The 144,179-nt window shown below is 36.7% G+C and overlaps 1 protein-coding gene across 1 annotated transcript; it reads left to right on the top strand.

The window, feature by feature from the left end:
* Nucleotides 1–26,131: 26,131 nt before the first annotated feature.
* On the top strand, nt 26,132–128,493 carry LOC150079546 (uncharacterized). Its single transcript, XM_090383100.1, has 7 exons — nt 26,132–26,262; nt 46,650–46,757; nt 61,926–62,140; nt 63,661–63,796; nt 64,454–64,596; nt 66,822–67,094; nt 128,341–128,493. The coding sequence occupies exons 2-7, from the start codon at nt 46,715–46,717 to the stop codon at nt 128,491–128,493; spliced, it is 963 nt and encodes a 320-aa protein (XP_090239226.1). The 5' UTR covers nt 26,132–26,262; nt 46,650–46,714.
* The last annotated feature ends 15,686 nt before the right edge of the window (nt 128,494–144,179 follow it).

The raw sequence follows: 144,179 nt of genomic DNA, 5'->3' as shown, positions 1-144,179 counted from the left end.
AAATAAGGGTACTTGTTAATGAATAAATATCGAGTATTTACGTCAGTTAAGTCCTCATGGGTGGCACAATTAATAGAATCAATATCCTTCTCACACTGCATGGAAAAGATCCGGGTTAGAATCCCATCAATGACTCTAGGAGCTTTTATGGACTTTTTTCACAATGTGGCTGAGTTAGTCAGCTCCCATTCGAGGGTTCTATGAATTTTTGCTGCCAGATAATCTGTTTTTTTGCTTCTGGAAACTCAATCACAGAAAATGCACGCAGTATACAGACACAATAAACTTCATAGCCTCAGTTGCCTTGGAGTGTAATAAAAAACAAACAAACAGTTAAAAATAAAAATTCCTAGTTATTCTAATAAGGTAAATTAATAGATTAATTAGCGAGTGTATTAGATTAGGCGATTGATTTTTGCCTCCCCTTTTAAACGAACTTTTTCTGTCTCTTAAACTATAGCCGGCCCTAAACTGTCTGCGCTGTTATGCTATTTCTAGGAATTACTATGACAGTTATGTGCGTGTGTGTGTGTTTGTGTGAAAGACTTCGTTTTTGGTTGATCTCGGCAGTGAACACCTGAGGGAATTGTTGCCACGGTAACACTTTGAAAAATAAATAAAAACCAAGAACGAAAAGCCAATCCAAGAGTGTGTACCACCCTGTACTGAAACCAATAACAAATACTGCTGAGAAACAACAGAAAAATGGTATGGCACGCAATCAGACAAATTGATAATAAACACGAAGGAGGGCGTCCAAGGCAAGGGGCGGAGAAGAGTTTATACAAAAAGTTTCAAAGAATCATTTACCAGAGTTGCTTTCAGACACACCTACAATTTAATCTCCAGGATTAAACACAGATATAAGTGAAATATTGTTGTTGGAAAAGAATATTCGCGTGATAACACAAGATGATGCGGATTGGTAGAACAGAAAGTGGTTAAAAACTACCATAACACAATTGGAGAGGACCTGTTTTAAAATATGTTCAAGAAAGCAGATATGGCTCATCAGAGTGGTAGCTCATATACCTTTAATGTGATTTGTGTGTAAATTTTATGTTCTCTGGTCGGCTTGACTCATAATAGATACAACCACCGACACCAGATGGAAAAAACCTTGAGTTTGATTCAGTCAATGATGTGAGAAATTTTTATGGGCTTGTTTGACAACGTGGCTGAGTTAGTCGGCCTCAGTTGAGGACAAAGCATGGTTTTTTTCTCCCGGAAACTCCGTTTTTACGCTAACGTGCAAATCGACCATGCACGCAATTTACATAAAACACACATAAAACACACGCAATTTACAAATATATATGGTCGTTGATTCCTTTAAAACCCAACTACAACTTCCCAGAGACCGATTAACTAGGCCATGTGAAAAGTCCATAAAATATCTTCACATCAGTGACTGAATTCGAAATCAGTTCTTTTCCACCCGGTGCAGAATACAGTGGAAGAGCTCGTACGCCCTCTAAACTTCTTCTTAAATTTAAATTATGATTCATTTAAAATGATACTATAATTCAAATACAACTAAACATAATCAATAATAAATACCGCGAAACTTCAGCTGACAAATGCAAAGGACAAAACATAAAATGACATTCTGAGACATGGCTGTTTAGTCCCTACTTTGCCCTCAATAGATGCGGACGTATCGTACCTAACCGCTAAGAAGAAGCACCCTACCATCTAGAAAACTGGCCTTAGACTAAATTTATCTAAACTGAATTTATCTAAAGATCTGGTGATAAGCGCCAGATTCCGGTAGAGAGTCCTTCGAATTCCTCTTTCCAAACTTCCTATAATTTTCCGAGCCAAAAGCAAGGATTTTTACAGAATAATTTGAATAGAATAATCGAAATATTGGAGTGGCCAGCACAGAGCACCGATCTCAACCTAAATGATCAGCTTTGTACCGAATACTACAATGAAGAATTAAATCAAGTCCCAGACCTCATAACTGCAACTGTCCCTTGACTTTTGTTAGGATAGTGTATATTAACCAGATTACTGAAGCACATACGCGCAGAATTTGCATTTTAAAGTGTTTTTACCTATTTCTTTCATCCCAAACTCATCAGTATACTTGATAATAAATCCTTCACAGTCCTATGTCAACTCAAACGAAACCACTACACGAACTGACTGCAGAAAATTGTTAATGCGTATCACACGTTTAGCTTAAAACCCCAGAAGGTTTATTGCGTGCGTTAGAAGAATTAAAAATTTAGTACACGTGTTCTAATGGATACTTATTAGCAAAAGCCGCACCTTCTCGCTCAGACTTACTCCTGTGCGCTGTAAAAAAAAAGAGAGAGAAAATCCATTTCGTTATAACAAGTAAATTACTACTGTTAGAGACAGCGAGTCTCTAATCACATCTGTCCAAGTTAAAGCCGAAATAGACAGACAGATGGATAGATGGTAAGATAGCTAGGTGGATAGATAAAGAACGAAGGAAATTGCAGATTCAGAGTTTTTAACCATTAAAAAAAAACAAACTAATCGAGTCTGCTGTCCGCAAGAGGGCGATACTGTTAATGTCAATCAAAGGTTTCGCAGAAGAGACTTAATCCAATTTTCCAGCGAGAAAAATGGGCAACATGAAGATAAGCACTGATGAAAGGCAATAAAAAATGTTCGCAAATAATAAAGGAACAATTGGAGAAAACAAAATGTGACGTTATACAAACTGGCGACCTTAGATAGAGGAAAATAAATTGAGTCTAATGGATCATGACTGTTCATGTCAACCCATTATTGTAGTTGTTCGATAGAAAAATGTCCAGATAAAAACGCAGCCTTTGTTGGGTTAAAAGGGGCAAAGAAGGTCCCTCCCCCTGGAAGAATAAAGACAAATATTTACGCGCTGATGGTTCGGTGAGATTTATAATTCAAGGAGGAAATAATAAAGCAGCGAATGTGCATCTGCAATTGTCATTCATTTGTTTTTATGTGAAAGAGTTTAGATTAATATCTTCCGAAGTCTGTACACATCCTGGATGGTCTGTGATTCATTAAAGAGATGAAATATGGACGCGTCTTGATTTTGTTATCTCTCACTCATTGTGTTTATGCAAGCGTGTCGGCTGTGTATTTGTGTGGTTCGATATTTCCAGCAGATGTTGACTATTAAAAACAACACGTTCTTTGTACTGTGGTGAATAGGTTCTTTCTGTATGTTGTAAACTTTTCCAGACATGTCTCTTTTTTGTTGTAGAACTGTTTCGGGGATTTCGTGAAATTTCAAAATTTTGTTACTCTTTTGGATATCTGGATTTATGAAACTTTGTTCGTGTCTTGGTATGCCATCTGGATACCTTGGTCATCTTGTTCTTGATGATCTTGAGATCTGTACAGCCACAAAGACTAATGCCACCTCGTACCAGCAATCTACCTCCAGGGAACTGAGTGTAAGTACACAGGATTGTTTTAGATTCCTCTTTCACGCCACACTAAGACCCGGCTAGAACCCAACTACAGTCTGTACCTGGAGTCATCTGTGAAGAGTATAAGTCTCTTCTCGTCAGTCTACGCCAGATCCGACTGCAGTCTGTATCTGGAGTAATCTGTGAAGAGCATAAGCCGTTAGAGCCCACATTGGGTCTTTCTTTTCTTTCCCTACGATTGAAGATAATCAATGAAACAGCACACTGCAGGTCCTCACGGATAAAATAAATGTCTATGCAGATTTTGGATTGTTTAGATTGGCAACCGTGTCCCTGTTGTTGTTGTTGTTGTTTTTCCTCGCGGTAGCACTATGGTTATAAACAACCTCCTCCCAAATTGAGTGGAAAAGGATTGAGTTCGAATGCCATCAGTGATGCCAGAAATGTTTATGGGTTTTTTTACTATGCCCTATGTATCTGAATTAGGCGATTGCAAGCAAGAGTTGCATGTTTTTACCCCGGAAAATCAAGATTATCGTCCAGAAAAGTTGGGTAGATTCAATAGCCGATTTCAATAGACACAGAGAGAGGGGGATCTTGCCTCTGCGTTGCTGATGGTCTGGAATAATGACCTGGAAAGTCTAAGTTCGGTTTTTTGGTTCTTGTTAAGAAGGAAAATTAAAAATAAAAAACAGACATGGATCATGGCCAGGAAGATCTGAAATAAGGAACTCAGTAATCGAGGTAATGTGTAATTATGGTATTATTCTATCATAAGGGAATTTTTGGAGGATTTTGCAATCTGTATCCCGATGAATCAAGGAGGATTTATTTATTTGGTGTTGTTCAAGAGGCGAGGATTTGGGCACGATTCCCATCATGATCATAAAGCCAGGAGTTTTTCGGTCGCTTTACATACACACTGTTTTTACATACGAGCTTTACGCGGGTCACAGACAAACCTATAGCACAATGTATACTCTGAGTAATCTTTTATTAGACTCACCTACCCTTTTAATCAAACAGTCCTTCTTAAATAACAGCATCACGCGTTCTTACCATGCGATATAAAGCAGGAAGGCAGATACGTAGGGATGCTGCATGGGTTCTATTTCAAGAACCCATGCAGCTTGTTATACTTCCAAGAAAATAAGAACCATCTTACTGCACCAGTCTCTTGTTTCTGTATTGCTGAAAAAACCAGGAATGATTCAAAGGGAACCCTGCTATCTTAGTCTCACATCGGTCTTTAAGAATTCTTCCTCCCTCGTGGGTAGCACATCCGGTGGAAAAGACCTGAGTTCGAAATCCTGTCGATGATGGGAGAAATTTTATGGATCTTTTTCACAACGTGGCTCAGTTCGTCAGTCTCAAACCAGGGAAGCATGGTTTATTCTCCCGGAAACTGTGATTTTTCTCCCAGCAAACGGAAAATTGACCTCAGAACACATGCATTTACAGACAATATACAAGGAGTAGCATGGCCTTAGTGGCCAATGCTCCTAAAACTCAACAACAACAAGAATTCTTCAAATCTCCAAGGCAATTTGAACCTGGACCTCCCCCAAATAACAAATGGCAAAAACGTTATACTGTCGTGGAGGACCATCTTCGATGCGCTGAATATATCTGGAGTGGTCCAGCCTTCCTTCTTTACAGAATGTCATTGAAAAGTTATTCATTACCGAATTTTTCCCTTTATGTTTTGGTCTTCTTTTTGTTGGAACAAACTATGATGGAGAAAATAAACGAATTTTAGTATTAAACAAGAAAAACACCAAAATTCTAGGCGTTTTCCAATATCCTTACATTTGTTTTGCATGTGGTAGTAGCAAATCAGTGAGCACCCATTGGTCTTTAGCTTCTCTACAATTTTCATCTCCTTCCTACTTTCCTATGCATTACGTTCTCTTCGCTCCTGTTGGAAATTGGCAAACTTTGCAAATACCTTCAGCGGGCCCCTGTACATAATTCATTGGCCCATCGCTCGGTTTTCGCTAATGAAAACATTGCACGTTTGTTCGTATATTTTTTAGCTATAAACTATGAATAAAAAATTAGGTGGTCTCTTTTTTATTTTAATTTAAAACATCGAGAAGTTATCCGGTGAATATTGAGTTCGTTGGGAGGTAATATAATTTAGCATTTATGATAGTTTTAAGTATGCAGAACGTGTCGTATGTTTTCTTGTACGCTTCGGTGGTTTAACAACACAATTTATTCAAAACTAAAATAATCAAATTTCTCAAGAAAACACAAGTGGAAGGAAAAGAAAAATATTATCGCAACTTACAACACCTTACAACGGATTACAAGAAACGGCTGCTTATGCTGTCCATTTAATGGTATGTCATTCTCTAACCAGATACCAGTGTGTTTTGCAACACAGGGTCAAATGGGTTACGCTCTGGTTTATAGATGGAAGTTCGGAGGAGCATTAATGCCTCATTATAGGAAGAGTATATTCATGTACACTCACTGGCCAAAAATATCGGTTGTTGAAGGATTTTGGCGCATTAGCAACTTAGGCCATATTCCGTCGTATATAATGTCTGTAAATTGTGTTCTAATTGACTTTTGCTTCATGGTATTGGGTTATGTTCTGTTGGTACCGACTGGATCCATTCATACCTTTAGAAGGTCTTCTCACCACCAGTGAATATCGTTCTGTCGTATCTGACCAACTTCATGTTGCAATGCTTCATTTTTACCCGGATTGCGATGGATTCTTTCAAGACCTACCTTGAAAAAATTGTATCCGAGTAGTTCAAGGATCATTTTCAAGATTTCCATCATCTACCCCAGCCATCTAATTCTGTAGATATGTAAATCCAATTGAGAATATCTGGGAGATGTAAAGTGCAATTGGCATTCGCAGTTCTCTATCGACCACAACACAGCATCCGACAAACATCTTAAAGGTAGAATGATCAAATCTGGAGCTAATTGGTGAAAAATCTACACATTATCATCCCCAACAAAAACAAACTATTGTGTTGGACAATCAAAATTACTGAAACTGTTTCTGGATCAAGGTGGACACTACTGAATTTAATAAACTCAACAGAGGTGTCTCTTTAGACCGTATTCAAACCATTTCTTCAATCTCACATGAATATATATTTTTTCTTGCACAAATGATGTCAAGATTATCAAATTTCTGATTCTTCTTTGCTGTCCAAAATATTCTTTGTGACTTCTGAGTTCAAATGCTGTAATAAATCTTTTAATCTCACAAAAAAGCCCTTCTAAATCCCATAATCTCACAATAAACTCTTTTAAATTTCATAATCTCACAAATAAACCATTCTAAATCCCATAATCCCACAATAAATTCTTCTAAATCTCATAATCTCAATCATGATCTCATAATTTCAAATGAATCCCTAATTTCTTCAGAGTTTGGTAATGATTTTTTTACTAAAATTATACATTCAGTGGACACGTTATTAGTAACCTACCCTTTTCTTGAAATAGAACACACTTTCAGTAACACCATCAAGAGTTCGTACCGTGCGATATAAGACAGGTGGGTAAATACGTAAGGATGCTGTATGCACGCAAATCAGTGGGCAAGATGAAAGATTTAAGTGACTTTGAACGTGCATGGCAGTAGCGCTAGACGCCGGTATGAGTATCTCGAATATGGCAATCCTGTTGGAGTTTCAGAATGCACAACTCGTTATACCTTGTCTTGGATGGGATATCGCAGCCAACGACTTAATAAGGTTCCACCTCTGTCGGCAAAAACAAGAAGTTGCAGTTGCAGTGGACTCAGACACGCTAACACCGGACAGTGGAGGAGTAGGAAAACGTTACTTGGCCTGACAAATCCTGATTCCTGCTGTTTCAAGCAGATTGACCACAAAGGATATTATTTCGGACCAAACGCATCTCACCATAACTGCAACGAATCCACCTGGAAATGCGTTCTTCTAACAGGAAAATGAACGATGCCACAACGTCAGAATTGTACAGCTTTCTGCTGTAGCCTCTCCAGTCACTAGATCTCAATTCAATTCAGCACCTATGGGGTGACGTAGAAGAGGTATTCCTCAACTATGCAATTTAGGAAGCAGTTGAATCAACAGAGACCAGCATTCTTGTGGCACGCTTTCAACACCACGGCAAGCTTGTACCATAAAGAATTCAGGCTGTTCTGAGGATTAAAGTGGGATCTTTCGCTAATAATAGATGCATATAATAAAATGGCAGCATAATTCATGAAAATCATATAATTATTAACTCTTGAAAATCATGTAATCATTAACTTATGAAAATCGTATGATCATTCATTTATGAAAACCGTGTAATCATTAATTCAAGAAAATCATACAAGCATTAACTCATGATAATCATATAAATTTGTTGTCATGAATACCCAAATACCCAAATACCCAAATATTAATAGAGAGTTAACCACCCTAAGTGCTATACAACTCTCAGACAGTTCCTTCATGCTGTAAACAAAATTCAGGAAGCCAATAGTGAATATCACACGGTAAGTAATCCAATTCCTCTTGAAGAAAGATTTTTATACATAAATTTTATGTCGGACAGTGGAAAACGCAAAGTCCTTAAATTTTACATACTAGTGCATGTCAGCCGGTGTAAATTTACTAATATGTTGGCCACAGACAAATAGCAGAGGACACCTTCTACCAGTTACTAGATCGCTTCGGATAATCAACTATGGATAATAGATTTCTTCGGATAATCGACTTTATGTATATCAGATATATTTGTCGGTAATGGAACATTACAGACATTATCAATTATCCGAAACATATTTGTCAAATAATCGATAATCCAGAAAATATATGCCAGATTATTCATAATGCGGAAAACATGAGTTGTATTATCCATAATCCGGATAATGGATAATACATGATAATCTATCTATAATCCGTTTTCCGGATTATGGATAGATTATCCATATGCGTTGTATCATCGATAATCCGGGAAATATGCATTGTATTGTCGATAATCCCGAAAATATGAGCCAGATTATCGATAATCCGACACATATTTGCCAAATAATCGATAATTCAGAAAATACATGCCATATTATCCATAATCCCAAAAATATGCGTCAGATTATTGATAATCCAGAAAACATGCATTGTATCATCTATAATCCGGGAAATATGCGTTGCATTGTCGATAATCCGGAAAATATGTGTCAGATTATGGATAATCCGGAAAATATGTGTCAGATTATGGATAATCCAGAAAATACATAGCAGATTAGTCATAATCCACAAAATGTGTTGTATTATCGATAATCCTGAAAACATGCGTATCCATAATCCGGAAAATATATGTCGGATTATCAATAATCCAGAAAAAAGTCGTTGTATCATCGATAGGCTTCGGATTATCAATAATTCGGAAAATATCTATCAGATAATGAATAGTCCAACAAATATTGTATATAATAATCGATATAGATATAATCCTCGTTTAAAAAGGTTCATTTTTCTAATATTAAAAAAAATTAGGAAAATAAATTTAATGGTAACAAATATACATACTGTATTTTGCAAAATGTTTATAACAGAGAGTTTTTTTCTGAATCCAGAAACAAAATATTCCAACGAACGATACATATTGATGTATTTTATTTTATCAGGCTACTGGAGTTAGGATCATATCGAAGTACCAAATGGAGAGGATTGGTCTGAGAGTAAAATCTAAGAATAATTGGAGTAAGGGCTCGGGGAAGATAAAAAGAGAAAGGAATTCATTAACATAATATTGCTCTGCCTCAATTCTTTCTTTGGATCAGCATCAGTGAAACTATAAACAAGGCATGCCAGGATTTTTCTCTACTGATATCAATGACAGTTCCATTTCTCTCTTATTATGGATGGAGGAATCAAAAGAATTTTATTTTCTCAACAACCAATTGTGCACGGAACTGCCGCCCTAAAGTGGTTATATGACAAATTCATCCCTCGGGGGGAAAGAGAAAGAAGACGTGCTAATGACAAGATGGTGGGAGAAAGACGTTGAACAAAAAGTATTCACCACAAGAAGAGGTTTACTAAGAGACGAATGGAACAAAGAAAACTTACGAAAGAAAGAATAAAAAAAATAAATAAAGGGAGAGAGAGAGAGAGAGAAGTTTCCAAGGAATCGCTAACAAGTAACATCCTGTGGCGCTGACACATTGAAGCAAGGTTTGGAGAACTTTGTGGATCGATTGTACAGGAACCGTGGTTTTCTTCTTTGATGCGAAGAAAGTTAAGTAGCTGAACTAACACTTGCTTTTTTTTTTATTGTGTTGCTATCTGCAAGACGCCAAGGAGATCTAGGTTCATTCAAGAAACCAACGTTTCTTGGGGAGAGATAATTATTTCTACCAAAGTAACGAAGTTAGGTAAGTTTACTCGATTAATCATTCCAGGTAATATTAAAGAATGGATGGAGGAAGAGAGGGAGGGAGTCTTTAACTTAAAATTCGTGGAAAATAAACTGGTTGCATAATGACGAAGAATTTTAATATCCATTCGGTCTTCTGTCGTTTGGTCTTTTTGACGCATGCGCAATTAATGTTTAAAAAAAAAATGACGATATAATCTGTTACCATCGTCTCTGGAGTCATGAGGTTGCTAATACCGGAGCAAAGACGAAAATATCAGCTCTCCCGAAGCCCTGATATTAGGTTTTTCTGTGCGCGTGCGCGGCGAACCGCGAACTTTGCCGATAACTACAATCTGTCAGTTCTTTCAAATATCAAACGTTGGATCTCATCAAGCGACACATGCATACAATGTTCCTCTTTTCTTTTGCTCACAATAGATGACATTAAAGCCTTGGTAATCATATCACACGACCTCTATACACTCTACGTTTTCTTTTTGTTTTTTTTTGTGTCTGACTATATAGCCGCTTCGAAACTTTTGATTGATGGTTGTCATGTCTACGTGACGTAAAGAAACATTGGCTTGACAAGGACGTCAGCCAATATTCAAAGAGCTAAAGGGACCCCTTTGAAGGTTACAACGATTCTATTGGATGTAAACAAGTCTTTGGTTGAGCGCTTCTACCGATGACATCCAAAGTCTGAAAGCAAAAACAAAGGTACAAACAATCGGTCAAAAGAGTTCCCATTTCTCAAGAAAAATAAAAAGTTCAGTAATTGCTTTGTTCTTTGTTTTTGAACGTATAAAGACGATCCAAGAAAGTTTTTCAACGCCTTCAGGGGGAAAAATACTTTTGGAAAATTTCCAGCCGTTATTGCTAGTGATAAAAGTGTACAAGATGGTCAAATGCCTATCAGCACAAAGCGGATAAATTTACTGTCCTATTACATACCCATTAAACTGCAGCACTCGATCATGAGAGATGAAAATCGAATTTTCTCTTCTTACTCTCTTAAAATGCTACGCGCTATTTCGAAGTCGGAATCGGGTCGTTTTTCTCTATTCAAAGATAAAAAAAACTCTTCCCCACATGGATTGCTGTCTACGCATCTAAACCAATGTTTCTTGTCTCGTTAGCACTAATCAGATCCACGGCAAACTAACCAAGGATTTCTTAACACTTGAGTGTTTATTTTTTCTTTTCTATTGCCAGATACGAAATATTTCTGATAAAAATAAAAACTAGAAATCCTTGGACAGTTTCCTAGATTTTCAACAACAAAAAAAATAATAATAAAACAATAAAAAATCAATGCCTTTTCGTTACCTCCACTGATACGGTTACCACGGCAACCTCAATTTCTCTATCCAGGTGCCTAATTTTCTTTTAGGGTGAACTGTGGGTTTTATTAATTATGGAGCATCGGCAGTATTTTTTTTTCTGTAATTTTCTTACCACCAAGTTTGGTCACGGCGTTGTTGTACCATCAAAGAGAAGGAGGAGATTACCTAGAACCTTGAGGAAAAAATGTTGTTTATTGTGACCTAATTCTGCAGCAACTTGGTAGAGAATACGATTGATGTATCGTTTGTCCAAAAAGGTAGACTGATTTGGGGTATTCTACTCGTGCTGTGGACTCCATCGTATCATCAATAATGCATCCTATGTTTGCTATTTATTTGTAGATGTGTGTGATTTTGCCTTTCACTTATTCAGGTCTGTATACTTCCGGTTATAAAAACTGTGATCCATCCCATATGGCAAATACACTTTGAATGGTAGTAATTTTTATGGGACCACTTAGAGACAACGTTGTTGTATTATAGAATAGAAATGAGTCGACTATATTTTTTTGGCTTTCTGAGAACAGCCGTGTTTGTACATAAATGACCAGCTTAATAGTAAGCTTTTTATGGGCAGAATTGGCTGCCCAGATGAGATCAATAAGGCAACAGCGACCTAGGGACAAATTAGGAGTTCATGCACGTAACTATCCAGATCTTTACAACCCTCTCGAGACCTCTCTGTGTTCTACACTTCGCTTTGTATTTACAGTTGATACTCAAACCCTCCTTGACTGTTATGTTGCGTCTTTAACAGTTTCACGAACAAGGGTGCCTATTGCACCAAGTTTACCATCGCCCTACAAAGTTAGCATTCATCAGACGGTTTCGCAAGGACATCACCATCACAATCGGGGTCCTACGTTGCTGTAGGTCATATTACACTATGGTATATGTTAGTGAAACATGGCCGCTTTGTATGAATCGTGATCTTTTTTTGTTATATTTGTAATTATAATAGGATTGTGATATCAGTCGTTCTTTTTGCAATTAGAATAAGATTTTCATCTCAATTGTTGTATTTGCAATTAGCATATGATTGTGAGCTTAATTGTTGTATTTGTATTTGCAATTAGAATATGACATCTCAATTGTTGTATTTGTGTTTGCAATTAGAGTATTAGTGAGATCTCAATTGTTGTGGTTGCAATTAGAATATGACAATTGTTGTATTTGTATTTGCAATTGGAATATGACTGTAATCTCACTTGCTGTGTTTATAATTAGAATATGATAGTGATCTCAAATGTTGTAGTTGTATTTAGAATATGATATTGATTGTAGAAATATTATTGTAAAAATTACGCATGTCATTAAGAGGATTCGAAATGAGGTATTTTCCATCCGATGTGAGAAGGACAGTGACAATAGCAACTATGATACACAGGAGGATATATTTCATTCTACTAACCTATTATGTTTCATTATTACGTCACATGATCATTGAGATAATTTATTACTAATTATTTATTGCGCCAACCAGAGTTCCGTGGTTGCGGGAGAGGCTAGTCTAGCGTGCCATTTTACTTTTCTTTCTATCAATCAATAGACAGTTATTCATAGATCTGCAGTTGTAGTCCTAATTACCTCTGGACATCAGTAATTTCCAGTCTCACGCAATATTAATAGATTGTGATTATTCCTCTACTTTCAAGTATTATTCAATTGTCCCTTCGACGTCATGATCAGAAGCCTGCAGTCCTCTGAAGCGTGCAATGACAGATATGCATTGACTATTTGTTAATTTCTTGTCATTTGCACTGTCCTTTGTCACACCAGGATTGAACTGTGGATCCGATTGCGTATGTCATCTAATAATGATTCATCTCTAATTTTCCTCTAGCTCTGAGACGTTTTATCGAATTCCAATAAATAAATGTAAAATACTTATACTAGAAGATATTCCCTATTAAGAAAAACATTCGTTTTCTATTTCTTTTATGTCACATCATCTTGCGTGTTATTCCTTGCAACCAAATTAAATTATCATCAGTGTTAACAACAGATTAGAGCTTTAATAACTAATTTATGGTAAAAAAAGTACATCAATTGCAGCATGTACGTTTTTACAATTCCACGCTTCCTTAGAACTCTGATGTCTACATTCTTCTCTTGTTAAGAAGATAAGGAAAAGCTGAACCAAACAACATTCGCCTGATAATGCACGTATGTAGCCCATTTATCGATCAATCCATAAGATATTCTGCAAATGAAATAGCTCAGTGTATGATTCTATTCATTCGAGCACATGGATGCAATTTTTCCAATAAATGCGTCTCTCTTGCCATTAATATTTCATGCATGTATTTAAATTTAAAAAAATAATGGTAGTATGTTTGCAATCATTATGATATAATAATCTCAACAAAAATCGGTAATGGTTTCTTGAAAATAAGTGGATAGTAACCCATCGTATCGATTTCATTACTCTGGTAATCTAGTATCAAAAAATTAATGCGAAATATATAGATATTAACAGCAAAATATACGTCACAATAGCTGAAAGTAGCGCTAATAATGAACAAAAAGTCGTTTGGCATTTGATGGGTACAATTTGGTACACAAAATCGTTTGGAATCGTGGAACTCGTAACTTGTAGGTTACTCAGCACGCGCAACAAGCACGAAATCTACAGAAAAATACGTCACAATGCATGAAAATAGCGCTAATAATGAAATGCAAAATCGTTTGGCAATGATGGGTACAATTTGATACATAAAATCGTTTGGAATCATGAAACACGTAGATTTCAACTATCAGTTGGTCTCAGCACGCGCAACAAGCACGAGATGTAACAATGGGTACATTCTGTGGCAGACGTAACGAGAAAATGTTAAATTCAAAGCAATAATAGTCAGATTTATCCATTTGAAGCAGAAGCAGACGCGATTATGGAAATAAAGAGTTCTATTATAATCATATCCCACTGCAACAGGAAACGCTTTCTGGACTCTTTCTATCCTACTTTTACAGTGAAAGAGAACCCGATATTCACCCAGGTGTTAGGAAATATTCGCATAACCATTTATTACAAATGTCCTACATCCAACAAAGCGAATCACAGATACAGCCACCACTATCACAGATGAACATTTGCACATGGTTAAGAGAAGATTCGAGTTGTATTTTAACAACTGTTTGCATATAAATGAAAACGTTGAAAGCGGTGTTGTAGATAGTGACAATCCATTATTCACCACACAACTGTAGGAGGTGTTTGGGAGTAAAATAGACTTGGAAATGCGGTGGTGGCGGTGGTGGTTTGACAGGACAAATAATGACACCCAGATAGTCATTTGCAGAGGTTGAAGTAGACAGAAAAATGGATCTGCTGACCACGTGCAGCATGAGAGTAAAGAAAGTGCGCCTAAGGGAAATTATCAATTATTAAGGCATTTCTCTTCTATTTAAGTGTTGTCCTATTATAATGCACTGACATGATTTTATATCTGTCCAAAATATTACAGAAATTCCCTCGTGGCTCGTGCAGTGGTTATAGCCGCTTTCCTTCCACATAACCCGTTGCGAGTGTTATATTAAGTTGCGATCTCTGTGTTTCCAGGCAGTGTATAAATGGCCTGGGTTCGAATCCCGTCAAGACATAAGGAATTTTTATGGCCAGTTTTCACACCGTGGCCGAGTTAGTCGATCGAGGTATTGTTTCCTTCCGTGAAACTTGGGTTTTTCATCCGTCTAAAATGTAAACCGACAATGAAATGGAATATATTTTCAAAAAAATACACTAATGTCTGATGAATTTGGGTTTTCCATCCCGAAATATAGAAATAAATCGAATATACGAGAAATAATCATTTAATTCGCTGACTGGTACAATATTCTATGTTTACTGCGCGAACTTTCCATAACTACCGCTAGAAGCGCTCTCTCTGATCACTGCTGAGCAGACTGTGTGCGCATGCCAGTACTTGTCCAGCAAGTGTTGCGTGAAGAGAGTTTTTTTTAGCTAGCCGCGTGTCACTGACGATCGTTTTGAAGCAAGTATCATGTCGGACATACAGATTGAACAGCGATATGTGATTCGTTAATGTGTCAGGCGTTCTTTAAATGTATTGGAGACAGTTAAAGAGATGAATGAAGCGTATAGTAATGAGGGTAGGACAGCCATATTTCGGTGTGATGTGAAGTGGCTTCTCCATCAAGACAATTCCACGCCTCCATACGGCTAATATTGGGCGGGCAATGGTCGCTGCCATAGGTGCCGAGTTTTTCCACATCCCCCTTATTTCCCGGACTTAGCCCCGTGTATTGCCATTCAAAATGCCAACCTACAATTGCGGGTTGGTTTCTTCTTCAGGAAACGTGACCAGTGAACGTAAACGGATATTATGATTTTACCTCGTAGCCTTAGCTACCTCAGAAGACATCCTTCTGGCGTTGTGTATTTCAATTGATACTACAATCCTAAAATAACTTATGCTACTAATATTCCATTTATTATTTACTTTTGTTAGAGTAGACACTCCAATAATAATCGTCAGTTTGCTTTCGTTCAAAAAAGTTAAAAGAAAAAAAAAGGGAAACAATTTTTCTTCGTGTTATGGTGTTATTAAAGTTGCCATGGAAACTAATCTCCTGGATTGTAGAGGCCAAACTTTTTTCTTCTCTTTAGCGGGGAAGAATTGAGAAAATTTCAGTAAACTAGAAGCTACGTTTTGTATTTTATTTTGAATGGATATATTCTGAACTCTTTCTTTTTTTTTCCTGTCCCCTGAATTTGAGACGTGCGCTAGCTTGCTCCCTCTCTCTCTCTCTTTCTTCTTTATTCTCTAGAGGCGACGTTTGTAAAAAGAAGGCATAGCCTTGGCTTTAAGCTACTTTTGTACAAGTTCTGCTTGCTCCTTGAATTTCGAACTACGCACTAAAGGGAATGTTTCTCTTTATCCTCTGCAACCCCCCATCACTCCTCCTCCTCCTCCTCCTCCTCCTCCTCCATCCAGCATTTTCTCCTCTCAATCGTCTCCATAAGAGGTTTCCATATAAACATTATCAGTCTGCAAGAAATATTCTAAGAATTCCGAAGCCATTAAGAAAGAGATATCTCGAGAATTTCGAGAATTTCTTATTGTGGTTGGGATAAACAAACAGGACAGTTTTTTTAACGCTTCCATTTTTTTTTAATTAAGACCCTTTTTTTAATTCTTTTGATGTTTATTTTTAAATGGAAGATGCTAGTCGCATGGAAAATTCATTTGCCACGCTTCTAGTGGTCCTCCTTTAAACAGATTTCTCACCCGGGACTAAAGAGGTTAATCTATTCATTTATCCGACTGTCAGATGCACTAATGTTCAATCCCTTGTGAGTTTCCTTGCTACAGTTTTATTCTTTTCTTATTTCTTCATCATCCTTCGTGATCATTTAATGTTTGAGACTAATCTCTTTGATTGGCTGTCAGACCTTTCATGCGTTGCTAAATAAAAAGAAGAAAAGCATAGTTTCTGCATCTCGGATACAAAAAGAAATCTCCTTAGAGTGATAGAATCAATCAGGAAAAGAGAGAGAGATCCATTGCTTTTAATTTCAAAATAGTGCACTGGCATTTTTCAACTGAATACAAAGAGTTCTGTTGTTTTGGACCTCAGAGAAATGCGAAATTTCAGAGGAAAAAGAGAAAAATACTGGAACCAAGAGAAATTAAAACAATTATTGATTTTAAGTGGATCGATAGTTCATTAAGAAATCACGTCTTTCTCTGGACATATTGCCATAAGAGTATATTCAGTAGCGATACCACAGACTATAAAATATGGTAGTAAAGTCGTTACACACAAAATAAAAACGATCTCCTGGATTTTAAAGAGTCATAATTGCATAATAAAACGACCCAAAAATAAAGAATAGTACTTTATACAAAATTCAAAAGCTATAAAACGCCTTTATTATATTCCATAAAAGGAGAATATGAGTCCATGCACAAAAAAAGGAGCTTAAAGGACAAGGAAGACGTGGTTAAAGAAATTAAATGAAACCTGGGATGAAAATACAAGCTGATGAGTAATATAAATAATATGACCGTTAAATTGATTAATAACATTTTATTTATGAAGAAGATAATAAAATTAGTGTCTAAATATTCTTAAAGGAAGAAAATTAAACATTGTGGCCCTTATTAGAAAAATGAGGGCAAGACAATCGGCCATAATTTTTGTATGTACCAGTACACCAATGCTGGTGGTGATACTCGTTATGTTGGCCATTAATATTGAATCTATGAAGATTAAAAAGAAAATAATCTTAATGTTTTCTTTAACTTTTAACAAAAAAAACGTGTTAATTCATTTTAAAGTCTACAGAGAAATGTATGGTTTGGAAGCAAAGTGCTTGTCAAGTGCAATTCGAATATTTAAATCTTCATAAATTTGATATAACCTTTGTGACCTTCCAGCTGAATTTGGAGACTTTTTTTTTGTAAAGCATTATCGATGTACATCTGACGAGGGACATTAAGAGAATACCGGTGTCGTTGTAAAACGTTTCCAGCTAGGGAAGCTGTCAGGTGGACAGTACATTGCAATTTAGGATCGATAGATGTTTCTCCGTGGGAACAGGTCTCGTGGCGAGAGTGGTGATTTAAAGAATATGGAGGGTGTGAAGGCTGCTTGATAATCGCAATTCACAACTTAAAAGAATTTCTTCCAGCTTAGTGTTTCTTGTCAGCGCTGTAAAGTTTCTCGTGGTAATGAAAATAGATTGGAAATCCATTCTGCGCGCTTAAATTGAAGAAATCGCTATAACCACACTTGCAATCTTTGAAACTAATAAGCTAATCTTAATTTCTGAAAGTGCGCTCTCTGCTATTAACTTCTGGAACTATAGATTTCAATATTTTTGACGTCATTCCACGCAAGCGCAGAAATTGCTTGTAGAGGAAGATTTGCTGAAGAGGACTTCATCGAATTAGAAATGCAAGCTCCTGCAGGCTCATTTCCGAGTTCTGTCACGTTCCGTTTGAAACCCTGTCCATTATGTATTGCAGCGCCACATATGTTATGTTTTGTGTGGAAAATGATGCTTTAACACGAATACTGTATATCCACCATTATGTACCAGTGAATGATTTTGCTTGTTATTTCATGTTGCGGATGAAACGTCAACTTAAATTCGAAATTATCTTCGACGATCTGGTACAGAAAGGTACCGGGTGTAATCGTGTGCAGATTCTCATAATGAAATGTGATAAAAATATCATAAAAGATCGATATCCACTGTGTAACTCAATGATTGTAATACCTTTATACCTTTCTCTGAATTCACAAAAGGAAATAATTGAAATATAATGGAATATCTTATTTTTAAATGTCTAGACTGCTTTTCACAGTAGTCTTTCTCCAATTCACTCAGAAACTACCTTTTATGATCTGCAGACGATTTAAGACTGATGATCTAATAAACCAAAATGATAAGTAGACCAGTTTTGTTTTTTTTTTTACCAATGGTTTTTCCTGGATCAAATGCTTCAATCTACTCAGAACCTTAATGCAGACTCTTACAAGTTTGTAAAAGACAGGAAAGATCGACGCCTTGTTCTGTATTAAATGAGATTCTCTACAGGTATTGAACTTTCATAGAGATAAGTTGGTACAGAAGCAAATGAAATTGGAAGGCAGTCTCCAATGCAAACATTTTAATCAATTTTATCTCTCAAAATCATTAAATTGCATTTTATTCCTCATCTGAATGGGCATTCAAGATAGAAGCGTCTCTGTATTTTGTTCATGTCAGTTATTGTGCACTTGAGAAACTCCTGGCATTGTCTCTGTAAGGGATAACATATTTTTTGATAAGTTAGCATTAGCATTAGCATTAGCAAAGGCACATGATGCAAGAAAGCAAGCTTATATAGTATCAGCCAAAAAACAAAAACCCCTTATTTCACCCATCCACTCGCTCCAAATGTTTATCAAGTTCTGCCTTAAATCTATTTAAGCTATCAACTTCTACAAAGACAGATGGAAGTTTGTTCCACCAATCAACCACCGGCTGGCTAAAGGCAAACTTCCGCACATCTATCCTACAACCATCTTTCCTCAATTTGAATCTATGCCCTCTCAGGTGATTATTCTGAGCAAGAGGAAGAATCCCATCAGCACTGAGCATGCTCGAACCATTCAAGGTTTTATACACCTCAATCAGATCACCTTGAAGGTGTCTAGTCTCCAGACACTGTAATTTGCAAAACTTAAGCCTTTCTTCGTAAGAGAAACCCTTTGTTCTGTTCCCTAATCTTGTTGTATACAGTACTGTATACAGGCCTCCAGACTCAAGGTGTGGCCTGTATACAGTACTCATTGCCTTATACTTTGTATAAGGCAATGGCCTGACCATTGCCTTATACAAAGGGATAATCACCTCTTTATCCCTGCTAGAAAAATTCCTGTATATCATTGACAATACACCATGAGCTACTCTTACAGACCGTCTGCACTGCTCAGAAAACTTCATATATGCCTGCACAATTACCCCAGGTCCTTTTCATTCTCTACCACTATCAGTGTAGTACCACAGAGTTGATACGTTACTCTGGGGTTACTGTTTCCCATATGTAGTAATTTACATTTGTAAATGTTAAACTGCATTTGCCACCTCTCAGCCTATTTGCTCAACTTTTCTAGATTCTGTTGCAGCAGTGTACTGTCATTAGCGTCATTAGCAACCCTGCCAACCTTCGTATCTTCTGCAAATTTGGACATTTAGCCTGATATACCATCATCAATATCATTTATAAATACAGAAACAACAATAGACCCAACACTGAAGAACCCTGAGGGACTCCACTAATAACATTAGTCCACGAAGAGCAGTGTCCATTGATTACCACTCTCTGTCTTCTCTCACTCAACCATCCTTTTATCCATAGCAGCAATTTGCCTCCAATGACACACTGCTCCAATTTCTGCAGCAGTTTTCCATGTGCAACAGTATCAAAGGCTTTTCTAGGATCCAAATATATGATATCAAAGTTATTCTTTGCATCCAATTCCTTTGTGACTACATCATAGTATCCAATCAAATTAGCCAGACAAGACTTCCCCTCAACAAACCCGTGATGTGTCCGAACTATAACTGAAGTCTCGTGTATATGATTCTGCAATGCTTCTTTAACCAGTGCCTCCATTAATTTCCCTGGAACAGAAGTTAAACTAACAGGTATGTAATTACCTGTGTCTCCCTTTGATCCTCTTGTGTGGATTGGGGTCACATTTGCACATCTCCAATCCATGGCTACCTCCCCTGCGTCCAGGGAAGCTCTCATAATTATGGCTAAGGGTTTGCTTAATTCCTTTGCCGCCTCCTTTGATCTAACTGGATAGATTCCATCCACCCCCAGGTGCCTTTCTTGTGTTTATCTTCAACAATTTCTCCTCCACTTTACACTCAGTTATTACAAGATTATCAAGCTCACTGCCAAAGTTTAATTCATCTCTGACATTCCCCTCGCTGAATAACTCCTCATGTGTGAATGTAGATGCAAAATACTCGTTTAGTTTGTTAGCTACCTGAGCAGGATCATCAACAGTTGAACCATCGATATCAAGTGGACCAATCTGATTCATCCCTTTCCTTCTAGAGTTTGCATAAGTAAAGAACTCTTTGCTGTTTTTCTTTGCATCCTTTGCCAAAGATTTCTCGTAATCTGCCTTCGTCTGCCTAACCTCCTTTGTGACTTGGTTACAGACCAGCTTATATCTATCATAGGCTACTGTGTCACATGTTAATTTATATGTATCCCATGCATTTTTCTTCTCTGTCACATATCTAATTAGTTCATCTGAAAATGTTTGCTATCAAACACTATAATCGAGATTAGGCGAATTGGAAACCCAATTCACTTAACCTCGATGAGTGATGTCTTCACTTTGTTCCTGAACCACTCGTGCACAGTGTTGGCCCAATGACACGGCGAATCTTGGAAGATCCCGTTTCTATCCGGAACAAATGCAATATTGTAGGGTGCACATAGTCTCCTAAGAGATACCGGTATACCTCACCAGTGAAAGAGTCTGCGCGTTTAGCACAGTGGTATCGTCACCGTCCTCCCCACACCGGGTGGAAAAGGCCTGGGTTCGAATCCCGTCGATGACGCGAGGAACTTTAATGGGCTTTTTTCACTCCGTGGCTGAGTTAGTCGGTCTCCGGCGTAGATAGCAAAGTTTTTCTTCCCAGTAACTGGGGTTTTTTCGTCCAGCAAAAGAGCAAATCAACCATAGAACATACGCAATTTACATACACAAATACGGGTTAATGTATTTAATTACGGGAAACCCTAAAATAATAATAATAATCACCAGTGAAAGTTTGATCTTATCCACAGCAGCGGACTCAAGAGCAAACCTGGAAAAGCAAGAAACAAAGCCAAAGCACTCCAAACCCTACAGGAGTGGGGCAAAATAAACAATCTAAAAATAGCACCGGATAAGACCAGCTCCTCCTTCTTAGAAGAAAGCTTAAATTAAACAGGTCGTCACAAATCAAAATAGAAGGTACCACTATCAGACTTACCAACCAGATAAAGTACCTAGGGATAATTATAGAAAGCAATCTCACATTTAAACCCCATCTAAATGACTTCAGGAAGAAAATACGCAAATACACAGGTCTCATACTAAGAATAACGCGAAAGGACTGGGGACTGAAAAGGAGAACCCTTTCCTTATATTATAATGCCTTATTTATACCGGCAATTACCTATGGCTCACCTGTATGGATGACGAAGACCAGCACAGCAACAAATAGGAAAATACTAGAAACAATACAAAGGAACATACTACTAACCATCCCTAGGGCAAGCAATACAACTAATGTGGCAGCGCTTCAGATCATTGCTGGTGCACTGCCCCTTGACTTAGAGGAACTGGATTAATGCATTATTACATAAAAGGCAATACCAATCACAACTAACGGCTTAACCCTCAATGTTACCAATGATTGGAAGCAGGAGCAAAAAAGAATTGATGCACACCTAACTCACATTTGGCAGACAAGGTGGAATAACACCACCAAAGGAGCAATAACACATTGCTCCTTTGGTGGTGTTAGTAACAAAAATGCACCCAAAAGCACCATCATGGATCTACCCGGGCCTCAACACTACCTACTTATTAACACGCCATTGCCCGTTCAAAGATAAACTAAACACAATGGGCATAATAGAAGACGGGAATTATCCATGTGAAGAACCAGAGACTTGGAGTCACGTCATGCATGACTGCGACAACTATGAAGATATAAGAGCAGGTCTTATTGTAAGAATTCGATATAACCCAATAAACCAAGACTCCCGACTATCGACACTCAGGAAGAGTACACAGCACTAACTAACTTCGCAATACAATTATGCACAAGAAGGAAAACGATTATCGCAATGCAACCTTAACCCCACGAGGACAATAACACCCAATAGATATATATCACAAACCAAATGTCATGGACGAACGAAAAATAAAGGAGAAAGAGAAAAGAGTCAAAGCTAGAGCAAAAGAATAAAATCTCAGCATGAAGAAATAGACACGCCATTTGAGCCTAAAGAGACCTGCGCAGGGTTACTCCTCCTGGGAGAGACCAAAGCAAGAATCCTGCGGACCGACCACCTCGGACTTGATACAAACGCGCCACAACGATGAAGTTCCTGAAAATGATAAAAACTGGAATGACATCAGAACTAGAGTGCCATCTGACTATCAAATCTCGCACCTGCGAGATCTCTTTAAAACTCTAATCCCTGGCGGGGGGAGACACACGCTTCATTCTCCCTTGCCAACCCTATTTTCCTCTGGTGAGGCATGGTCATGTCCCACTGAAAAACGGGGGATCATCTTCCCTATCGACCCCTCTGCTTCCTATTTCCCCCCAGCCTTCTGCCTCCCCACCCAAATCTGTCATCTCACACAGGCCGGATGAACAATGGGCACAACGTACTACATATCCCACACACTTTTAAATCTCCGGCTTCACCCATACAGAGAACATACGCGGAGATGGGAAAAATCCCAGGAACCGTAAGACCCGTAACATACCAAATACCAGTGAAACGTTGTTCAAACGCACCTGGGTTCTAGTTCTTACCAGAAAAACAAGTCGCATATTGAGCAACCACCGTCACCTGGCATCATGCACGATGTGTCTGTAGACCCGCATTGTTTGAGCCACACAAAGGGTGGTTGGCGTGTTGCACCAGGTATTTGGACTCACCCGACCAATACACTCGTTTCCAGTTCTCCAATGTCCAACCAGCGTGTTGTTGACGCCATAGAATTCGTCGTAGACGATGAGGTGGAACCTTACATGTCTGAGTATAAAGTGCATTGTCATTTGGGATATTGTTCTTGCATTCCTAATATTGCATCGCGATATTAAGGACGAATACCCAGAATCATCTCTCCAGGAGACTGATTCTTCTGGGTAGCCAAGTGGCCAAAACACAACAACAGAACAATACACACACTTCCCTCATATCTGGCCTTTTTCCAGTGGTACTGTTCTTCACAGAGATACGAAGGGGAGTCCGAACACGGGTTCTAGAAACCGCCCCTTACAAAAATGCATGTCCACACATGTCGCACAGTAACCTGCCATTGAGCCCGTACAACGCGCTGCACCTTTTGCTTATACAGAACATCCACTTTGCGTAATCCTTTACAGTTCTGTCAGCGGGAGGTGGTTTGACCCATTCGACACTATCCCTTGTACATCTTAACCACAGTGGACCGTGAGCAACCGACAAGAGTAGTATATTATATATTTTCTTTCTTTCTATTTCCATCTTTCTCTCGCTCTCCACATAACTTTAATTTCCTCTTTACAGAATCACATTTCACACTGTGGACAGTCAGTCGGTCATGAGAGTGGTAATGATTTTTCATCCCGGATATTTGGCAAAACCGGCGACAGCATATAATTAATTTGTAGTGACATCTCATAACTCTAGTTGCTTTGACTCAAAAAAAACTCTTATATGTTTTGATTTTTGATTTATTTGTACCATATTTCTAAAATAGTTCTTGCACACACACTCTCTCTCTCTCTCTCTGCTTATTATATTTCTCTCATCGTTCTTTTCAACTGTCTCTGTTTCTTTGTCAAAGTTTCTTTAGTAATGATTCTTCAAGTTTTTCACCATTCCAAGAATACTGGATTATTTATTTATACCTGTCCTTCTATATTTTTCGTCTTCTCGTCTGTATTTTTATTTATTTTTCTCCAACTTTCTCTCTCTCTCTCTCTCTCTCTCTCTCTCTCTACAGATGTCTGTGTTTGATGATGAGCGTTGTAGCAAGAGATTCCCTTCATGGCATGTGTAAATAAAGGGTATCGTATCCAAATATCGGGTGAATATTTGTTGCCGGACAACCACAAATCAACAAACTACTCCCTAGTAGCTTCCTCCTCCTCTTCTTCTTCTTCTTCTTAACATACATCTTGGGCTCAACAAAATCTCGCGCCATTTATCACCACCTAAAATGTAAGATGGGAAGACCCACACTTTAATCCAAAATATTCTCACGGCACACTTTTCCTCCCCCCGTTCCTTCAACATCAGAAACCAATTCGGTGCAAGAATTCCAACCGTCCTCGTTGCCATGGAAACGTTGTACCCGAGCAAGGAGATTACGAAGGGAGGTTTTGCTGGTGTTTTCAAATACTTCTTCTAATGTGTTTTTCTCTTTGGGATGTGATAGCAATTTCATAGCACAAAGAAAGTTGGAACTTGGAAGGGGGGGGATCAAAAAAAGTCGGCGTGGTTTTCGAAGAATAAAAATGGTGAAGAATGAACAGTTATGTGGCAGAGAACTTTCGCACATCCCATAAATTTTCCTATAAAAACTCCATATATTTTCAAAGATTTAGCAAATCTTCGAACAAATATTCGTGATTTGAGTACAAATAGAGAAAACGGATCAGACGGATCCTGGAGAGGAGCTCTGGCTGTTTTTTAAAAAGGAAGGGAACAAAAACTTGGTGCTTTAAGATTTTGCCGATGGGTGGTGTTGGTGGCAACTTACACTCTTTCTTCTCTGTAAACGACATTACGTTTTGAATAATAATGAGGTGCAAAACTGCGCTGATGAGGTTGGAGATTCTCACAACACGAATCCTTGAGGAGGTTTCCATTCTGCAGATTGATAATGGGTGCAGTTTAACTTTTCGCCTTTAAGATTACTCTAATTTTGCTTGTACCAAGTAGTTTTTATGGATATCAAACTAAAGAAGTAGAGTTTTATTCTGGGGACTCCAATTTTCATAGGACAGCCCAACTTTAATACCCACAAACCTCCAGTATAGTAATAATTTCACTACCAAAGATGGAGAAAGGGAAAAAATCTTTTATCTCTTGCGATTTCTTCCACCGCTGTTCTCTCCAAGTTGCAGAGACATTACTGGCAACGCTAGTGGTAATTTAACTCGAGGCCAGCCACTTTAAAGTGATAAAATAGACCTTGGCTATTTTTAGAGTATCGTAAAGAATCTTCCATCATTTTCTTTATCCACAATCCTGTTGCATTACCTGTCTTCAGTACAATACTGTGCAAGATGGAAAACACTCTCTCTTAAAAGAATATTGCCCTGGTGAGGATACGATGCTCAAAACAGGAACAGTCGTTTCTATGGAGCAGCATCAAATATTTAAATTATCAAGCACGTATGGTCCTAAGCGTTAACATCTTTCCTCTTCTACTCCTACCTAAACAAGAAAACTTTGAAAAACTTTTTCTCCTTTAATCTTACAAAGGATCGGATGTTGTTGCAGTCTTAGCTCTTTATAAAAGGTTTGGGGGAAGGGGGGAGCTCACGCGCTTCGTATTTCCTCTCTCTCTCTTTCCCCACAAGTTTGGCCCCGTCTTCTGCACACACACACATTGCACTCCACCTTGGCAACCGCGATTACTTAAATACATCCAACAAAACCCACCACGTCACAGCTGCACGAACAGAAATAAAATGTGGCGCCCTCTAGCTGCGTAACATAGGTGCGCGAGACGCTCGGCCAAGTCGCCAGTTCAATCACAGGAACGGACGCACTCGACGTGCGCCACTGTACTTCCGGCAGATGCTGATGTATCGCGGTGTAGGAGAAGTCGGATACCTGATTAGCCCGGATTAAAAACCTAAAGGATTAAGAACAGCAGGAAATTTGCAGGTAGGATTATCTTGATTGTATTTGGTATTGCTCAATGTCTTCAATACGAATCCAGTAATTTTTAAAAGACGAATCCAATTATAGTTCAGATATCAATACTAAGAGTAACATTTACGCTTTTTGTATATGACCTTAATTTATATAAATTCGGGTCATAGTAAAGGTCATATATTACAGAATGAGAAAAAGTATATGCTTGTAGAAATAATAGGCTCCAATCAGTTCCGAATACTCATCAAAGGAATGAGTGATAGTGGAACTTGATGTGTTCCTGCTTGTTCTAATTATTACTTTTATATAATTATATTATTATTTTTTGCGAAAATAATTTCTTTATTCACTGGAAGCAGAGACTTTAATTCGAATTCAAACGTGAGTTAAAAATCGAAATAATATTTCTATATTTTCATTAACACTCTTGAATAACATTCAATGTTCTTGAAATCTAATATCGTAGATTCCACACTGATTCTTTTTAATTTGCGCCCAGGAAGCTAAGGCCATGAAGATTGTGTGTTCATCACGAAAAATGCTCTCTTGGAGAGAACAGTTGGTAGAACCACCATAATCCCCATCCCGGGTGGAAAAGACCTCAGTTCCAGTCCCGTCGATGGCCTGAGGAATTTTTATGAGCCTTTTTCACAATGTGGCTGAGTTAGTTGGTCTCAGACAATGATACTATGATTTTTTATTCCCAAAATTCGGTTTTCATCCCAAAACAATCATATAATCCTCTCCGGAGACCCATTAAGTTGGCCACAGTGGTTTCATTTGGATATATCCTCAAAGGTCCAGAGATTTTGCTTTTCTATTTCTTCCAGCAACTCGAAGCATACTTTTCCCATGGCGTACACACTGTAATGTTTAACAGAGTAGCCACGTAGGTTCAGATGGTCGTAAAATTTGGTGTCCCTGGCTATAAAGAATGCGTCAGAGCTTGCAGAGATTTACGTTAAAAATTAAACGTGTGTTTCATGCGGAAAATCCTCCATTGCAGGCAAGGAAATGGGTGTCGCCCATTTGCTACTGTGGTTAGCATCAACTGTGATTGCTTTAGTGTGAGAACAGATGCACATTATCCCTTTCATGTGTCTGTGAATAACTTCTGTAGACCAACACGGTGGAGTAGTGTTGCATCTGCTCATCAAATCAGAAAAATAGAAGCAAGTTCCCCAACGGACACTTAAGTTTTAATGTCCTCTCTACCTACATCCCCATGGGTGACGTCAACAAGCCTGTGGACTTTCTAACTTAATGTTACCTAAATTATAGAACCGTAAATGACAGCTTCAAAAATTAATAAATCTACGTCCGGCCAAAATTTCTGCCTCACGTAACGTAACCATGGATACCAATTAACTCGAAATCAGAGCATGAAACAAGTTCTAACTACGCAAACTTCTCTCGAAAGGATATATTATCTACAGAATTAAATGGTAACTTTACCATCTAATGGGGTAAAACTTGTATGAGTTTCTCGAGTAGCCTTCGGAGCGTGCTTCTATGAAATGGATTTCGTGACTCACGCGCGGTTTGACTATCCATGAAGAGAAATTAGTAAACGATCAAATGTGGCAGAAGCACAGATCTCTTCCTGTTCACTCTCTTCTCATTTCTCTATCTGTTGCTATTTTTCGATAAATTTCTTCTCATGGTAATTGATCCTTTTTAGATTCTGCTCTTACAAACTTAAACACGCTTCAAGCATCTACCCAAAGATTCCTCCCTCTCTTTGATATATCTTCAAAAATAATGTTACCTTAAAAGTTTTCTTATTTCCGATAGCGTTATTGTACCTGATCAACCTCCCAGTAAAGACTACTTGATTCTTCTATCGGTTTATGGATGGTCTTAATGGTAGATCTCTCAAATGGAACCTCTGTATGACAGAACTATTACAAGAAAAACCACATTCTAGAGTACCCTACATTCAATGTTTGTTTGTCATGGGCCTCTTTTGTTGGATGAAAAACCATTCTCGAAACTCTGCCATGTTCTTAAAAAACCCCAGAGAAGTTCTCCCATCTAGATGGACAAGAATTTGGGTTTCAACAAGACGCAGAAGGACAGCGATCAACCACCCAGTAAGGAGGTTGTTCACAATCTGTTTCTCACTCTCTTAACTCCTGTACAGACTCGGAGAGTGATGAATCCACCAGCTCTGTAAATCAGCTATCAATTTTACCATCGAGATCTCCTGTGACAATCGCTTTTCTAGAATCAGCCCTTAAAACGATTCTATTCTGAATTGGTAGCATCACAAGATGAGATGCTTGCAAGCAAATTGAAGCTTCCTATCTGTAGTGAATAAATATGGTAATTTCCAGCTACCTTTTCTAGAAAATTTTGTTTTGATGTAAGAAAACTGCTCAGTATAAATCTTAGACGCCATTAACTGGATTTTCTTCTTTGCTTATAAATTCATTACGCGGATGGCCCGGTACCTAGAGCTGGTTATAATCGCGTGGGTTGAATGCCAGGTATTCTAACGCATTTGTCAACTTGATTATGTACTTGTTGTTCACAATGCATCGCATCACATCGGCCATCCACGAAGCACTGTGCAGAAACTTCAACTTACGTCTAGAGAAAACTAAAATTCGTGATGTTGGAGAGCATTACCTGGAATCATTTGGTGGAAGATCGATAGCTAACTATAGAACGGGGGCATTTACGAATAGGTGGTGATTGTGTTTGTAAGATACAACGGCAGATGACCTTGGAAACAGAAAAATATCGATTGAAAATATAAAGGCTAAGTTTGTACCTCGCGCAGTTTATAATGCACGCGTATACTGCGAAGCAATTTGTACCCTTGAGGTTTAATGGAGGTTCGGAAGGTATTGAATTAGCTGCTTAAGTAGTTAATTTATGTTCACTATAAAACAGCAAAAGAAAGCGTCGTAAACTGTACCGGGAAACGCTTTTATGCTAATATCGTAGACATGTCGACTACCACCACCACCAACAACCCATAAAGTTTTGCGTATCTGTTGAGGGCCCACAAGAAATGAGCTTGGTAGAGGAAATTAGAATAATGGCTCGGTGTTTAGCAAATAGTTATTGGCTCACTGGATTTGAGTACAACAGTTTAATTCAAAAATAATTTGCAGACAAGTGAAGTTCTGATGCTGTTAACCTTGTTTTTTTTTTTTTGTTTGTTTTTTTTTTAATGATATCTGTCCTTGGAAATGTGCCAAATAACTGTCCTTCCGGAAATTGGTCCTTACCAGAATAAAAAGATACTATCAGTCCATGGAATGGCGAAAAGCTAGTGGATTATGAAATATATTGAACTATTACCCGACAAAATACTTTAATTTCTCTCTCTCTCTCTCTCCTTTCTATTTCTTCTTTCTATTTTCCTCCTTTCTGTCCTATTTACTTTCTCTTCTTATTAATATTTCTCTCCTTTCTTTATTTTCTCTCTCTCTCTCTCTCTCTCTCTCTCTCTCTCTCTCTCTCTCTCTCTCTCTCTCTCCTTTCTTTATTTTCTCTCTCTGTCTCATTTTTCGATCTTTCTTTTCTCTTTTACGCTCTTTCTTTTCCCCTCTCCTTTATTTCTCTTCTCTTTATCTGCCTTCTTTCTCTTCTATTTATCTGCCTTCTTTCTCTTCCATTTATCTCCTCCTTTCTCTTCTATTTATCTGCCTTCTCTTCTATTTATCTCTCTCATTTTTCACTCTTTATTTTCGCTCTTCCTTTTCCCCTCTCATGTTTTCTCTCCTCTTTATCTGCCTTATTTCTTTCCTATTTATCTCCCTTCTCTCCTTTTTATCTCTCTTTCCATTCTTTCTTTTCTCTCTCTCCGCTCTTTTTCTCTCTCTCCTTTCTTTACTTTTTCTCTCTGTTTCCCTTTTCCTCGCTCTTTCTTTACTCTCTTCCTTTTTGCTCTTTCTTTTCTCTCTTCTTTTTCACTATTTATTTTCGCTCTTCCTTTTCCTCTCTCTTTTATTTCTCTCCTATTTATCTGCCTCCTTTCTCTTCTATTTATCTACCTTCTTTCTCTTCCATTTATCTCCCTCCTTAATCTCTTCTATTTATCTCCCTCCTTTCTCTTCTATTTATCGGCCTTCTCTCCTTTTTATCTCTCTCTCCGTTTCTTTCTTTCTTTTCTCTCTCTCTCTCTCTCTCTCTCTCTCTCTCTCTCTCTCTCTATTCGCTCTTTCTCTTCTCTCTTCTTTCTTTATTTTTCTCTCTGTCTCCCTTTTCCTCGCTCTTTCTTTACTCTCTTCTTTTTTGCTCTTTCTTTTCTCTCTTCTTTTTCACTCTTTCTTTTACCCCTCCTTTATTTCTCTCCTATTTTCTGCCTCATTTCTCTATTTATCCTATTTAATTTCTTTTTCTCTCTCCTTTATTTCTATTTCTCCATCTTTTTTACTCCTGTATTCGCTCTCTATCTATCTCTTACTAATTATGTATCATTTTTTATTTTTTATTTCTCTATACACATTTTTCTCTGTCTCTCTCTTTCACACACACACAATTAAAATCAAGCGAGAATTAATGGAGAAATTAAAAGAGACAGTTAAATAAAATGCTGTTACCACACCAGTTATTTTGAGTTGATCTCTTAAGCTTTTGTTATCAGGGGCGGATTTATAAATTTGTAACATTCTTGACAAATATCTGCACACATTTTAATTCCGGTAGTCCCAAAAAATAAAAAAAAATAATAATAAATGAATGCCTAACAAAGGCGAATTCACACCTAAACAAATAAGACAACCCACGGCATTTTATTATAAAAGCATTTATATATTGTAATAATAAACATGTTTTTATAGTTCAGTCGAATAATAGTATTAATATTCGGCTGAACAATAATAGTATACAGCAATCAAAAACAAGATAACATTCTATTACCAAAAAAAAAAAAAAAGATCGATAAGGGAACGTTGTTTGTGTTTTTTCTCACCTAGTTTGATATCATAACTCTCAATATTTAATTATGTGAGTCTGAAATATCAGCCATGCCGAGAAAAATATCGTGCAAAAGTTCTCGATTTCTTACCAATTTTGAATTTTAATATATCTGCCAAACAGGGCATGCGCCAACTAAATGAACACGCCCAATTAGTCCACTTGACCAGATAGTCGATACAATGGTTGGTTCGGACGAACCAACAAAAGGTTCTTTTATCTTCGGTTTATCAATTTGGCTGTGGCATCTAAGCGGTAACATCAGTAAATCCAATACATCGTGCGATGGTTATTTTCGTCTGGTTCGCGTGATTTTAGCCGGCACTTTAAACACGAGAACCTGGAAAGCGGGGGCTAAAAGATATTTTTGCCTTGTGTACTGCGCGGTCTATACAACGTATCCCATGCTCCAACGCTATTAATATTTTATACCACATACTGCTGCACGGAAGCAACAGGCAATAATTTCCAAAGTACCTCAAATCGCAGAAAAAACAGAATTCCTCCGAAAAATAAAACGCAATCGAAGCAATACAAATTCGTTTTCCCATTAGTTTCAATAATAATAATGAAAGAATGATTCCTTTCCATTTCTTTTATCAATTTACCAAAAAGCAAATGAATGGCAATTTGCCAAAAACAAATATTTGGCTATTTTCCAAAATTCAATTAATCTTTTGGCTGTTTTCCAAAAAGCAATTAATCTTTTGGCTATTTTCCAAAAAAATCAATTAATCTTTTGGCAATTGCCAAAGATTACATATATTAATGCTCTTCTCTGCACCCGTTCTTTCTAAAATTACGAAGATCATAGATCTTTGGCAATTGCCAAAAATCTTTGTCATCATCTCTAATTCCCTTTGGAAGCTGTAGTTTTAAACAGCGAATTAGTATCGAACGTTGTTGGCGCAAACAAGGAAAAGGATTGTTGGAGGGAACCAAAGCATCTGTCACACCATCCTAATTATAATCATATTTGTTAATTGCGTTAAGTTCTTGAAAAAGATCCGACAGAATCTGTTTCGCCTTATCTAACATTCTTATCTACCTCGTCCAATCTCTTGGTGTCACTATAGAAGAATGTACTCATTACTGACATTCTTAAGATGCGTCAAACACATCACATTTTATTAATTAGCAAGATGTTCCTACCTTGCGGACTTAATCAGTCACAAGGAAAACAAATCTCCACGTAACGATTGCCTTTACAAATTGGCGCAGCCATTCTCTTCATAAATTCTACTGATAAACATTTTCGTAGTTTAATTTCCTTTAATTTTTTTTAACCCTACTGTCCATAAATTACAACTGCCAGAGAGTGCATTTTTATCCTAAATGTTAATGAAAATTTACTCACCAGGGACCCTAATAATTAATGAGCTGCTTTGATTTATATTTCTCCAATGTGTTTTTCTATGTTGACTTCCATTTGTTAAAAATCTGTTTTTTCTTCCTCCTTTTAGAAATGAAAGACTAATTGTTTCAATTTTTGAGAATCAATTTATTTTCTTTTGTTTAAATGTACGGAAGTCGTCTGGTTTCTTTAATCAAGTCGATTGCTGATGCCAAACGATTTCACTTCCAATTTTTTTATCGTTTGGTACCGAAACTTCTTTTCTTGGTATTCTGTCCATCTTTCGATTACTAAAACTACAGAACTGTACTCAATCAACTATGTTTATCTGAATATTATTGATGAACTGTTGTGAAAAATGTGAATTCCTCTTGTAAATTCCTTTAATGGACACGCTTTCTGTTCTGGAGGGGGGTCAGTCCTCTTTTAATAACTTAGCTGGAAATAGATTCCTATTTCGTTTATCTCCTCGAACTGTTAATGCCTATACTGGATGGAAATTCTTCTCTAACATAATTACGCGGGAATACCCTCAGAGACAAATCATCTACATTTAAATTAGTTGCAGTTTTGGGCACGAGGCTACAATCTTAGATCTAACGAAGTTGGCCGCGATCCAGCAGATGATTTGAAACAGTTCCATCGATCTTGGGTAATGTTGCTACAGTAAACACTGTACTATATCATCGGTAGAATGTAGAAATCTAATAAGGGGCTCAACTCTTCGAAGTCTTTAATATCCCCGGTTTCTGTAAACTGATGCAGATTTCCTTGGTTTGCAATATAAGTAATAGCAGATAGTTTGAATTCTTCACTGTTTTGTCCACTCTTATTCCAAGTAAACGCTAAGAGTTGAGCTTATATTCAATCGTCTATACTTCGCTTAGAGAAATACAGTCCTCGTTTACATAATCCAAGTTTAAACCAATTTTAAACAATCCAGAAATTATAAGGCTATTTTGAAACCAAATGCAAATTCTGAACCAATATCTCAATAATTACATCTTGCTTCAAATTTCCTTTACCTTCTATTAAACAATAAACAGACACTAGCTGCTTGGATTGCCAAATTCATAAAAGATTACATCCAGAGATGTATTGCACCAATAACTCTGTACTTACCCTGTATGGTCCAAAAGCAATCTTAACATAGACTACCGAACATAATGCTTAGTAATAGAACCTTTGGGAAATCCTAGACTACATATAGAGGGGTTCTAACCAACCATATCTGTAAACCACTGAAAATAATCGTAAAAGAAGAAATATTGCCCTCCTTCTTAAACTACATATCAACAAACAAAATCGGCAAACCCAATATTAATGACCTTGTCATTTCAAGATACCTGACAAGCGTCTCGGACAGCTTATTAATTCTATCTAAACAACGTAAGAACAATGAGTAGGATTCTTCCAGCAAACGCCAGACATCTGAATGAGATGTATCAAGAAAAAGAGAATTTTCCGATAGAAAACCTAGCTGTATCTTGAGCCAGACTAAATCAGAATCCTGTGATAAGCTATAGAAAAGACTTTTCCACTCATAGATTGTATTTGGACCATAATCCTCTGTATGGCAGACAAAAGTCGTTTACCGAAATTGCTATGTCCTGTTTTATTTCTCCAACTGAAACTATTTCCCGACTGCTGTGTAAATTGCCTTAGTCCATTCATGCCAGTCATAGAAATCAAAGACCGCTGTTGGCTTTGCAAACAATTTAACCCGTGTAAATAAAATAGAACCGAAGTATCATTAAAAGTTTCAGATTCGCTTGGCTTTTCATCATTTTCTCCAACTTATTCTTTCACTGAATAGAAATAAATTAGAAGTGAACTTTTATATAAAATTTATAATAAAAAGGCATAAAATTATTAATAGTATTATAAAAATTCTTCTGTTTTTATTCTGACTAGATGGAATAGAACAGATTTCAGACTTTGACAAAAAATGCCCAAATAAGTGAGGAAATAATAGTTAACCTATTTTGTGCTAAGCAACCTAACTTGGCGAGTAGAACTATCATAGCAAATACAATTAATTTTTGCTCAAAAGTTTAATATGCTTGAAGCCACCACCAGGAAGATTCATGGCCTTCCTCTTGAATAATCCAAAAGAATTAATATATTCATCGAAGTGGCATATTTTTGTTTGTTAAGAAGATAATGATCCAAACGTTGAAAGAAACTTCATACATTATAAGGGTGTTCATAGAGTCCTTCCATCTTTTATCCATCCCATCATGCCTCAAAAGCTGTCTCAAGCGAAGAAAACAGTTTTCTGTTAAACTTTCATTGAAAAAATCATTAAAAGAAGTCACCCATCTTCCAACAATATCTCGGTATCATACCTCAGCAGGAATTTCCGCTAACCCATCTCCAAAAATCCCTACTTAATCCCAAGGTCCCTCTCCTAATTCTACCAACTAATACATCAAAATTCCTCTCCAAACTTTCAGGCAAGCTAAGATGAAAAGAGCACTGGGCCAGTAGGCAGTGTATTCCATATGGGAGAATACGATATCTCTAGTCATATGAGACGGTATTAACGGATTTAAGATTATTTCTTATGGGACAAATCAATTCAACTTGCTTATATTCGTTAGCTGGGGTCTGTCTCTACTCGTATATCAAAATAGCACGTTATACAAGAACCAAAAGTCTTGGACATCCATGAACTTCTTAAAAATAATAACGTAGCGTGATATAACAGTCTTTGAAAGTTCTTTATAGTGGGGTTCTTGAAGAATAATCGCTTTTCTACAAACAAAAGGGGCCCTGCTTTCTAGGAGATTGCGTTACTCCTACACGTGGAATGAATTTTTACAGTATTTTTATAGCAAAAGAGGTGGATCGACAACAGAACATACTCAGTTAAAGACTCTATATGCAGACACTTCCCAACCTTAATAGTCTCAAAGAAAATCTAATATAATCATAACAAATAGGAGTATAATTATTTTATCTTCGAACAACTCCATAAAAGCGGATGGTAAGAAGGATGCAATAATTTTCTTTAGAAGTTTTGCGCATCACAACCACTTTAGTATCACCGAAAAAACGAAAACCTTTTTGGGAAAAGAAATTAGCCAAAATTATATTAAAATCTGTGGTGGTGACATTTTTAGCACATCAGAAAGTAGCTAAATGTGACCCTTAGTTGAAGAATGCTTAACTAAGATTTTACGCGTTAGGAAAATTATAAAGTCAGATTAGAAAGTACTTTAGCCTGCAGAGCTTTTTAATAGACAAAAATAAAGCGTTTTGCATTCTAAATCTCTTTGGGTCCATTCTTGCATGTTCGGTACACTTTTGCGATCATTAACCATACATTAGTCAACAGATTTAATTACCCTTCTTGTTCTACCATTAATTCCAATAAATATGCAAATAAAAACACCTTTTCTCTTCTTTTCTTTCATTCCTCTCTCTCTCAATGAAGTGCTAATGGAGTTGATGAGCCCAAAGAATTTAATTAGCGATTTTAAGTTTCTTCTGTGGCTTGGGTTTATTTAATTAAACCTTGAGTTGTGTGCTTAAATTCAATTTTTGACCAGATAAGGTTAATTTGTTACTCTGGAAACCACATCCGGGATGAGCCAGTCTTTAAAAAAGAAAAGTAACTTAGTTTTCCCTAAGATAATTTATGTTCCTCAGGGAAATGTGCACTGAAGTAGCACCTTCTGCAACTGAGACTAATATTTAGCTTATGAAACTCCAAGGAGGCTCTTTTCACTGACTTACTCTTTTGGTTTAGTAGTGATTGTCAAAGTGATCAAGATTCTTTTCATTTATGTAGAGACTCCTATATTTTTGGTGGGTACTACACTTCCAAAGTGTCCAGGATTAATCCGAAAGAAAGGTTACATCGAACTGCGGGGACGTTGTCTGATATACATTTAGTTTTTAGCCACATCAAGGGTTTTTGGCACCAATCCAAATTACCATTTTATCAGAGAGGTGTAAGTCGCCCAGAGTTGATCTTTTAGTGTTTCACACACAAAGCTCTTATCTTCCCGTTACGTAGCTGAATGAGCTCCTCGCACACTACATATTGAAGAGGTTCTTTGTTCCTTACTTCTGTTCTTGTAGTTCTTCGAACCTCAAAGTTTCTAAGAAAACACAATTACTGACATGAAAGGCTTCTGCTTGTTAAATAATTTTTGGGTCCTTCTAATACTTTGGTACTAATAAAAAAATGGTAGACCAAAAAATATGATCGATGGTTAATAGAGTCAATTAGTTTTAAATCGATCAAACCGAACACCAACGTGGTCATTTAGAATTGATGCTAAAACAGCTAAAGCCACGAGGAGTAAGTATCTCGTGTTTATAAACAATAATCCTTCGTGGATTGAATAGATTCACTAGAGTCCATATTGTCTACTACACTATATACAGAAACTCCAATAGATTTGAATAATATGTACCATTTTCTACTCTCCCTAAAAAAAAGGTAATGTGAATTTCGAAGCGGGTGGGCGGGTATAATGAATATTGAAGTACGAATGAGTAGTAACTGCCTTCAAATGTTTTTTGTGTCTTATTTCAATATTGCGGGACGTTGGACTTGCATGTATGGTAGAAAACTCCTAAACAACAGAGCCATAAAGCACCAAAAATATCTTTTGTTTCTCCCCTACCTATTTATGCATGTACTGCAATATTCATATTACATAGCTGAAAAAGCCATCTTGAGAAAAACACCGACAGGAAAATCAATATATGGGTTGCCTGAAGATGGAAAAAATGAACACTTCAATGCGTATATGAAAGCGAAATTTAATATCATAGAACCAGCATTACGGTGCATAAAATGAAACCAAAGAAGCCTTGAAAAGAAATAAATAATATACATCAGTGAAGATATTATCTAGGTTTCGTTCTTGCGCTGTTTTGGAGTAATGGATAATCGTTTAAGGTAATATAGGAAGAGTATAAATTGCTTCTATTGTAAAATACCAAAAGCCCTAACAAAATGTTTTCAAAATTAGTTTTCATTGAAAAGGAATAGAAATCTTCTGCAATGAGTCAACAGATAATTAAAGGTACGGTATGCAAAAGGTCATGGGTAAGAGAGGTAATCTTTACAATTTTCGGAGAAGTGGTATTGAGGTAGCATGTTTAAATCTGGGATTTGAAGTCGTGCAACCAAAGCCACGGCTATGGTTGTACCACCGAAGAGGGAAAGGTCACATGGTTTGATGATTCTCGATTTATACCTTTTTGCGCCAATGGTAGGAGGGAAATGTTGCGTTAATTTCATGAAGTTATGCATCTAGACCCTCTCGTGTCCACCACTCAAGCTGCTAGAGGTACTATCATGCTATGGGGTTCTGTTATGTTCTGTTAGTACCGACTGGGTCCGCTCATACCTTTAAAACCTCGTGTTAACTCCAATGAATATATTCCTCTAGGATCGGACCGAGAGGAATATATGTGTTTTTTTTTTACTCAGACTGCGAAGACCTCTTTGATCTTGAACAACGCAACTATCTACCATGCAAAAATTGTATCTGAATGGTTCGAGGAACATTCCCAAGATTTACATCTATCCTGACTACTTCTTCTCCATATCTGATTCTAATTAAGAATATCTATGATATATTGGAAAGAGTAGTTCGGCTTTACAGTCCTCCACCGACTGCAATACAGCTGCTGACAAATATCCTGATGGAAGAATGGTCATGTCTGGAGCTAGATTCCCTGAGACACCTAATGGAATCTATGCCATGATGTGTACAGACTTTTAATTCTGGCAGAAGGTGGCCGTGCTAGATATTGAATACAGGTTTCTAATTTTTTGAACAGGGAATATATTTCTGCATGTTTTTTAATTTATTTTGCAATTACTTTGCAAATAAGAAACGCATTCTTGTAAAAGGCATTTCGATCCGCGTAAAGGAGCTATTTATTACAATAAACTGTATCAATGTGTTTTAGATTATTCTTTTACTTGAATTAAAACTAGAAAAGGTCAAGAAACAACTGAAAATCGTATATCATAATTATGGTAAATGTACAAGATGAAAGGAAAATGAAATAAATTCCCATTTGCTGTATTTCGAAATGGCTAGCTTAATTAAATATGTCGCATTCCTAAACCTCTTTAAAATACGTATTCCTAATATTGTTGTTGATGCATGACACCTACTGCTTTCTTTCATAACAAGTATTCTTTGGGGATATCCATTACTGTATCGAAAAGAGGAACAAACAACATGGAAAGAGTCGATGTCGAGCTAAATATTATGACTAATGGCAGTACAGTTGCGTGTGTAAATCAGCGCATTCTTGTTATACATTGGTCAAATCCCAACAGGCAATTATACTTATAACATCTCGCTCTGATTCATGACTTTCAGGTATACATAATCCTGACAAAGAATTTTCAGTTCCCTGTTATTTGAGCAAAAGAGAATAAACCAAGGATGGTAATAAGGGACAGTAATACTTCCTTGTCCCATGCGTCTATCCTCCTGAAGCAATATAAATAGCGATTACTCTTTAAAATTTATTCGCTGTACCTATTTCTAATATTATGAAAAAATAGATTTGGGGAGGGTAAAGATTCTATTCCATTTTTTTCTAGAGTCCACCTGCCTAAGTCAGATATTTAGGCAGAAGTCTAAAATTAGCACCTCAAGAAATCAAAATATAGAATACATTTTTGGAATCTCCAGTTACTATTTGTAATTTTTCTTGATATTTAAATTATGTATATAAATCATCTTATGTATATAATCCTCCTTCAAACTGAAGCAATATAAATAGGGATTACTCTTTAAAATTTATTCGCGGTACCTATTTCTTATATTATTAAAAAAACCGTAAAAGGGATTTTAATCAAGCATTAATTAGATTTGGTGACTGGTAAAGATTCTATTCCCTGTTTTTTTCCTAGAGTCTATCTGCCTAAGTCACATATTTAGGCAGAAGTTAAAAATTAGCACCTCTCAAAATCAAAATATAGAATATGTTTTTCTTGTCTCCCATTTTTACTCTCCGGTTAGTGCTTGTAATTTTTTCTTGATATTTAAATTATGTATATAAATCACCTGTGTGTCTCTTAACAATGACTCAGATGGCTTCATGTCTTGATCAGCAACTCAAAATTACTTCTGTAGTCATACACACATTGCTTGGAATTGCAAAAGAAAATATTCTGTTAGCTTTAGTATCCACTGCCGTAATGTTCAGGTGCAATGTGCTGGTAGAGAATCATTACATCAATATTCTTATCGCTTTCGACCAAACGATTTTTTGCTTGGCAGTACACAGAGTGGCAGGCAATCACATGCTGCACTGACGAAATTGTGTGCCGAAGAAACTGAATCAAATGCATTTTCTTTTGACGTTTTATATAAAAGACTTACAAGATTCGTTTAGTTTTTTTTTCTCCAAGCTGAATAATAGGAAACGAGTTCGCTTAAGAATTAATCCGCTATTTCGTCAAATGTTGAAAATATTTTGTAATGTAACAATGGAAGGTACGTCAAACAAAACTGTTATTAAAATATTTATGTAGTGTGCGAAATGTTTGTAGATGTAGTTGTCGAAGAGCCTTTTTGGTAAGATCATTTTAAAAGTAATTTCAGTGGACTGAGTTGCATACATTTATGCGTTCAGTTTTATGGGAAAGAAAATCGGAGTTCCCGGAGGTAAAACTCTAGACTTTGGAAATTTTCTGTAAAGGCAAAAGTAGGAATAAAACCTTCTGTTATGTTGGCCATATGCTTGACTTGTCGAATTTTGGAATACTTCGTTATAAAATGCTGCCTAAATATGCGACTTAGGCAGATGGACTGAAGACAATGGAAAACAGTGAAAGAGAAATCTCTTTCCCTAATCTCATTAATTATTCACAAAGCAGCAAACCATCATATTAATTAAATTTTTTCCCGCTGCCATTTTACGAAGAAGGGTGATGTTAATTACTGTAATAAATATAGACAGCCATGCTGCTGTTGCGAAAACACCAAAGAACATAAAACATTATCCTAATACTGAAGCAATTTCTGAACAGATTCCTTTCTCTCGAGTACAGGAATGTTGGTTGTATTAATATAGGCTTCCAAATACCCGTACTGTGACTCTTTGATGACCCTACTGTCCTTTAACTTTGGCCCTTAATGAGGCCGGTGGTGCTAGTATCTGTGATTGATGCGTCGTCAGCATGCAGGTTAGTAGATCGCAGATCTAGAGAGAGAGAGAAAGATGTTCAGTCAGCCAACACAAGAGCTGGTATTGCTGTGTAATATCAAAGTACTGTCGATAAATGTAGCGCTCTCCAGCTGTGCTATGTGAATGAGATTTGCCATAGTTCTGTCCAAAGAAAAATTGTCCCATTTATAACAAAATAAGAGTTGGTAACACATGGCTAAGAATTCTTTTATTCAGTACCTCCCTCTGATACTGTAAATTCTCTTTTTTCATTACTTATTAGCCCTCTAAAATTAATGGGTAATGAAATACTCACTGTGGGATGTTTCATTAGCCATCTTTGTAACTTTTAATCTTCCTACTAAATTCAATAAATATACAATTAATTTTAGTTTTATAATGAGCATAAAGGGCTGTTTGAAAAGTAAGGTTACTGGCGTATTTTTAAATGATTTAATCGCAGAACAATCAAAGAACACACAAATGAAGGCACTTCAGTGAGTCATCCATAACAGGGAACTTGATCCACCGTGTGACTCAAGTACAGTCATATCGCTGTCATATAATCCAGAGACATTCCCATTCAACCAGGCTTCATTGTACCGTTAACTTCATCTTCATCACCGAATCAGTTCCAAGCATTTCTTTCCAAAGACCCGAACAGCAGAAAAAGGACAGGACTGTGTAGTAGAACTGTCCCAGCGGTACGGTTGTAACTACTCTCAATGTAGACCCAGTTTTAACTGATGCACAAAAACATACATGTTCAATGCATATGACTGTTGAACCATACACGGCTAGCAGTTTCTGATAAATTTCTGTGAGTTTTATTCTTTTTACTTATATTTATGTTTATACTAATTTTATTTCTTATTTTTAGCTGTTTGAAAATTGTTGGCTTATTTTTAGCTGTTTGAAAATTGCTTGGCTTATTTTTAGCTGTTTGAAAATTGCTTGGCTTATTTTTAGCCAAGCAATTTTCAAACGCCCTGTACAGCTTCTGCAATTTTCGGAGGGATGGGAGGGTGGTCCATTAAAAATTAAAATTCTTAAAAAATTCTGTTTATTACATATAACCTAAGCTAAACAGTGGATTCATAATTTATGCCTTTAATTCTGAACAGGGCTAACTAGAAAAATATCTTGAACATTAAACAAAGATTAAATATAAATTTATTTATTACAAATACTGAGATCCAGTAGGGTCCAACCTAATCTTAGATGAGACAATATTCATAATATGCATAAATATTTAATATACAACAAAACATTTTAATGAGGTACATTGTGCATGAATGGAATTATTTTATAATAAAACAACCTTACAAATAATATCCTATAAAGTTTCTTTATAAACCTCAGTTTTTTGCAGATCTCATCCTCAAGAGATAGATTTAATTAAGCGAAATATCAGAATCTTTCTCTCTCTGTACATGTTTAATTTAAGCCTACTACTTGGGGAAAAAAGATTTCCCTCATTAGCTACGTTCACAAAGAAGATGAAAAAGAATAAAATGCACTGAGTTATTCTGTAATAACAGAAGGATACCTCAGTAATGCCTCTTTGATTACCGACTCCAACATGGGAAACTTTTTGTATGCCAGCATCCATTTCCTTTGCTTGAAGTGATTAATTACAGCTAGGAGAGGTTTTTTTATAATCTACAGTCTCCCAGCGCACGACGGGATGAAAAACTTACCTAAAAACTTTTAAAAACCCTCCATTAATGCACCACATGTTAATTCTCTCTGCTAGTTCTCTAAATAGAATCACATTCAACGTAAATAACATGAAATTACAGCTGGAAAGCTATGTTTGTGCCTAAATGAATTATGCGTTATAGTTGGGTGGTTTTATGAAATCTTATTAAGCGGATGTTAAATTATTAATAATTATATGCTAAACCTGATCATTAACTGAATTTTATTATGGTTATTTTTTAAATAACTGTCATTAATTAAGATTATTGGAACAAGATAAATTACTGGAAACATGTTAACGATGCATCCTAAAGTATGTAGACTGCAATTTGGAGAGGATACTACGCATGTGCGATTTTATTTGTTCCTTTTGGAATGATTACTTTCAGTCTTGATCAAACGAACTTCTACTCGGCCCAAAGGCAATTGCTCACGCTGTTCTTTTTACCAACGTCCCTACGATAGCTGCTCACAAAGAAAAAGGATAGATTGGAGCAACAGATCGGTTGTGTAAAGATTTAACTGCTCGATAAGCATCGCTCTTTTCCTTCTGTTGGAGGGATTTCAGAAATGAAAGCTGTCTGACAGGTCAAACCAACACTCCAAAGTTTTTAACCATTCTCAAGAAAACGAGTTTTTTATGACGAGTTTGAAGTAAAAAATGGCTGAGATGCTGGCTTAATGGATGTGAAAGTTAGGCAGTTCCAAACCATCTGTATTGTAATGGATCGATAGCATTCTGCTATTTTTCTCGGGGGGGGGGGATGAAGATGTTTCAGTAACGTACGTTAGACGTGCCACATCGACGCACTACCTCAGTAATAATGAAACTCCAAAGATAAAAGGAACAGCTTCTCATGTGACAAAATGGGAATGAGATGTATTTTCAATTTACTTAAAAACAGGCCTATTTCCATAAATATTAGATTTATACACGGCTCAAAACAATTAAGGAGATCACATCATATGTAATGTTTGTATAAATATATTAGCAGTACCTCATCCATACTTAAAGATGCATCATTAACATGTTTCCAGTAATTTATCTTGCCTCAGTAATCTTAATTAATGACCATTATTTAAAACATAACGGTAATAAAATTCGCTTAACGATCGGGTTTGGGATATAATTATTAATAATTTAACATCTGCTTATTAAGATTTTATAAAACCACCGAACTAAAACGCATAATTAATTTAGCCTCAAACCAATCAGTGAACAGTGTGCAGAGAACAGACTGTGTGCAGCGTCTGCTTCTCAAAGCTTCAGAGGCTTCCAAGAAAAAAATGTTGCAGAATCCCGAGATCGATCTGTACCATGCTTGTCGCAGGAGCTCAATAACCTGCGCAATTCTCTGAAGCAAACTCGCAAAGAGTACCAACGCAAGCGAAGGACTGAACCTGCCAACGTCTTAGAACAGTAGAGACCGATTTAAAGCAGTCTGCCGTGAATATACTAACAAAATTTACAAAATCCGTGGGGTTTTGTCCACAAACCCTTGAGGAATACGCTGGGATCCACGGAAGTTATAAACTTTGTCCTCTCTGATGACTCATCTGAAACTACGCACTGGGAAGATGCAATCAACCCGATTTTGGATGAACTAATACATCGGGACAACACCAACTCTGATACTGACATTCACAGGAAGATTCCAGCAGAAAATTCTTGCTTCCAGCCAGACATTATGGAGGAATCATTCACAGAGGAGAAAGTGGATACAGCAATTAACAAAATTAAAGAAAGGCAAAGCTCGTGGTCTGGATTTTATAGAGGGCGAAACTGTGCAGCATCCCTGGGCCATAGCGCCAATGATCCTTCTTCAGCTCTTCAATACCTGTCTGAGCGAGGGCAACTTTCCATCACTATGGAAGCATATTAACCTGAGGCTCTTACCCAAGGATCCCATAGGTACCTCCAAGGCATACCATCCCATTGCGCTGCTTCCCATTCACGGCAAGGTTTTTGAGAGATTGCTGCTCTCCCGCTTCCACCCCGATGCGAAGCCAATGGTTTGGTATACCCTTTTCAATTTGGATTCAAGCCAGCGTGCTCCACAATTTATGCCCTGTCTAAAATCCTGTGGCAGAACAGTGGGATGCAACTTATGTACTGGCAATCTTCACTGACTTCAAAGGAGCTTTCGACACGGTGTGGTGGCCGGGCGTTCTCTAGAGGGCCAGAATCTCTGGCTATACCTGGAACTTCTACAACTGCCTCAAAAGCTACTTTTCTAACCGCATGGTCAGCATCAAAACAAAATATCACTGCATCACCCAACATCTAACCAGAGGCTGCACCCAGGGTTCCATCCTGGGGTCAGCTGCTAGGAATATGATACTCGACGAGTGGCTCCTTAAGGACCACCCGCACACTACTCAGCTTTATTATGCCGAGGACACGGTTATCATCGTCGAAGGCCTCTCCCGTGCCACCACAGAAACCTGGGCTGCAGTTGTTCGCCCTTCCCTGTCTCTATGAGTCATGGAAAATAAACTTACAGTCTCCACTGAGAAAGGCAAACTGGACCTCCTACCATACATTTGAATGGCCGCCTAATGAAAAATTATCGATTGGTGACGTACATAGGATTAATTTTGGACGACAGGAAAAATTTCATCCCTCATCTCCAAGCTATCAATAAAAGATAAAACAAATTAACATCGCTGTGTTAGCACGCTTTACCCGCAAGGACTGGGATCTAAAAGGACTAACTCTTCGCCTTCTATATTCAGCAGTATTTATAACAATTTTCACATATGTAGCTGCAGTATGGTATGACCGAATGACTTTAGTACGTGCAAAACATCAAATCCAACGACTTATGCTACTACAAATTACCTCCTCGCACAGAAAATCAACTGCTGCCCAACAGGTACTAAAAAATTAAATTATCATATTAGACCACCCGAATATTTTTATTCATCTGCTGTGCATTGTATATTATGTCTGTAAATTGTACGTGTTCTGTGGTGGTCGATTTGCCTGTTTTGCTGGACGAAAAACCCGAGTTGCCGAGGGGGGAACCTTGCTATCTACACCTGAGACCGACTAACTCAATCACTGAGTGGAAAAGGCCCACTAAAGTTCCTCGAATCATCGACAGGACTCGAATCTGGGCCTTTTCCACCAGATGTGGGGAGGGTAGTGACGATACCACTGTTCTACCACGCAGTCTCCCCTACAGGTACTAACAGGCTGCCTCTCTTGGACCTCCACGTCGCTTCCATCGGACTCCCCATGCCATTAAGAAGAATAAAGCAGAATTCCTCGCTATTCAAACCCGTACCGATATTCAACAGGAACACGAACATGTGTGGCTAGAACTGATAAACTTATTGCAAATCCGCTGGAATTACTCCACAACTGGTGAAACTACTAAACTTTTCCTCCCTGAGGTAACCTACATCAGCAAACAACGTTCCGCTTGGTTCCTCCTTAACGTCTATACTTCCTTCCTATTAACTGGCCACGGTCCTTGAAGAGGCGCCTTCTAGAGTTCGGCCTAGTGAAAGATGCCCTCTGTGCTTGCGGAGAACCTGAAGGTTGGGACCACGCAACATATACTTAGATCTAAGAATCCACTACTTCTAGATCTAAGAATCCACAACATCACTTCGGCCAGAAACCAAGTTATTGGAGTCTAACGATGGCTTCCGTGCGCTGACCAATTTATGCCAAAGAGATCTTTTGTCGTCGCTGGCATCACCTGCAACTTCCTAACACTACTTGTGGACAATCTCCTCCACACAGCAACTGATACCCAGCACCGAAAGCTCCTAGTCGGGAAAGTGCAAATTTGGGCTCCTAACCCGCTCTTATTGCTGGGACAAGGCGCGCCCCTGGGCGGGATGATCCTTAGGGGAACCCAACTAGGTGCCCCGCCGACGTCGCTCCGTGGTTCGCCATTGTGACGATCTCTAACTCTTTAATTTGAACTTTACCTGTTCTCTTCTCTTCTCCCTATCCACAGTCCTCCACGACTCCCCCAACTGCACCCAGCTTCTTGCTCCTTTTTGCCTGGGGGATGCGTACACTCTGCCATCCCCAACTGTCTTTCACTTTCCTGTCTCTTCTCTGCTCTTTTCTCGGCCCCACTCGTAAGACGTTCTTCAATAGATTGTGCACCAATCCCTTAAATGTTTTGATCAATTTATCTCGCTACTATATTGAAATATAGTAGCGAGACAAATTATCAAAAATATCTTAGAAACTAAGAAAAATTTAACGGTTTTTTTTATCTTTTAGGTCATAATCCGGAAATATCCCTCAAGAAAGATAAGGATTCTCAATTGCTACTGATTGATCATAACATGGTCGTCTCATTGGCACATTTGATTGTCGCTTGTATAGAAGGTAAGAATTTCTTTCTAGAGAAAAGAAATGGAGGATTCTTATAAAGTTTCCACTGCACATGTCTTTTTATTAAAAAAAAAAAGAACGACCAGACTTTCCCTCTAACATTCTTTCCAGCATATATCCATTCCTGATACTAACAAGCAGTTCAAAGATCCATTATATTTGCCGTTGGAGTTGGTTTTTATTGGCTTCCAGCTCACTGAAGTGGAAAGAAAAAATTTCATTAGAGTTAAATCACTCATTAATCTTAACCAATGTCACATAAAGAAAGCTATCGTGCAACTTTTGAAGTTTTTTATTAGATAAATGCGCGAAACTTCAACTCTTATGTCCAACTATAACAGCAGCAATCTTTTTTTTAAGAAACAATAACTAGTTAAAAATCTCCAATCAGATTCAGCTGTAGTTTTTTCCCTTTCTGGTGATGGCACTAGGTGCCTCCCTTTTCCACCACTTTCCCCTCACTGAGTTCAAACGAAACGAAATGTGTTTTTGTCCAGATGAAAGAAATACCTCATGAATATCTAGTAGGCGATAAGCCTTGGTGTAGAATATACAAAAATAACACATTCAGTTCTGGCTCCGATCCAACATCCATTCTCTTATTGGTGGGATTTAGATTTGAATGAAGACGAAGAGAATACAAGTTCTTGTGTAAAGAAAAGCTTGGAGTAGAACTAGTTTTCGAAACTACAGAATGAAATGAGATAAAACTTCGTTCTAATTTTGTAGGAGTGGGGGTGTGTTTATGCTACTTCACGAAATTACTGGGATAAAATAGATTTGAAAAGCTTAGCTGGTTATCGCGGGCGCGATAAAGGGATGTGCTTTTTCCCGAATAAAGTTAGATATTTCAGAGCGTTCGGGGTTGGTAAAAATTACTGAGTGGATTTAGGATACATATAACCGTATTCGGAACTCATTTCAGATTCCACGCAGTAATTCGAGAACTGTTTTAAAAAAATCAATATTTTAAAACAAAACAACCAAAGGGAACAGAAATATTGGACAAATCAAAAGAAGCCCATTTTGAGTTTTCGCAAGTCTTCGCCAGGCGGTCCCACCAGACATAAAAATATGTAAAGAAGAAATGGAAATAAAACAAAGGGATATTAGGCCTTGAAAGAAGCATGGAGACAAGAGACTAGTTGACCAATAACGGCAATGGAAGTTGTTGATTTACATGATACATCTAGTGAGTTCGGCTTTGAACTTTGCCAAGCTCTCTACCTCAACCACTGTGCCGGGCAATGATCTAGCACAAATTTCTCTATTCATTGATAATAACAAAGACTCAGTAGGAGAAATCACTCACAGAGGTTATATCAAAGACCATTATCTAGATGCATTCCTCCACGAGTCTGAGATGGACCCCACGCCTCATCAAGCAATGCAACAGTTTCTATTTGGCTATCTGAAGCTTGTTCAGTCAGTTGCTAAGAAAAATTGTATAAGAACATCGCAACTAGGGGAAAGGATGCAATTTTCCCTCTATAAAAATATTGTGAGCTCGCATTTAGAATATTAGGATCAAGTCTAAAGGCCACATTTGAAGAAAGATATAAGGCTTCTATAAAGGGTTCAAAGAAGAGGCAAGATTGGTAAGGGATGCTAATCGTTGTCTACTAGACAAATGGCGTGGAAAGGGTGGACTGAAAATTTGGCAACTACACATCTTAAAGAGCACCAGATTGAGGTATATGAGGCCCTGAAAGGAATCACTAAAATGAATGACAGAGGTATATTTTCCACTGTAGGAGAAACAAGAACTGTGAGTCCCAAATACAAAATTTTGGAAAAGTACAGAAAAATAAACTTTCACGAAGTTTACTTTGGGGCAGTGTGCTGTATATCATTGGGATGAACTGCCTGCCACAGCGGTCGAGGAGGAGAGTTTGGTAGAAGTTCAAAGCAGAACTGGAGAGCCAGTTTTTTGGGGACGAGGAAGGTATGAGTCATATAAAATGTTTTCCATTTTGTTTGACGGATATCTACGCATGTAACTCAGTGGTTATAATCATTGTCTACCAGTAGAAAAGATCCGGGATCGAATCCCAACAATGAATCGAGGTACTTTTATGGGCTTTTTTTTTCACTCCATGGCTGAGTTAATCGGTCTCAGGCGTGGATGCAAGGAATTATTTTCTTTTTAAAACAAATCCACTTTATCGGTTATATCTGAAAAAATATGAGATACGTTTAAATACCTAAACGAGACATATCTTGGTCTTAGACGCCGTTGTGTCATTAAACTCCCCTTTGAAATCTTCACTGCTACTGTCCATAGACAGAGACATTTACTTCCAAGGTGCAGATTGGATTGCCTATTATCCTGATGACTTCACTAAAATGTTCAATCGTTTTATAGAATAAGTCCAAGACAATACTAGGCTCCTCTAGTGTGGACGTAATGGCTTCGAGGCAGACCTCGATATGATTTTCGCCTTTTATCACTACAGTATATTAGTGCACTACTATTTTTTTAACTAAGCATTAAATATTATCCCGTAATTTGTGGATAGGTTCTGTCCACTGACAAACAGACCAAGGACCTTGTCTGGCAGAAGAAGAGCAATTTGTCGTGAGACCTCGCTCAAACTCTTTGAATTAGTACACTTTGGTTAGGTGTCTCAAAAAGCCTTTCCAGCGTAGTGACTCCTAGTATTTGGATTTCTTTTACACTGCTCGACAAAATTAACAGAACACTTAGAAAACGTGGTGTAACACGCTTAACTTGCGGTGATGAGGGACAAAATTTGATAGGTAGAATAACGATGAAATGATGAGGAGACAGCGAGAAACTTCGGACAGGTATGAGGGACATTTATGGGGCTCGTACAAGAATTACCAAAAAGGTCACATTACAGAAGTCAAGACAAGATACTCGAAAATATAGTCACATGAAAATATAACCAGAATATAACATGAAAACATGATAATACAGTACCCAGAGTTCTGTGTTGGGCGCATTGTTGTTTTCTGTATTTATTAATGATATCGATGAAGGTATATCGGGCTTAATGTCCAAGTTTGCAGACGATACGGAGGTCGGCAGGGTTGTTAATGACAGTAAGGACGGTACACTACTGCAACCGGATCTAGAAAAGTTGAGTAGATGGGTGGAGAGGTGGCAACTGAAGTTTAACATTGACAAATGCAAAGTGCTGCATATGGGTAGAAGTAACCCAGAGAAACATAACAATTGGGTGGTATTGCACTTAGGGTAGTGGAAAATTAAAAAAAAAACTGGGGGTAATTGTGCAGTCAAATATGAATTTTTATGAGCAGTGCAGACAGGCTGCAAGAGTATCTCTGGAATCTTGTCAATGATATATAGGAATTTTTCTAGCAGGGATAAGAAGGTGATTATTTCCTTGTATAAGGCAATGGCCAGACCACACCTTGAGTATTGCGTACAGATTTGGAGGTCTCAACTTAGAAAAGATGTTGAGCTACTGGAACGAGTACAGAGAAGGGAAACAAGATTAGTGAATGGAACAAAGGGTTGCTATTACCAATATAGGCTTAAATTCTGAAAGTTTTGCAGTGTCTGGAGACTAGTCACCTATAAGTGATCTGATTGAGGTGTATAAGGCCTGAATAGTTTGAGCAGGCTCAATGATGATGGGATTCTTCCTCTTGCTCAGTTTACGAACCTGAGGTGACGTGAACTCAAATTGAGAAAAAACAGTTGTTGAACAGAGGTGCGGAAATTTGCCTTTCGCCAGCGGGTTATTGATTGTGATAGCTTAAATAAATTCAAGGAAGAACTGTACAAACATTTGGAGAGAATGGATGCGTGAAATAGGAAGTGGTTTTTTCATTTCTTTTTTTTTTTTTTTTTGGCTGATGCAGTATAAGCTTCTTGCTTTCTTCCATCGTATGCCTTTACTAATACTGATGACATCAGTATGGCGTATGATCCCCTTCAAATGCTAAACAACCTTAGCTCACCAAGTGATCGCGGATTTGGCTGTCGGCATGCAATGCGATTCCCAAGGGCGTCCCACACATATTCGATCGAATTTGAGTCTGATGATCTTGCAGGCCACTGCAATCGTCGAAAATCTTCAGTTTCAAGATATTCCTCTACTACTTGAGCTCTATGTTCAGTTCTATGTAAAGTGGTCGCAAGCCTTGTTTTTATAGGCATGAATAATTTGCATAATGTGCTGCTCTGTAAGGTGGTAGATCGGTTTATATTGGACACTCGGAATTTGCATGCCAGGATGACTATTATATCAAATATTATATCCCACTAACTATTCCGGTGGTCTATATTCTCTTTATTTTCCCTTCCAACTTACAGATCCTTTGATAACATTTAAGTTTTTAGACAGTTCCATTCATTTTTTAAGGTGATGTAACTTTTTGACACTCGGTGCATAAATGTACGGCGACCTTCCTGAATGAAAGGAGCACGATCCAGTATTCACGTAGTCGTAGACGGTGGCCAGTTTTCTAAAACACATTCTCTATTTATGACCTCACTTTATTACCTCCAAGTTAGAAGGGAAGAGGGGAAATCTTTGTGTCTTTAAATGTAGGTTTTATGGTCGATTTACTTGTTTGCGAAAAACTGAAAAATCCAGAGTTTTGTGTGCTCTGAGTTTAAAATTGTCAAAGTTGCACGCTATTTATGCATTACATTGCTTCTGCTGATGATGGATTTTACTTCACATGTCTGGTCCTTACTCTGACACACAGACGTTGCTCTCTCAGAATAAATCCTTGAAAGTTTTAGTTAACTCAACGGGTATTGTTTCTCTTTGATTCACTTATCATACACACTGAGTGGTCACTTTATTAGACAGACCTTTTCATGAAATTAAGAGCTCCTTCATTGAAAACATCATCTGTTTGTACCATACGATATAAAGAATACCAATATTGGACAGCAAAGAATTAGAAAACCGTTGCATGGTCTACGAATCCTGGTTTCTGTTGTTTGACGCTGATCGAAAGATCATAATATGCCAACAACATTATGAGTCTCTGGATCCATCCATCCTGCCAGGTGCAACTGTGCACGTTGTTGTTGGGTTCAGGAGTATCGGCGACTAAGGCCATGTTGCTCAGTGTATATTGTCTATAAATTGCGTGGGTTCTGAGGTCGATTTTCTGTTTGCTGTACGAAAAACACTAGTTGCCAGGAGAAAAACCATGCTACTCTCGCCTGAGACCGTCTAACTCAGCCACATTGTGAAAAAGGCCCATAAAAATTCCTGACGTCATCGATGGGACTCGAGCTCAAATGTTTTCCACCCGGTGTGGGGAGGACGGCGATCCTACCAACTGTGCTACTACGAGGGTCAACTGTGCATGCTGGCGGATGCACTGAAATGAAGTCAAGAGTACTTTCGTGATGCAGTTCACATCTTTTGATACGAGTGGGACAACACTGAGATGCCAAAAGTTATCTGATAATTTTTTCAACCAAGTGCATGCCTTCGTGGCTGCAATTTATCTATCTGCGATTAAGTTCTTCCGAATTGTGCAGAACTAGTTCCAGGAATGAGGGCGAATTCCTTCTGCTGCTGTGATCTCCCAATCACCAGGTCTCGGTCCAATTCAGTACCTGAGATATGAGGTGGAACAACCTTTTCGGAATAGAGATCCACAACCATCCGATTTGAAACAATGTGGGAAGAAATTGAGTGAACACAGACCAGCATCCCTATGGCACGCTTTCGATACCTCCTTGAGTTCCTACCACGATGAATCTAGGCTGTTCTGCGGGCTAAAAGGAAACCTACTCACAATTAGGTGGTGTGTCTAATGAATTGGCCCCTTTGTGTAGATTAAAATAAATATTAGCGTTGGCTAACTTCGTTATTCTGAGAGTTGAGCATTATTACAGCCTCGCTGATCATTATTTCCCACCTCAAGGGTACAGAGTGTACCCTATTCCTTAAAACCAATTTGTCACACACACATCAGCTCGTTTAGACCCATCTCAATTGTCACCAGTCTGTTAAAAACTCTCGAAAAGGCCTTGCTGCCCACAATTACTCACAAAATCCTGCAGACAACACTACCTGGAATCCACGACGCCACCACAGGAAAATTATAAATTACTAACTTGGCAGCTACCACCGAACGCATCCTCTCAGCATTCGAACAAATTGCCGAGCTCGTAACTACATTTCTCGACGTAAGGGCAGCCTTTGAAGCTGAGTCAATTCCTGCCTTGCTCCTCCTACTTAAAGAAAGTTTTCACATTCGAGGTGATATGGTATGCTTTCTTGAATCTCTGTTCTGTCACAGAACACTTATTCTCCATCGGGAACAACACACCCTATCCTGTGACATTATTGCTGGAGTACCGCATCGGGAGCGTCCTGTCTGGTGTTCTATTCACGGCTATTATCGTGCTCATCACTGCCTCCAGGAATGGCCTCTTATGTTCTGCTGATGACCTCAAACTGCTGGCTCAAGTTAACCCTAGCGACAACCCTGCTGAACTCAGCAATAGGACCAATTTGCAACTTAAGAATCTTGAACTGTACCTAGCAAGCTTAAACCTTCAAATCAACCCACAAAATTCTGTTCAGGTTATATTTCCCTTAAATCCGTGCCAACAATACTCAACGCTAGGAGGGCTACAATACCAAACGTGCTCTCGCACACAGACCTGCGGTCTATTTGATCAAAAAATGCCCTTTGTCAACCAGATCGACAATATTAATATCAAATTTTCTCGTCTTAGGTGGATCTCAAAGCAGCAGCGCTGTCCTCCCCACATCGGATGGAAAAGACTTGAGTTCGAGTCCCGTCGATGACGTGAGGAATTTTTATGGGCCTTTTTTATAACGTGGCCGAGTTAGTCGGTCTCAGGCAGGAGAAGTTAGCATTGTTTTTATTCTAGAAACTCGGATTTTTTGTTCAAAAAGCGTAAAAATCGACCACAAAATACGCAATTTACAAGTAGTATATATGGAGCAATATGACCTTAGCCACTGATGCTCCTAAAACCCTACAACAACAAAAAGAGTGCATTTCCAATCTCAGAAATATGTCCGATCATTTTCAAAAAGTTTTCGCATTTCTATTAACATAATATTCTCACTAAAATGAAACTATAGGACAAAAATTGAAATCTGGTTTATGATATAAAAATAAAAGTCTGTATTACTCCCCACCCTTCCATTTTACCTGTTTCTCATCCTATCAAATTAATGATACCGTGCAAGTAATATCGAAATTGCAGCCTTTCGTGATCAGTTATCGGAGACGCTGATGCATCTTTGCCCAACTTAGTATACCTCCTTTAAGACAATTATCATTCCGGGTACATTTGGACACAAAAGATAATAAAAGTTTCTCGGTGCTACTTGCTATCGACTCCAAGATCACGCAAAAAGCCTATTTATCATCACTCCTGCCAGGTTACCAATCAGTGACGATACGATTTTCTCAGTTACGGTGTCCACAATGTTCTCTACATGCAATCTCACACGCTCTGATGAGCGTGGATACTTAGTCATAAAACCTGTCGTTGTCCATTTGAGGATTCCTTCCGGTGGAAGCAGATTTATCGTTTGTCGTAACAGAAATCGTGCTGGAGAAGAATTTTTATAACCGGCAGTACATACTCTTCGTGTTGGTTGTTGTTTCTGCCTGTACAAGATTAATATTGAATTTACTTAATGGAACATGTCATTGGATGTTACTATTATTAGAAAAACCGTTACATGTAGCGTATTGGCCAAAGCTACCCATTCTTCTGAATATTGTTCCAATAAATATAGAATTCTATGTCCAGTAGAACCAATCATTCCTTTTTCTAAAGCAGTTTTATTTATTTTTTTTTGTTTACTTTTACTGCAAACAACTCCGATGTTCCTTCCATGGACAATGTCTTATTTTCCAGAGTGACGATAAATTACAGACATCCCTTCAAGAGGATATTATTATCTGGAAGTTTTGTTATCTCAGCATCGTCTGAAATTACTGTATTTTCCCTTATGTTGACTTTGCGTTTTTGTAAACAATTTATTAAAAAGGGAACTGATGAGTAGGGACTACAATGGCTTTTTTAATCCACTTTGTCAATAGAAGATGCACGTAAGCTGTCTTACAGATAATGTATGGTAGCGCAGTCTCTCAGAGAGGCGGCTTTTTTTGAAAGACAGGTCCCTGTATTAAAAGCCACCACTCTGAGAAAAAATCTATTTAGGCAAAGAAAGACCTATTTCGAAATATGTGAAAGGAGTTGAAGAATTTGGGATTTTGTATTCGTGTGCCTTTATGAAAGCCTTCTTTCAGTAAAAAATCGAAATATTCGTCAGCAATGGTGCCTCCAACGGTATTTTTTTTTGTAAAAAGATCATATGGTCTAACGAGTATCGATTTACACTTTTGCACGAATGTTTGGGTGAAAGTGTGGCATGAACCCCATAAACCCATGAATATAGACTGTTTCGTGTCCACTCTCAAGAGGCTGAAGGTGGTATCATGGTATGGGGCATGTCCTGTTGGCTTCGAATTCGGTCCACTCATACCGTTAAAAAGTTACCTACAATGAATATCTTTGTATTATATCAGACCAAGTTCGCCCTTCAATTCATTTTTATCCAGAGTGCAATGGATTCCTTCAAGATGACAATGCAACTAACCGCCGTGCAAAATTTATATCTGAATGGTTCGAGAAACATTTCCGATCCGAATCCAACTGAGAATGTCTGGATATTGTCATAAAGGGCAAATCGGCTTCACAGTTCCCTACCGACAACAATCTTGACGGAAGAGTGGTCAAATCTAGACCTAGACTCCATCATACTGCTAGTGGAACTATGCCATTAGGTGCACAGGGCGTAATTCTGGCAAAAGGTGGCCATACTAGATATTGAGCAGAAGTTTGTAATTTTTTGACCAGTGAGTATATGACAATGAATGTTAAATTCCTAAGGCTACATCAACAACTCTTTCAATCTCTGGCATGGGAAGAACCCAAGAGCGGGTGTTTTCCGTGTTGGACTCGGGATTCTCCAATGGCAAGTTTCTCAGAAAGATGGAATTTCTACGATGCCTGCTATCACCTTGATAATACAACAAATATTACAAATATAAATAATAACAAATATCAACTCCAGCAACAAATATTACCAATAATAACAAAGGAAAGATGTTCGTTGAACATCATTGTGCGCATCAGTAAATTCGTCTTCTTACAGCTACCCTCTTAACACAAGAGACTTCGTAAACTATTCTTCGCTGAAGGTAGACAGTTCTCCTATGGGTCCTTTAACTCGAGAGAAATGACATCTTTGAAGGTGAAAGATCAGTTCTTATTATCGCCTTACGAACAAATGCTTGTTCGTCATATCTACTTGACTGCAACAAAGTTTTGACGAGTACCGAGGGGGTCGTCTACCGTCAAGTTGTCGAGGACCCATTATAGATTCTCCTACGCGTCGTTATAAAACTCTGAGAAGTGTCCATTTATCTGAAAATCCTTCTAAGCAGATTATGTCTGATTGATAGCGAATCTTTATAAGTTATATTTGCTTTCCGAATTCTTTAAAATCAGAAAAGGAAATTCTGGTTACTACCGACAGGCGGCGCTACAAAAGGTCGCGGTGATTTGTAAAAGCAACTCCACACCGTAAGACCAAATAAAGGTTTTATTGATGTCATAAACGCATTCGATTTAATACAGATGGATGGAAATCACATACTGGCTGAAGAATTCTTTGAGTTCAGCAACAAATGACCATTCAGTTGTATTTGTGCTTGTAGTGTGCATTTTCTACAACGCAATTTATGAGGTCACGCACTATTATTTTGTCTTCGTGTCTTACAGATTGCCCTCGTTACTAAAGGAACCCAAAGAACAAAGCATTTGCCTTATAATCTAATTTTTTAATTTTTGTTTATTTTCAAGTATTTCGAAAGATTTAAAAAACGTAAATAGCGTTCACTTTCATAATGATTAATAACGAAAAACAATTTTAAAAAAAAGCATGGAAGATGCTGCTAGGAAGACGTACGACTGCATCTTGGTAAGCGTTTTCGAATCATCACCGGAAGCGTTGTCATAGCAACGATTTAGTGCGAGTCCTCTTCTTCGCGTACAGAAGACCGACTTCATTTAATTGGATAGAGTTTGAATTCTTTTCCTTCCTTATGAATGGTCTAATTTGATGACTACGCGTAGCTCCTTCTTGGTCTCAGACTAATTGCATCTGATTCGACTCGGGTTCGTATTTCTTTCCGGACAAACATGTAACTACCATTAGGATGGACTTCGTAAATTAGTTTCCGAAAAAGAAATGGTTGATAATCAAATTCTAAATTGAAATTGTATAAAAGAAAACTGCATTGTGGAACTATAATCCTGTTATTCATTCAACGCGACGGATTAAGGAAGGAAAAATCTTTTCTTCCGATTATGTACACAAACGTAAACGATCACTGTTCCGCATCACCGATTTGAAGCTCAAGAAATGGATGTAATGGTTTCCATTTTTCAGCAGCACAACACCAGTTTGCGTCTTCACTCCTTCCCGCTTGTTTCTTAATTTATTTTCTCTTTCTTTCTAGCGTCCTTTCTCTTTCTCTCTCACTTTCTCTGTCTCAATCTCTGCTTCTCCACTGTGTATTTACATCTATATTTGTTTTTGTTTCGATCACTTGCGTTCATTCAATTTCTATTTCTTCTTTCTCTATCTTTCGATCAGTGTTTTTTTCTTATGACTTTTAATGACTTTTTAATGTTAATGTTAATGACTTTTTATGAACATTTTAGACCATTGTGTTAATTTAATCCGATTCCATCACTAACCATCATTCTGCAAGTATATCTGTATATACAAGGTTCTTTTAACATAAAGTTTTATTTTATTTATTTTATTTTAACTAACAATTGCTTTTTGTTTCTTCTTCAAGACATTCAAACATTTTGGTATATTAAATATCTAAAAATATAAATCCCAAATTTATGGACAAATAAAGGATTTCGTTTATCAAACAAAGTTGCCTTGTAACAAATAAACTGTCTGGCGCAGCATCTATTGGTATGTTATGTTATGTTAAAGATATTACAAGGACGTGTCTGATTGTAGTAAAGAAGATAAATGGTCGCTCGTTGAAATGTAATTGTCTAATACAAGACCTATCAATAACATATGACAAACTCATGTTCAAAGTAATTATGTACATATCAAACTACGTAATGAGAGGATGTGTTGGAGAATAGAGATTATCTAATGTATATATGAGTGTGAAAGATAGATAGAGAGGGAGAATAGTTGTAGGAAGACAGATAAAATATACAGAGCAGGAATAAGGATAAAGATAAACATGTACCTATTATTCATAAAATGATATATCGATCTCTGGGAGGTATAATTGTTATCTATTTCTTCACTATCTTTCCTATTTATCTCTCTATATTCTATAACCAGTTACCTTCATATTGTTCTCTGGCAAGTGTTGTCTATCTTTGAGACAACCCCGCCCCGAAAGCACCAAGGTCCGCAATGCAGTCTGACTGATATGCAATTCTCCATATGATCGAAAGATCCAAGAGTTGGAGTTATTTTCTTTACAAATATTGGACAGAATTGTATATATCTTTGGACCAATTGAGGATGGAGCACAAAATACAATAAAAAAACATTTATTATACAACAAGGTTATTTATATATACACGTAAAGGGGATCCATTACGGACCAATTACAAAGAATCCCTTTTCTTCATCTTTAATTTCCACTTTGATATTAATTCACTTTCTTTCATCCATTAAAAATTCTCTTAATTTATACTAAAAACGCAGTTTTAAAAATCGAAAGTAACCTCAATATATAAAATTCCCTTAACTGATTATGTTGAATTCCTATCTCTGAAGCTTCCATGGACCACCATCCCAATGCCTATAATTCTTAATGAACACAATTATCATTTTAATTTATTTAGTATTCTTATTCCCTTCTAAATAAATGTGACTCAATTCTTATTATAATCGCACAATAAATATTTCTTTCTGTCTTTCTTTTAAACTTTTATGATCCTACATAACATTATACCTGCAATTCATAAACCTGAAATATAAATCACAACAGATATCTTACATAATAAATCATAAATATAACACTTCACAATTATCTCTCTTCATAATTCCTACAGTTCAAAAGAGATGCACATGAAAGATAACTTCCTTATATTCGCTTTTAAATACATTTAAATATTAATAATGTATTAGCCTATTCCCTTCTATAATTATCTCTTTTCTGAGGACTTACCTTTTTTTTTTCTTTTTGTTCACAGCGCTACACATCCCTTCTTCCATCAAATGTGGAAAAGCGTTTCTATCTAGGTGCTCCTGAATTCTAGTCTAACTCCCTAAACGATTCTCTTAACAATTTTGTGTGAAATTACCATGGCAGTATGGAGATTAATGGCTACTCTCCGTCTGGCCAAATTTCCAGCGTTCAGATCATTGCTTGTAATAGGATCTTCCTGCTGATTTTTAGCTTTTCAATTCTCGATTCCCAAATCTTCTGGCTAATAGAATTGGACGCCTAAGCAATTCAACTCACTTATACCAGATCCATAATATGCGACAGGTCTGTCTGCCAATGGAAGGCTACATCACGATTCCAGCTGTTGACTGCCTCTTGTATCTGTTGTCTTTTTTTCATTCTATTTTCAATCCTCTCACTATTAAACACTAGTTTCCAATGCATGCACGATATGCACGCTTTAAAATTACATCTCCACTCTTAAAAATCAGACTTCCAACTATGTTGTACACCCCTGCTGAAATTCGAGGTACCTTTTAAGTCGAAAAAGTTTGAACATATCAATCTTTTGAATTTAATAACTCTTCCTTATCCCTTGCGAATTATTCAATGAGACTGTCACTAGAAGGAGATGCAATTTTCTATTCGTCTAATACTTCAATATTATGAGTATTCAAGTGTCTTTGTTTGTTTAGCCTTTTTACTGAAAGTCTTTTCACGTGTTTGCTTACTTCTAACTTCGTACACAAAGCCATCAGGTTTGATGTTCACTGAGTTACTTTGGTGTACATAAACATCAAACTATAACTTTATGCAAACTGTCACTATATTCAACGTTGTACGAGAGCTGTTCAAGAAAGAATGATATTTTTTTTTCATAACATACCCTTATTAATCATCCATATTTCGATGGTTCTTTTCAAAGTAGTCCCCATTTGATGAAATGCACTTACACCAACGTTTCTGCAATTCTTCAAAAACATGGTAGAAGCCATTTTGGCGGCATATGTTTGAGAATCGCCTCTGATGTCTTTATAACTTCTTCTGAAGACAGAAAAAGTTTTCCTCCCAACTCTTTCTTTAACTTTGGAATATCGCAGGATGCAAGGTCAGGGCTGCAGGGCGGATGAGGAATACATTTAACATTAATGCTGGCTAAGTACTCGATGACAGTATGAGCAATTTGAGGTCTCGCATTGTCATTATGCAGCATCAATCCACTTGCGTGCAGTTGTGATTTGTGACGAATGTGATCCCACAAAGTGTGCAGTACACTTCCATAGCATGGTCCCGTAACGGTCATATGACGTGGCACAACATGCTAGTAAATCATTCCTTGAATGTCAAAAAAAGGATAACCATAACCTTTCTGTAGAAGCCATAACATTTGCTTTTTGGGTGTTGGCAATGACGCAGACTTCCAAACAGAGCTTTATTGCTTACTCTCTGGGTTGAAATGATAAAGCCAGTTCTCATCTGTCGTTATCGCCTTGTGCAGAACCTCGTCATCTTCAGGAACCATCCGTTGCAGCTCCTGAAAAACCACCATGCGAACTTACTGTTGCTTAGGTGTGAGTAGTCTTAGAACTCAACGTGCACAAACACGTTTCATATGCAGATAGTCATGAAGAATAGCGTCCATGATTTCTACTGTTATTCCCAACATCCCTGCCACTTGCCTTACTATTGTACAACGATCTTCTCTCACGATTACAGAAGCAGTGTTCGTAGTTTTTGTGATGAGAAACAGCGGTTGGAGCTACAGGACCGCAGATCTTTGTGATTGAATCAAATCCATCTTTAAACATTCTAAATCACCCTGAAAGATGTGCTATGTAGAAGCGTAGCTTCACTATAAGCATCTGTTAACATTTCACATGCTTCAGCTGACGTTTTCTTGAGAGGGAAACAAACTTTGAGAGCAGCATACTGTCCCTCGCGTGTCACGTGCATTTCTACCTAGGAGAAACTGAACAGGCATAAACTTGACCAGCCGCACGAGTCAACTGCGAGTTGCTATGTGATGCAGCTTGGTTTGATCTTAAATTCCACGGCTCAGCTAGAAATAGCAAGGGGTACGGTTGTTCATGAAAAATATGATCATTCTTTATTGAACAACCCTCCCAGATTTTTCTTCTGTTGGCTTATACCTATTTCTATGGGCTGTACTAGTTCTAATAGCTTTATAAAGCGGGTATAGAAGTTTTTGTTTTCGTTCGCAATTTAATCCTCTATTATTTTTGTAGGATTGTAACCATATCCGGTGCAATTGGATATACCGGTATACTATATTAAAAACATAATACTTGTAAAGATAGACGTCTTACAGATCCATCCAAAGATGTACACATTTCCCGAGTAAAGAAACATTGTATACATAAAGGTTACTACGCCGCATAGCATATCTGTAATACAGAGAAGCTACATTCACGGTTTGGGAAAACCTTATGTACATTTAGTTGTTTACAGTCGAAATAGGCAAACACAGAAAATCATTATGGGGGCATTAAAGATAAAAATCCAAACAAGTTAAGCTTTTTCCTGTAATTATGTTTGCAAATGCGCCTCCCTTTCCTAAATTACTTTAGAAAAAGCACGCTCTGCATCAACAAAAACAAACATCCAACAGAGATGGCTGAGACATCACGGAACATGCCCATCCACTCACATACGTGCAAACACACACACATATATTATTCACATGTGTGTGTGTGTGTGTGTGTGTGTGTGTGTGCCCGCTCCGTCATCTTCTTTTGAATTACATTATTTTAATGAAAAGTAGCGCAGAATGGTGGGATCCTGTTTTTTACTATCTATCCACTATAAATTCAACTGTCAAACTAATTTTCCGCTTTGTGATGTATCTATGCAGGTTCTAGTAGAAAGTTAATGTGCGTTTGTCTTTTTTTTTATACGCAGGATTGGCGTTTTCTCATGCTGTTCGTATTACCATGTTCGATGTCCAATCGCCAACAGTGGCAGGTGAATCCTTACATTTGACCTGTTCTTATGACGTTGATAATGAACAGCTCTATTCCGTCAGATGGTACAAAGACAATATCGAATTTTACAGGTACATCCCGCAGGAGTGGCCTAAGGTTCAACTATTACCTTTACCAGGAATCAGAGTCGATGTACGTAAGCCTTAATTACTTATATTCAGAAATTTAAATCATTTTTTCCATGTTGTTCAATCATGTTTTATCTTCTAAATAAATAAATGTAATAAGAGTATAAAACTGCAGGGGGGGAGTAGATAAAAATATTGATATTTTGGTATCTTTTTGGTGATAGTCAGACTCCGAGATGATTTTCTTAAAAATGTGGAAAAGAAAGCGAAGAACTTAAAAGCGTTATAACCAAATAAGGTTTTAAAAAACTCGCCACCTTTTAAAAACAAAAGGCTATTGGGAAAAAAATTAGATTTTAATTGGCGAGTTTTTCATTTTTGGATTTTTCTATTTACGAAAACGTGTACTTCATTTTACTTTTTATGGCAATTTTTAAGGATCAATGTTTCTCAACTTATCGCCTGTGGCGACTCGAAACAAAGACCTTTCTTTACTGGTCATAAAAAACTCAGACACAAAATTAATCTTGTTTGAGATTATTTCGAACACTTAACCGGGTTAGCATTGTTTTTGTTTGTTTTAAAAATAGCAACGATGCCGCTAACGCCATGAGTCATGGGTATATAATGCTTGTGAGAAAAGTACATACAAATTCCAGCTGTTTTCACTGGGTTCGAACCCAGGCTTTTTCAATACGATGTGGAAGGACGGAGATCGAATTCACTGATCACTATGGTAACTAAGAGGGGAGCCCATTCCTCGAAACATGTTTATATAAATATATTTTATATAATTTTATATGGAACTCATGTGAGTCCAAGCTAGGGACCAAACATGACCCCCCCCCCCTCATGCTGGCAGAAAGGGGATCTGCTAATGCGATGTAATTACTTTGAAAACCATCCCTTCCAACTTTTAGTGTATTCATTTCGATGACACGAAGTTATTTTTAGACCCTTTGTTACAGCGACTTTCCAATGTCCCAGATTAAGCCATTCACACTATCATGTATTATTTTCTAGCCTGCTACCGGGCAACGCCTCAAGCTAAAATCATAATATTCTTAAAATGTATTCACCAGCATCATTATCATTTTGCAGTAATTGTGTGTCCATTTTCTCATTTCTTCGATCCAATCTTTCAGATATCTTTGTTTGTGTTAAATATAAATGAATTGGGAGCGAATTCTTTTACTCTGATGTTGATTACTTTCTCAGATAATGAGATTACGAAGTAGTCATTATAATGCGAAGGACAAATTAAAGTGTAAAATCTGCGTTGGGGATTAATTAATGCAAGTCCGACTTTACTTGCAAAGTAAGTAAAGTTTTAAATTTAGCTAAACAGAAGAAGAAACAAGGTCCTTCATCGGGAGGAACAGGTTTTAATTGAAGTTCTAAAGCTCGCTGTGAGATTTTAACAAAAACACACCAGTTTTTGTCAAAAAATGCAAAAGAGAAAGAGAGAGTGATGGAGAAAGAGGATAAGAGGAGTGAGAGAAAGGATAATGTATTTCTTTTTAAATACATGGACTATAATAGTATTAAAATTTATTTCTTTTATCTCTCCTATTATCTTTAAAGCTCTCAAAATCAGATAGCAGTGCCATCTATCTAAGAGATGTGGATTTAGACACAGCGGGAATGTATACGTGTCAAGTATCTACAGAATCCTCAGTACACAGGTGTGTTCAAGAGAAAAAAGAATTGAAAATCATTGGTAGGTATTCGTTTCCCTAATAGTAATGAGAATTTCTTAATTGTTTTCGCGTAGTTTTCATCGGATCCTTTTAATTGACAAAACTGAATAAAACATAACAATGATTAGTGTAACCATCATGGTGGTATGGAAAATCTATCTGCTAATGTAGGGTCTGACTCGCATTGCCTTTCTGGCTTCCGAAGTACTGAAAGATATCAGTGTCTTGTAGTTTCTGTGATTGATGGTGACCAATATTGTCACTTAAAGGAGCTTTACTCTGTTCTCTGTTAATTATCCATGTTAAAAGGAACAGAGATAAACTGCACCCATCTGTTGGCACTCGTCGGATGTTGATTTGGAATTTCATTAGGTGCCATTTATCAGGAGGAGGTGGATGGCTCTAGCAATCAAAGCAAATTGATTTCATCCAACTCTGTCAATGGACTAATGGAAGATGCGCTTTGCGATTTAATAAGAGCGACATCTGGTATCATTTCTATTTTGAAATATGCTTGTGGAATGATTTTTAATTAAAATAAAATTAAGAGTTGTAATTTGCACTCGGAGCGCCTTCTAGTGAGGTATTTTTTGATTAAACATTTTTCTCCTATACTCCAGCTCATCACAAAATATTTTTGCTCGATTAGAAACATTTTACTTCGTTTATATTTTTAGTGCCTCCACTAGAAGGACCAGCAATCAGTGGAGAGTTGCCAAAATACAACATTGGAGACAACGTCACAGTCACATGTGTATCAGCCAAGTCCAAGCCTGTTCCATCTCTCAAATGGTACATCAATGATAACCTAGTTACAGAGGTAAGAATATATTGCAGACAGCTCTTTCAAATAAAACAAATTATTCACGTTAGTAGACTATTTTCTAATTTAAAAATGCATCTTAACAAGATTTTGAAAAATGGACCACTAAAAGCATTATAATAGACATCATCTATCTGACTACTTAAATATTCAAAAAGCAACATCCATTACATATATTAACAATAAACAGATGATTTCAAAGAAAAACCATTGACCATTTTTTTTCTTATTCCAATTCTATTCGAAATCGTGTTTATTTCTCGGGAATATTTCCCCAGTGCAATCTAAATAATGGCGCACGTAATCCTCTGTGCGTTACTAGGCAACCACCAAACTTTGAGTAAAATTGCAAACTCTCTTTGACGTGATACCGTTGGGCGTATCTCCCATACAGATCTAGAAAGTTATAAAAGACATCTAAAGGTTCTCACAAGCTCGTATATGGAAAAACAATAAATATTATATCTATTCGGTTTCATCTAGGAATAGATTGTCTTGTTTTATTGAACACAATGAGTCTATTGAAGTTACGACCACTAATTGCCTTCATGATGTCAAACATGAGCATGGAAAGTGCATTTTAAATTACCTCTCGAGATACAAGTGGGGAGAACACAATAAAGGTTCGAATAGATCACCATTTAAGCCATATGAGAGATGTAATGTGATTAATATTTTACGATTGACTGTCATTCGGTATAGGTACTTTTAACGATATAAATTTAAATTATTAAAAAGAGAATTTTAAATGAGATAATGTTGGACGCGATTTAATGACAGAAGATGATACTGCTTGAGACAATTAGCCTCAAATACCACCCTTTCCTAGTTGGCTTATTATAGAGATAGTTTGACTTGTGCAGGATTTATAGGCTGATCGAACCGTATAATTTTGATAGAGCTGAAGAAATCTGAACACAATTTTTTTAGCAGAAAACTAAGATATTGCATGGGTGGTATAATGAACATTTCTTCATGGAAGGACTGTTAAATTTAAAACAAAATCTAATTCTATCACCAAACTGAAACAAATGGATCTTCAGGCTATCAGTGTCCTACTTTCAGATATTTAAAGACAAATTTGTCGATGGTATTGTCCATTTTAACTAAATCAAAAAGAACAAATCACCTGACTTCAATGACAGTCCAACCCAGCGTTGCAAGCTTGCCAAAAGGAATTATGATCATTACTTTCATCTTTAGAAATTCTAACTAAAAATGTAATCCTACCAATAACGAGCAATTATATACCAAAGTAACCTTATGTTGTATAATACTGTTGAGTAACATACTTTGTCTGTGAGGATGGAAAACGTAGATATGATGGATAACATGGCTTTCAGAGAGGATTGGTCCATTGTAATGAATTCAACAATTTTATTGTAATTTGTTACAACAAACAGTGTCAGTAGAAGATAGATATTATTCATGGGGTTTTCTCAAAAGCAGATAGAGAGGAGTCCACTTTTGATCAAACTGAACAAAGGTGGGATCACTGGCTGGTTTCTCCAATGGATTTCTTTTAAAGAGGGCTGATCACTTCTCTTTATGAAGAATAGATAAAACTGCGGATTTAGCTTTATTGGAATTTATGGGGATTTAATGAATAAATTACTCTTCCTCGATGGGACTTTAATTGATGGGACCCGTTCTTGCATGGTTGTGCAACAAGTGTTGCCCTTCCAGGTGTTTCATTAGCATTGACTCTTCTTTTCTCTTTTTTCTGTTTTTTATAATTATTTTTTCACTTTTAAGTAAAAAAAAATAATTATTTAGCAATTTTAATAAATTTTGATTTTTTATTAAAAATTTAATAATAATTAAAGATTTAAATCCATTAAAATTATGGATTTAAATCTTTAATTATTATAATTTTTTTAAATAATTATTAAAATAAATTATTTTAATAATTAATTAATTATTTAATTTAATAATAAATTAATTAATTATTTTAAATAAATTATTAAAATATTTAAATAATTATTTATTTAAATTTATTTTTAATAAGTTTTAAAAAATTATTCGAATTAAATAATATCTAAAAATTAATGAATTTTATTTAAATTAACTAATTTAATTATTTTTAAAAGTTAGATATATTAGTATAATAATAGCAATTCTATTTTTTTTTTCAATACTTTATTTTTATTTAAATATTACGATATAAATTTCAAAAAATAAAAAATTTAATTCTCCTACCAAATTGATTATTCTCACGCTAGGAGGAGCCAAAGTATACCACCGACTACAGTGTAACTCTCCACCCAGATCGCTTGGAGACATCAGCTCTTAACTTACAATTCACCCTGTCAAAAGAGTCCGTGCGACATAACAAACTGAAACTGAAGTGCACAGCGAGCTTTTCCAATCTCGTCACTATGGTAACCAAAGACATTCCAGTAACTGGGCTTCAGAAATCATCCAGTTTCAAAAAGGATGAAGTTGAAGGATTTACTACGGACAATAATAACAGTGTTCATAGAAATGGGGCTAGTGTATTAAATTATTTATTATTAGTAATTTTAATATTAAATTGTCATATTTCTTAAAAAATGTGTCGGTGTATCTTTCATGCTCACAATCACTACCATTTTTAAAGGGATGATTTTTTTCATTCTTAATCAGAAATATATTTTGATTATTTTGTTTAGCTTAAACAACTTGAGGAGATTGTAAATAATAAAATTTTGAACTTTGGATTGAAAATTTATTTCATTTTTATAAAGATCTGTGTAACTTTTAATAAAAAATATAAATTTTAATAAAAAAGTATGACTTTTAATTTTAAAAAATATGATTTTTATAATACAATTATGGAATTGACAAGATTTTTAATCAATTACGAATTTTTATTTTTAAAATATTTATAAAATTTATTTTTTAATAAATAAAAACAAATCTACAAATACATAATAGAATATCAAATAAATTGTAATATCTTATAATACTATAATAAAAGTTTAAAAAAATTATTAAAATTAAATAATATCTTTAAAAATTAATGAATTTTATTTAAATAAATTAATTTTATAGAAATTTAAAATAATATTTTAATAAATAAAAACAAATATACAAATACATATTGAAATATCAAATAAATTTTAATAAAAAATATTATTCTTATAAAATATAATAAAAGTTACAATTTTAATTTTATTTAAATGAAACTTTAAAAATTAATTTTATTTAGATTAATCAATTTTATAAAATATTAATATTAATACCAATACTAATCCTAAAATAATATTTTAATAAATGAAGTGCAAGTATCAAATAATTTAACAAAAATTCTGACTTTTATAAAAATATTAAGATATTTCCAAAAAATTATTTTTGTAAAACTTACGAATTTTATTTTAAAAAATTAATTTTATAAACTTCTAAATCTGTATTTTTAATAAATGATATGTCCATCAACACACATTGAAATATCAAAATTACTTAAAAGGATTCTACCCACTGTGTAATCCGCAAACAGAACTAACCAGAATCGCTGAATTCCAATTTCTCAACCTCCAGTGATCAATAACCTTGTTTCTGGCTTGTTCCTCTAAATATTCTTCAATAACAGAAATACCACATTGTGTACGGGCTATTAAACATGGAATATGTCTGAAAAAAGCCTTGATGTGGTTCCTAGTTCGTGATGTTCTAGCGTATAATTATTGGCTAGATCATTAGCCCAACCAACACTTAGAGATCATTGGTCTCTTGCAGACAGACACGAATGACAGATTTCACCCGGACTGCAGCTACTCCTATCAAAATTGCAGCAATTCGTTTGTGGATACGGAAATAGATACGGTGATCTAGGAAGGAGATACGACTCTCTCTCTCTCTCTCTCTCTCTCTCTCAATCAAGATCGCAGTTTGTAATGATGACTGGTAAGCATACGTCTATAATGGAGTTTTATGATCCCTCTCTGTAATGGGCTTTTATATGCTACAGGAAAAGAGATTTGTAGGAGGATACCATACAATAACTGAGAGGCAGAACGTAATGAAAATTTAAGTGCATCGTGGTAAGATATTCCAGTTCATAAAGCTTAACCGAAAACTTAGCTAAACATATAAAGAGATGCTTACTTATTTAGGGATTATAAGAGGTAGGTGAGGCAAAAAAAGAAATTGAAGAGATGATGCGGTGTAGTAAATGAATAAAAGTGCAGGAAAATTATATGAGCGCCACGTATTTCTCTTTGGATTCTCGTAGAAAAAAAGGGCACTTCATGTAAAAATAAAATAGCTTTGAAGTTCCCAGGTTAGAACACATCTGCGAGTTATATTCTAACTCCGATTTTTTTCATTTGTGTTGATATGATTAGTTTTAAGATTTCTCAGTATCCATTAAGGAAAAATCTATAGATCTCTTGGAGTTGGAACAGCGTGCAGGACATAACTGAAATTGCAAGTGTACTTAAAAGCCCTTACAGCTCGTGTTTTACAGAGTTTTCTGGTTGAGGAAATGTAAGACATTATTTTAGAAAAAACAATGAAAATAAGATGCACTAACTACATATTTTAAAATTCACTCTTTAATAAGTGGATTGTGGAGTCTGAATACCTGGTCATTAACTGAGTTGCTAAGTGGGTGAAGAGCCAACGAAGATAATAGTCCATTAATATCCGGACACCTGCATATCTACAAATAATCTTTATTTACAGGAAAACTGATAAGCGTACTGAAAACTTTAAGCTGGTATGACAGCTTCTGGTCTCCGTGGAACACTCCCCAGTAGTATTTTGTACATAAATGTCCTCCAATATTTTTCGCAATTTGACCATAAAAGTGATAATCAGTTCAGTTCTGCTTTTGGGCGGTCTCTCCTCACACACACCCAACGATCCAGTTCATCTCAGAGGTTCTCTATAGGATTGAGGCCAGTCCAACTGCTCGAAGCTTATGCCCTCTCATATAGTCTGTCGCAACGCGAGCAATATGTCATGGAGTGTTTTCCTATTGATACAGGCCTACCCCGACGTGCTGCCTCAACGTAGGTTGAGGACGCCTACATACACTTCCTCAACATTCATGATTACGTTCAAAACAACCAAAGGACTCAAGCAAAATCATGAAAAATAGTATCAGACCATCGCCTCGGCCATACTTCATTGTGGGGACGATACAGTTCCTCAGATAGCTTTCTCCGGGCATTCGCCACATTCAAGAAAGATCTCCAGACTGGACCATGTACCGTGACTTGTCACTCCAATGCACAGTTTTGTCACTCCATTGTCCTAAACGGCGCAATGGAATTCGTCTGGGTGATTAGTGGCTTGTGGGCCGATGCATGACCGTGGTAAACCACATCATACAGCGTCCTGAGCACTATACTGGTACTGAAATGTGTTCCAATCCTCTTATTCAGGGCGTGTGTATGCTATGAAAACGTTGACCTGCGTTTTGAGCGAACGATTCTTGGCCCGGCTCTCTCTGTCACGTTCCATTAGCTTTTTGGTGACCCTTACAGCACCAGTCCGCCTCCATTTATCAATCGCATCAGCAGTTGTTGACCTAACGATCTTCAGTGTCATATGATCATTACGCGCTGGAAGTTTGTTAACTCCTTATTTTAAATATGATATTAATTTAAAAAATAGCTCTGCCCTTAGTTTTTAAATTATTTAGTTTCACTCTTTAATTTATTTTTTACTTTTTCACTGAAAAGTCTCACTTCTAAGTAAATTCCATAATTATTCACAAAATCCGTGGATCAATACAGCTGTCCTGAAAGCGTTCACTTCTCGACCTAAAATGTTCAACACTACTCTGGAGCAATTTACAAACATTTACAAAACTGTTTTCCTTAAAGAATTTTAGAAGTAGAAAAATTGATCGACCATAACTAAAGGTAATCGAAATATGCCGATAAATTCTGCTGTTTTCTTGTAGTCTGCCGGAAAGAGCTTTAAGAAACTCAAGTATTGGCAGCTATTGACTCCTTTTGCTATAACCGAAGTTTCATGTTTGCAAGAAGAGCGAATATACACTTCAAAAGGAAGTCATCCGACCATCTAAATTCTCTAAACATTGTTAATACCAAGGAAAATATGCTGATGAAGAATTTCGGTTATTCAACCACGATTGAGTAAGCAGCACCAGCTGTTCCAAACATAACTGAAAGATGGAAGAAGGCAAGAAATATCGTAGTCTTTGATATCATAACAAAGCTGCATTTTAAAAGATACCAAGTCACTTTGAAGTGGAAAACTGCTAATGAGTAAACACGGGATGAAAATTTAATAATTTCCAGAGATTTGAAACCTCAAAGAGTACTTGGAAAGGGTTGAAATATTCATTATTAGAAAATGGGTGTTTTTGTGTTTATTTTATTCAGGGAAAGAGAATCAAATTCTCTTTATAAATTTTGATAAATACGGGTGGAGATCTCAAAAAGTTGAGGAAAAAGTATAAAATCTTATTTTATTAATCTTCTAACTGTTGTTCCCCTCTCGATATAATCGTCATCTAGTTTATCACACTTGTTCCGACTTTTCAATCATTTTCTAAATACTTCTAAAAATATTTCTTCTCAGTAATCCGATGGAACATGGCGACCTTCCATGGCGATTTTCCAAGTTTTATTTAACTTGGAAAATCTAAAAAAAAAGCCACTATGATCAAAATGTGGATTATAGAGCGGGTGACACTCTTTTGACACACAACACGGGGCACTCTGTATGACTGCATACAAACCTATTTCTCTGACAGAATGGTCACTGTAACTACTCCCTACTGCCAAGTCACCCGACCTGTTCATCGGTGGTGCCCACAGGGCTCTATACTGGGGCCACTCTACTTTGGAACCTTGTCCTGGACAGTTTCCTGGGCCTGGACCTTGATGGAGTAGATACCCAAGCATACGCGGATGATCTTGTCCTCATGCTACAGGCGGACAGCAGAGCCCAGATGGAAGCTACTGCAAAGCAGGCCACTGACAGACTACACAAATGGGTCAGTCTCAATCACCTGAGAATTTCCTCAACCAAAACTTCCTCGATCCTCCTGAAAGGTTCTCTCGACATACACAGGCCACCGCAACTCAAGATACAGGATACCACAATAAAACTAGCGACAGAACTGAAGCATCTCGGACTTACCCTTGACAAGAACTTATCTTTCACCCCACATCTTGTACATCTGCAGAAAAAAAGTAAGAGGTACTCAGCATTTATTGCCAGAGTTACTCGGAAGAATTGGGGCCTAAAGAAGAGGACACTCTCCCTCTTTTATAAAGCCATATTTATCCCAGCCCTCTCATATGCTGCGGGTGTCTGGTTTAAAAAAGCTACCAAGGCAGTCAATAGGAGAAAATTAGAGACTATACAGTGCTCCATCCTACTAACCATCTCAAGGGCATGCTGTACTGTGAGCTCGCACGCACTCCAGGTCCTAGTGGGCTGTCTCCCCCTAGATTTGGAAATCATCCGTTGCGGCCTACTCTACCACCTTGCAAAGGAAAGAACAGTAACTTGTATTGGTTTCACGACCAACCCAATCAATAATACTGTAACAGAGAAGAAACGCCTTACAACCTTCCTCGGACAAATCTGGCAATCCAGATGAACGGACTCAACCAAGGGCGCTGTGACCCGGAAATTTATCCCTGACATAGTGAACACCCTATACTTCAAAATTTAACAACACCCAAATTGCTTCGCCCACAGAACTTTCGGCCTTTCAAATTCTAGCGCTATCCCTGCCACGATCATCACTCCATATGTGTGTGCTGTTTTTTTTAGGTCCTTGCCACTGAATCTCAGGAAATTAGGTGGCAGGACCTGCCAGAGTAATCTTAAAGTACTGGTGTACCTGGTCTGCCTCCACGGGGCGAGGTGCAGGCAACGTGGGGCCTCAGTAGGGGTCTGGCGTCTAAATGGCCAGAGTAACAACGATACACAACACTACACGTAAACAATACCCATATACTTTTAAATCTCTGGCCTTGACAGTCACAAGACAATGTATACCACGCGGAGATGGGGGAAACCCCTGGTGCCGTTTGACCCTAAACACACTTTACACTTACACAACACGTGTAGGGTTTTCTCAACAGGAAACTTCCCTGTAGACCAGTGAGTAATCCAATTATATTAAGATCACAGACAATTCAAGTAAAGTTGTGGTGTTTTATTACACTCAGAATATTGAACATATTTTCTTATGTTTCCTTTAAACCAACAGCGTGATGTAGAGGAACTGATGCGAATGCATTTTCATTGTGCTCAAAGTCTGCAACAGACTTTGCTGGACAAGAATCCTCGTTATATTCACCACTGCTTCCTTTATCCCACGATTATGGGGAATTTGATCTTGCTTTTACTTTTAATTTCTCCAGTTAGCCATATCCCCAGGTGGTTTGTTGTGCAGTTAATGCAGTACATGTGTCGGGTCCAATGTTTCTCCTGATTTCCAAACTTGCAACAAAGTATAGAGAATTGCACGTTTAATAATACTGTATATATTTCCCCTCTGAGTTTGTTTTTGTTGTAAACCGCTACCCGTGCAGACTTAACTAGAAGGTTGAACCAATAAGCTCCAACTTCGCTGTTTGCAGCTTAAGTATTGCACGTATTTCAAGTTAACAGAAGGTTAAGGAAATAGATAAGCACCCGTAGCAAATTGTAGAAACTGTTAATTCATTGCTTTTCTTGGTATTATCTAGAGTGTTTCGGGGATTTATAAATTCTGAATGGATCTTATGATGGGCTGAAATGGTCTCATTTGTATTCGACCATGTCGACAGAAGAGAATTTCGAAAGCCATTTAGGTGAGTGAAATGGCTTTTCCTCTGTAGGAGTACCAAATCTGAATACATAGTTTGTATACTAATGAGAAAGCTAACGAAATGTCAAAGACCTCACTTAAAATATTGTTCGATGAAAATAACTGCATCCATTGAACATGATTCTCAGTTTCCACAAAAACTTCGAGTTTGAAAACAAGTAAGAAAGAGGGAAAAAAACACTGGTTCTTTTGAGATTGAATGTAACATATTGCTTTCTATCGAGTACAAATAAGTCTTGGCCTTTGTTACCTTTGTTTTTTAAATTAAGGTTAAAGATAGCACGCGCTATTTCTGTACAATTTAAATTATACGGCGATTCTGAACAAAAATTGCAATACATTTTTTTTCAAAAGAACACAATTTTATCGCCTTAAGAAGGCAATAAGAAAAGAAAAAGGAACTGGTTGTTAATTAATTAATTAGAATTCGAGATTGCGATACACCCATACCAGGTATTTACAAAGAACTTCGATGCATTCCAAAGAAGTTATCAAAATCAGAGTTAAGTTTAATTAAGTGTGGTTCCGCCCCCTTGAGGAGAAAAATGATCCGAATGTTTACCAGAAAAATCAATGAATTTAAGTGTAATTACGAGTAGGGTTCTTTTCTTATCTTGGCCAAAAAGGAAACTACTTACCAATAGCCTGCAGATGCTGCAGGCCTTAGAAACAGGGATGTATGTGCTAACTTTACATTCTTTAAGGTCCCAGGTTAGAATTCCTTTAAGATGGAAGCAATTTGTATGGACTTTTTTCGCACAATGGCTGAGTTAGTCATCCTGGAGGTTTGTATAGTTTTACCATAAAGCTCTGTTTTTTTCGTCCAGCAAAAGTTTCTTTTGAATATAAACAGAAAACAAACAGCAACTGTATTGTGACTCTTGAAAGAGAGACTACATAAGGTATTTGTGAATGGTACTGTGAAGCTTTATATCATCCATTGTAATGCAAAATCCTTCAGTAGCTGACGACTTGGGAAATCTTTCATGTGGAGAGCATAATCATCAGTACCTGACGCTTATTCTCACCACATGTCGTTGCGACTTTGTTTTGTTCCACAAGATTTAGAAGTGTACTCAGAGATCAACTATTTAGAACAGCTGATCTCTGAGTATATTAACGTCCTGTATTCTAAAAATTCCTCGTGTTATTGATGGGATTCGAACTCAGCTTCCACCAGTGTGCTATCTACCAGCGAGGGCAAGGCACAGAGGCATTAAACACTTAAGGGATTTTAATTGGAGTAATAGAACTTCGCTTCCAGGTCCATTTATTTCCAGGTCCAATAACATAAATGGAAATAAATATTAAGAAGAGTTTTCTGGGGACGGGAAAGCCCAACGCATGTCGTGCCAAACAGAAATATATAACCGTTGAAGGAATGAAGAATGGATTATCATTAAAAATCTATGAGCGGAAAAGACCATTCACATCATATGGGAGAGTGGAATATGTAGCGATTTTGAATACAAAGCTAGTTCTTCTTTTAATGATCAAATGTGTGCTGTCATATGTTACTGTTAATCGAATTTCAAATGTTGATTGGAAAATGTTTAATTTTGAATTTTTTTCATTCCAAAAACGTCTATATTTTGATAACTGTTGGCTGCTTATGAGCTTCACAAATTCCAATTAGAGCGAGGCACGTGAACTACAGATTTATGAACACCAATAATTTATAAAATCAAATATTTAACCAACAGCTAGAATGACACACATTTGTATCCCGATATTTAATGATAATCACATATTAATGTTTCACTTTACACAGTTCAGTAAACCTTAATCTGATTCAGTAGCTGCTTTGCAATCAGGAAACACTTTTAGCCATAAATATCGAATTAAAAATGTAATTAGAGGAGAAGCCATATATTCGATAAAAATCGGTAGTAAAACAAGAACAAAACTGAGCTGATGTCAAGTAAATAAGGCCATGAAGAGTCTGTTTATTATGCTTGCAAATCGCGTGTATTTTATGATCGATTTTTTTTGTGTTTAGTGGGATGAAAAATCCATGTTTTCGGGAGAGAAAACTCTGGTGAAAATGGAATCAATCAAGTACAATCATTCAATTAGAATGGTTCTATTTTCTTTAAACCCAATCATCTAAATGTGATTTAAATATTTTTTTCATTTAATCAGTATCCTATGAATGAAGAATTTATTTCAGGGAATATGAAGCATCATATAGATGAGGATAATATCAGATCTTCCACTTCAAATAGCCTTCAATGTCTTACTCCCGAAACACAAATTTCTCTATCAGCATTAACATTGATAAAGAAATATTAAAATTATTCGTTTTAGAGTTGACATCAATAAATGATTTCTCATTTAAGCTTCAACTTAGTGAAAACGTTCATATATATTGTATAAATCCCAGGAATATAAGACGAATTTATGAATAACCTCATAGAGGAGGAAAGAGAAGATGGGAGGTTCAGTATTCCTAAAGAGTCATTCCCAGTCTATCCATGGCACAAACTGTTCACAAAGACGTAGCGGCACCTCTTTATTCTCTCTATTCACTGTTGACATCTCTCCATTAGAAATGTCTGGAATCCCAGATGTCAATAGCTCTGACAAACCCCTTCTCACAACGTGCAGTTCTAAGGCACCTGTTTCTATGATCAAAGGGTTTCTTAGAAGGATAAAAGAGTCTCTTTCGAATCAGTTGGCTCGATACTAAGCAACTGCACTCAAACATATACAGCAGTTGTTACTGGGGACAACTAGAACTTTCAACAGCTGGTTATTCAATATCTTTCACTACAGAGCGCTATCGATTTTAAGTATATTTTTTGTTGTAAAGTTTGCTACGAAACTGCCTTATATGCGCATGCACTTATAGAATTTCCCCAAAATTAAAATGCCTTGTTTAACGCTATTTCGCTCTACGCGTTTTCGTTATTACGCGGTTCTTTCATGGACATAAAATATCTGTACAATTAAGTTTTTAACTTACAATTTTAATTAAGGGGATTTTTACTTTGCTATTTTTAATTTTAATGACTCGATTTATCAACTCTGGAATTCACTAGCCACGATCAAAAATTTAGATAACTATTTGTCTCATATAACTAGATTGTTAGTTACTCCAATTACATCTAGACAATATTCTGATTTCTCGCAAAGTAATTGGCAGTGTGGATGCATATTTGATGATCTTACTATTAGTATGGCAATGAATGAAGTAAGTATGCGTTCCTGGGGTGGATCAAAAGAAGCAAAGATTTAAAGAGTGTAATACATGCTTGTCTGTAACAGAAGTTTGGAGAACATTGTGCAACATCTCCGATTGGATGCTGCATCAGATTTTGCACACTTCATCCTGTAAGGACGGTTCTAATGAAAGTAAAATTGTGTATGGCTGCAGATGGAGAGGAACACTGGTACGGCTTTCGGGTTGGATGATGCAGAGGTAATAGCTTCTTTCCTGATACTTGTTTCAGCGTGGTCCGAATGAAGCAGAATTTTGATAATTCTGTTTTGGATATGAAAGGTATGAGATATTGTTAAAAATATCTGATGATTTTCAGAATATTTCTACAAAAATTAGTTCACAGTGTGCCAAAATCATTCCCCATATTTTAGTTTCAATATTTTTCAAACCTTTGGAAGGCCTTGTAAAACCTTCAAAAAAAATCGAGTTGCACGATGTACTCACTGAAGAAATCCTCAACCACTGCCAATCTAGGAACTTGATAGCATCACCTACCCATTAATTCTATTCTGTTCTAATTGTCTATGTCTTCGGGCGTTAATTATCTAAGTTATTTTAGTTTAGGAATTTTCTAAGTGTGTTAGATTAGGTTGTCCAATTCATAAGAAGTGCGTATTTTATGTTTGTATCTGTTTGTATTCTTCGGTCAGTTTGCCTATTTTCTGGACGACAAACCCATTTCTGAGAGATGAAATCTCAACCACGTTGTGGGTAAAAAAAGCCATTAAAATTTTTTTACGTCATTGGCGGGATTAAAACCCAAGCCATTTCCACATGGTGTAGGAGAACGGTGATTATAGCACATTGTATAACCCGCGAGGGCTCTGGAAGTTGTGGTTGATGTAGTCCTCCGTGACAGTATAGAAGATTCGGCACTTATCTGTTTCGAGAAGTCTGGATTCAATTCATGTCGGCGACTGGAAGTATTTTTGCAGTCATCCTCGATCGAGACTGTAGTTAGCCAATCTTCGAAGGAGGGAGTAGGATTTTTCATCGTGAGTCATTCCGGGTTTTTCAGACCCCAAAACATATAAATCGGCCATGAGCACGCTCTTCTACAGACATTAAACTATCCACCAGGGTCAATGGATAGTTGAACAGGAGTAATTTTCCATAGTCGAGTAAACTTTAATACTGCATATGCAACATATATGGACGCCAAAGCCACAACCCCTAATTATGTCAAGAAATCGTCTACTGGAACTTCTGTACATAGCAAAAATATGGGTCTCCACAGCCCCCATAACTTCTAAACCAATCCTCGCACAGAATACTTACAAATATAAGCTTCACTTCAACCTCAAATCTCCATCAATCAACTTCACCATATCCCGTCTATCTGAGTTCTATTCACAAACTCTTCATAAGTCTCCTCTCATCCATAAACTGGCACTATAGTGGCTCTAAATTTCCAACTACCTCCCTCAAGGCCATCTCCAAATTCCTTGTATCATGCAACTGTCTTCATCTTTCCAATAGATTCGTACCCTACCAAATACTATTGGAGGACGTCCAAGGCCATAATTCCGACCTTATCCTCTTCGCCAAGAACAAAGCATATAAGAAAAAAAATTAAAACCAATACATCATAGCCATTATTCGCTGAAATTCCAAGTTTAAACATCCTGTGGGACTTTAACAACTCTAATGTTCACTTTATTATTAAAACAGCAGTAGCTGTCCGTACATGATTTTTAAATCTCGCCAAAATTGAGTTTTCGCTAATTTATATTAATCTAAGAACAAAGAAGGAAAATCATTCTTTGATCTTGGCAACCAACAATCGAAAATTCACATTTCCTGTAATTAATCATTCACAATTGAAAACTCCCCTTCTTTATAGGAAGATGGTAATTAATTAGCGCACAGAGAGATGACGTGTACCGTTCCTGGATACATTCATTGAAGGTAGTTCACTAACATATTAAGTCACTCAGGATGACTTGCAAACTACTAAATCCATTTATCTAAAGTTCAGAAATCAATTAATGAAATCATTCTTTAAATCCACGATATTTAGTATGATTAATTAAGACAAAATGTCAACACTTGATTCTAATGAACGCCATTCTACATCTATTGACATCCCACATTGTTTGTTAAACGGAGACTAATCCAACCAGACATTTAATTGACAAAACGGTAATTTCCAGATACCATTAATTAAGCATTTGTCAAACAATCCCACCGAAAGCAAAAGACAAGTTATTTGACCATGCGTCTGAGGGCAGTCTATTTCTGACATCGTCTAGAGGACATTCGGGACATCGCCATCAATTATTTATGGATTTATTTGTTCCATTTGCACTCTCTGGGAAGAAAGTTCGTTCTCCTCACTTGTACGCCGAATGTTAGATCTGAAATCCATGTACCCGTGAGATATACATTATTAATGGGTTCGTGTTCGGGGTTGACAAGCAAAGCACACACAAACATTGATCAGTTCCCAAGAAAGTTAGCCGGCTGCAGTCCGCCTATACACAGAAATTTCTTATCAAATATACATTAATTAAGATTCTTCTAGAAAAGAGATTAATCCAGGAAGAACACTGAATGAAACTTGAGTGGTGGAATTGATAGTGACTGAGGTAATCGAAATTAGATATTGTAATTCGTTAAACGTTTTAATATCTAACAGATAAATAAAATAATTAAGAACCAACTGACATTAACAAACAGCTAGATGATGCCAGATAGATTTAACACCAAGTCCTTTATAGGCATCAATGATCTGGACATCATTGAAAAGATTGTTGGAGCTGAAAGTAAATAAGGCACAGGGCTGATGTAATCTATCCAATTATATTAAAATAAAGAGCAAAATAGGTAAACAATATGGTTGCTAACCATATTTAAGTACGTGTTTTGTTTTGTTTTTTTTTTAAATCTGGTTTTATCACTCGCATCGAGCCATCCGTGGTCTCTTTGCTGTAATAACAGGCCACGACAGAAATGCGATCTTTGGTAAACAACAAGATAAGATATCACAAATTAAAAGGTAGAAAAACTTTTCTGGTAAAAGAAAAAATTCCAAGGTGCTATGGATTTCTGTGGCATAAAGAATCGATAATAAGGAAGGTTGGATCACAGATTCCGTCTACTTAAGTCTCTTTGCTCCATTTCGCCCTGGAAGGGAAACTTTTCCTTTCCAGATTACAGGCCCCGTCAAGTGGAAACAGGAACAGTGCCACCTTGTGACCAAGCTATAGTGAGTTAGTATTAAGAATAGGAAAGAAAGAAAGAATAAAAATAAGGTTACTTTCCTTTCTGATATTTTAAAATATTTTCTTTACAATGAGCTAGATAATTGAGTTTTAGCATAATGCTTTAAATTGGGAACGATTTACCTTTTCAAGAGAGAGCGCAAATTTACTAACAACGTCTCTTGACAGTTGGGGACGTTAAAAGTAAGTATGCCTCAGGTTGCTAGTCCATGTTGACTCAATTGCAACCTACAGCTCTTATTTCAAATTGGATAGTTGCAAATCACCATGATAAAGAACTCGTTCCGCCTCATTCCTGCCCTCGTGAGTAGCACAGTTGATAGAATCGCCGGAAAGGATAGGTGGAAAAGACCTGAGTTCAAATCCCGTTAGTGATGCAAAGGATTTTTATAGGTCTTTTTCACAAGTCCCTGACGGGTAGCAGAGTTGATAGAATCACTCTCATTACCACACCGGGTGGAAAAGACCGGAGTTCGAATCCTGTCAATGACGGTGGAATATTTAAAGGTCTTTTACACAATGTGGCTGAGTTAATGGGTCTGAAGCGAGGGACAGCATGGTTTTTTCTCCCCAGAACTCGAGTTCATCCAGAAAACAGAAAATCGACCACAGAATACACTCAATTTACACATATATATTGCACAATATGGCCTAAATTGCTGATCCGCCTAAAACTCAACAACTTGAATATTGCAGTATGGTTACTCATTAAATGTAACACATAAATGTCGTCAAAATAACGACACTAGAAAAAACCAATGACACCTTTGAATTCAGCACACAAAATAAACACAAAAACAGTTAAACAATTTTTTGTTACATACTGTAATTGAACACACCACGTTTAATTAATTCTTTGAGTTATGACAGAAGGTCCCAAAGGGATTGAAAAAGGTAGAGCCGACAGACCCGTCATTGGACTTTCTTTTTTATTTTGCAATATTACACTGAAGGACCAAGTATAAGTCTTTTTGGAACCTCTTCATGAAGTGGAGAGATATGAAATTTTCTTGTTTTTGTTATCGGGGCTTGACTTAGCCATGGTAAAGTTTGACAACAAAAGTACTAAATAAAACTGGTAAAAACTTAATAGGATCAAGGTGGCTTATATTAAAACCAATTATATTAATCACAGTATTGTTACTCAAATATTTATCGCTGTACTAATATTATACTACCAAGGCTGCTAAGGCCGTTGGTGTTAGTACATCGTATTCGTAATTTGATGCACTCTGTGGGTGGTGTCTTCTATTTTGCGGATGAAAAACTCGGGTTTCCGAGATAAACGTTAGTATTAGGCCATTCAACTCAGGTCCTAGATTAACTGATATGGTGATGTGTGAAATTTCGTGCTGTAAAAACAGAAGTTGAGCATTAAGGTGTCAGGTTGGTCGATCGGTTGGCTGTTGTAGGATATTTAGGCGCATCAGCAACTTAGGCCATATTGCGCCGGGTTTTCTGGTCGAAAATCCATGCCACCCTCGCCTGACACTGACTAACTCAGCCACTTTGTGAAAAAGGATAAAAATTCCTCGCGTCATTGATGGGATTTCAACTCTGGTCTTTTCCACCCAGTGGGGGAAAGAAAGCGATTCTACCAACTGTGCTACCCACGAGGGCTGGATGTAAAAGTAAAAATTAAAGTGCTACTGACACTGTAATTTGACAAAGTTGACAGTAATAGTTGAAATGCTACGTGTAAAATAAAAATGTTTTATAATAAGCTCCATTTATTTTTTACTCGCTTTTGAATGATTGATAACAATTATTATTTTTTTTTAATTTGTGGACACCAGCAAGATTTCTGTTTTATTAATATATTATCTGTACTTTTATTTTCTTACGTATTACCCGTACATCAATCCCAGAACAAGAAGTATAATCGTAAATATTATATGACATACGTGTTCCAGTTTTTATGTCTAATACACCATTTTATTTAATGGAATTGCAACAGCAAACGTAGAAATATCGATTTAAGCGAGTAGATGTACTTTCATCATGTGGTCCGTGTCTTTGTCAAGAGACAAAGTTATTCCCATTAGGGTAAGTTAAAAAAGGTACATTCGCATATTTGACAGGTCTTTACAACGTACCATCTCGTTATCATTGAACATATCCCGAACGAAAATTCCTTGAGTGGCCACAGGGACCGGAGATGGGTGGGTGGAGAGAGGGGTTCGGAAACAAAGGGTTGCTATGACAGCGTAAGGGGTTTCGTGTAATCAGTGTCAGGGAAAGCGATATATTTTGGACATGCACCGATAAACAGTGGTAGCGTCCCTCTCTAAAGCAAACATTCCAGAGCACGCGCAGACAGATACCACACAAGGAGAAAATTACAACAGAACAACCCGAGTCGATTACTAGGCTAACATAGAGGTCGTTAATAACATCTACAAGGTTTCTTCGTAATGACCCAATGGTCATTTTAGGCTATAGCAAATATTTACTTCGTAGCAAGCGCCATCCGATGGAGATATGGTAGAATTAATTTCTTGATCAAAAGTTCAGTTGCTATTGTCTGTTGATATTTTCAAATAGCATCGTTATTTAAAACAGATACAACATAATTGAAGTCTTCGAAATCTAATAATTGTTTTGGTTCATTCGATTGAACTAAATTAAACTTCAATTCTCCCTAAAACTTGATCCCTTTGTAATCAAAAAATGTATCAGTCACTCACTGGTATTAATGTGCAGACTCCAAAATTGCAATTCTTTTCTTTTGGAGTAAACCGCTTCAAAGCTATTTTTTAATAATATTTCTATAATTAATTATAGTTACTGAAGGTAGACAATACGTTACATTTCAGGCGCATTAGCTAATAATAATAATTCGTTCTTTTAGCAACCACTTTTATGCACGAACGAGAAAATTTCGTTTCTGCACATCTGCCATATTGTCCATTCATTCTTCCGCTCAGCGCACAGCAGAGATTGTCCAGACAACCTTAATTTCCTTGCCTGTATTGTCACTGAAGATGAATTGGGTGTTTCAGTACAACCCATTGATGAAGCATCAAAGCATCCAATGCACTTCAAAATCATGACCAAGGCCCAAAAGTTTCGTTTAGAGAAGTCCAGGAACCAAATAATGCCGGTCATGTTTTTCGACAAACAAGGTATGATTCGCAAGGAATTTGTACCTGAAGAGGAGAACCTCAATGCTGCATTCTATACGCTAGTGCCTCAGACTACTGAACTGTATTTCCCGGTTGAGAACGCAATTTAGAGAGAAAGGGGTTCGATTCTTGTTGGTACAATGCCCCCACCCATTTCGTACTTGTTGTGAAGGTATTTATGACGAAACATGCCATTGTACAGATCCATCATCCACCCTATTCTTCCGATCTAGCACCAGTGGACTTCTTAGTAAACTTTCCTCAAAGGAAAGAGATTTCAGGACGTCGAGGACATAAAAAAAAACGTAGCGGCCGAATGAACATTATCTCTTTGGACGAATTCACTGACTCTTTTCAAAAACTTTTAGAAAGATATAATAAGTGCCTTCAATCAGACGGTGATTACTGTGAATAAAAATAGAGCCATTTTTGAGCTCCTCCACTTTGTGTTCTGTTCTTTTTATTGCTCCAGTCCGGGAACTTTATCGCCACACCTCGTATAAAAACGAACAACTATTTCCGTAGAAAGCCAAAAGATCAGTGAAGAATCAGAACAGACAAGCTTTAAAAGAAAAAGAGATTGAAACGAATAGACCAATCACATGGCCCGATTAACTTAAAGTTAAGATAAACGATCCGGTGGTTGCCATTTCACTACCATGTAAAATAGGATGTTTTCCTTTTTTTATGGTCTACTAGCACGCGCCCTTTGCAGCTTTTCTCTCACACGAGTCCATAAAATGTTATTTGTAGAATGAAACTGTTGTCACCCAAAACACAGTACTTCTCGCTCTGCTGGATAATCGAAATTGATGCCTAGCTGGATCGCAGTCACCTATAACAAGGCATGATTACCCAATCATTCGTACATCTGTCGACAATCTCGTGGCCTAACTGAAGAGGAAAAGTAGAGTGGAAGAAACCTGTTGTGCAAGGAAACAGCTCAATGGAAATAATGTGCTCCGGCTCTCTATCGGAAGTTGGACATTAATAGAAGCGAGTCGGTTGACTGGATGGATTGATATGAAGTGACCTTTACAGAGGATGGCAAAAACCACTTGGAATAGAAACGAAAAAAATACGCTGAAAGCTTCTAACAAGCTTTGGAGAGGATTATGCGATCGGATAAAAGGATTTATAGGGTATAAACAAAAGGATTTCCAACTCGATATAAACATCTACCTGAGAGGGGTACTTAGTAATCTGTTTCCGAGTTGTAAGACATATCGAGGAGTCTGGACATTAATATTCACTTCAATAATCTACCGATTGCGGTGATGTCACTGTGATAAAATGATAAAAATGACTTCCGGAGGTCACTTGCACGGCAAAACGGACTGGCGATGCTTAGTAATGTGCGAATTCACTTTGATAAAATCCTCACGACACGTCCTCAGAGAATATATAGCTATGAACGTTCTGGAATAGTAACAGAAAGGGGGACAAAAGTACAAATCCCCTTAGACTTGTAATGCAGATCTCACCTGTGTATAACAGCAAAAATCCATTTATAATATTCCAAAAGGGTAAAATTTCGATTCGTTCAGGAAGCAGATCGAGGGCTCCCTCTATAGTTTGTACTGAAACTAACTTTTCACATTCAAATAAATTCAAGACGAATGAAAATACCGTAATTTTCAGTTTATAAGATGGAATTTTTAATGTGTACAATAAATAAGACAAAGTACTCGTTTAATCCGAGTTCCTTATAATGAAAGGGAACCCATTTCAAATTATAGTTTTTTTTTTTTTCCTTTCAAATGCTGTCAGAAGAGTTTGGACAGATTTCATACTAAGCTACTTTTTAAAATCTCCCTCTATAGACAATCGCCTGGCACGATATTGAAGATCTTTAGAGGAGAAAAGTATTTATATTTTCTGCTTCCAGCACGCATACACAGCGACAATTTTATATCGCGTGACCCGGTTTAATCTACTACAAAGATGAATCGCATTTTCCCATACTTCATTTATCATGCTAATGACTGTGGTATATGAGATCTAACACACCTTTGCCTTTTCCTCATGCGCCTCCAGTTTCTCCTTCGGCGAAAGCGTGATATACAGAAGAGGTTACTTTCTGCTTGCTTCAGATGACAGAACTTTGGGGGAAAAAAAGGTTAAACGAGGAGTTTTTTTTTTTTTTTTTTAATTCTTTGAGACATCTGTCGTGACTAGACCAAACTACATTATGAATGGGAAATCGTTATGTGTAGGAAACTCTACTCCTTGAGAACTTCAAGTTAGTGTATGATCTTAGTAAGCCACCAAACATAAACTTAAGAAATGGCACTTCATTTTTTTTTAAATAATCGAATATATTATCAGTCATATTCTAAACGAGTTCATTTTTCCGATTTTATTATTAGAAAGCATGATAAGTACGTTTTAATTACCGTATTTTTTCGAACATAGGACGTACCCATAAAATGAAACTATCTTCTGATTAAAAAAATTGTTGCAGATACAGAATAGACTTCCATATACTAACATGATTGTATGAGTTTCATTATTCCTATAAAGGGAATAGCAAATTATCACTCGTGCACTGTATATAACGACTAAAAAATGCTACTTTTTTGTACTATTTATTCCTTTAATCAAAAAAAATTGAATAAAACCATTACAGAGTCTTCAGTTAATAAATTAGACACAATTATGCTTTTAGAAAACGGCAGCCATGTATTATACATTTGCTAAAACCCTATAGTACAACTCAGCAACAAGAAGGATAATTACCATTCTTCTACCACATGGAAAAGGACGTTTGGATTCCATAAAAGGAGGGAAGACCTTGATAATAAACATGATCTCGGATATGAAAATTCTGATGGTTTAAATTTCGCACTGTTAATTTAACAATATTTGATTATTACTTAACGTTATTCAAATCAAACAAACAAAAATGTATTATGATCATGATTACATCCAGACAAATGCTAATCATCTTGGAAGAAATAGCCTATTGAAAACATTATTTCCATTTCCATTTTCCATCTGATTCGTTAATCAGATGGAACATATCACTAAATTGCTAGAACAATTAAATAGGGTTGAATTCTAAGTTCAATTCTTAGTTCCACAGTTAAATGTGTCAACTTCACTTTCAGAATGAATCGGAACTCGTCGATCAGCCCTGAAAAGAACTGGAGAAGACTTTAATCCTCTTCTTATTCTGACACACTTTTCACTCGTAACTTAAAGTTAGAAGTCTTTTCAATATTGACGTCTAAGAACTGACATCTTATGAGTGAGGGGACCTTCACTTTTTCAATAGGCTCTCGTAGTCTAAAATCTTATTTTACCCTTGGATGCACTCCGTGAAACGCATAAACAGAGAGCATTCCAAATCTGGACTTCCCTTGGTGCAAAACCAATCTTGGCTTCCGAGCTCTTACGTAAAATGAATCTTTAATTTTGAAAGAAAAAATGAATCGTGGACTACAAAAATCGGTAACAAAGCGCACAGTCACTTATGGAAAACTTTCACAAAATCAACCATCACTTATAACGCTCCCTGATAAAGTGAACTTTCGCTTATTACGAACTTCAGTGGTGCAAATCACTGCAAAAACCAATCTCTCATAAAGGTAACATTCATCTATAGTAAACCTTGATAAAAATCAATCGCTATTTCTGAAAAACTTCGATAAAACAAATCAGGTTACGTAAATCTCTGTTAAAGTGAACCATACCTTATAACGAATGCTGATAAACTAAACCAATGTTGATAATGATGAATTCAATTTTTTAAGAAATAGCCATTATCAGACTAATGAAAGTAAATGGGCAAAATAGGTTATCAGCGAAAGAATTTATCACGTTCAACGTTATCGAAATAACCATCTGCAATAGTTGTTAATTAATCGCGCCTAATGAGGTGTTAATTTTAGATAAAGAAACATCTAATTATTCTCTACTATCTAATATTTATTCAAAGGGTCCAGTTCATTGCAAGACAATTCTCTGTACGACAGTTCAGTGTACAAGAAAATTTGGAGAAAGACATTTTGCCGTATGTGACAATTTGGTAAAAGACAATTGGTGGCTAGGACAATTTCAAGTATGCTCGACATTCGGCGTATCACACAGAGATCAGAAATTAACAAAATCTATGAAGTAAAAGGATAAGGAAACAAAAGAAGTTTTGGAGACTTAGAAGAGACGAAAATAGAAATTTAGAAGAAAGAAAATGATATATTTTTATCCATTTATTTTGTATAAAAGGATTCACACCGATCCTTCTCATAGGCAGGTTGGAAAGTGAATACGCGCCTATTTCAGCACGACTCCCTCCATATTGGCACACCTTTAATACAGATAAGATTATTTATTAATTTTTAACATGCCTATTCAGCTGAATCCTACGCTTTTCCGGGAGCATGAATTGGTTGAGAAAGCTCACCGCCTACCCTTCCCACGCCACCTGTCCATCCCCTCCAATAATTTTCCTAGTTCTTCCTTCTTGTGCTTCTTCACTCAGGTTGATACCAAAATTATCAAAGAAATTCCAAGCATCGCATTATCAGTATTAAATTAACAAAATATAATTGACAGAAAGTAATTTGCATACCACGTATACTGATCTACAGCGTAAGCTCTTAATGTCATAGTTTGGTACTATTTACATTCACAGCATGGTGATGTGCCAAACTTTAGTGAATTTTAATAGTGTCAGTCATGCTAGCACAATTTTCTCTACCAAGCTGCAGCACTTGCTGTTATAATTCTTTTACGGGTTTTTTTCTTAAGCTTCCGCCGTGTGCTATCAAGTGCACGCTATCCTGTATGAATGATTTGTTTATTACACGGAATACTTTGTTTTTTTTCCACAGGAATCATTATAAAGCGAAGATAGATGATATACAGCAACCTACTTTTTTTTCAATTTCTTTATAATTATAAGAATATTACGTAGTTTTTATGAAAATTAGAATAATTAATTTCTGTTTAATTTGCAATTTTATCACGTCGTGTAGGGCAACCACTTTTGGTCGTGTCATTCGATGGAAAATTGTGATAGCAAGAAAAGTGTCTGTAAAGTGATGCAGAATTTGTAGTCATGAAACATGTATGAAGAGAAAAATTATACAGTGTAGAATTTATACTTTTTTTGTTTATAAAAATGGTGTTTAAAGTTAGAGAAACTAAGAGAGAAGAAATATGAGCAAATTAACATTAAAATAGAACCTTTTCTCTGTCACATTGTTTTCGTGACTGCATAGTGATTGTGCTGTAATGATAAATGATTTTAAAGATTATATTGAGAATTTGTTCTTTCCTGGATTAAATATATAACGAAGTTTGAAGGGAAAAATCTAACGGAACTGACTAAAGTACCATTAGTAATGCTGGAGATGGTTAAATGGCCATATCTTAGCATTATCATGGTTGTACAATTGTGGCTACCGATGAAATAAGTAATAGTAATTACATTGGTAACTTATCGTCAATCGGAAATGGTCTGCTAGTAAATATTCCTGAAGCTAGAACAGGAATCGAATCTGGTCCTTATTCATGATTCATATTCCTGGTTCACACTGAAAAGTGCCATTAAATAATTAACAAAAATCCTATGAACTGAACATTAATTTACGCATTTTTAAGACTGAAATATTTTTAGACTGTTTTGAGATTTTTGAGACTTAATATACTTATCTGAAAAATCATACTTAAGACTTAAACTTTTCTTCTTTATACTTAAGAAATAACCTTTATACTTAAGATGAATTTTAGACCTTTTTATATTTAAGACATATTTAAGTTCCTTAAGGTTTAAGGTTTTTTCTGACTTTTTTTTAAGATTTGAGACTTTTTAATTTTAGGCAATAAGATTTTTGAGACTAAGATTTTTGATATTTAAGATTTCAGGCATTTAAAATTTTCAGACATTAATATTTCAGGAATTTTTAAGATTCTAAGACTTCGGATATTTTGCAAAGATATCCGAAGCTGTATAATATTAGACACTTAAAATTCTACAGTTAAGAATTTTGGCATTAAGATTTTTTTGAAACTGAAATTTTTGAAATTAAGATTTTAGACATTTAAGATTTTTTTAGAATAAGATTTTTCAAATTAAGGTATTAGACATTTAAGGTATTTAAGAATTTTGACATTTAGATTTTAGGCATTTACGATTTTGAGACTGATATTTCAGGCATTTTTCAAAACTAAGACACTTTGGATATTTTACGAATATTTTGAAGATTTGTGATATTAGATAATTAAGGCTCTGAGACTTAAAAAATTTAAGAAAATTTAGACATTTATGAGATGCTCACACTACACTTTCTAAAATTACGATTCAAGATATGCAAGTTTTAAAACACTAAAGTTGTTACGATGCAATATTTTAGACACTTATTAAGATTTTTAAAAGAGACAGACCTTTTTTAGATTTCTGAGAGAAAATCTTTTAAAATATTGATATGAATATTCAAATTGACAGTCTGTTTGCCTTTAATTATATAGTATTTTGAATACAACTAGCAAAAGAATATAAATCAGATAAATACTTTGCGTCAGTCGACAGAAATTTAAAATTTCTGACATAATTTCTTATCTGGAATTATTTCCTTTCTTTGCTCGAAAATATCAAAATTACTCCGAGATTCTGTGGCATTTATATCTAAATGAAATTTCCTTTATTTATCACGCAAATAAACAGCTACACATTGATTTATTACGAAAGAGAAAGAATTAAAAAGCAGGGACTGTTTAATTTGCAGTGTACAAGTAAATATTAATAGCGAGTAACGTTCTTCAGAATCACATTAAGACTGCGTTATCATCCTAACCTTATGAATTTTAATTTATTATAATAACTTCAATTCGCCTGGTTTCCATGCCACATTTTCCCATCTCGAAGAAACGACCAGAAGAAAAAGATTGCTAATAACCTCCTGCTGTAACAAAATAGCTATGATAAGAGTTGGAATAATCTCGACATAAAACAAAAGCTGTAGTGTAACCAGTGACTGTTAAAATCTCATTTTCTAATTAGCGCATAAATATTAATGAAAACACATTCGTCAGAGAAGTCTGAAAAGGGGAGATGATGTTGAAAAAAAATTCTTGGCACTTTAAGAAATAGAAGACACAAGCAAAAGGATGCGAGCATCTAGAAGAGAAAACATTACGCTTAATGTTCACTAAGAAACGTTAGGAAAACAAAACAAAACATTCGAAAACGGTTGAACCACCTATTTTTCAGTTGGCCAGGAGTTTGTGAAGTTTTATTTGGGTTTGTGCGTCAGGGAACATTAATAGATCTCGGATATATATCGCATATGATCGAATATGAAATTGTATATGATCTAAGTTGGATATGATATAGTCGGATAAGATCAGACATGGTCGGATGTGATCGGATATAACTCGAATATCATCGTATTTAATCGTATATGATCTGTTATTTAGTCGTATATATCCAATCTTATATGATATCAATCATATAAGATTGGATATATACGACTAAACAACATATACGATTGGATATAATTTGGATATAAATCGAATATGATTGGATATAATCGGAAAAAAGCCAGATATGACGTGATGTAAGTTTTATATTATCGGATATACGTCACATATTACTGGATCTAAGTTTTATATGATCGATTATAATCAAATATAAGTTTGATAACATCGGATACAATCCAGAAAAAATTTTATATGATAGGATATAACAGATTTAAGTCAGATATGATCGGATATAAATCAGATATAAGTCAGATATGACCGAATGTAAGTTTTAGATGATCGGAAATAATCGGATATACGTCACATATTTTATATGATATCCTATCATATAAAAATTTTATATGATAGGATATAACAGATATAAGTTAGATATGATCGGTTCCCCCAAAGATCAGTATTAGGACCACTGTTGGTCCTAATACTGATCTTTGGGGAAGAAAGCCTATGGCTTATGCTGCACAACCAAGAAAAAAAAATCGAATAAAACAATGATAAAAAAATAATAAATAAATAAATAATAATAATTAATAAAAGAAAAAGAAATTAAACCTATCATCCTATGTACTTCCCTTACCCGAAAGTACTATCCAGATGACCTTTGAATTTCCCCAAACTGTCAGCCTCTACCACCCATGTAGGCAACTTATTCCAGTAATTTATAACTCGCTGGCTAAAATAAAACTTCCTGCAGTCCATTCTAAACATCTCCCCCCGTAACTTGAATTTATGTCCCCTAGTTCTAGCATCATTTATAATCTTGAAAATTTTGTCCTCATTCATTTTACTGATGCCTCTCAGAGCCTTAAACACCTCAATCAAATCTCCTCTAAGGTGTATAGTTTCCAAACAGTGCAACCCACATATTCGAAGTCTTTCTTCATAAGGACGTCCTTTTGCCGATCTCACCAGGCGAGTTACCCGTCTTTGCACCCCTTTCGAGAAGCTCGATGCCTTTCTTTAGGTGCGGTCTCCATACTTAAACACAGCATTTCAAGTGTGGTCTAACAAAAGCCTTATATAATGGGATTATCACGTCCCTATCTCTACTTGCAAAAGTTCGATAGATCATCGATAGGACACCATGGGCCTTCCTTGCAACCTGTTTACAATGCTCAGAGAATTTCATGTCTGACCGTATCGTAACACCCAAGTCCCTTTCCTCCAATACTGGGTTTAGTTGAACTCCACCAAGTGAATAAGTTATTTTGGGATTACTGTTTCCCAGATGTAATATCTTACACTTTGTTGGATTAAAGCATAACTGCCATTTTCTGACTATTCCTGAAGTCTACTAGGTCTCTCTGAAGAAGCTCAGCTTGACAGTGATCATTAACTACTCTACCAATTTTAACATCACCTGCAAATTTAGACATCACGCCCTCTATCCCTTCATCGATATCGTTTATGAAAATTAAAAACAACAGTGGTCCTAATACTGATCCTTGGGGAACCCCACTTCTTACATCAACCCAATCTGAGAAATAGCCATTTATCACAACCCTCTGCCTTCTGCCCTGAAGCCATCCTGCTATCCATCTAAGGATTTTCCCAGTGATTCCAACCTGTTCCAGCTTATAAAGCAACCGCTCATGTGGGACTGAGTCAAAAGCTTTGCTGAAATCTAAATAAACAATGTCGAAATTATTCCCTAAATCCAGCTCGTGAGTGACCCTTTCAAAATAGCGAACCATATTTGTTAAACATGATTTTTCCCTTTACAAAATCATGCTGAGTATCTTTGAGAATTTAAATTCTATCCAAATGATCCTGAATTCCACCCTTGATCATTGCCTCCATGATTTTCCCTACTACTGAAGTCAGACTGACAGGTCGATAATTTCCCACTTCACTCTTGGAGCCATCAATAGACTCCCCAGAGTCTATTGATGCTCGCATAATTAGCCTCAATGGTTCAATGCACTCACTTATGATATTGGTTATAATCGAATATGTTTGATATGATTGGTTATAATCGAATATAAGTCAGATATGACCGGATATAAATTTTATATTATCGGATATAACAGATATAAGTCATATATGACTATGTAATCGGGTATTATTGGATATAATCGGGTATAAGTCAAATGTGATCGGATATAATTCAAATATGATCGGATATAATTCAAATATGACTGAGCATAATTGGGTATTATTGGATTTATTTGTATATAAGTCAGATATAATTGGATATATAAGTGAATTATGATTTATATATCCGGATACAATCTGACATTATCGGATATAATAAAGACTTCTTTTAAAAAAAGAAAAGAAATTTGAGATAAAATGATCACCTAAAATAATAAACAGAATAAATACAAAGCTGTAAGAAGAAACATAGCCAGGAGAGGTTCAACTTGAATGAGCAGACAATGGAGGGACATACGAAGTCAGTGAATTAAAAGCTGATTTAACTACTTGAAAACTTAGGGAATGTGTAAAGTGTCTGGAAGTTCTCGTAATCCACCATTACTCCTATTTATGACCCAGTTGTTCCGAGTACTCTTCAAAGCTTCGGACACCCCGTCATCGTAGCGTACCCTGAAGTTAAAAGGCCATTGGTCTTCGCATTTGTTACCTCCAGTAATAACATAAAATTGAGTCGTACCGCTTTTCGAAGAACTGCCCATTCACTAGTGCTTGCTGACAGGGAGGCTAAACATAACAAGTTATCTTTTGATATTTAATGGGCCGTAGGAATCTTATCTTAGCCGCAAGAGAATGCTAGTCACATTGGTTATGACGTAATCAGTTTGAGGCGATCTTCTCCAAGTTGACGATGATTAATTAGTTTTAATAAAAGTTAATTAACTATGTTTATCAAGTGTAACTTATGTAACATTATCCTAGTTTTGGGAGAGATAATAATGATGGGCTTTGCTCTCTTTAACCAACAACGTCTTGTTTGTTGAAAGCACGCAGACACACACTCACGCACGCGCATACAAAGTAGAATCTGTAAACACACCGCGGATAAAATGTCGACACCTGATCAAGACGGATATGTTTAAAGATCAAGGAACGTTCCGTAAATGATTAAGTTGCCCAGTGCCTTTGATTAAGGCATTTTGTCTTCGGTTTATATGTTTGGCGTGTTTGCAGGAGTAAGCGGTAATTGATATCTTTATGAATACCAGAGATTTATTTTTCCACTTAGTGCCGGTTAAAGCTGCATTTTCCATTAAGGAATTGTTATGGGACGATCATTAATGCTCATGTGGCGCGGCTAGCTCATGATATTTTCTCGCGGTTAGAAACAATGAAAATATGCTTCGCGCGGCTATCTAGAAAATCATGCACGTGCCTATGAAAAAATATCATTTTTATAATGCCCCACGTGTCTTTCTCAGATTTCTCGCGCATGATTTATATTGTTGAAAAAAATTGTTTTCCCATTGTTCACGCGCCTCATACATCATTAAAAATATCATTTTCGAGTGCTCCACGTGCCTTTTTGGATTTCACGTGGTTTTTTTTTTGTTTTTTTGATTTTTGCACACTGTTTTTCACTAAAAATAATCCGTTTAATTTTGAGAGATTCATTGAAAGAGCTACAGCATTTATAACTTTTTTTATCATTTTAATTTTGCGGCTAATGATCAAGGTGCACGACAAACATTGAAGGAAATGACGTTCTTTTAGTTTTGTCCATGTGAATTTCTAGTTAATGATATACATTTTATTTTTCGATCTTTGTTCCTCATAGAAAGAAGAGAATGGGCAGAATCTCTTCCGTACTCTACACACACGCGCAGAAAGAGAGAGAATGACATTCAACTCAATGCCACTACACGGATCGTGTGACACAATGACAGAATATAAGTCACTGATCGTATTTTATATTAAACTAGTATAATTTGGAGCAATTCACCCCAATCATCCAACAAAAGTGGACACTAACTCTTAAAACTTGTGTTTTGGCACGATTTATCACTCGATATTCCCCGTAAATTGTGGATTTTTGGCTCACTGACAATAAACATGAAGTTTACTGTCAGAACCAGAGTTCGTAAATCAACTGAGCTAATAATCTTGACAATTCGGTTTAGCCTCGCATCCACCCTAAGTGGAGAATGCTTTTATTTTTATTCTCCCAGCGAGAAGACTATTTGTTTTTTTTTTTCAGGAGTTGATGAATACTTATAAAGTCAATTTTAATTTTATTTTTGTATTTTTATGCATGTTACTTTTATTTTTAATAGATTTCATTCTAATTACAGTTATTTATTTAAAAGTTTACTTTAAAAATTATTTTAAATGAAGTTTAAAAATTTTAAACTGTTTTAATCTTAATATCTCTCTCCATTATTTAATTAGAGTATTTAAAAATACTCTAATTAAATAATTGAATTGACTAATTGACTAACATAAATAAGCCTAGATATTCGAAATCATTCCAAAGCCTCTCGATGAAATATTTACAGAAAAAAAGATAACTTCTCAGTAATCTTAGTAGGGACTTCCTGCATCTTGCATCATGACTAGGTTTCCTTCTCGCACAGCCAAAAAATAAAATGTCAATTGTCGGTTGCTTTTGACATCCACATAGCCGATCGTTTGTTACCAACCCCCATCTAGCGAAGAAATGATCTTATACTTTACTCTGGCGACTGCAGGAAATGCAAAGTTTATCGAGTAATATGGCTGGCTAAAGCAATATCTAGAGCACTCCTACGTGTCACAGACGGGTGATGGTTATTGCTGGGTGAATTATAACCAGGAAATTTGTAGCTTTATCTCCGCCTTCGAATGACTTTATAACAATTGTCAAATGTAGCTTAAATGAAATTCAGTGATGAAGGATGGAATTTTTCTTATAAGATATTCCAGGCTTGCTTTTCCGAATAACTATACGTACTTATTCCCGGTACGTGGTAAGCCTACTTAATAAGTACAGACTCAATATTTTTTTCTTTTTAACGATGGCCACTAACATAAATATAGATAACCAAGTATGTTTATACGTTTTCTTTTCTGTCTATTCTGTGAATTTTTTAAGGATACTTTGGAATTTGTAAATAAGTTTAAGAAGTTTTAAAAGCTTCAGACTGCAATGTCCTAAATCCTTACTGCCATATTTTAAAAAGAATTCTTGAAATGGTTTCTTTAAATCTTTTTGAACCAATTTCCCACATAGTTTAGTCTAATATAGATTTTAGAAACTTACTTTTCGATATTTTTTGCGGAAATACTGTAGTATTAATGGATAAACCTTAGGATTAATTTAATCTGTTAATAAAATAAATTATCTTAACAGTAAGCTCCAACTGTCGTAAACTACAACAGAGTGCACCTGTTTCTAGATAGATGTATATTGAGTGAATGTGGTCATGAATATCTGAGGTTCCCTAATTCGCCATTAGCTGTACGTGGCATTAAGGTATCGTTAAAATAACCCCTGTATAGGCCTAAAGGTAGACATAACTGTGCCCACATTACTGTAAATTATCGCTGTACAGTAATTCAAGTGGAACTACATCACAGTAGTTTATACTGTGATCCCTACGTATAAGTCCCATACATTGTGGAACATAAATGGGTCTGGTAATTCCTAGTAAGGCACAATGCAGTCTATTGTATGCCAGTTATTTTAAATTACTCCCACAATAGACTACATATTGTAACATCCCGGATATTAAAGGCCAAATTTCTAATGCACCACCACCATTTGTTAATAGTCAATATACAAACAGTATTCTCGCTAAAATCATCCTTCTGAGTTTTTGCTTCACTCCAAGAGATCTTTAATTAATCTAATAATAGTAGAGTAAAAGTTTCGTATATCTAATCTGTGAATAGAAGTTCTAATCCACTTGGGATTCGCTATCAATAGAGAGACGTCCAGGATACTTTTATAATGAAAACGTTGGCAACTATCCCCGGACTTTTACAATACTTAGGTTAATCCAATTGAACATTAATTACAATCCCTTTAAGTACCTTTATCAACAGAAAAGTTAATTTTCGTTCTATTTATTACTTCACATAACAGGATTTTGTGGATAAAGACTTCTGGTTCGTGAATACTCATTGGAGACCGTTGCCAGGTGTTTGCACAAGGTAAACGTCTTCGGACTTTTTAGTGGGTTCACAGAAATAGATTCTGGCAGCATTTTCTTAAAGACCCAAATCAATATTGTAAGGTGGAGAAAATAAACTGCACAAAGTTCAGCTTTAAATAAATTTTATTTTATAATTCAACGTAAATATTGAGCAAATAGCGCCATCTTGTTTGAAATAACTTTCCTTCAACTCAACTAACAAGCGTACATCATTTTTCAATTCCAAACGTAAACTAAGTTTTTCTTTCCCTCATTTATTCTTCTTTTCTCTTATTAGGAACAATCTTCATGCACATTTAATGAAAGTTACAACCTGTAGGCAATTTCAATTCTAACAAATCTTTCTTTCCAGCTCTGAATTCATTCATGGTAAAAGTAGTTCAGTTCCAAGACTCCTGTTTGAGATTATCACATTAAAAAGAACAGAATATTTGATTTGATTTGGAAACTCTGTCTTTAATTCTCATCGCTGATTATAAAACCAGCAATAGAAATAAATGAAATTAGACCCACTCACAAGTGTTTAATCATTAAAAGAGTTTTTGATGAAATCAGTTCCTTAATGGATTCTATAATCGCTTCAAAGCTATTACGGATGAATCTTTAAGTGGTACACGACATTGTTCTAACTCACTTAACTCTACGGAGAGAAATACTCGTATTTGCGTCCACACTTCGATTTCACAAGTTAAATGAACCTTGTTTTTTTCTTTTTAAGTGATTATGGAAAATGCTCAAAAGATATTTTCTCCACCTCAGACTTCAATTAGCGCTTCAAGTTCGAAGCATGGGAGCGTGAAATTGGCTTCAACTCTTTGGCAAGTAAAAGTGTGAGTAGTATCGACCTTTTAAAGGAAAATAAAAATCAGAAACAAGGAACTCTGTTCGTGTTTTTTTTTTTTCTTTCGTCTTACCTTATTTTAAACCGAATACGTATTCAACCAACTTAATTGAGCAAAAATTTTTCTCGCAAGGAACAGCAAACACGAATCCATTACAAATATATTTTTATGCATATCCTTTACAAATATTATGAATGCGTCCATGCCAATATAAATCTTGGGTTTGTTTGTGCAGCAACTCTAGGTTGGATGGAACTATTCTGCCCTGTGCATAAAAGGCAGAATAATTTTGAACTCACTTTTGAACTAATTAATTCAAAATTAGTTCAAGATTCAATATATTTTTTTAAACAAAAATGTCACATACAGTACTAAATATTGAGTAATGGGTCGTCTATTAACTGATTCTATTTACAAAAACGTTTATCTGATAACAAAACACTTGTTTTGTCGTGTTTTGCCTTTTATAAGGGTCCATTGGTGTCCCTCGTATGAGATTCCAAACAGTAGTCTGACAACATATTTGGACTCCATTTTCCCTTATCTTTTTTCCAATAAAAAATGGTGAAACCTTTCACCGTGTTCATCGGAGATCACTCCTAATTTTTCAGGAAAAAAGTCTAAATGAGAATGTAGGAAATGAAGCTTTAACGACATGTTGCATCCCAACTTTTCTGTACGCTACAATTAGATCATCCACGATTTTACCGTGTCTCATTGTCTAAACTTTTCTGGCAGACATTTTCTAATGCCTTCCAGGCTCTTAGTTCTGTAGCCTTTAATCTTTTAGTGAATTCCTCAACTTGGAATAGCAGTTTGATTTGAGGACCCAAAAAAATTCCCTCTTTTATCTTGGCCTCACTGATTCAAGGAAACTTTTGCCTCAAACAGGAAAATTCTTCTCCTTTTTTGTCCATCGCTTTCACAAATAGTTTTATCAAACCTCCCTCGTGAGTAGCACAGTTGGTAGGATCGTCGTCCTCCCCACACCGAGTGGAAAAGATCTGAGTTCGAATCCCGTCAATTACGGGAGGAATTATGGGTCTTTTTCACAACGTGGCTGAATTAGTCAGTCTCAGGCGAGAGTAGCATGGTTTTTTTTTCCCCTCAGGGAAACCCAGGTTTTTCGTCCAGCTCACAGAAAATTGACCTCAGAACACGCAATTTACAGGCGATATACACAGAATAACATGGCCTTAGTCGCCGATGCGCCTAAAAACCCAATAACAACAACAACCTAAGTACATTAATCAAAATTATCAAACCTAACTTGATGTGCAATGGAAGTAAATAGATTTTTGACTTGTCCACCAAAGGAGGGTGTGCTTAAATTTTTCTGACCTGGTGTAGCCTCTGAACGGTCTGGCCATTTTTTTTTTTTTTTACCCTGTAGTGGCATGGGCCAATGGTATAGGTGGATACCTATTTCCATTATGGAGTAAAACTGCTCTCAAACTGACCTTGAATGAATCAATTAAAAGCCACTACTGCTCCGGGACGTGCTCGAGATATAACTTTTTCATTAATTCCTGAACGTTGTTACAATAAATCAAAGCACCATCCATAGAGTGATAGGTCGTTATGTTAGATTGCTTCTTCCTATAAAATACACTTTGACACTTCCTTTTCAATAAGATTCCACTGCTGAAGCTGTGATCCTAGTAATTGAGCCTTGGTTTGGAGAGGTCTAAATCTCTAACCAAATCGTTCAATTCTGCCTAAGTGATTAGATGCGGCTTTGTAGTATCAAAAGTTGAAAATTCTGGATCTTTACTCGTTCTGGGTTCTTCATCTTATAAAGACTCCTTTTCCGTTCCTGAATCAAAATAAGTCTATAAGTTTTTGGTGATTTGGGCACTGGCATTGTATTATCGCGAGGAACCGGCCATAGAGCAAGTATGTTGGGATACTCTACTTTATGCTTGGATTTCCCAGAAAAACCAGAAATATTGGTCATGCAAAAGTAAAAATCGTTTATGTGGTCTCGAGGTTCCCGTCATATCACCGAAACAGCAAAAGGTGTCGATTTATGACTATCTCTAAGCCAGCCTGTTAATGTCCTTGAACGATAGCTACAGGAAATCTTTGGAGGCCATACCACACTTTATCTTGATCTCCTACATCACATCCAAAATAGAGTTCATAGGCTTTTTCACAAGTTGTGACAGTGTCTTCCGTCTGCAATTTTAATACCACTTCCTCAAATGTGGCAATAGCTATCAGGCTGATTTCAGCAAGAACGCAACATATTTCATGTAAGCGCAGATAAGAACACAATTATGAAATTGCAGATTTTATTTCTAATTTAAACACTGTTCACGATTTACACTTGTTTACAAACACTTTGTTTCCAGTCATTAATATGATATTTGAAAACTGAGGACAATGAGAACTTTTTAAGCACATATGAGTTTTTGAACATACTGGAGACCTAAAACTGCAATGGATTTTCGTCCGATCTCAGTTGGCTCATCGCTCCTTAAAGTTTTTGAAAAGACAATTTTAGCGCAACTTATTGAGCACTGTTTTCATTACAACGTTGTCCCTGGGAGATCTACAGGGACAACGTTGTAATGAAAAAACTACCAGCAATCTCTTTGAGACGTTCAAAGCTTTCCGTTGTTTCACATACGGAAAGCTTTGAATTCTCGAACGCAGCTCGACATAATTTATCCTGACGTTAAATCTGCTTATGATACGATTTCCATCGCATCTTTACTTAATTTCCTGAAGAACTACTTCAGAATCTCCGATAACTTTCTCGCTGAACTCAAAAATATTTTGCAGGAAAGACAGCTCCTTGTTGAGCAAAATGGTCTCTCACGATCCTTTACTGTCTTCAGAGGGGTTCCACAGAGTGGCATTTTGTCAGCAGCGGCTTTGGAACCTCTTCTAGCAAATTTCCGAAACATGACATCGTATGCCGACGGTCTGAAGCTCTTCGTTCATTCAGATTAGCCGGAGCAAGCGCTCTCTGTCCAAAGGTCTTGAGCTAAATGCCAAAATATCTGCCTGGATGACGTTTACAAAGAGGACAAGAATAAATCCAATGCACATTTCTATAAATGGAGATCAAATTGAACTTGTCAGCTCTCAAAAGGACTTAGATTTGATCTGGGATTTGAACATGACTTTTCGGGAGCACTTCAAGGAAGCGAGAAACAAATTTTCGCAGTCAGCTCGACAGGAACTGGTAGGTTACGGCAATAGCAAGTTGATGACTAGGTTTATCCGAACTTGTGTGGTATCGTTGGCTCTCCACGCATTGTAAATCTGGTTCTTTGCCCCTCCAACCTACCTGTGGCAGTTCTTGGGGCTTGAATATTGGCTTCTTCGATCCCTCAATAAGACTTCAGGACATCTCCACATTATCTCTAGGGCTATACTACATTCGCTACATGAAATGACCTCTTGGAAGCAAATCATTACCACTCGCAACGTAATTACCCTCTCTTAGCTCCTCATTTCGGACAGACTAAAGCTCCCACCATTGATAGCCACATAATCCTGCTCAAGAATAACAGCAAGTAGTCGGCAAACATCTGTGATTCGACCTGCTCACAACCAACTCAGCTCGCTCAGTCATATTCCCAGCAAACACGCGATTGGACTCCTGAATAACTTAAACACCAAACCTGAGGCGATTTGCGGGGACAAGGCCTACAGATCAAAAGGTTTTGCTGACACTTGCGCAATCTTGCAATTTTAGACCATTCATTTCCCCTTCTCTTTACAATTTTCCTGCTAGGAATAATTTCAACAAGAAGAACATTAGTGCACAGGAAGGGCGTTATCTTTAAGTGGAAGACAACCCAAATTCTTAATCTTCAGTGTAAAGTTAAAGAAAATATTGCGGGTGGCAATCCACGGAATAAAATTACAGTTCGTTAAACTCTCCCGCTGATCAATTACTAGCCGGCAAACCACTGCATTGTGGTGCTTTTCGAAGGGCGATTTCATTAATGACTGACAACACCTGCTGCGATTAGCGCTTCCTCGAAATGTTCGGGGACCGCATCGATGGTTAGCCATTGGAATACGGCAATTGGCACAGGCACACCGAGAAACCATTATGTGCATAGCTGGGATCAATCCAATCAATGTGTTTAGTTAAAGAGAATGGTCGGAAGCACGCTTGGTGAGAAATGCTTCCAATACTATTATCCAAAGAATCCACAACAAGATAACATCACTTAGAAGGGAATCTTCCATTACTGGAACTTCCTTAGAAGGGAAAATAGCCAAAGTGTTTTGAAAAAGGCAAAATTAAAGAGATGAAAAATCAAGTCGTGACTTTTCTCACTTTGACGTTCGGGGTTGTAACGCCATCACCTTAGAAATCCATTTTAATGAGATGATGCGTGGTGAACACCTTTATTCTCACACTCCAACAGAATTCATTTTCTTCTTTCTTCCCCACGAACTGTCGCCCGAACGAGGGTACCAAAAGCGGAGCACGCATTTTAAACACGACAACATCGCATACAAATAATCGTTAGGCAGGTTCCTAAAACACCAAACCTGATTACAAATCTCGCGTGAAGAAGGGGCAATTTTTACCTTCACGTAATCAATTACTCTGGGCTGCGATCTTGAAAAGTTTGCAAATTTTTCCACGTTGTAAATCAGTGCTAGATTATCATCCCTTAACCACCGCAACTCGCTTCAAAAAAGGCCTTTTTTTCCCACTAATATAAAGAAACTACTTTTATCGATCTAAGAGAGAGAGAGAGAGAGAGAGAGAGAGAGAGAGAGAGAGAGAGAGGCTAATTTAATAAAATCATCCATTCGAACATGCGTCGCCAAACGAATTCCGTCAGCTGTTGCACCCCCAATCGAATATATTGCGCTTTGAATTTTAATTAACATTTTAACCACTGCTCAACTTTAAAACCCTCGAGCTTACCATTTGAAGAAGTGTTATTTATGGGGGAGAGGGATTTATTCATTTTATTCAAAATTTTTATTAAATTTTATGAACGCATCGAGATAGTTTGAAGGTAGAAGTATTCGGTCGCTTCTTCTGTCTGTAATTGTGATCGAATAATTTCTTATTTACTACTTTTCGGGGGGGAAATGGACAGAGAATTACATTACATGTGGTTCTGCAGGATACCCGTGTCATTTTAGTTTTCTTCATCTCCTTTGTAGTCCAGCTTTCCAATCGCCATCCTTCCATATCGTGTGGGAAAGGCCTGGGTTCGAGTTCCCGAGCCGAGTTAGTCGGTCCAGGACAAGAGTTGCATGGCCTCCCCCCCACACTTCCAAGAAACACAAGTTTGTTTTTCATCCTGCGAAACGGTAAAACCGACCATAGGATACACGCGGTTCGCACACACAAGACGGTGAATCTTCTCGGTGTTAGTTCCATTGACGAAAAATCAAAACAACCTTTTCACTGCCTTTTTTTTTAGAAAAAAAAAAGGAAAGTTATCTTTTCTCTCTCTCATTCATGTCATATTGCTTTCTTTCTTTCATTTATCTCTTATTTCTCCTATATTTCTCTTTTTACCTGTTTTTTCTTCTCGCTTTATGCCACGCTCTTGTTCTCTATATCTCTCGTTTGTTTCATTGCCTGCTTTCTACTCTCTTATCTTGCCTCTCTCTTTTATCTATTATTTCTCCTCTCTTTCTCTGTCTCGTCTTTCTATCTAGTTTGCGCTCTCTCTCTCTTTCATTTATGTCTTATTTCTCCTCTCTTTCTTTCTTACTGTTATGTCTTATTTATCTTCTCTTTCTTTCATCTCTTTTTTTCTGGTCTTTTTCTTTCTCTTTTACCTATTATTTCTCCTCCACCTCTCTGTTTTTCTCTTTTATGTCTTATTTCTCCTCATTTTCTTTCTTTTATCTATTTCGCATCTCTTTCTTGCTCTTTTACCTGTTATTTCTTCTCTCTCTCTCTCTTTTAATCACTCTTCTTTCTCTATCGATTATTATTTTTCCTCTCTCTTTCTTGTCCCTTGTACTCTGCTATCTCTTATTTCTCGTATTTTTCTTTTTCTTTTACCTGTTATTTCTCCTCCTCCTCCTCCTCTCTTTCTTTTACGTTTTATTTCTCTCTTTTCTTTCTTTCTTTCCTTCCTCTTATTTTTCGTGTCTTTCTTGCTCTTTTATGTCCTATTTCTCCTCCTTTTCTTTCTTTATTTTATTTCTCCTCTCTTTCTTGCTCTTTTAAATGTTATTTCTCTCTCTCTCTCTCTCTCTCTCTCTCTCTCTCTCTCTCTCTCTCTCTCTCTCTCTCTCTTTCATCTGTTATCTCTTCTCTCTCTTTTATATGTTATTTATCCTTTCTTTCTCTCTTTTACCTGCTATTTCTCTCTTTCTCTTTTACCTCTTATTTCTCTTCTCTCTTTCTCCTTTTTACCTGTTATTTATCCATTCTTTCTCTCTTTTACCTGCTATTTGTTCTCTTTCTTTCTCTTTTCTCGGTCTCTTCTTTCTGTCTAGTTTCTTCTCTCTCTCTCATTTAGGTCTTGTTTCTCCTCTTTCTTTCGTTTATCTCATATTTCTCGTCTCTTTCATCTGTTATTTCTCCTCTCTCTCTCTCTCTCTCTCTCTCCCTCTCTTTCGCCTGTTATTTCTTCTCTCTCATTTATTCCCCCTCCTCTCTCTATCTCGCTCTAACAATTATACTACATATGTACGCACGTAGCACTCATTAAACAGATTTATCTGTGGGGTGTGTGCAAGGGTATCCCGTTCCCCGTAGCCCGTGAAGTAAATGCGATATTGGTGCAAGTTGCCGTCCCGACGTACGGTAATAGAAGCCATTGATCACGTGTCTCATTTTCGCGTTCCTGGGCATAACGAAAGCCGAACACATCTGTATTGAAGGATACGTTCCTGTCCAAAGCATCCAACAGTAATCCTTTTGGAATAATTAATACCTGCAAAAGTGAACAAATATGTAGAGGGCCCTCTAATTACAGGTCGGTATTGCGCAAAGCCATTAATGACAGGTGGGCCCCGTGCGAAATAAATCTGCACGACTACAAAAGTGTGGTCGTAACAGATTTCACTTAGCCAAGATCTATTCGTCCCGTAAAGAAAACACCCGACCGGATAACCCGAAGCGAAAAAGAACGCGGTAAATTAAAGACAAACGCACCTTCTCGTAATTTTACAACTAATTAAAGTCCAGTAGGTAACGACCTCCGAGGTTACAATTAATAACCTTTCCGTATATTAAATTCCTCGATATGTATTACGGATTTCAAGAACTTCCTCTGCCGACAGCTAATCACACAGCGTCTCTACCAGCCAAGCACGCATCACCTCCGACATCGTCCAATTATTTAAAACCGAAGATGGATGAATCCCCCTTTAATAAACGCCAATTATTCATCGAATTCCTCGGAGAATAATTTCACAATTAAAGCAACTGCGACATCCGAATATCTTTCACCAGGACTTGATGGAGTAGAGCACCACGCCACCAACAGAGATTCGCTTTCCATTTTACTCGTTCATCGAGGAATTTTATCATCTGATCCCCTCTTATTCAGCAAAATCACAAGTGGCATTTTAATAATAAAGCCTCGACACCTTAACTTCCTTGGTGCTCATTCTGAATAACTTTAACGTCGAACGATTAACGGGAAACTATCGTTTACAATTATGGCGATTTTAAAAAAAAAATTGAGAATAATAAATCTGAACCGCCCTTGCACTCAAAGTTTTCTTGAGGAAACTAAGCGTATATTTCCAGACGACCTTAAGTCCTGCAACACGTAATCGAAAGAACCAAGAAACATCTCGATTCTTTTGATCTTCTAACTTTCTTGGAAAAGAAAGAAGAAAATTTGCCAAAACCCTAAACTCGAAGGTTGTTTGCAGTCTATTCGGCCCTTTTGGGCAGATGTCCCTCACACATCGGAAAGGCAAAGGTTATATGAAGATGTATTGTTGTGGGCGTCAGAAACCCCAGATCTCTGTATTACTACGTATTCTTCAACCAACCATTTGGCTGAGATGAAAGAACAGGATGGTCATAAAACCATTTGCGTATATATCTAGGCCGACCTGTTTTCCATCCTCAATCTCTTGGATTGAGTTTCTTAACAAACATGTAATATTTGTTTAGACACTTACATGTTTAGACATGTAAGTGTCTAAAACAATGAACATTTCCTTTAAATCGACCATGAATTGAATAGACCATGAGTTGAATGGTTATATGATTTTAGTGGATCATGAATTGAATGGACCATGAGTTAAGTGGACCATGAATTGACAATGAACATTTCCTTTAAATGAATCATGAATTGACAATGAACATTTCCTTTAAATGAATCATGAATTGGCAATGAACATTTCCTTTAAATGGATCATGAATTGGCAATGAACATTTCCTTTAAATGGATCATGAATTTGCAATTAACGTTTCCTTTAAATGGATCATGAATTTACAATTAACGTTTCCTTTATATGGATCATAAATTGAATGGACCATGAGTTGAATGATTTTAATGGACCATAAATTGACAATAAATATTTCCTATAAATGAACCATGAATTGAATGGATAATGATTTAAATGTACCAGAAATTGACAATGAACATTTCCTTTAAATAGACCATGAATTTACAATGAACATTTCCATTTAATGGACCATGAATTTACAATGAACATTTCCTTTAAATAGATCATGAATTTATAATAAACATTTCCTTTAAATGGACCATGAATTTAATGCACCATGAGTTGAATGGTTGACAATAAGCATTTCATATAAATGGACCATGAATTGACAATCAACATTTCCTATAAATGAACCATGAATTGAATGGATCATGATTTAAATGGACCCTAAATTGACAATGAACATTTCCTTTAAATGGACCACGAATTTTATGGATCATGAATTTACAATGAACATTTCCTTTAAATTAGCCACAAATTTAATGGATCATGCATTTACAATGAACATTTCCTTTAAATTGACGATGATTTTAATGGACCATGAATTGAATGCACCATGAGTTGAATGGGCCATGAATTGACAATAAACATTTCCTATAAATGGACCATGATGTGAATGGAGCATGAATTGACAGTGAACCTTTCCTTTCAATGGACCATGAATTTACAATGAACATTTCTTTTAAATGGACCATAAATTTAACTGACCATGAGTTGACAATGAACATTTCCTTTAAAATTTAAAAGTAATGGACCATGAAGGTTTGTTACGAACAGCACAAACCTTCATGGTCCTAATAAAGTGGTCAACAAACTTAAAAACTATTTGTTAGGTTCACCGGAAAGTTACTTCATCTACCCACTTATGTACTATGTCTGTAAATTGCGTATGTTCTCTGGTCGATTTGCCTGTTTTGTTGGACGAAAAACCCGAGTTGCCGGTGGGGAAAACCTTGCTATCTACACCTGAGACCGACTAACTCGGCCACGGAATGAAAAGAGCCCATTAAAGTTCCTCGCGCCATCAACGGGATTCGAACCCGGGACTTTTCCACCCGGTGTGGGGAGAACGATACCACCGTGCTATCCGCGCAGACGGCCAAGTAGCGTAGATCGTATTGTTAACTTCACCTCGAACATTCCGAGCGTGCCTAATAAACTCACCGCGTTCCTTGTATACAAATATAACCCCCCCCCCCCCAGCGCGGTGTCGTTCTTTGAAAAAGGCAACGTAATTGATTTTTCAGTCTTTCGTTCCACAAATATATTTTAAGAATTTCCACTAAGCCATCGTCAGTCGAATACGTCACGAAAACCCCTCGGTGTTCTTAAGGGATCTGCCTATAAACAAAATCGGCAATATTTTATAAACGGAACGACAAAAAATGGCAAAAATGGAAGAATAATCGGCAATCTAAAATTATTAGAAACGTCGAAAGGGATCATTAAAAAGTAATAGAAAACGGCGACGTAAACAATAAGTTTTTACGTATTTTTTTTTTTTTTTTTGTCGTTACCATGGTTACCAAAGCATCGACTGAGAAATCGGAGTAGAAACGGCCGATACGGGGGCGCAGCCTTAAATCGTTTGCTCTTAAAAAGAAAGAATTGCGGGCGAAATATAAGAAGAGTCCCGCATAAATACACCGCTTATCAAAAAAATAGAATCGCACGAGTAATAAAAGTGGATGAAAATGAGGCGAGATTCTATTAAAGAGAGAGAGAGAGAGAGAGAGAGAGAGAGAGAATGCGAAGTGAGTTCCATGTACGATGCGATGCTACTGATTTAATCTATAATTAACTCGGTTGAACTGCATCCAGCGATCTCGAACTAAATTCACACCCATTATTGGCACCATATTCGAGTTCGGGGGTTCTGTCTGAAAAACGTGCACGAATTAGAATGACGAAAAGTTTTTTGTAAAATATGTAAACATCGGGCTAATTAATATGCAAATTAGCCGCTGTTTCCGCCAGGCGATAAAAATGGGCAAAAAATGTATCGCCGTTCGAATAATGAGAACCGGAAACGTAGCTGTTAGCGCGAAGCAAAAGCGCAGCCTCATTTCCCCGCATTAATTAAACGGACGATTAATTAACGCGGGTGAAATGTACCAATGACCTGATCGTGGATTCGGCCGCCATAGCGAGCGCACGCCACCCCACTCGAAGCTCAAGTTCCGTCACAGATGGAATGACGATGGGTTCCGGCAGCGTGTCACTTGACGGAAGATGTCGGAAGCGGTCTTAACAAATAGTTCCACCCGGGACGAACTGGGATATGTTCTGAGAAAATGTCAACCGGGGCAGACAGGGCTGCGTGTAGCTAGCATTTAATTCTCTCTCTCTCTCTCTCTCTCTCTCTCTCTCTCTCTCTCTCTCTCTCTCTCTCTCTGCTCTTGTTTCTTTTTCTCTCTTTCTATCATTCGTGTCTCTTTTTAATCCCCCTACAGTTCTATCCGTCTATGAAAGTAAGAGATGGAATTTTTCTCTCTCATTCTATCCCTTTCTTTCTTTTGTTCTATCCCTTCTTCTCTTTCATTCTATCCCTCTCTCTTCTGTTCTTTCTCACTCTGTATGTCACTCTCTATTCATCCAGTCATTTCTTTCTCCCCACCCCCCCTTTCTACTCTTCTATCATTTTTTGTTTCTCTCGTTCCTACCCCCTTTATCTTCCTTTTTATCCCTTCTATTCACCAGTGAAAAGTGGGATGAACTTTCTCTCTCTGTGTCCTGTTGTCTTTCTATCCCTTCCCCCTCTCCTTTTTTTCGTTATTTTCTTTCCCTCTCTGTCTTTCCTTCTACCACCATCCCTTTTCTGTCTCTATTGCTTGTTATTCGTTCTATTCTTACTCCTCTCTCTTTCTTTCTATCGCTATCTCATCAGTACAATTTCTATCCCTGTCCCATTCTCTATCTTTTTTTTTTTCGTTGTATCCCTTCCCTCTCTATCTTTCTTTCTTTCCCCATCCCTTTTCTTTCATTCTATTCCTGTCCCTTTCTCTCTTGTATTCTTTGTGTTCTGTTCCACTCTTTCTGTCACTCTGTCTAGTCATTTCGCTCTCGCTCGCTCAACCTTCTTCTTGTTCTTTCTGTTCTTCTGTATTTTCCGACCTTTATCTTTCGTATTATCCCATTTGACCACCTATGAAAATAAGATGTACTTTCTCTATGTCTCATTGTCATTCTATCCTCCCTTCCATCTTTTTTTCGTTCTATCCCTATTCTTTTCTCTTTCATTTTATCCCTGTTATCCCTTTCTCTCTTGCATTCTTTCTATTCTGATCCACTCTTTCTGTCCCTGCATCTAACTATCTGTCTAGTCATTTTTCCCTCTCTCTATCTCCTTCTTTATGCTCTGTTCTTTCCGATCTACCTTCCTTTATATTTCTTATTATCCCCTCTGACCACCTGTGAAAACAAGATGCACTTTCTCTCTCTATGTTTCTTTGTCTTTCTATTCCTTCCATCTTTTTTTCGTTCTCTCCCACTCTTCTATTCTGTACCACATTTTCTCCCCCATATATATATCTATGTATCTATTCATTTCTTTCATTCTTTCTCCCTCTCTCCATTCATAGCCAAAGTGCAATGTCTCTCCACTGGGACAGCAAAGTCCAATGTCTACTATACAGCATTTTAAAATATCTTAAGCTACCTCTGACATTCTAACCGAAAATCCCCGTCAAAGTGACCTGTTTGTTTATCATTTTGCCACCAGAGAATAATGACAACAACTTAAGATTCTACATCCAGATTGACAAAGTAATCCTTCTGTAAAACGACAAATCTAAACACGTTTTCCCAAGAGGAACAGCACTAATACCACATAAATCTATAGGGCCTTAAAGGAACTTCTCTTTCTCGATAAAATGTCATTAAACACTCAGTTTAGAAGAGAAAAAACCCAGAGCTGTCCTTTACTTCGAGCGACAGCTAAGGATTAAGAATGGAAAAATTGGATGTGGTATTTTTTTTCCTCCACTAAGAAACTGATGGATTATAATTCAGCTAATGGGAGATAAATGACACCCCTCAACCTTAGAAGAAATTAAAATCCCTTTCGTAGGATAAAAAAGAAACTTAAAACCAATCAAATCGTTCTTTGCAAATCTCCCGATCACTTTACTCTGCAACTCTCTGATAGCAAAACGAACCCTTCTTATCCGGATATGAAATTTTAATAACGCAATCAATGCTCAACAATTATTTGAACGCGCACCATTGATTTCGCTCATTAATTGGAAACGTTCAAATCATCGCCGAATAGATAAGCAGGAACATCCTAAATTGCCTATTAATGTCAGCTTTGATGAGACCATTATTTTATATTAGCATTGTTTAGTGAACCCTTCCATTGTGGAGGATCTCAATTGTCTGGATGAACTTCGTTAAAATGGTTATGTTGCAAAAGAGAGAGGAGTCTATCGGGATAATCCTTTATGACATAAAAGCTGAAAGACAGAGTCTATTGTCCCAGAATTCTGAGCTTGTTAAACAGCGCATTGTTCAAGTTTTTCCCTTCATTAAATTTGTCGCTCTATTGATTAATGACGGAGGGGGAGGGGATAAGATTATCATCGCAAGACTTGTATAGGTACCAATAAGAACGCGAGTTCCTAGTTGAACGAGGCTGTAAATTGAAGAAAAACTCCCAACGTCATTGCAGCTCCCCTGGTGCCGTTTATTCCACAACTGTGGAGTAGGCAATTTTCAGCTAAATCTTCAACGGCACAAACTGCATTAAGGTGGATTTATTCCTCGGTGTGTTTGAATTTTGGACCATTTGTCGATGTGGTATCAAATCTCTTAAACAGATGGCAAACAACGCTGATTCTATAGTGGTGAATGTTTTAGATAATCTCCCAGTGATCCAGGCATTGTAAGGAGACATCCCCATATTCCGATCAGCATTAATTCTATTAGCGAATGGCTTTATTGAGATAGATTAATAGTGCCAAGCCAACTACAAATGCACTGAGTGGCCAGTTTATTAGGCAAGCCATCATCCAAGGAATACACCGCTCCATCAAAAACGTTTCTTTTCCAATCTCGTCAATGAGTAGACGAATTTTTAAAAAAAATTCTTTAACCGAGGATTAGCCGATTTCAGGAGGAGGATATATGGTTTCCTCTTCCCATGACTTAATCGGGTTTGTAGTACACAAAAAAACGACCCTTAATCGCCCAAAGCGGCAACTGGATTATATATCATTTAAAAAGAGAACTAAAAGGTTTTAGCGATCACCTCCAAACAAAAAATGGACGCTTTCACCTTACCATGGATTATCTCAATGATGCGGGAACTTTTATGGGTTTTATTCACTTGGTGGCTGAGTTATAGCAAGGTTCATCTCCCGGAAATTCAGATTTTTTTTATCCAGCAAAACAGGCAAAGGGATCAGAAAACCCACTAAAATAATACACATGGGTGTTAGGGGTTGTTCTCAGATGGCCCTAATATGACAGGCTCTTTTTGAGCATAGATTATTCCACAACTACAGAATGTTTCGACTGGATTTTGAAGTTCTTCAGCAATGGATACCTACATCGAGTAGAAAAAGAAAATTTAGAACGTATTCATCAATTGCTCTATAATCAGTACAAATCTGTACATTTTGTAAGATTCCTCCATATGATCTTTAAGACTAATAATGCGATTGTTTCCAAAAATAAGTAATATCGATTGAGATACCAATCTGCTGTGATCAACTTTCTTCTTTATAATTTATTTTAATATTAAACTAACGAAAGTGGAGTAGTTTGATATATCGGGAGGTTGAGATAAGTTTGCTAATTTCATTCACAGAGCTGTGAGTCATAGCATGTCGTGTTTGAACAAGCTTCCGTTATTAAGGTCTAGTGTATAACTCCAGGCAATGTGCACAACGAGAAGGGTGTTCAATAAGGGAGGGACACTTTGGTAGGTTGGTCATGAATGCCGTACGGTAACTATTGGTGTTACTGGGGAGATTTGCTGTCCGCTTTCACAGAACTCGCGAGCAAATATTTGTAAGACCGAAGTTCATCCATCTATTAGAGATGCCCATGAGAGCCATAGAGAACACAGCTGCGAGCAGCCTGTAATTGAAATTTCTCTTAAAACGGCGCTTATTACTAATATCTGGACAAAGTGCGCAGCAACTGTCAGCTTTGAGGATCACAAAGTATGGAAACGGAGTACAAACGAACACGTTAAGATTCTTTTTTTTTATTCTATTTTTTCCTCCTACAAATGGTATTTGGAAGAGTGTTTACCAAAATGCTTGCCAGGTTTTCGTATTGAAGTAATCCAAAAGAGGTCATTTCCAAAAGCGTGGACAAAGAAATATTATTATTAGATATATTGGAAAGATTTATACTATTTATTATCTATCATCAATTTATAATTATGTATTGATGAATCCCTCAGTTTTCGATGAGTTTTTGTTAAATTTCATTCCGTATCTCCTCCCTCCTTCCCCTTGAAACCCACACAATACCTTATCCCCAACACCTCACCTAAATCTTACATCCATTTCCTTCACGGAAATTATTCAATTTATTGAATTTATGTTTTTCACTTTTCAATAGCCCTCGTGGCTAACGAACTGGCTACGATCTGCGTGTTCTTCCACAATGTGTGGAAAAGCCTGAATCTGAATCCCGTCTGGTCCAAAGGAATTATTATAGGTATTTCATGATGTGACTGAGTTTGTCTCTTTTGGGTTTGTTTTTTCATCCTTTAAAACAGAAAAATCTACCCAAAGAACACAGGTAATTTAAATACACTAATGACGTATAACCCATAATACACTCCTCGACCGAAAAAAAATCTTTTCTTGCCTTTATTAATGAAGGCTTTTTCCTCCATTAATTAAGATATGTTCAAAAAAGTCATCCTAAAGTATCGTAGACTGACGATCATCTTCCACTGATTGAAAGTTCTTGATACGTCGAAACCATATTAGATCCTCGAGTCTAAAACATGAACTCCTATCTTTAAGATGTCGACTTCAGGTCGAAAGATTATTACAAAATCTTACCCAAGCGCATCCATAATTTGATTCCACGTCTACCATTTCAGACCTCCACAAACTGACAACGCGAATATCAAGTCACTCATTCACTATGAACATACGTACATATCGCTGCATGCACAGAAATAAAGATTCGCATGGTAGTTACTGTATCCTTAGACAGCTTTTTAAAATTTTCCAACCTTTTTTTGAATTCAAATAGGTAAGTCAGTTCTTGGTTGGTTGAAAAATTCATTTGGGTTCGAGTCCCGTCGATAACAGGAGAAATTTTTATGGGACTTTCTCTGGTCTATCCTGATTAATGTCCATTTAAGTCTATCTTTTAGTCACCCCTGTTCCAACGAAGGATCTTACCAGTAATCCCTATTTTATCCGATAACAATGCCAATAAATAACACTGACATGTTGAAACAGAATTTTCTAACATCAGAAGATAGTGATTCCAACTACTTGAAGACGCCTTTACCTTCTTAACACAGACATTAGGATTCTGTGAACAAATCTTTAGCTCCATCCAATTGGGCTTATTTTCAAAACTTCCAAAACACGCGATAAACCTGATCTTTCCGGTGGTGTACACGGAAATCGGGTTTTTCTGCTGCACGAGAATTTTCAAGTGGGAGGAAGAAACTTGCACAGCATGCCAAAGAAGAATTTTAGGAGACAAAAGACAAATACGTTGTGAATTCGCAATCAGCTGAGAATTTATTTTAGAGTTCCCCGAAAGTGTCACAGTCTGGTTGTTTTATTTTGGTTCGTGATGCGACTGAATAATCTACCATCAGAACAGCGTGTTTCCAGAGACACAACCCTTTCAATCACCTCCTCTGAAAAGGAATTTTAGCGCATTGTTCGCGAAGTCTACAGTTCCAAAGAAATATCTTTGTGTTGACATTTGAACTGTAAATTTCTTCTTTCATTCCGTAGTCATGGAACCCACTGTCTGCAAATAGTCAGGAAGATCAATCAGCAGCAGCAGGTAGCCCTAAAGTCAACAAAGGAAAGAAAAGATTTTTTAAAGATTCGAAAAAATTTTATTTTAAGTTTATACCTAGAGGAATAGTTCTACAATAGACAAGTTATTCGGAGTCTTAATGGTCTACTTTAGTATGGATTTAATAGTATGAAGGATTTGTTTCAGCCTGATGGTCAATAGGCATATTTACATATTGATGATTAATCATAATATTTTATACATCTGAAAATATTGGTTAGAAACAAAAATTAATAGTTGAAATACATTTAGAAATGTTGGGAAATTCATGCCACAACATGTTCAATGACCATGTTTGTTGGAGTGTAAATTGCGAAGAATATGTTCCAACATGTCCACCGACACAGAATTTCATCTTCAATCGCTTTCTTCAGCGCAGGAATGGTTCCTGGAGTCTTCTGAAAAACATTGTCTTTCATGGGCAATAAAAATCACCCATGCAATTTTTATCTTTGGGGTACCGTAAATCTCCGAGTAGCTGTTAGAAGCCACCTGTTGTTAAAAATTTCATCCAGGAACTCCAGGATGACTTGTACGGTATATTGCTAACCAAATCTCCATATTTTGTTGTTGGTTCAAAATATTTGAAATACCACTTCAAATATTTAAGAAGAAATACCACTACATCTTCTAAATCACTTGTCGACAACCTCTTTTGAACTCGAGACTGCGTATGATGTCTATAAAAAAAAATAAACGTGACATATTCAGAACTTTGAGTACGAATGAAAAAATTGATTTCCCCTGTGGTGACTGATTGACCAAAATCGATATGTTGCAGTGATATTTCATGATCTTCCCTCCAATAGAAGAATCTAATTTTAATCTTCTTAGTACTTATTTCATGAGAGTTGAGAATAAATTTACATTTATGAAATATCTGAATCAAATGCGGACAGAAGGCCACCTCGCATGCCTACTCAAGTTGCTTTAAGAAATCTTTATCTACTCTTCGGAATCAATTAGCCTGTAACACACATCGGCCATCAACTTTCCTTTACACTATCCATCTCGCATCTCACAGACTCAACTGCTGCGCGGACTTGATCAGACTCTAAAAATGATCTTGTTGCTTTCAATCCCTTTTGTTTTCCATGTCTCTTCTGAATGCACACCTCACTGTAAAGAAATTGGTCATCTATCTCAGGATGACACCATGTTTCACTTATTCCTACAATATTAGCATCAGCTTATCTGACCAGGAGCTCAATGTGGCATGTAAATGCTGGAGATTGTTCAGTGGGTCTTTCCATGCGTACAGAATTACAAAATGTCCCACTGAATAGTATACAAGTGAATATTCATATCCATAATATGAGTTTTACCAGACGCTTTCCTATTCCTCCTTCCAGTTAGCAGTTTTTCCCTGAAACGAGGGCCTTAAGGCCCTCGTTTATGGCATCAAAGACTATTGAACTTCCCCTGTTCAAGTGAATCCTACCCTTACAAAATAAGTCCCTTCTATTAACTATACCACGTCAAGCAGAGAAAAACTTTATCCCATAAGACAGTGAGGGCACCATGGATAGCACAGTGGTTATAATAATCTGGGTTCGACTATCGTCAATAAGGCAAGAAACGTTCGTTTGTTTTTTTATTTTGATTAAGAGCCTTAAATAATGGTAGATATACAGATAGATAGAGTCGTAGATGGAAGAATGACAGTTTTAATCGCTCAATCACTACGCTTCCCCCTTGAAATCTATTTTAATTATGAAAGGAGACAAAGAGAATTCTTCACATCAGTTTGAAGAAAGCGATCCATTTATCTTCCTTAAAAATCACAATTTTTTTGGCAAGTTCCTAGTTTGACTACTGATTCGCTGATAGCTCTCACCATAGCAACGGTCTCTTCCCAAGAGCAACATAGTAGGGTTCCAATTTGGCACACTGGTAATTGGAATGCATCAGTTGCTTTGTGAAACATTACAGAGACAAGTTGGATTATAAATCTCCATTGATACCTCGTTTATCAAGCATAGCCCCGACAAGTTCATTGAAACTACCTTTGATAGCGGCTGTTTGAAAGCGGCGGCGAAACATTAACTGCCGAATTGTTCGAGAAGCGTTGCAGAATACGATGGAGTGACAAATTCTTCCACTGTTACTCCTCGGGCCAACGAGCGCCATTATTTCTTGAAGAAGGGTATTACTTTTCACCTCGTACATTATAAATGTGTCTTCATTATAAGTATTGAAGAAATGTCATCAATTATGCATCCTATTTTTTACTTCATCTCTCTGAGATCTGCTCTAAGATCATGCGAACGTATATTCATTATCATAAATTCAATTCAATATCATATCATATTTAAAATATGAGTTGCTGTAATGATCTAAGGGCGTTATAATTCCATATATAGTCTCTAGAATAAGAATTTGCGAAGACTCTTCAATAAAGAATGATCATAACTTTTTTTTCACAAGGTACCTTTATTAATCATCCATATTTTGATGGTTGGACAGTGAACCAATGCTGACTGGTTGAGGCACATGTTCGGATTGGTTTGGAAGAGAGTAGAGGACTTATAGAAGCCAATTCAGAGGAACGTTGACCATGGAATTCCATTCCACTCCTGGATTTGCTCGCAAATCAATATTATAGTACTGTACATCTGCAAAATAACACATTATTTGATTTTTAAGGCACAAATATCCAAGTCTCCATTGTTAAGAGATTCTAATATTTTGTCGCAGTCTGTCGAACTTGCCAAAACCCTTTCCCCTAGAGCTTCATATACGGGCAGTATCCCGTTAACCACGCCTTCTCTTCTTTCTGCTTTAATACTCTCAATGCAGAGCACGTCTCAAACCAGGGGGTTCTCCAAAGTTTATTTCCTTGAAGCACGTTCAGCTCATTGGACGAGTCTTGTTCGGCACTGATTCCGAATGTTAAAGAGCGTGTCCAGTAGATCGCGTCTACCGGAAAAGATCTCAAATTGAGATGGCAGAGTCAGCAAGAGAAGAAAAAGAAATGCCACATACTTTTATATTGGACCATTCAGACAAATTTGTGCAATTTATGCAAGCATGGACACCACATATTAAAATACAGTTCTTTGTAACTTTTGGTACTTCCACCACACCAACAAGAACAGTGAAGAGAAATTTAATATCATCATTTTCATGCAGACAGATGGAGCTCTTAAAATATGTTCATATTTTTCTGGAACATCCACTACTTGTGTAGTTCCTTTAACGAGTTTAGAATTATTCCAATAGCAATAAAGAGTCAACCACAGAACTGACGCCACAGGCGCTGTAGTTGTACATCAACGTGTACACCTGATTTGTTATGAAACATTTCATAATACAGTACCTAGTATCTTTCACATTGGTGTTCATCCAATGTAAAAATTAATGCTATTTTTATATTTAATTTTCTAGGGCTGTTCAGAAAGTAGTGGGAAAGCTACCGTATGCATGCACTCATAAGATTTGCATAGTGTACGCTATTTTGTAACTGTATGGGAGTCGAACTGTTATTTGGCTGAACGGAAAAGTATAAGTGCGTGCTGCAGGTGCTCTGAGCTATATTTACGAAGGTGAGTGGATAAACGAAGTCACATCCTTTCAAATCCTGACAAACTTTGTGCCTCCTCCTAATGACATATTATCAGTTTCCTTTGAGTAAAAAATTATATTTCTCGATTGGTGGCGCCTAATATTTTGACGATAAAGGTCATACCAGTTTTTAAAATGGTATTAATGGTAGATTGACTGTATTAGAGGCATACATTTTTTTTTTTTTTTTTTTTGGTAGGTAACTGTATGTGCGTACTAAAAATCCATAGTGCGCGCATTGCAGCTTGTTACAATCTGACGTTCCGCCAAAACCATTAATAAATCTCGAAGGTTAAGCATTAAATCAACTGGGTCACTCCAGCGTTACAGTATTATAATCAGCTGCGCAGTGACACTGAAGCTGTTTGAACAGCAGGAAGCGCTTCAGTCGCTGGCAACGTAGCAGAAAATTTCCGGTCAAAATATTCTAGTTGACAAAGCGACAAGAGACACTAGAGTATTTATCGAAAATTTAAGCAAGCACAGCGATAGTCCTGAATAATTTTGAAACTCCACACCAGAGGGAGCTATGTATGCAAATAAATAAATAATTCAGATAGTTGATTTAGCAGTTGATACCAATAATAATAAATAAAAAATAACCCAAACGCGCATATATTTGATAAAAGTCTCCAGGCGGCGCCACTGGCATATTAAAAAGATAGCAAAATTTTGTGACATTCCAAAATGATACTCTGTCCCATATGCGAAGCAAAGTACTGATTAAAATCAGCTTTTTCATACTTTTCGGCTTATTGTGAGCAAATTACCTAAATAAATGTCTCTGGGGAATAATTCTCAAGAAACGACTTTTGCTAATCCATTTAAATAGCTGGCAGCACGATTATATTACCCAAAAGATAATGTAACAAAAATAATGAAAAAAAAAGAATGCATTTTTCGAAATATATTCCTTGTATATTTTTAAATGAAATTAGATTCATTTTTTTCTCCTTATATACACAGGAAAAGATGCATTAATCTATTATCTTCTGCATGTAATTGTATCTTATTTTCGTTTAAATATGACCGGGGTAGAAATTTTTTTTATTAAAAAAAAAAATGAATAAACGTACTAAAATAAAATTTATTTCTTCGCATAAAATTGCGAGAACTCATTAAAAACAGCGAATTTAACCAAAAACGTAATTATCCCAACACTTCTCTAAACTTTAAAATGGACACATAATTAAAAAAAAAAAAGAAAGAGAATATATTTAATAAAAAAAAAAAAAATCAGATTCAAAAACAACCATTCAAGTTCACATAGCAACAATTACAACAATGGTTGGTATGGTGCTCCACGTGAAAATGAGCAAAAAATTTGATTTTTTTTTTTTTAAAGAATAAAAATCAGATTTAAAAACAACCATTTAAGTTCACATAGCAACAATTACAACGTGGAGCACCATAGCAACAACGGTTGCTATGACGTTGCACGTGTAGCCCCATAGCAACCGTTGTTGCTATGGTGTTGCACGTGAAATTGAGCAAAGATATTTGATTTTCTCTGATAGTTGTTTTTATCATTGACTGAAGCAATTTTAATGTTATCTGCAGCCAAGAAAGACTTTTAAACATTTCGTATTAAATTAATGGTTGCATTTTGTAATTAATGCGGTGTGAAATTACAGAGGTAAAAAAATATGCCAAGTTAGTAGAGGAATCTTATTTATTTTATCGAAATAGCCATTGCCAAAGTAAATTGGTAATTGGACATATATTTTTCACAGAAAAAAAAGAAAATCACAAGCGTACTACAAGAACCCATTAGTGTCCATTAAATAACACCGTTAGCTTCTTTTATGTTAAGTCCATTTGAGGCAGATGTTTAGGTAAATAAAGAGGAGAGAAAAGGGTGATGCTTATACCATTAATTAGATCCGCTAGCACCTTTAACGGCATCTGATGGCCGAAATGATGTTTTTCTATAAACCATAAATCATCTGTATGCCGACAAAGTGGATTACTTAAGCTTTTAGATTTTAATTAAGGTTTTCTCGGAAAGATTACAACTTGAAGGCTACTGTAAGATTTTTACTTTTTGAAAAGTGTCTTTAGGAACACAATACATTTGCGGGGAGGGTGGAAGGTAGACTTAAGGATTGCAGTTTTCTTAGCTCGGTTAATTAAAGTGGACTATTAATACTTCATCTGAGGCCATTAGACGAGCTATTGTTAATATAAGTCTTGAAATGAACTTCTTATGCAGTAATGTGCAAAAAACCTCGAAGAAACTTCCAGCCTATTTTTCAAAGACTTGAGAAAATCGACGAAAATGGCAGCTAATTATTTACTCACACAAAATGCTTAAGCAATGCCGTATTACGTTGTGCTATTACGTTCCTAGCACACCATCTTTTCCTCCTTATTCAAATTTCTAGTTTGCCTGTTGCCATAGTAAAATCTCTGCATAACAGATTACCTAAAGCGAAATCGCAATACATAATGCTACTTAAATATTCTTCCTTCGTCTTGGGAACTAAATTCCAAGCTCCATCTAGTGGTAGTTTCAAAAACAACTTGGATATTCCGTGTATTACAAGATAGGTAGTTAAGAAATTATGAAGATGGACATATTATTCTAAATAAATCTTGGATATGCATCGCAATTCAAACCATAACAGTAATCCTTAACCAGGAACAGATCTGATATTACAAAAGTTATCTACATCAAATTGTAGATGGTCACCTCCTATAGGCAAAATTCGTAGCTTGCCACCCATTCGATATTATTTCATATCCTACCGGAGGTTGTTAACCAAAAAAAATATTTCCTTATAGGCGAAATGTTGAAAATTGGGTGTATGAGAGAAATCTGACTGGAATATCTCTTTATATTAATTTATATCTGATTAGAAACAGCAACTTAGATTTAAATTTGCTATTATGAATTAAATTTTATGAAGCGTTTCTTGTACACTGCCGTACCAAATTATTAGACAAAGCAGATGTCCCACTGCCTTCCGTCGTAGACAAATTAAATTACCTGTGATTATTTGGGTCACATGGCACTACAAGCCAATAAAAAAGGCTTCAGATTTTTCTGTTTATGCCTAGCTCCTTCCTGACGAGGTGACAAAAAAGCACCAAAACAGCTATATAGGGAGTAGCAATAGGTTTCGTATAGCCTTTTTATGCCCTTTTATTACAAACGAGAAGCATGGCCACGGATGCTCGTGCAGAGGGAGCATCATCACGTGCAGTAGCGGAGTTCACCAATGTATCAACAAAATCCACATGCCCTCTTAGGACATCAGGATTTTGTCGATACGTGGATGAACAGTGATACGGCAAGGGTCCTCTCGTTATTCTGGAGGGATCTATCACCTGAAAGGTATATCTGAGCATTCAACTTCATCACATAACGTTGACGTTGTACCCGAACGGCAAGAGAATAATTCAAGACAGCAACGCAACTGTCCACAGGACGAGAGCGGACCTAAGGTCGCACAGTTCATCTAAGCAGATCTTATCGAATCTACACCAAATTCATAGCATGCTACCATTCTTTATTATTTCATGTCCTACAGGAGGTAAAGGTGGAACTGTGTTAGTTTCATTCTCTAATATTTTGTAACATACTGTCTCCTCATAGCCTTAGTTGCTTTGGCACTTAACACCCTCACTCACTTTCTTAATCACTGAAGATGTTATGGTACTAGAAATTTTTAAATCTTGCAATCAAATCCTTTTCCATTTTGCCTAAAACTTCCTGCTTATTATTGTAGCCTTTTTAAAGCCATTATGGCGTCCACTTTTAATTATCATGTCTCATTTCTGTTATTATTTTTATTGCATCCGCTTATTCTATTTTAGGTAAAATTTTCCACCAATGTGAACGCCGAGAAAAAAAAAAGAATAAGAAGAACTGAGTTGTCCACAATGCATGGAAACCAAAATAGATATGGCGTGACATAGTTGTCAACCTCGAGTACCTAGGTGACACTTGATGATGCAAACTTGTATGTGAACCAGACGTTCTGGCGCCATTGTAATACATTTAATCCCCTCCACTACAATTTTTAATCTATATTCTCGGTGTATTCAATATTTTCTAAATGTTCTGCATCATTTATTATCATCAGCAGTAAACAGATGACGCTGCTCAACACAGGGTATCTCCGAAGCCATTATTTTTTTGAGTAATTGAGAACTTTTGAACGGTTATGGATAAATATTTGCGGCTTGCGCTATTATGAAGATCAATTCTGTATTTTTTACCTTGCAGCATTTCATAGAGGATTGTTAGACGGTGCCACAATCGGCTAAAAATCAAAATGACAACTTTAAAGAGAAATTACAGTGCTTTGTTGTAACCTTTAATGATATTTTAAATTAATTACTTTTAGATCCTTTTGTTTTAAAATTTAATTTAAATATTATTAAATTAAAATATAAATATTAAAAAGTTCTTTAAATTTTTTATTATTTTCATATTTTCGTAAAATATTATTCCTTTAACGATAAATATTCAAATTAAAATGTGTTTAATGCAATATACATTATCAGAGGACCCTTGGTGTTACGCAACTTCTTGATATCATCAGGGAGATAAGTTTTCTCCATTAAGATAATAACTGACTCTCATGTGGGATATATATCTTTCTTGGCAGATCTCCCACAGTCTTCTCGGATTGCGTCCTTCTTTGGTACTTAATATAAATAGAGATGACTTCTCAGGAAAATTTCTACAGACTCAAATGTTGTTTGTTATCCAAAACGTGACTTACCTCCGGACGTTTGTCATACATAAACTTTATGTGCACGGTTCTAAATGCTTCTGTGGTTTCCATCCAGCCTGATGAGAATGGAATGATGTTCATCTCGAAGCCGGTGTCATTTAGGAACGTCTATGTCACACGATGCTTACACTCTGATGATTCCAGGAGCTATGTCTTTTTTCTGCCCTTGCTGTCTGCCTTGGCCAGATGTCAGTGAGCTGTCTGTAGCCTTTTCACTTTAGAACCCTTGTTTATGTCGGTCGATTTATGCATATTAATACACTCCCTAGCCATTTTATTAGAACAATGCGCTTATAGCGCGTTAGGCCACAATTGTCTCGAATCTCTTTTCCAACACGTATTTAAATTTGTGGAGTGATGTGGGCAGAGGATTATTCTTACGGACACACGCCTTTCCAGTTCATCACACAGGCGCTCAATGCTCAATACGGAGAACCGAAGATGGGCTAGTCCGAACAGATGCTTGAAGTCTTCTACGTGTTCCTGAAATAGTCCTTTCAGACATTTGATGCGGTGGATGGTTACATTGTCATCTTGAAAGCGATGGTACCATGATTGCGATGGTTCCACGTTCCTGCCTATTAAGGGCTTATCGAGAATTATGTTACAAGTTGAATATGGACTCGTCCGTTCTGTAATATTCTTTTGGATTCAATTCTAGTCTACTAATGACTTTCTAGTACTAATAACACTTGTCCAATCTAACTGTGTTTGTCCACTAATTACTCTACAAGTGGGGATTTGGTAAATGACAGATGAGACATTGTTCAAAAGTAATCTTTCTAAACTGATTATTTTCCAGTTATTCTGGAAGGATTAGAACGCCATTTATGAGGCTTTGAATTGGCTTTTCATTAGTAGCATTCCTTTGGGTAGAAATGGACTGGTCTGTGACGCTAGTAAAGATCCGAAGTAGAGAACGGGCTAATATAAGATTGCAATTCGCACATATGGCAATCAGTTTCGAGTAGCATGGTTGTCAAGGATCCAGGCATATTATATGGCAGTAGTAGGGGTGCTGAGATGGTAGGAGATACTTAGCAACACTATGGAGATAAAAAAAACACCACGCTATGGATCGTTACGCTAGAATTTCTAACCATCCTTGTAACTACTGTGTACAGTTAGGTATTACAAATTCTAAACACTACACCATGCAGTAGCGTTACTTGATGGCCTCTTTCTTAAACCATTAATAATTCTTTGTCTGACATACTAATGGTAGTAAAGATAGCACGCAACTATGTATACTAGTAATTTGGTTGCAAATATACACGGAACATTTCATTTAAAGGGCTGTTGCTGGATATAAAGTACACAAAAGGTACAGTAATTTGGACTTCGTAGATAGCGAAAGCTGAAACAGCTCACAAGTTGATAGATGAGATTCTATTAATGATTCTTCAATGGGAAATTAAATTCAAATCCTGAATTCATCAATTGGAGTCTTCGATATTACTAGTCGATCCAAATTTTGATTGAATTTTGCTCCCCAATTTGAAGCATTACACATAGAAGTTCCACATGCATCACAGTCGATGGTCTAACTATCAATTTCAAAGGGCATATTTAGATACTTCACTTAAAAAGTTGGTTTTTATGATTAAGCAACTAAGGCTGTGAGGATCGGTGTGTTGTGTCTGTAAACTGAGTGAGTTTTATGGTTGGTTTGTTTTTTCTGGATAAAAAACCATGCAACCGTTGTCTCTCGCCAAGGGTTGCATGGTTTTTCATCCAACTACGATGTGAAAAGGAGCAAATAAAAAAAATGAAACCCTTCTTCGCAAGATACTCAGACTTAGTCTTTTCGTACACAGTGAAAAATTAGGATTGTAACCGCATGTACCCACGAGGGATACCGAAAAGGCATTGCGGAGTTACCGGAAATATAAAGGCGATGTCAGTAAACGCACATAAACAAAAATTTTGAAGAAACTTCCGAAAGGGTACTTAGAAATATCCCAAAGCAAAAACACTTGCCTTTGAAAAATGCCTACAAAACAGAATCTGTATGATATATTTCGTGCAAAACTTTAGAAAGCACATGAATCAGTTCATGACAGGACTTTCTAGTGGCGCTTTAGAGAGATGGATTATTCCTGAAAAACAAGTGAGGAGATTCTACAAGATGAAACTCCAACTACAACGAAGTAAGCTGCGGATAATAGAGCTACCAGTAAGAAAAATATAAGAAACAAGGGGATTGCATACCTTAAAAAAGACATTCAAGCAAATAAATAAATAAATATACGTAGGCAGAAAGACAAATATCTACACAGAATTTGTCTATACGCTGCTCGACAAAATTTACAGAACAAAATGCTTTTCATGAATATTTTATTGCCAACAATGTCTCCTAAGGCGAATATTGACATAATAGGCCGGTGAACCGTGGTTAGCATAGACACTTGGAGCGGCCTGCGGCTACGTAGCCCCGTTTTCAGCAGGATTCGATGTACTGTGTGTTGTGACACATTACTCCCGTCAGCAGCATTCCAATTACCGGCTAGTTGCGCTACAGTCGCCCTTCTGTTGTCACGTACCATCCGGGATAGCCTTCGCTCACCTCGAGCATCAATGAGCAGGGTCGTCCAAGACCTCGTTGGCGGTTCGTGAGTTTCCCCTCCTCCGACCACTTTCATCATCATCAGCCATTTTCAATCCACTGCAGGATGAAGACCTCTCCAGCAACTTTCCAGAATTTTTTTTTTTTTTTTTTTTTTTTTTAAGCCACGCTCCCTTGCGTGGCCCTTTGCCTCCACACCCCGGGCGAGAGGGGGAGGTGACTTCTGGTCTCCTCCTCCCCTCGCCGCCCCCTCTCTTCCCTCTGGTGGGGCATGGGCCTGCTCCACTGATTTGGGGGTCATCTTCTCTATGGACCCCTTATTTCTGTCTTTCCCCCCAGCCTTCAGTCTCCCCACCCCTCTCTCTCTCTCTTTTAATTATAATTACTAGTGTCTGAACCATTGTTAAATTGCATGAGCCCTACACCCAAAAACTTAACATTTATTTGCATAAATAGTACTTCTTTTTGGCTGACCCATAACGTTATATAACGGTTTTTTTTTTTTTTTTTTTTATTTATTTTATTTTATTTTTTTTATTTATTATTATTATTTCTTTTTATTATTATTATTTATTTATTTTATTTTTTTTAATTTTTTTTTTTTTTTTTTTTTTTAAGGTCCTAGCCACTGAAATCTCAGGAAATTAGGTGGCAGGACCTGCCAGAGTAAATAACTATAATAGTGGTGTACCTGGTCTGCCTCCACGAGGCAGAGTGTGGACAACGTTGGGTCCCATTAGGGGCCCAGCGGCTAAATGACCAGAGGAACAACGGTACACGACACTACACATGTACAAAATCCATACACTTTTAAACCTCTGGCATTGACAGTGTTCTGTTTCACACCCACAATGTATAGCACGCGGAGATGGGGGAAACCCCTGGTGCCGTTTGACACTAAACACACTCTACACTCTACACTCTTTCCAGTTCCTTGCCACCATATTTCTTCCCTCTGGTGGGTCATGGGTATGCCCCACTGTAAACTGGAGTTGCCTTCCCTTTCGGCTCCATATTTCTGTCTATCTCCCCCCAGTCTTCAGCCTTCATCCCACTCTATCTGAGAACAACGTGAACACGCCCCACACAATCTAAAATCACCAATCGAAATTAATTTTGCCCAACATTTTGGACTTCTCCTAGGGCTTCCCGCGACGCGTACGCGATTTTTTTTTTAGTTTCTAGCCACTGAAATCTCAGGAAATTAGGTGGCACTCCAGCAACTAAGGATAGTTTTGCTATATGAATGGTGTAATATTCCTCGTATTGCTTTTCAACACCTTATTTACTTCATGCCACTTCCTGTTAGAGCAGTAATGCGAACCAATGGCAGTTCAACATATTAGCTGATGATCCTATAAAAGTTGCTAGGCAGTATATAGTTATAAAAACTCGTTATTGAATTGTGACGGTCGATGTGTTAAATATAGTCAGATTATAGATCTCTCAAAAAATTCTACCAAGTACAGAAGGACTAGCATCTCTCTCTCTCTCTCTCTCTCTCTCTCTCTCTCTCTCTCTCTCTCTCTCTCTCAATAAATAAATATACATTTGTGTGTGCGCGCACATGTAAGTTTCCTTTCTTCGTCGTCGTCTCGATTTTTCTTATGTTCTCTGCCTTATTCATACACATCTGTTTATTCTCTCCGTCTCTTGCCCGCTCAACACCTTCCCTCTTTTACTTATCTGTTTTGACGGACTGACATGTCCGCATGAGTGCAAGCTGATCTTGAAGGCGTCAACATTGCCTCTTCTGTGTTTGCTTCTCTCCTGACAAGATAAGATGTTTGTTACTTGAAGCACAGAGGGAAAAAAAAAATGTTATCAAATCGTCTTCGGTTGAAAAGCAAAAAAAAAAAAATTAAGAGTGACAGATGGTGACGAACTCAGAAATAGTTTTAGTGTTCAAAATAGAATGAAGTTTGATGAAAACCTTAATATATCACTGGCTTGTCAAGAACCGTTTCCAAGAATGTGAAAAATGCGACATCTAATTCGTCAAGAAGACAATAGGATAACAAGATCTGGTTGCTGTACACAAGACAGATTTACTTCCGATACAAACAGAACTTGTTGTATATCAGCAGTTCAGTATTGATTTTCAGGCTTCAGAAGTGGCGATGTATAGTTGGGAAAATAAAGTAAAATTATTTTTAAAAAATAAGCAAAATATTTTGAATGTTTAATACACAAATCCTTATAAGGTAAGTACAAACCTCTTTCGCGTAACTTGACCTTGTACAAGGTGAAGTGATGCGTAACTTGACCTTGTACAAGGTCAAGTTACGCGTCAAGTTACCTTGTACAAATCTCTTTCGCGTAACTTCATGTTGTAAAAAGCGCAATACCTGACGTTGTAAAAAGGAATTACAAACCTATTTCGTACCCAACTTAAAGTTTTAAAAAGGTAAGTACAAACCTCTTTCGCAGAACTTCACGTTGTACAAGGCAAGTACAAACCTCTTTGGATACTTGATGTTGTAAAAAGGAATTACAGACCATTTTCGCCAAACTTGAAGTTGTACAAAGATAAGTACAAACCTCTTTTGCGTAATACTGGATGCTGTACTAAGTAAGGTAAAAATAAAGCTCTTTGGCATAAAGTGTAAATTGCAATTCATAAAAAGGAAACGTTCCAGAGTCATCTGAGACCTTTTTCAAATACATTAATATCTATTCCATCCATAAATCCGCAGAAAATGTCGCTATTTATTTTATTAGATGAAAATCGAAGAATTTTTAATTAAAAGAATACTGATAGAAATTAACTTTAACAGTAATAACTAATCGAGAGGATCAGTTAAGCTGTCAAAAATAAATGTGAGCACTTTGGAAGCATTTCCATTAACATTAGTCAGTAAAAATATGATCATAGAGAGAGAGATAAAACTCGTATGATTTATCAGCACCTCGAGAATACATTAAAGACGTTTCACATGGGCGTTTAGATTATCTTATGTAGGAGAGTCGTTCGTTGTAAGGTAATATATGCTAGTCACGCAAACTCATTTACGCTGCTTTCCTTTGTAGTCAACTTCTGAACTGCTTCATAATATTTATAATGCTTCTCTAAGAATTCCACGCTTTTCTTATTTCAAAAACTGTGCTCTATTCACAAACTTACCTTAACAACATTAAAAATAATGATTGATTATAAACGTGTACCCAATTTTGATTACTGAAATTCACTCAAATTTTAGATTGTTGAGTTGGGCACGTCGATGTCATTTGGTAACTCCTTTCGAAAAGGTTCAAAAAGGCAGATATTATTTCACTGAATAGCATATCTGTGAAAAAGAAAGGAAGTAATGTAATTCTGACCTCAAAAACCTCCATTCTTAACAAAATTGGATTAAACTGATAAAATTACAAATGTAAAAATATACTCTCTTACGTCGAATCATTTTAAGAGGTGGCTATTAACTCTTCAGGGGCCAACAAGTAATAAACATTGATTTTATCTTGACTTCTGACTGTTAACAGTCTGTTTGGTGTAATGTAAAGCGAAGGTTAAAGTACAAAGCTGACATGAATTGGCAGATTTATTTTTTAGAATAATTCGTATAATGAATTAGGATTTACAAGTAAAAAAAAAAAAAACTTAAAATGACTTCGATTCGTTTTCTGTAGAAATAGATGTCGCTTCAGTTCTTGTGTATAATAATTTCTTTGCTTTTTAGATTTTGAGGCAAGACAACTTAGAACATGAAGAAGCAGCATACTATGCTTGTAAATTGCGTATATTCTATAATCGGTTTGCCTATTTATGGGATGAAAAACTCAAAGGAAAAACAGGTCTGGAACTTGAACCTGGGACATTTCCTCTTCGTTAAAGACGAGGATTTTATAGGGTGTTTAATTATATATAACTGGAAATGCTTCCTGTGCTAGAGTCCATCTAGGAAGGAACAAAAAGCCAGCGCATCAAGTGGAGCAGCGAAATGTGTAGGTTCATCATGCGAGAATACTATTAAGTAACTAAACTAGAGATCGATATGACAATGTACATGGTGAAACTACTCACCAACTGGCTGGAACGGTTCCCGACTCTTCAGGACACAGAACAGCGAATAACAAACCAGAGACGGACCAATCTTCACGAGGAACCTGAAATCTTGGAAAAAAACCAAGCAGGATATGAGCAACCATCTACAAAAAAAAAAGAAGGATATGGACACAGCCGAACCAGTAAGGGAGGAACAAAAGTACAAGAAGTACAACCCGGAGCAGCCGAAATGGAAACAGACGAGGTTCAAGTTATCATATCCAGAGCAGAAGGGAAGAATTCAAGAGAATAGACCCACACTCCAGAGCCCTGTGGCAGGTCACAGACTACCTCAATCGGCGAATAATACCGGATTACCTCGAATACAAAGAAGTAACACTAGATACCATCCGCAGAGCCATTTACTGTTCCACTGTACCAGTCACCAAGATGAACGGAACAAAGACCAGAGACCAAGAGAATCTTGATCGCCATGTCAACCACCGGCATGGTGCCAAAGAGTCCAGCAGTTAATTTTAAAAGAAATACGACTAAAAGTCATTTAATTTACATCTAAAACATTAAAAATGGTTAATCCAATTTTTTATTAATTTTAAATTAATTTTACTTAAAACTGATGACTATTATTGGAGCTCATAATAGCAAACGTAAAATAACCATGTATATTATTTGACAGATCTATGCATTTGATTGGATGGAGAAATTAATTTTTCAGTTTCTTTTCTTGTTCTTTGTTTTACCTAAGATTGTCAACCTGCAATTTTTCACTAAAGTTATGATTTGGATAACAAACAACATAAGATCGTTCTCAGCAGCATTTCATCATTTATAATGCATGTCTGTCTTTTGTGGCCCAATAACAGCCTCGAAGGTACTCGTACGTTCCTCTCGATAAAGCCCCTGAGAATTCACGTGCCATCTGCATCCATTCGACTAATGAGAATTTTTCTAAGTATTAACTGCATCCACAAGTAATAATATCCTCAAGGCTGCCCTCAGTAAGTATTTATTTATTCCAAGAAAATTGTAACTGCTGGTATAATTAATTTTAGACTATAACTACTGGATGCTTTTAAAAAAAAAGAAAGGAGTAATCCCTCCCAGTCATCCACGTTATTCGATACTAACACTTCGAAATGTTCTTTGGAGTTTAATGAAACATTTCATTATATTGACATATATGAAGACCATCACTTCAGTTCCAAGGACTTGGTTATACAAAGTTTGATAATTAAGATCCATTGCGCGCATGTCAAAGCACATACGGCCATGATGTAGGATATCATCGCATGCTACATCATGGTTCCACATGATCCCTGTCTTCTACAAGGTCATTTGCGTGTCTGAGGTTGTTCGCAGGTAGTCATGAAATTGAAAAAGTTGCCGTATTAATTAATGGAAAGAAGAGCGTTAAATGGCTCAAGTTGGGTCAAATTGCAATTGAAAATTATTAAACTCAATAAGAAAAATGTGTTACAGGACATTGATCCAGTGTACATATTATTACTTATCTTTAGCATGTGAAGATTCTTCCTTTTTTTCAAAAGGAAATTAAGCGTAAAAATCATTCTTTTCTTACAAAGTGGCTATTGATCCATTTTGATGACATCGCCTTTAAATTTACATCATCGGAAAATTTCCAACCTTTTAGTTAAGGTAAATAAATCGAGGGTTATATGGATTGGGAATTTAAATTTTTTTAAACTGTCTACAGAACAGGGATTACGAATAAGCGTTTGATATTCGCATATGTCAAGATCTTCACCAGTAATCAGCTGGTTGATGCAACCATCTCTCCATAGGCGCTTCCTCAAATGCTCTCAGAAATCAAGCATGATAAAGATCCTATCAGTGAGGTCTGTGCCTCGTTACAACAGCTTTCGCTTAGTAACCACGACAACAATAAATCACCATTGGATAGATTTTAGGATGATTTACCTCTCTATGTAACTCCGCTGACATGAATGCGTCCGTGTCTTAGAGTCATAAATAGTTAAGGTTTGCACGCTACCTGCGATGGGCCAGGTTTGACTTTTGAATAATTTAAAGAAAAATTTCACTGGGGCGTAAGAGCAGCCCTTCCTCGAAAGGAGCCAATATACATAAAGGTTTTTTATGTCTTTTTTTCGATCGACTCGAGTTTTGCTCCATCAGAGACAGCAATTTATTTAAAAGCAATATTCTAGGTCCCCGCTAGAGGAAACGGCACTTGAAGGAAATGACATGTCAATGGTTGACTTTATATCACTTACAGAGACCACTCCATCGACATATGGTGTTGCTAGCAGAGAGAGAGATATTGCCTTTCTTTTACCTCTTCGAAACATACGCTAGTAAACAAGAATTGTTGGAGAAATACTAGGCTTGTGGATGGTGGAATTAGATGGAAGAAAAAGACATAAATCCAATACCAATACTCGCATAGGCTTTTAGTCCTAATGTTCACATTGCAGTATCTGAATGTATTATACCACTTCTAGAACTAAATGTTCCACTTACTGAAATTGCTGAGACCATTCTTAGTCACCATTTCTAAGACCTAATAGACGCTTTATAACCACTGTTTTCTTCATAAAAAATCTCTTTTTAAAATAAACTACGCGACAACATTGGAATTTGTTTTAATGAACGTCCATTGACAAAAAATAAATATCGTTTTTTAGTATATTTTGATAAACACTACCACTCAAAAATATCAGAAACCAAACCTCCACTTCTAGAGCGTCCATGCGCCTGAATATATCCCTAATTCGACATAGTAGGGAGCCGTTGTTAAAATAACAATTCTTTTGGTTCCATTAGTGAGGATAGCGCCCTGAACTGTCGTATACTTGTTCTAACGCATCCCACAGATGGATTCTCTGATTTAAATACATTTCTTTTGCACGGTGTCAATGCAAATGTTTGATTAATGATTAAATTAAAATGATTAATTATTAAATTAATCATTTATGATTTTCAATTATTGTAATAACTTTATGTAAATATGCTTGTAAACATTTAAATAATGTAACCACACCCTCATCTGTTAATGCGTGTCTCGAAAGAGAAATAAACAAATAATAATAATAACTAGGTGGCTGCGCTCGCTTCTTTTGATAAAATAAAATAAAATACTTACAGAAGCTTTCGACACTGTGTGGCTCTTCCTCGGTTATGAATACATAAATACGTTGCATATGGAAATGAAGAATGGTACTGCGTGGTCATGTCAGATAAACAAAGCGCGGACACAAGGCTTATCTAGCATGACCACGCTTTAAACAGGTTAGTTTTTAAAGTCTCCGGTTATACTTGAGGGAACAACATATATTTTGGTTGTTTAAGTCACAATGCGCTATAAGTGATTTGGTTATATGATTTACTGCAGCTAACGATAATATAATTATAGTATATTTTATTAAAGATAATATAATAAACAGCAATGACCAAAAATATGAATTTCAGAATCTATTAGTACTCCGCAGTCGTTAAATTATGCACCAGATGGCGCTACGAATTTAGAGACAACACAGAATTAAATTTTAAAAGACTTCTGTCTCTTAGTAAAAGCCAAAAAAAAAAAAAAAAAAAGAAAAAAACTAGAATGATATCATACTTTAAAAGAGGAAAGAAAGATTCCAGTTGGAACTTTTTCTTTAAACCCTGGGGATGTTATTATGATAATTAAAATTAAAGATACGTTAATGTTCCTATCGATTTCTTCACCACTGGTTTTACGTTCACTGTTTGAACTCCAGTGGATGTACGAACATCCAGTGAAGCAATCGGAAATAAATCCTTGAAAATGGTAAGCAAAGTATGCAACCAGCAAAAAACAAAAAGCCTCTCATCAGATAGAATTTCCAGTTAAATGAGCCTTGTCTTCGTTAAATGACTCTTAACCTAATTAGTCACTCGATTTCACATTTTTCGCTCTGGTTAAATTTCGTGAGGCCGATAAGAACGTTGCAACGCTACGGACTAATTATTCTGAAGTATCCTGTATTAGCTGCGGATTGCATCGTATCATTTAGTCCTGCAAAATAGTAAAGGTCTGGAAAAAGGTCGACTTAATCTTACTTCCAATAGCTAAAACTCATAAGATGCTTAACGACTTTCATTAGACACGAGCGAACTTTTCTACTCTGTCATTAAAAGTCTCACACATTATTATTGGAAATAAGCCGAAGCCAAATTATACGACAGAAATATTTCAACTCTGAAAAAAAAAAAAAGAAGAAGGAAAAAAAAGGCATTCGCATTATTCCTTGCGTGTCCACTGCGGTTAAATCCGAAAATTGGTATCTATCGATGAATATCACCTCCATACAGATCGTATCAATTTATCAGACTATTTTGCCGTTTCGCGTACATTGACCCTCGTCAGTTGGAAATGAAATGGCGCCAGATTGTACCAGCTGTTAAATTCCATAATGAAAGACACGACTTTAATGAGGGCTGAATATTATTCTTAAAATTGCGCTAGAGTTCCTTAAAAGGAAAGGAAGACTTTCCCACCTTTCGTTCGAAAGACCAATTAAAAGTTTTAAAAGTTTCTGTAAGCCTAAACAATGGATTTTGTTGTTCGAAATAGCGCATTAATTCTTTGGAAAAAGGCTTCGCAAAAATTTACATTTACGAGTATGCCGAAAGATCTCTAACCTGAGAAAAGTGGGCGCGCATGCGCACACACATGCTCGCTTTCCCCATATTAATATAAATTACGATTATAAATTTGTTGCCTTTCTAATTTCCTCGCGTGTGTACAAGTCATAAAGATAATCCAACTTAAAGAGTTGCGTAACTTTGTTTCAAGGATCGTCGTGCTTATGTGAGTTGCTGTAACTTTTAATGAATCCTTGGCAACCTTTGAAAAGTAATACTTAATACATAAAAGTTAGGATCGGTTAAATCGATGAACAGTGGAAGTGTGTCGAGTCTCGCTCAGAGAAATAATACTTAATGACATTGACGTTTCAAGGATAATTGTACACATTCTTCTTCAGTACAACTCACCTATCAGTGTCATGAGTTTCTCTCAGTGTGCATCTCCCCCCTTAAAATTGTAAACATAACAATTACATTTTAAACACGGATAACCTAATTAAAATTAAAATTTCAGATTACATTAAATTTTCAGGAGTCAAAATCACCACCAGGATTTAAAATATAAACTTCGTACGTAAGCCTGTAAATTTTAACGTTAAATCATTTCGTTGAGAAATTTCCAGCGGGCTGAGTGACGCGTAACTTATATAAGCCACCCGCGACATGTCAGCAAATTGACAGACAAGAGTCAAGTGGATTTGAATGAGGTCTGAGTCCAATTTACGTATATTTAAAGCAATCTTTTAACCCTGCAGACCGTGTAATTCGACTTTCAATCTACGTTAATTCTCTTTATTGATCCTACCTTGGCAATAATTAGCCGCAGAGTTAGGAAGATAGCGAGCATCAATTAATACCCTTCATAAATAAGGCACACGGGTTGTTTATCGTCTCTCTCTCTCTCTCTCTCTCTCTCTCTCTCTCTGGTAACCCCTTTGGTAACAACAAACTCGTTCAAAATCTTCAACATTCCGCTGGCTTCTAACAAAATCGTGTCAGAATATGATTAATGATGCGCGAGGCCCACGAGGTAATTTAATAACCGGCCTCAAAACGAGGAAATCGGCATTACCTGTCAGCTTTATGCACGTGCAGTAAATGCAAATACGAGCGACATACGTAACAGACTGTACAGAGGAAACCAAGTTGATTTGGAAAGAGCGAATGTTTAAAACTACACGAGAGACTGTTCTCCTATGTATAATGAAATGGAAAATACGCGTCTAATCCACACCAAGTTTTAATCCATATCAAATCTTAATCCAGTTCAACTAACCTTAACCCGTTAAGGTAAATTGCAATTGTAGTTAATCCATGTCAAATCTTAATCCAATTCCACTAACCCGTTAAGGTAAATTGAAATTGTAGTTAATCCATGTCAAATCTTAATCCAATTCCACTATTAACCTGTTAAGGTAAATTGAAATTATAGTTAATCCATGTCAACTCTTAATACATTTCCACTAACCTTAACCTGTTAAGGTAAATTGAAATTATAGTTAATCCATGTCGACTCTTAAACCATTTACACTAACATTAACCTGTTAAGGTAAATTGAAAGTGTAGTTAATCCATATCAACTCTTAAACCATTTACACTAACCTTAACCCCTTAAGGTAAACTGAGAATGTAGTTAATCCATGTCAACTCTTAATACAATTCCACTAACCTTAACCCGTTAAAGTAAACTGAGAATGTAGTTAATCCATGTCAACTCTTAATACAATTTAATACTAACCTTAACTGTAAATTGAAATTATAGTTAATCCATATCAACTCTTAATACATTTCCACTAACCTTAACCTGTAAAGGTAAATTGAAATTATAGTTAATCCATGGCAACTCTTAATACATTTCCACTAACCTTAACCCATTAATGTAAATTGAAATTGCCGCTAATCCATATCAAATCTTAATCCGATTTAGTCAACTTTAATCCGTTAAGGTAAATTGAAATTGCCCTTAATCCATATCAAATCTTAATCCGATTTAATCAACTTTAATCCGTTAAGGTAAATTGAAATTGCCCTTAATCCATATCAAACTTAATCAATTAAGGTAAATTTAAATTATAATTATTGCATCTAAAGGATACTTTGAGTTAAATTGAAATTGTAGTTAATCCATATTAACTCTTAATACAATTCCACTAACCTTAACCCTTAAAGGTAAATTAAAAATGGTAGTTAATCCGTATCAACTCTTAATCCGAGTTAGTCAACTTCTGTAAGAACAAAATTCTTACACTTATCCTAGCGAATGTTATGTTATAAATATTATAACATAACAAGAAAAAAAAGATGTAAATAGTAAATAATATTATTTACATAGGATGATCTTCAACCAGATTTCGATCGCTCTGTACCTTACAGTCAAGTAGGGGAGGATTAACGTAACAACGGGAGGTAGCAGGACGGTACACAAGACAATGGGAGCACTGGAACACTAGTACAAAGGGGGCACCGCAAGGCCAGTTCATGGTCGCATAAACAGAAAGTGAGCAGCTCTTTGGAAGGAAAGAACAAGGGAACCGACTCCCCCTTGTGGAGAGGAAGATTTTAAGAACTAGGAGGGTGAAGAAAACCCTGGATGCGATATACACTATGTAGAAATGGCTGCCGCTATTTGAAACAGACCGACTCCTTGAGCACTTACTAATTTCAAGGAGCGGTAGAGAAGAAACAGAGTGGACTAATGGCGGTAAGTGAATCGGGAATGATCACAAGGAAATATCTAGAAATTTCTAGACGCCCTGTAGTTCATCGAAGTTGATGAAAATTTCGTAAACAGGAAGTTACCCCAGTAGAGGGAGGGCCAAGAAAAAACGGAAGAAGTGGGAGAGAGCGAATGAGAATAATGAGATGATGGAGAACGAACGACGATTGGATTAAAATAGAATGAGCGGCTGAAACAAAAGGCAGATGCAAGAGGGAAGTGAGGAGTTTTATTGGGAGAGTTAGGAGTTTGTGGGAGAGTTGTGAGTTTTGGCAGTGTGGAAGTTTGGAGAGTTCCCGTGGAGATGCCTGAGTGATGTGCGGCTGGAAAGAAATCCCGAGAAGTGCCGGGAGAATCGCCAGAGTAATGAGTTGTGGGAGATGCTGTTTAAGAGTTGTTGAAATAGGAAGGAGATAATCCTTGAAAGATGGAAACACCTATGCTGGAGCTGAAAAAAAAAAGGATCGAAAAGCCTCACCATAGAACGATAAGGAAGAGCTACATAGCCAGGCTTCTTAATAAAGCAGCAAGAAGAGTCCTGATAATCCTATTATGCTTCCCAGTTTCGTCGAACTGATCAGACGCCCAAAAAGCAGGCCGGAGCAACTTATTTAATAGCCGTATGGAAAGAAGAGCGAGTTCCTGAACATAGGAGAATCCCTGTAGAAGAGCAGCAGTTCCTTTGCCGATGAATACTTCCAGTTGGAGCCTGATGATGCCCTATGCTGTCGATGATGAGTCGCCCCTGAACTGAGAAAAGGTAGTGTAAGGAGTGATTCCCTAAGTTAATATGTAAGTACGAGATAATAATTTTAAGCTAGATTTGAAGAGAAGGACTTTAGAAAAATGTTTATTTAGTTGATAGTAGATTTGAAGAGAAGGACTTTAGAAAAATGTTTATTTAGTTGATAGTAGATTTGGTATTGATTAGTATAAAAGGAAGAAAAGGGTTCATAGATGTATGTACTTCATCTCAAGGATAAGTTAAAGCAAGGAAGATTTAGATACATGTACTTGAGACTGGTATGTTCTAAGTTAAGAAGTAAAGGTGTTCTATGTACTTGAAACGTTACAAGATATTAAGATTGAATTATTTTGGAAGGGATAAATTAATGAAAGATTATAGCGGGGATTTATAAATCTAGGACAATATCCATAGAGGTGTTAAGCCCACTGAAGTAATTCCAGTTGGGAAGTTTAACTGTTAGAAAGTAAAAATAATGTTATGAGATGTAACCTAAACCAGAAGGAGAAAAGCAGAAAGACACGAAGAGACATATTATATCATTTGCTATTAATTTTACATCTTAACACACATATAATGCCAGTTATTAACATTATACCAATTGATGTTGTATGATACAATTCTTTAATGTATATACTGTGAAATAAACAAATTTATATATGTTTATCATGTGTAGTATTGAGTCATTCTGAATACTCAGCCAGTCCAGAGGAGACATACACGAACTATTATTCCCCCAGAATCTGTGATCTTCTGTGCAGTATACAAGTCAGGTGTTAACGTGGAGGGGAGGTAAATTAAGGGGGAAATTTAATTGAGAAATACAAAGTTAAAAGAGGTGGGTCTGGAAGGTTAACGGATTTATTAATAAATAAATAAATAATAATAAAAGAAAAAAGTATTATCCCCTAGAATAACTAACACCACAAAACTAACCACCCCCCACAATTGGCGAGCAAAGCCAGAATATATCCTCACGACGGAAGGCTGGTGTTCAGAACGACAGATTAAAAAGTAATTCAGTTGCTGAAACTGAGGAAAAAATTCAGCTGGCGAGCCAGAAAAAAGAATAGTAAGTATAATAGGTTGATTAATTTGAGGTAATGTGCATATAGTTGTGAATTGATTAAGATATATATAATTTTGGAATTAAAGAGGAATTAGATTGTTAGTTAAGTTAAACCCCCAAAGATAAGTCATGGCTACCAGGAGAGCGAACAGCAGTAGGGATAGAGAAATGGAAAATAATAATGGACGGGAGACATCAGTAGAAACTATTATTTCCAGTGTAGGGAACGATAGTAGGGGGACACTCAAACTAAGTAAGTTTTTAAAAACATTTAGGGGCGAGCCATCAGAAAGCATAGACTATTTTCTACGGAGACTAAAACTGATTAAAGAAAAGGAAGGCCTGTCTGAACTGGAAATAGTCATGATGGCGGAATTCAAGCTGGAGGGCAGGGCCCAGACTAAATATTTAGAGGAGACCCAAGCGATGGAGGTGGAAACCCTAGATGAATTTGAAAAGATATTAAGAAAGCTATTTTCCCGGAAAAACTCTTTTCTAGAAGGAATAGGTATATTAAATAACTACTCTCAAACAAGTAGGGAAACAGTAGAAGAGTATCATAAAAGATTTATAAATGTAAAATTAAATACAGAAGTATCGGAAAAAGAAAGTAGCGCTTTTGACAAAATCCTGATGGGGCAGTTTTTGATGGGGGTCAGGGATAAATATAAAAAAGATATTTTGAGGAGAAAACCAAATTCATTAGCAGAGGCCCTGGAACTAGCCGTAGAGGAGCAAAAATTAGATTTCCAAAGTCGGGGGGCAATTAGAAGGGACATAAATATAGTATCAACGGGAGAAGAGACAAAACCAAGCAGTACTAAAGAAAAAGGGGGCGAAAATAAGCTAGAGGGACTAGAGAGACAGATAGCTGGGATGGAAGTTAAATTAAATAGATTATTAGGAGAATTGAACACAAAAAAGAACGCTCAAGATCAAGATAATAGACAGTGGGGCGAAAACACTCAAACGGGGCAGATCACAAGAGGTGGATACAGCAGGGGGTGTATAGGAGAAGTCAAAGAAGTTAGGCGAGAAAGATATGGAAAGAAATGCTATATATGCGGGCGAAGCAATCACTGGACTAAGAACTGCTGGTACAGGGATAGATATCACGGGGACAGAAATAAACACTGCCAAGACAGGGGCACAAATCAAGGGCAGCATATAAGCATGAATGCTCTGCATCTTAGACGCTGGAAAAATAATTCCTGTGGAAAAGGGGGGAATAAATCAGGCAGCACAAGGACGATGCCACACACACTTAGAAGTAAGTTTATGAATAAAGAACCAATAGTTTTGGCCACCCTAGAACATAAATGGAATCATCCAAGGCAAGTGAAGTGTTATAGGTGTAGCAGATATGGGCATATAGCCAGATTCTGCTGGACTCAGATGGTGGATCAGGGAGTCAAGTATGGGAATACTGATCCCAGAAAGTCATGGAAGATCAAGACAGGTCGATTTTATCCTTGGCGCTCAAGAAACTTCATATTTGGTCCAATAGAGTGCAAGGATAGGCCAGAAATGAGAGAGATGAATTATGGAAGTCCGGTAGGTGAGAGAAACGATAAGAGATCAAGCTCGGAAATTGAAAAGAAAGAAAAGAAGTGGAAAGAGACTGAAAAAATTGATGTGAAAGGGCGAAAGAAGGGACCCAGACGGCGGAATAGAACCAAAACACTACACGTAGGAACATTAGAAGTAAAGGAGAAAGATAAAGAGAAACATGAAGATAGCGAAATGTTAAATAAAGTGGAAGAAAGTGGAGGTGAAAAGAATGACAACTTGGTAAATGAATCAACAGAGCAGAAAAGAATCGAATGGCCATGGAACCACATAACTGAAACTTCCTATGGGAAAAGGGCCCTCAAGTTGAAAGAGACAAACAGGCTACAACAAATGTGTCTAGGAGCAGCATTTAATGAGAACATGGGATGGGAATAGTTTTAGTGAAGCCCAAAATATACACTTAAGTAGTGTACATGTATATTATAGTATTTAGGATAATCTAGAAGGGCAATTAAAGGTGTTGGCATGTACTTGCTTGGAGACAGATCAAAAGGGAATATACAGTTGTTGTTAATAAGTAGGCCATGGAAGTAGACGCACAAGCAGGGAACCTGTAAAAAATTTATAATGGGGATATAAATTTTAGAGGGAGGCGGAAGGAATGTAAGAACAAAATTCTTACACTTATCCTAGCGAATGTTATGTTATAAATATTATAACATAACAAGAAAAAAAAGATGTAAATAGTAAATAATATTATTTACATAGGATGATCTTCAACCAGATTTCGATCGCTCTGTACCTTACAGTCAAGTAGGGGAGGATTAACGTAACAACGGGAGGTAGCAGGACGGTACACAAGACAATGGGAGCACTGGAACACTAGTACAAAGGGGGCACCGCAAGGCCAGTTCATGGTCGCATAAACAGAAAGTGAGCAGCTCTTTGGAAGGAAAGAACAAGGGAACCGACTCCCCCTTGTGGAGAGGAAGATTTTAAGAACTAGGAGGGTGAAGAAAACCCTGGATGCGATATACACTATGTAGAAATGGCTGCCGCTATTTGAAACAGACCGACTCCTTGAGCACTTACTAATTTCAAGGAGCGGTAGAGAAGAAACAGAGTGGACTAATGGCGGTAAGTGAATCGGGAATGATCACAAGGAAATATCTAGAAATTTCTAGACGCCCTGTAGTTCATCGAAGTTGATGAAAATTTCGTAAACAGGAAGTTACCCCAGTAGAGGGAGGGCCAAGAAAAAACGGAAGAAGTGGGAGAGAGCGAATGAGAATAATGAGATGATGGAGAACGAACGACGATTGGATTAAAATAGAATGAGCGGCTGAAACAAAAGGCAGATGCAAGAGGGAAGTGAGGAGTTTTATTGGGAGAGTTAGGAGTTTGTGGGAGAGTTGTGAGTTTTGGCAGTGTGGAAGTTTGGAGAGTTCCCGTGGAGATGCCTGAGTGATGTGCGGCTGGAAAGAAATCCCGAGAAGTGCCGGGAGAATCGCCAGAGTAATGAGTTGTGGGAGATGCTGTTTAAGAGTTGTTGAAATAGGAAGGAGATAATCCTTGAAAGATGGAAACACCTATGCTGGAGCTGAGAAAAAAAAGGATCGAAAAGCCTCACCATAGAACGATAAGGAAGAGCTACATAGCCAGGCTTCTTAATAAAGCAGCAAGAAGAGTCCTGATAATCCTATTATGCTTCCCAGTTTCGTCGAACTGATCAGACGCCCAAAAAGCAGGCCGGAGCAACTTATTTAATAGCCGTATGGAAAGAAGAGCGAGTTCCTGAACATAGGAGAATCCCTGTAGAAGAGCAGCAGTTCCTTTGCCGATGAATACTTCCAGTTGGAGCCTGATGATGCCCTATGCTGTCGATGATGAGTCGCCCCTGAACTGAGAAAAGGTAGTGTAAGGAGTGATTCCCTAAGTTAATATGTAAGTACGAGATAATAATTTTAAGCTAGATTTGAAGAGAAGGACTTTAGAAAAATGTTTATTTAGTTGATAGTAGATTTGAAGAGAAGGACTTTAGAAAAATGTTTATTTAGTTGATAGTAGATTTGGTATTGATTAGTATAAAAGGAAGAAAAGGGTTCATAGATGTATGTACTTCATCTCAAGGATAAGTTAAAGCAAGGAAGATTTAGATACATGTACTTGAGACTGGTATGTTCTAAGTTAAGAAGTAAAGGTGTTCTATGTACTTGAAACGTTACAAGATATTAAGATTGAATTATTTTGGAAGGGATAAATTAATGAAAGATTATAGCGGGGATTTATAAATCTAGGACAATATCCATAGAGGTGTTAAGCCCACTGAAGTAATTCCAGTTGGGAAGTTTAACTGTTAGAAAGTAAAAATAATGTTATGAGATGTAACCTAAACCAGAAGGAGAAAAGCAGAAAGACACGAAGAGACATATTATATCATTTGCTATTAATTTTACATCTTAACACACATATAATGCCAGTTATTAACATTATACCAATTGATGTTGTATGATACAATTCTTTAATGTATATACTGTGAAATAAACAAATTTATATATGTTTATCATGTGTAGTATTGAGTCATTCTGAATACTCAGCCAGTCCAGAGGAGACATACACGAACTATTATTCCCCCAGAATCTGTGATCTTCTGTGCAGTATACAAGTCAGGTGTTAACGTGGAGGGGAGGTAAATTAAGGGGGAAATTTAATTGAGAAATACAAAGTTAAAAGAGGTGGGTCTGGAAGGTTAACGGATTTATTAATAAATAAATAAATAATAATAAAAGAAAAAAGTATTATCCCCTAGAATAACTAACACCACAAAACTAACCACCCCCCACACTTCAATCCATTAAGGTAAATTTAAATTATAATTAATTTATCTAAGCATGCTTTGAGTTAAATTGAAATTGTAGTTAATCCATATGAACTGTTAATCCAATTTTAATTTACGTTAGTAGATTATGAATGTTATGTTGAAATCTATCGGCTTAAATTTCAATTTACTTTAACAGATTAAAGGTTTAAATTAGATTAAACTTTTATATGGATTAACTGCAATTTAGCTTAATGTATGCTAAAATGGATTAGCTGCAATTTCAATTCACATTAACGGATTAAGGTTAATTAAATTGGATTAAGATTTGATACCAGTTAACTAACCTTAATCCGTTAATGCAAATTGCAGCTAATCCATTTCAGCATACCTCGAGTTAAATCAAAATTACAGTTAATCCATATGAAAATTTTAATAAGCTACCTGTTGTGTGAGGAGTGACCCAAAGAGTTCCGAAACAGGTGACAACAGGGCTTTCGACTTTTTAGTGAATAACTGATTCACTTATCTGCAGTCGTTTCTAAAGAGCTGTGTCAGTGTCACAGTCAGTCATGCCAGAAAAAGATAAGCAAGGATAGACGAAAGAAAATAGAGAAGATGGGGGGAGAGGAGAGAGAGAAGATAAGAAAAGGCTAATCGAGATAGGGAGAGAAGTGAATAAAGTGAAAGAGAGAAAAAAAAAGGAACAGAGAGAGAAAGAAAGAAAGCGATAGATTGAAAGAAGACGGGAAGGCAGAAAGAGAAGTGGAAATAGAAGCGTAATGATAGAGAGAAGAAAAGAGGTGGAAAGAAAGATCGAGAAAGAGTGAAAAATAAAATGGAGATGCAGAGAAAGTAAAGAAAATGAAATTCAGAGGGAGAGAACGAGACACAGAGAGATACAGTGGGCGAAGAAAAAGAAGAGAGAAAAAACAGATATCGAAAGAGAGAGAGGAGCAGAAACAGAATAAAAAAAAGGAGAGAATAGAAGAGAATAATAACAAATAAAAAGAAAGATAAAGAAGGAAAGGAAAACTTGATCAATAGCTGGAAAGAGACCGAGGCGAGTAAAGAGAACAATAGAGAAAGAAGAGAAAGGGACAGAGAGAGAAAAGACAAAGAAATTCAGAGATAGAGAAGAAAGAAATATACAGAAGACGAGAGAGAGAGAGAGGGTGAGCAAAAACAGAAAGGCAGCAGAGAGAGAAATGAAACTTATAACGATAGGTGGAGAGAGATATGAGTAAAGAGAAAGACGGAGAGAGAGAGAGAGAGAGAGAGAGAAAACAGATCGAAAGAGAGGAGAAATAGAATCATAAAAGAAGGCAGACAGAAGAGAAGGAGGAAAACGAATGATCGAGAAAGTGTAAAAAAAATAAAATGACATAAGGGGAGCGAGAGAGAAAAGAAATTCTCAGAGAGGACGATAAAAAGAGCGAAAACAATGGAAAGAAAAATAGAAAGAATATAAAGAGTAAATAGAGATGGGGGGGGGGGGGGGGAACTAGAACGATAGCTACAGAGAAAGAGATAAAAGAAAGGCAGAGAGAAAAAACCGAGATCGAGAACAGGGAAATACAGAAAAGAGCGAAAAGAAAATATAACGACAGCAAGAAAGAAAGAAAACAAAACGAAAGAAGTAGAGAGAATGAAAGAGAAAACAGAACGATAAAAATACAGAGAGAAAGAGGGGAGATGTCAAAGAATGTTTGGGGAAAAACAAAGAAAACTGCACGTGCGTGAGGAGGTAGTTTACAAAAGGGTAGAAGAAATTCGGTGATCCGGCAGTCTGATCCGGTGCTCCCATTTCTACGCGTACGAGTGTACTCTCGTCGTTTGTTAATCATAGCGAGTAAATGGCACGGGCCCTTGAGAGCCGCGGAGTGTGCCAATAAAGAGCGAGTGTTCGTATTTCGCTGTTATTCCATAAAGTACAAGGTATTGGTCACGTGACCGCCACTCTCCCCTTCGCCGTATTGATTCGCAGTAGTCGCCAAATAGCATTCTTACACCGCTCCGCTATACAACGGCAGTCTAATGTAGCCGGCCGGGCCATCGATCGC

This window comes from Mastigoproctus giganteus, chromosome 10, assembly GCF_048544385.1.
Source record: "Mastigoproctus giganteus isolate SK-2022 chromosome 10, ASM4854438v1, whole genome shotgun sequence".
Taxonomy (NCBI): domain Eukaryota; kingdom Metazoa; phylum Arthropoda; class Arachnida; order Uropygi; family Thelyphonidae; genus Mastigoproctus; species Mastigoproctus giganteus.
The sequence above is the reverse complement of the archived record's forward strand: the minus strand, read 5'-3'. Positions and strand labels throughout refer to the sequence as shown.

Coding starts and splice junctions, on each gene's coding strand:
- LOC150079546 (XM_090383100.1), top strand. CDS start 46,715: ATGGTCGTCTCATTGGCACATTTGATTGTCGCTTGTATAGAAG. Junction 62,141..63,660: donor TACCAGGAATCAGAGTCGAT/GTACGTAAGCCT, acceptor TTATCTTTAAAG/CTCTCAAAATCAGATAGCAG. Junction 63,797..64,453: donor AAAAGAATTGAAAATCATTG/GTAGGTATTCGT, acceptor TTATATTTTTAG/TGCCTCCACTAGAAGGACCA.